The sequence below is a fragment of the Thermobia domestica genome, chromosome 11, assembly GCF_964235325.1.
Source record: "Thermobia domestica chromosome 11, izTheDome1.hap1.1, whole genome shotgun sequence".
Lineage (NCBI taxonomy): Eukaryota > Metazoa > Arthropoda > Insecta > Zygentoma > Lepismatidae > Thermobia > Thermobia domestica.
The window spans coordinates 59,221,921-59,366,099 of NC_137464.1; the positions used below are offsets into that span (position 1 = coordinate 59,221,921).

At 35.3% G+C, this 144,179-nt stretch overlaps 3 protein-coding genes across 3 annotated transcripts; all 3 read left to right on the forward strand.

The window, feature by feature from the left end:
- Nucleotides 1–5,021: 5,021 nt before the first annotated feature.
- LOC145665141 (uncharacterized) lies at nucleotides 5,022–46,488 on the forward strand. The gene is made up of 4 exons (XM_081732421.1): nucleotides 5,022–5,112; nucleotides 12,898–13,005; nucleotides 34,594–34,790; nucleotides 46,382–46,488. Exons 1-4 carry the CDS (start codon nucleotides 5,022–5,024, stop codon nucleotides 46,466–46,468), a joined length of 483 nt encoding a protein of 160 aa, XP_081588547.1. The 3' UTR covers nucleotides 46,469–46,488.
- A 2,010-nt stretch (nucleotides 46,489–48,498) lies between these two features.
- Nucleotides 48,499–101,658, forward strand: LOC145665142 (ecdysteroid-regulated 16 kDa protein-like). The gene is made up of 3 exons (XM_081732422.1): nucleotides 48,499–48,589; nucleotides 95,230–95,337; nucleotides 101,429–101,658. Exons 1-3 carry the CDS (start codon nucleotides 48,499–48,501, stop codon nucleotides 101,656–101,658), a joined length of 429 nt encoding a protein of 142 aa, XP_081588548.1.
- Nucleotides 101,659–120,117: 18,459 nt separating this feature from the next.
- Nucleotides 120,118–127,610, forward strand: LOC145665143 (NPC intracellular cholesterol transporter 2-like). The gene is made up of 4 exons (XM_081732423.1): nucleotides 120,118–120,202; nucleotides 122,442–122,549; nucleotides 123,394–123,590; nucleotides 127,524–127,610. Exons 1-4 carry the CDS (start codon nucleotides 120,118–120,120, stop codon nucleotides 127,608–127,610), a joined length of 477 nt encoding a protein of 158 aa, XP_081588549.1.
- The last annotated feature ends 16,569 nt before the right edge of the window (nucleotides 127,611–144,179 follow it).

A 144,179-nucleotide genomic window follows, 5' to 3' on the forward strand; every position in this document is an offset into this window, starting at 1 on the left:
TACCTGGTGTCAATCCCACCTCACAGCAGCCGCGAGGTTAATTCATTGTCATATATATATATATATATATATATATATATATATATATATATATATATATATATATATATATATATATATATATATATATATATATATATAACTATTAAAGCCGTAAGTTGTAGAAACATGTCCTAATGGACTTCTATTTAATTCAGGGTGAGCTATTACGCAATTTCAAATTGCAAAATTGTTTGGCATCGCCAGCAGTACCTGTGGATCAGGGGAAAAAGTAATCAGTACTCCCCCAATATGTGGAATTTTATCTTTAGAATCAAGAGTCTTAAATTTAAGAGACAAATGTCAAAATGTAAAAAAAATGGTAAATTTAGGGACAAGATGGTAAATTTGGAGAGATATGGTTAAATTTATGGGGAAAGAACAGTATGCTTGAGTTATGAGTCTAATCCCTCCATAGAATTGGGAATGGCACTCCTGAGTCCCTAGCAAATATATTTCTCGTTCTCTCTTACCGGTTGGCTCTTTGGAGAGCCAATATTCGCGCAAGACATGAGAGATCTACTTGATATATATATATATATATATATATATATATATATATATATATATATATATATATATATATATATATATATATATATATATATTTTAGATTTCATGAGAGGAACAGAAGCGAATATTATGCTAATCAACAACAGGAAAACATTTCTTATTCCCGCTTACCGTTTTGCCACTAGTACTGCTGTCATACCAGAAGTCATTTCGACCACTGTAGTTCTATAGATCATGTAGAACCACAGCCTTATAATCTAAAGAAAGATCAGATATAAATATAATAAGAAAACGAGGAAACCAGGTGAAGTAGGAGACCAAATGTTGATAGTATAGGTGGAGTCATAGAGCCACGAATAGTATACCTGCAAAACAAGATCGACTTCGCTATCGATGCCCTTCTGGCCTGGTACCATTGTCTTCTATCAACGTCACGTAACCTGACAGCTCCTTCCCCTTAAACTGAGAAGCTGGGAAGCGAACAGTGACGTCGATTCAATTCGAAGTGACTGTTGTTCTCATCTAGTATACGAAGGAGATTCAGAAAGTAATGCCTATAATGTGATAAATTTATTTGTGTTTGACAGATAGCACCGATACATGTATCAGTGGAAAGCTTGCAATGTCAGCTACAAAAAGTGGCATCATTTTTTAACGCAGTCCCCATTATGGGCAATACACTTGCGCCAATATACGCGAAGCAAGGTTTTTCATGCCTTCGGCGAAGAATTGTGGTAGCTGCTGGGGGGAAGAATCAAAATTTGCAAGGCACAAGATCCGGGCTATAGGTAGGATGAGGCAGAATGTCAACAATATTTTGCCAGCAGATGGGACAACTTTGAATTTATTTTGGCGGAGAAGAGGACATGTGGCGGTACTCCATAGACTGATGCTTCGTTTCCGGGTCGTAATTGTGTATAAACGACTCGTCTCCGGCGATAAATGTTCCTGGGAGCACAACTTTCCACAGTCAGAAATTCAATGACAACCCGCTCTTTCAACCGGACGTCACCATCAGGTGGCATATATTGCTCCATTACTCTGGAGAAAAGATAGGAAGATAAGACAAGTGACATACTATAGCTTAAACATCAGTGCATTAATGGTAAACAGTTCAAAATAGAGATGCAAAAAAGCCGGCTTTTTTGAATCGATGTTTTTTTTTACATAAAAAGGCGGCTTTTTTTGGGAAAAAAACGAGAATTTTGGAAATTTTGGCTTTTTTCATTTTCATGATTTTTCTATCTAAATAGCTTTCTTATAGTATATTCTATAGTTAGATAAGAATTCCATGACCTAAATGAAATATTTCGCTCTGAAATTCACCATCAAGATGGATGGAGCACATGTTTTACGAATTAAAGCCAACATGAAGAATGTAGCATTTGAGGCCAATTTTAGAGGCTATTTAACTTTATTTTAACTTTTGAGTTATCGAAATCTTTTTTCTTCTCTAGATCATTTCAGTTTGTCATCTCTGTTTCATTTATAAGAGCTTTTAGTACTCTACCTTCTAGCGCAAAAGTTAAACTTGCCCGTTTTTCTATTTATCCGTCAAAGCGTACGTTTTTCAATATATCCGTCAAACCGTACTTCCACATTTCTGTTATACTGTAGCTGTGAAGTGATTTAGCAATAATTTTCCGGACACAACCTTGAATACCAATTTATACAAATAATCAGTAGCGGATTTAGAAAAGTACTTTAGGAGGGGTTTTTCTGATTGTTTCGTTTCCTAAAAAGTCCTAATTTTATTTGGGAGGTGCTTGAAGTTTATGAGTTCAGGCATAACTAATATTTCGTTTCGTTTATATGTTTAGCAATAATCTTCCGGATACAACCTTAAAAATCACTTTATACTGAGAATCAGTAGCGGATTTAGAAAAGTTCTTTAGGAGGGGTTTTTCTTATTGTTTCGTTTCCTAAAAAGTCCTAATTTTATTTGGGAGGTGCTTGAAGTTTATGAGTACAAGCATAACTAATATTTCGTTTTGTTTATACATTTAGCAATAATCTTCCGGATACAACCTTAAAAATCACTTTATACTGAGAATCAGTGGCGGATTTACAAAAGTATTTTGGGAAGATTTTTTTCTTACTAATGTTTAGTTTTTCTAAACATTCGTAATTTTTATTTGACGGGAGCTTAAAGTTTATGAGTAAAGGCATAACTAATAGATATTTCGTTTGTTGCAGACATTCCGTAAATTTAGGGAACTGGCTTCAGTCCGAAAGACCGCCCCCCTAACCTTCGCAAAACCGTCACTGCTGGTAATTAGTAATAATAACGATTTAAAAACAATAAGAAATGAAGTCGGCCAACTCACAGTACACGCACTATTTCTACATTCACAGATGGAATGAAGAAAAGCTTTGTCAGAATGGTTGAATCCCGGACTTCTCGATAGAAGCGCAAAAGCTAATCACTCAGTCATGTTTGTTGTGCAGTTGTAATTAGCTTAACTTAAATATATTCCGTAGTCTTTTATTTGGGGGGTGGGTGGGTGGAGTTCCGTAATGATATGTTGAATCCCTCTTGTTAAAAATTCAGAAAACTTGAGGATTGGGTAAACCGTGATGGTGGTTATATAACACTTAACTGTAGAATTTCAAGAATATACAGAACCAAAAGCTCTAGATGTGCAGCCTTCAAGTGTATCATATAAATCTAAGTATTTCTCTTATGTTTTATTTTAATTTTATTTTGTTTTAAAAAGAGGGTATGGAATATTTTGAAGTAAAAGTACTACATACTATTCTGCTAGTTATTTGTATATTTTTTTTAAAAGAAGTGTTTACTTTTAGGGTTGGCTGGTTTACACCAACTTTTTTTAATAACTAGTTTAAACCAAAAAAAAAAAAATAAATAAATAAATAAATAAAAAGAATGAAAAATGCGAATAGTGTGAACTTCAAAGTGACGTTTCCAGATATCAAACCACCTGCAATAGTTTTATTTCCATTTCACCTTTTAATCAAAGTGTCCCATGTTCAATTCTCGGTCGAACCACAACCCTTCTTTCATGCGTAAACCAAGTAGTTCGGATGTCACTTTAAGCGAAAGTCTTCTTCTTGATAACCTCGGTATTACGTAAGGATGTTAAGCCTAAACATACGAAACGAAACCAAATTGTATATTTCTGCATGCCTAAATGCCCGTTGTTTTATATAGAAGCCAAGATTGCTTAAATATATTGATAGAAATTGGCAAAATTTATCGATTGCCTACATAGCTTCCAACATTAGCTTGGATTGGACTTTCAATGATATCTACATCCTAAATTTGTAATTTAATATTTCAGTTTTAGCGTACTGATTATGATACGCTGACCTTTAAATTTTACATGCAAAGCAATAACAGGATTTTTCCGTTATTGTCTTACATTTCAAGTAATGACGGGATTTTCCCGATGGCTAGGGCGGGAGATACTCAATTTAAATTTACTGAACGGACTTCTTTAAGCTTATGGGAGTTCTTCCGGCATAACCCCGCTGTTGCATAATAACACCAAGGTGAAACAAACTTATTTCTGTGAATATGTAATATAAATACATAAGGCAAAAAATCTAAATCCAAAAAGCCTGGTTTAAAGCAAAAAAGCCTGGTTTAAACATCCCCCTAAAAACGGGTTTTTGACATTTTCAAAAACAACCATGGTTCTTGCCAACTCTGCTTACTTTTGTATATAGGAGGTTAAAAAGTTCTTATTATATACATTGGTTAATCCTGTGGAATTCATAATGTAAATATGTTGAAGAAAAAATTTTGAAATATCTTTTCGAAATTCATAGTTTATTTTCGAGGTTATATATTATTATCAGCATCAACCATTAATTAAATGACTTTTTGTGTTATAGAGAAGCGAAACAAAGTCTGCTTTATCAATTTAAAGCAGAATTTTGAAAAAAGCCCAAAATTTCCCAAGCAAAAACGCGAAGCAGGAAAAACCTTTTTTTTTTTAAAAAAAAAGAACGGTTTTTTTCCGAGCCCTTGCATCTCTAGTTCAAAATGTTTGCAGCACTATATCACCCTTATATTTTTATCTTTATTTTTTTATAACACTGAAATTCTTTTGGAGAGGAGAGTATTATTAGATATAATTGTTAGAAGTGCTAAAGAAGAGAGATTGTTATGAAGTTCACACGTCAGGTTGGCTGTGACGAAAGAAGTGTGCATTTTTTTTCAATTTTTTACTTATGTCAAAGAATAAAACACAAAATTACTGTAGCCTTGATTTTTTTCACCAGTATTATTTTTCAAGAACTGTACACGTGGACGTTACACTTGCTTGACTTATAAAACTATATGAATATCTTACCATATAAATATCCCTCTTATGCAATCACCCTCTTATGCAATTAGACAAGAACATGTAGCCTGTAACGTGTTGTCTATAACACATGTCGGAACTTCAGTTGTTCCTTGTATTTTGCTCCAGAACAAGGATTACTGAGAAAATCAGGAAGCAATGAATGCGTATTTATCAGTTACCATGTTCCTTTTGATTACGTCTACGCTTGTCTCGTGTGGTGAGATGCCAATACAGAAGTGCAGGAACGGTACGTACGTAAATTACACGATTAGTATCTATGGTTGTTAATGGGAGTAGTCAATGGGCTCGAACAGGGGTAAAAGTGAGGGCGAACGAGGGAAGAAGTCATCTTCTTACGTCCAAATGTCGTCTCTCCACTTCCTAAAAAAAATACACGGGACAAAGATACACTGAGAAAAAAATTGTAGGTGGCGTACTTAAGAAGATAGATTACATGCGTAATTCCTGTAGTTTTTGGACTTAACGTACAGCAGACGTATAACTGAAAACGTATGTTTTATAATACTTTCTGTATAAATGTTCCATCTATACGTACTTTCTGTATGAAACAATGTAGGCTGTCAGGATCTCACATATAAATGGATGTATATAACATATAGCTGACGAAGATAACATAAGTATATGCATATGATATACGGAAAACTGTTAGATGTCAGACATCCTGCAACGGCATGATGTAACATCTAAGGGCAGTGCCTATGTAGCATACGGATAACATATGCTCCGTATTGATTTCTATAGTAAGCAAGAGGATACCGTATATTTGTACAATATACCGCTGTCCGGAGAAAGGATTTTTCTCTGTATAGGCACGGGAAACAGCGTGACGTTATGCATCGCCCTACCTTTTCAGATCTTCTCTTACCTCCGGGCTCGAAATGAATAGATTTCAATAATAAATTATGATACCTTTGCAGGTGGTGTCTGCTGGGAATTTTTTGGATACAAGCATAATGTCCATTTTATTATTAATTATTACAAGTGAAATTGCGCAAATATATATATAGGAATTAACATCAGCATACAACTTCCGGGAGAAGTGCGAACTACCCATTTCTACATTATAATACCTTAAAACAACAGGTCCTACTACTGTTACACGTAGTGTTGTAAAAAAACGGTTTTTTTTCTGTGAAGTTTTTTTTCAATAAAAAACATCGTTCTTTTTCATGTTTTTTTCAAATGTCTGTTTTTTTTCTGGTAACTATTATTTATTGATTTATGTTGAAGATTATTGAAATAATCAATAGAACTTGAGTCGAAGCCCTCGTAACTTACAAATCGTTTGTTTCTTTGTACCTATACGAGCAAAATCGTGTGATTATTCCTTTCGGACCCAGGTCAGTTTTGGCGTTTTCCTACATTTTCAATTAGTGACTTACTACTCAAGAACCATTTACCCGATTGAAATGGTTAAAACCTTGTTTTCTAGAAAAGGAATGTGGCTATTTTTTAGTGTAAGTTACATTGCACTGTTGCCAGCGGGTGGGAAATAACTGAGGGAAATGTAGAGGTGAAAATTTACAAAAATTTCCCTAACCGAATCTCAAGATTTTTTTGTATCTAGCACCACTGTTGCCATATTGGTCCAAGTCACCTAAAAAAGTTCTTTGGTGTGTTGACAAGGTTCAGTGAAAACCTGAAATCGCTGGCTTCCATTCAAAGAGAGAAAGAGAAAATTCTCTGTTTCTATACACATGAAATTTTGACACTTTTTACGCCTCAGAAGCAAAAATCAACAGATATGCCGGGGCTACAGCTTCTCTAATTATCCTATTGAAACTTTTTATGGTGCGTTCGTTAGGCTAAATAGAAGGCTTTCAGGTAGTGGTACATTTGTTCCAACGTAGCGAGCTAGAGGGAAATAATAGAGGAGAAAAGAGAAATTTGCCAAATTTTTCACCTAAAATCGGGAATTAATTGTTTTGGCTGGAAACACTGGCATCAAACAGACGTAAACTATCTGAAAGTAAACCTTGGTAACCCAAGAGTATATCCTACAGCTATCATGGCGATATCTAACAAAGTAAGCATGAAATTAAAAAAAAAACTCATTCTACCTCAGAAATTCACAATGTTCCTACCATTTACAGAACATGGTTTATTATAAGCATCAACTCTACTTCCCTTAATTATTCTACCTAAACTCTTTATGGTGCGCTGTGTATGACAAGAACGAGGCTTTCAGTCAGTGGTAAGTTTGTTCGAATGTAGCCATTAAGAGCGAAATAATAGAGACAAAAAGGGATTTTTTTTCCAAAATTTCCCCCTAAAATCGGAAATTAAAATTTTCTGTAGTTGGCAACAGTGCTAGCAGACACACACGAACTATCTTAAAATAAGCTTTGGTATCCCTCTAATATATCCTACAAGTATTGTGACGATAAAGTAAGCAGGTCATTAAAAATATTTCATTCTACCTAAAAAAAAATCACAGTTATCTTTCCACTTAGAGAACAAAGTCTACTGTAAACCTCAACTGTACTTCCCCTAACTATTCTATTGAAACTTTCTATAGTGCGTTGTGAAGAGCAAAGACAAGACTTTCAGATACTGGCACGTTTGTTCCGATGTAGCCAACAAGGGGGAAATAATAGACGAAACACGTAATTTTCCCCTAAAATCTGGAATTAAAATTTTCTGCAGCTGGCAACACTGCTACCAGACAGACGAAAACTATCTTAAACACTGGTGCATTACTAATATATCCTACAAGTATCATGGCGATATTTAAGGAACAAAGCTTTTAATTACCAAAAATATATTTCGATAAACAGAAAAGTAGTGGAAAATCAAGAGTTAGAACCTAAATCCGAATTTTTCGTGCGCCCCCTAAATACCCCACTGTAACGATATGTACCTGTGTCTGTTCAGTAAGAATAAATGTTCGACTGGCGTAAGTTGACTTGCACTCGGACGTATAGGTACGGATTTATAACAAAAATTTCAATTTTTTTGCCCAAATTTAAGAAAATTTTAATTTGCATAGTTGGCAACACTGCGCGCAGGCCAGTTCAATTGCTGTCAACAATTAGGTATCTATCCGACGGATCTACCTGACAAGTCTTAAGGTCTCTCTGCAAAGAATAAAGCTACAGATAAGAAGTAATAAAGAAAATTGGAAATTCGAAAACTCTCGAATTTTTAACTGGGGTGAAATTTGAGAAGGAAATTCGACACACAGAAGAAAAAGAAACTAATATGATAAACTATAGTCCAACCATATTTGGCAAAAAAAAATCCTGATATTTTAATTAGTGTCCATACAGGAGCGGATTAAAAAAGTGACACACCCGTATGTGGCACTTTGGCCACCTGGGTCCGAAAGAGTTATTGTAGATTTTTTTAAGATATTACAGATGTATTGTAGATATTACATTTTTTTGACTAGTAACTCCTGTTTTTGTAGTAGTTATAGTCTGGACTAATAATAATATCGTTGTTGTAAACGATCATTTTATAAGGAAAATTTTCTCTCCTTTTACATCTTAGTTCCAATACTGTTGCTGAGAAATGCAGGGTGTTTCAAAATGAATATCGGGACTTTAAGTCTTCGTAGCACTTATTACATTTTATGTGCAATTATAAACAATACATCAAGTAAAAGAACACTTCAAACAGTTTTTGCTACAAGTGTTCGATATGAGCTTCATTCGTTACACGACACACATCGAGTCGATAGGTGAGAAAGGCCCATAAACTTTCCTCCATATGGCACGAAATATTCAGTTCACACAGACGGTTGCACTGTAACTACAGACTCAGTCTTTGCAAAATTAAAACACAAAAAGGTTTCTGGTCTCTAGTCTCCATCTTTACTACTTGCTCTTTCTAACAACAGACAGAGAAAACAATGCATGTGCGTGTGTGCGTACAAAACTGTTTGAGTTGCTCTTTCATTTGATATAATATTTATAATTGTAAGTTAATTGTAATAGATACTACAAAGTTTCAAAACCCTAATATTCATTTTGGAACACCCTGCATCACTTCAAATTATGTCATCCTATATTCATGTCTTGTATGTACACTCATGTCCAAAATGATTGTCGCATGTGTATAAATATGTTGTAGGAATATAATTTGATAACGAATCCGCCTGGTATTTCTTATAATGTTAGTATGTGTATAATCGGCAAAGACATGTATGTGGCAAATTTCATGTCAAAAGAGCAGTAAATAAGAACAATAAAACGAAAGTAAAACTTTCTTGTCCATTTAGCAACATTTTGTTTTACTCTTTCCCATTTTCGTATTTATAATTCTTTTCCTTTGAAATTTACCACAAATATACATTTTTCGATTATACACATAGCATGAGTATTAAAAGTACCCTGCAAAATCATTATCAAATTATATTCTTACAAGAAGAATAACTATAAATATGCGACAGTCATTTTGAACATGAGTGTACATATCATCAGGGTCGGTCCTAGGCAATTTGTCGCCCGTGCAATGATGTAATTTGCCGCCTCCCTCTTTCTCCAGAAAGAACAAAACTTAAAAGTCATGATTTTAGGGATGCAACTCCAGCATGAACAACAAAGGGGAGGAAAACTACACTCGCACTCAGAAAGGCTTAAATACTTACTACAATCTCGTTGTGTCTGTTTTTTTCTTTAAATAATAATCTATTATGTTAATGAAAGGTAAAGCAAACACACTTTGAAAGGAAAGATGGTAATCCTTCTTATAGAATTCAATATCGAGTTTCAATCTTAACATATCAGTTTGCAATTCAAGTACAACTAGCTCTTTTATCTTTATTTCTTGATTTTTCATCTACATCTGTTATTTTTTAAAAGTTGTTTCTACCTTCAATGACGATCTTATTTGCGACAAAGACAAGAGAAGCTTTCATATCAGAACTCTGATAACTAACCAAAGGGGACAGGCGTTCGAGAATTGAGTTCTTATATTTGGCAACAATCAAGCAATTTGTTCTGTGTTTATTTCACCATTTGCTTTAGCACTGTCCATTTGACTTAAACTTATGCGACCTAAACATAATTTATGAATGTAGTATTCAAATAGAAGGTCAGCTTAGTAAATTTAACTACCATGATCATGAAGTCTGTTTCCAACAAGAAATATTTAATTTAAATAAAATACTTATGACAGATCTTGCAGCCCCGTGCAAATGCACGTGTTGCACATATGGTAGAGCCGGCAATGCATACTATATATCTAGTCGACAAATTATTTATATATAATATTTAGAAAAATATTAGTAGGCAAATTAGTATTAGTTTTTACCTTCAGACAAGTTAATTTGCATTTTATACTGTTCGTGATATTATTTTTGTACTTATTAAAGGCCTACTTTCACGAAAAAAAAACATTTATACTTTTATTTCTTGGTTGATATTGGTGAAACACTAAAGAAACCCGGATTATTAGTAGGTACGCTACTCATATAAATTGTAAACTATTTGTACCGCAGGGGTGCCCACAAGGGGGGACTATGACGCAAAGTGCGTCATTGAAATATTTGGGGGGTAGAAATCTGTATAAATATGTTTGAGGGGGTGTAAAAATTAATCGAAAAGAACATTTTTTCATGGAAGAACACCTACGGATAGACAATTGGGTGGGGTGCGTCATGGACATAAGGGGAGGGTGGGCCCCACTGTGTACCGTATCAGTATCTAGTGTTTAATTTATGTTGCATTTTATGGTAATTACACCTACATAATAATACTTCAGACGTAAATGACGTAAGATACATTACAAATGACTATTTGAAAAAAAAACGAAATTTAGAAAAAAACGAGAGGCAATGTTTTTTTCTAAAAAAAACGAATATTTCTGAAAAAATACGAACGGTTTTTTTTCTATTTACAACACTAGTTACACGTATTCCTACTGTATCCAAGATGCACAGCCAAGAGCGAATTCTGGAAAGGCATTTTCAGGCGTAAAGTGAAGAGCCAATTTGAAAAAAAAAAAAAAGCTACATATTTTAATGGAAAAAATCTATGAGGTTAACCAGATAATATAGCAAAAATAAAAGACCAGAAATGATCCATTTTCACTATACATGTTTTCGTAAATGTCAGAGTTCATGCATTGTGAAATAAAATAAGTGAAATAAAAACTCACTTTTGTGGAAAGTAGATAAAGTAGTTCTTATATATTTTTTCTTCAGTTTTGTATTTGTAGCAGGAATAAATGACAGCTATGAAAAATCAGTTGACTAATTACCACAATCTCATCTTTATGAAAAACAGCAATACAATATTCATAGTGCCAAGCCCTCGGTACGTTTTAACATGTTAGTTCATTTCAGTCAGGTATTTATACCCAGTGAAGATTTGATTTCCTCTGGGAGAGGACTTTCAATACGTGTGGGTTGAAAGTAGCACTGCCAAAATATGCAAAGCTACGTAAACAGGACAGAAGTTATGACTGGGAGAGTTTTTTTCTTCAGACCACTCTCTGAAACCATTGCTGTGTATACCCCGTCTCGAGTTACCTGCTTAATCCAACATTACACATATTTCGTTCAGAGGCTAATTTTATGACAAAGCCTAACAGAGACAAACGTTACTAAATCTATTTATTCCAAAATTCTTCCTAAATACCTTAATAACAGCAACTTTGTTCTACTCTTGAACAGTTAGTAGATGTTACTTAGCATATATGGCTCCAAAACTATAAGATCTGCTGGTAGTGATACGTGTCTGTACACGTATCTAACTCAACGAAAGATGCATACGGCCTGTGTTTGTTTGAAACCAGACCTAACTCGAATAAACACATCAATTAACTGCTGGTAATTAATCAGAGAGTCTATTTACAAAATGTACAAACACGACTGTCCACTTTGTCCCTAGGAAATCTACAATACAGAACTAACATATGTTCTTTTAGCAATAATAATAACACGGGAATAAATATTAAAGTTTCACTACTTTATTGTTTTGTTACTGTTTTCTTTAGATCATAGGAAGCGCCGTATTTATTCGAACATAAACATTCCTTTATTGGACAATCGTACGATTTCAGCCAGACTTATCCATCTGGATCAAGCTTGGCATGGTTGTACACCCCTGGACATTTTAATTATAGAAGGTGATAAAATATTAGACTCCGAACGATACATCATTTTATAACATTTTAGCTTCATTTTGACGGACATATATAATTGAAGCGCTTTAAGGATAAAGGTGGTATGTAACAAATTGAATATGATGGGAAAATTGACTTTCACAACTTTGTCCGTTAAGAGTCTTCATCCCGGCGAAATTAAAATACCGCTAATTTTACAGTAATTATGTGATATCTTCAATCGAAATGTGAAACGAGAGCACCCTAGACAATATTATTTTACATGAGAAACCGTTATCACGACTCACTTATCTGCTTTCGATTTCGAGCCATTTTGAAAATCGGCATTCATTTTCGCGTTTCTAAACAGCTGAAAACGGAAAGCCACTAGGTACTTGTGATAACGGTACCTCACGCAAAATAATATTGTCTAGGGCGCTCTTGTTCCATATTTCAATTATCTTCTATCTATTTGAAAATATCACATAATTACTGTAAAATTAGCGGTATTTTAATTTCGCCGGGATGAAGACTCTTAACATACCACCTGCATTGTTTCTAAATATCTGCACTAGGACGAGGACTCACCAAATAATGTGTTAGGTAGCATGAGTACCATACAACACGTGCATGAACAGCCAGAATGCAATATTTCGAAAAATATAACGTAACACCTTTATCCTTTAAGCGCTTCAATTATTTTCTGTAGTCTGCGGGGCCAGTTTTAGAATACCCCGAATGATAGAGTTGCATGATCAAGTTGGGGATCACAGTTTTCTATCTTACGTTAAAGGACGTTTACTACATATGAAGCAAACAAGTGATAGAAAATGTTCTAATTTAACATTGTAAATTCTATTTTAAAGTTTCCGGTTTTATAAAAGGGGAAGATTAAGTTTGAGAAATAAACATTTCTTCCTTTATTCTAGTTACTGTACAATATTAACGTTTTCTTTTGCAGAGAGAATGATAGGAGAAATTGTAAAACTTGTAATTGAGAACTGTACAAAATATCCCTGTAGGCTGAGAAAGAACAAAGTTGCACGTGCAACAATAACGTTTAAACCATGTAAGTAAAAGGATTTTTTTTTTTAAAAAAATTAATCACAATATTCAATTTACAAGTGTAATTATGTTATTTTCTATGTGAATATTTTATATGGCATAAGTACATCTATTAACTTTTATTATTAAATTAGTTATCCAATTTTTGTACGTCGCCACTAAGCTTATTTTTTTATTAAAAAAATATTATATTCTTGCTTCCCAATATTACATTAAATGTAGTTACTGCTATTCATAAGGTTTAACGATTAATATCAGAGTGATTTCCTGTATTATCTATCATAAGTACAGTTATTGGATATAAAACGAAATATGAAACTTTGGTATAATGTTCCATTATCATATTATGCAAGCTAAGGGAAGTGTATAAATAACTGTTATTAGTACAGGACAAAGCTAATTAATTCATTCATTTACTGATTTCAGTTTCATACCCGCCATCAGCACCAAGATTGTATGAGGCGGAGACTAACGCTTAAAGTTTAGTCCAAATAACCAACTGGTTTGCTATCAAAGGCAAAAATTCACATTTGGAATCAAACACGGTGCGACACGCACACAAAGCATATCCGCCAGCGGTTTGGACATGAAATTAGGTATTAATTAGTTATTTCACAATGAGACATACGACGCTATCATAACACGCAAAAAAACAACAAGCATCGGTCTGTGTTACCTCACCATACTTTGAAGATGACATTGGTTTCATTAGTGCTCTTGTTTAATATTTGCACTCCATTCCAAAGTAGCGACAAACAGAACAAATCACCTTTCCTCTAAGACTCAACAAAAAAACAGAATATGAGACACGTATGTATGATGTTTGAAATACTTCCTAAAACAACATTAGAGCAAAGTGTTGTTCTAAATTATATAAAAACTCCCTCGAAAGAAAACCCTTCTTCCTCTTTATGTTATTAGCCAAGTTAGAAACAAAGGGTTTCCAGCTCTTCAGTGGTAGTGAACCGAAAATTGACACACAACGAAAATGAAAAGTTTTTTTTTTTTTTTTTTTTTAAAGGCATTAGTATTATGTTCCTGTTCACATTTGTAATTTAAAATAACCAACTTATAATCACTACAAGTGCTTATGACTTTTTTTTGATATTGTGAAATAATTAGATTTGTTCGGTCTTATTTTACAAATACTATTAATGAATTAATCATTTTCAATTCAGTGTAAACAGTAAGTTGAAAGCAAAAACAATATTCTTCATACATCAAATAAAATTTAAATAATTAAAACAGAAATTGTTTGGTATGGCCATGAAGTAAAGTTTATTTTGCCCTAAATTTGACATGGAAATTTCACCATTCATCAAAGCACGAAAAGCCGGAAAGGAGGTTTATATCTTTGTAACACGGATTACATTAGTTCATTCAAACATGCAAATAATCAACATTTTTATACAGATCCAGCGACGCAAATACGCTAGTTGTCGATCGGGGCAAGAACTCGCCTTAGCACCCCCCCAACCAACAAAATCAAAACGCTGCCCCAAATATTTGCCCAATTTTACTCCCTTCCAAGCCCCGTTTTCCCGCTTAGTGGCGTCACTGCATAGATCAAGATACAAGTATTCATCTATGTTTTTTTGCTGCATTATGTTTGAATGATAAATGTGCGACACTACATTCAAACTTGTATTCATAAATATGGAATTACAAAAGGGGATTCATTACAGGCAAATTGAACCCTATCCTAAGGTGTACCTAACATAAGTCTAAGCAGACAGCAAGTTCGTCAGTCGATAGCGTAATCGATAATCGGGCTGTGCAATATTTTCATATATCGATCGATATTTTCAAGTATCATTTTTTGGATATTTTATAATATTTCAATACGTTTCGATATTTCAATATCTATCGGTGTTCCCAATGTTTAATATACATCGATATATCGATATCTTTTCAAAATTTTGATGATCGATATATCGATCATGTTTCGATATTTTCGATATCCAAATCTGGATATCATAGTCCTAATCAATATTGCGTTGGCAATCAACCACTAAATGAGAATCATAAAATACTCCAGGTTTGTCCTTGAAATTATTGTGTTTCCAATTCAAAATATAGAAAGCGAAAATATAAGATTATATTTTTAATAAAATCAGTAAGTATGATGAACATTTAGAAATAGCATGTACGTCACTCTTAGGAAATGAAAATGAAATCTTTGAGTTTTACGTCCCACGGTTATGCCGGCTAGACTAAAGGAGACGGTGATGATGAGAAATGAATGAAAATGGTGGAATGAAAGAAGTGAGTGGAAGCGGGAGAATCCCGAGAATACCCACGCACACGAAGTTTCTCCACCACAAAGTCCACTTGGCGCAAGCCGTAATCGAAGAAGGGACCCCAAGCGTCAGAGCTGAACTCTCTACCACTGAGCCACCACGGCCCCTTACGTCACTCTCAGGACCATGTGTGTCACCAACAAGTCAAACCAAATCATACTGGTGTGCAAAACTTGAGCACGAAATAGATACAGTAACATAAAATATTGCGTGGTCGTTGGAAGTGAGTGAAATCCCGGCAGTAATTTGTCAGACGACTTCCACATGTGCACAGGAAGTAAGACCTCGACGTGACGTCAGCGTGATCGTAGTGCCAAATTGGTTTGCTCCACAACAAGAAACAGTTGAACGAAAGGAACGTGATAACGTGTATCAGTCATAGAGCTTATAACGTGTTACTCACGACATGACCCGGAGACAACTCTTGGATAACTTCACACCCAGAAGAATTATTGGAAAACTGGAAGAAAGATGAAGTGTGACGAGTGCCGCTAAGGAGTTTAGTATTGCCTGCAGCATTGTTTCACGTTCATGGGAAGCATTTTGAGATATAGGCAACGTTATGGAGAAAAATGTGATGGTCAAATTTGGCTCAAATACAGCAGCGAACAACCGCTACTTTGTGCAAAAAGCAAGAAGTATCAGACATAAAACAGCGGGCGTAATTGCAAACACATTAAACAGGACTGCAAGTATTCCAATCTCACGTTCCACAATGAAACGTTGGTTCTTCTGCACGATGTCCATTACATTGTATTTCCTTGACATAGGTCAATTAGCAGTGTTTAACAAGAATATAAGGGCTGATGCGACAAGAAGTGGGTTTTGTTCTCTTCTCCGATGACAGTAGATTCAGTCCAAGTACGGATTCATAACGTACACTTATTTGGAGAGAGATGGGAACATGCAAGGATCCCAGGAACATTGCGAAGCATGATCGTTTTGGCGGTCCAGTTGTTCTTGTGTGAGAGAAATAATGTCCAGAGACTTCCATATTTATGAACTAGGTACACTCATCGGCCAATATTATTGTGACACTGTATACCTTTCCAACGTACGTCTTTTCGTAGGTGCAGTCTGATCTCATTTCAACTTTGTGGATTATAATGAGCGACCACATGGAACAGCGCAGGTGACGGAGCTCGTGAAAAGAGAGTATTTTCGGTGAATGGAGTGTCTTTTCCGTTTTCCCGACTTGAATCCCATCAAGTAGCACATGTGGGATGCTATGGGGAGACATTTATTGCACCAAGTCCCAATGTATCCAGAAGTTTTCAACACTACAGGTGGAAAAATAGAAGGGGAGTGCGGTAGCTCAATAGTAGAGTGTTTACCTTCGGTACTTGGGATCCCTGGTTCGATCCCAACTCGTGCCATGTGGACTTTGTGGTGGACAAACACAGTGCTCCTGGGTTTTCTCGGGGTTCTCCCGTTTCCTCCCACTTTCTTCAATCCACCATTTCATTTATCTCTTACCATCAGCGTCTCCTTTAGCCTAACCGTGGGACGTAAAACTTAAAGATTTCATTTCATTTCATGGAAAAATAGAACTCCATACCACAACCACTCATTATTAACTTTGTGAGTAGCATGGAAGCTAGATCCAGAGAATGAAACCCCATGCATGCACACAGTAGCGGATCCAGCGGGGGCGATCGGGGCAATCGCCCCCCAGAAGAGGAAACTTTCTTATTTTATATATAAATAAAAACACATCTCAGAGTTTGGAGCGAGATCTCAAAAGTAGCTCTAAGTAGCAGTATTACAACCAACCGCCTCCCCCCCCCCCCAGAAGTCCGTCCTGGATCCGCCCCTTCATGCACACAGCCTTCTAACTACCTTTCCACTCCTTCTGTAATATCAGAGAGCTATCATGAGTTTTAGTGTCTTCAGTGTAACGTATTGTTTCTGTACAAAAGTGCCGTTCTTGTTCTTCTAACCACATATTAATTAATGCTTGTTTCCTGTAACATTATCCTAATTCTAACTATATATAAAACTACATGAGCTGACATAAATTATTGAGCACTTCCAGTGGGGCTACAATGATTAAATTTGGCATAATTGTAGCTTTCCGGAACTAACCGACAGGAAAATTGCCAAAAGTGAATATTTTTAATTTTTAGGGTGTCTAAAGAGGGGATGAAGAATTTCCCCTTGTTATTTAAATGCTCCTTTTTTTTTTTTTTTTTGACATAATCTCATGTTTTAGGTACTTAGAATTGGAATAAAAACTTGAAATTCGGTATGCTTGTACGTTTTTGTTAGCACTACCTAAGTCACTATCAGTAAAAATAAAAATTACCAACTATAGAGTGGTTTTATAGGGAACTGAAAAATCTTTCCCATTTTATTTATATATTCTATGGGGACACCTTTTACACCTCCAAATTATTGAGCGTTCTGTAGGGCTACAATGATTAAATTTGACATGATAGTAGCTTTTCGGAACAAACCCACAGGAAAATTGCCAATAGTGAATATTTTTAATGTTTAGGTGTGTCTAAAGAGGAGATGAAGAATTTCCCCATGTTATTTAAAAGGGCTGTTTTTTGGACCTATAATCTCATGTTTTAGGTACTTACATTTGGAATAAAAAACTTGAAATTCGGTATGCTTGCAATTCTCGTTAGCCTTATCTAAGCGAATCTTCAGAAATAAATGTTTCCAATCGTAGAGTGGTTTTATGGGGAACTGAATAATCTTTCCCATGTTATTTATATGGTAGGTCTTCTACACCCCAAAATGTTTAGTTACTTCCGGCAGGATTAGAATGATGAAATATGGCATGATTATAGCCTTCTAGGATTAACCGACAGGAAAATTGCCAAAAGTGAATATTTTTAATTTTTTAGGGGTCTAAGGAGCAATGAAGAAATTCCCATGCTATTTAAATCGCCGTTTCCTTTTGATACATAATCTTATATTTTAGATAGTTGAAATAGGAAAAGAAACGATAGAATCGTGGGTTGAAGAGGTGCGAGGCCGTAGGCCGAGCAAAGACAGTGTGTGAAGGCGAAGCCTCCGGATAGACAAATTTAGGATATATGAAGAGCATGTTCACTAAATTCATTGTTGATGCAAAGGCCGATAGATAAGAAATGCGAGGCCGTAGGTCGAACAAACTTGGGGCTCCGTGGGTAGAGCCCACAGCTAGCCAAATGCTAGTTATCTATATATGATTAAAGTTTTACAGAGAGTGACACGGAATGCAAAATATACTTTCGTCCTCAAGTTTTGCAAAGCAGTGTACAAAAGACACTGTTTTCCTTTTCCCCGTAATTCAATTATTTCAAATTGTTTATAACGAATACGACAGGAACACAAACACAGAAACTCTGAGAAAAGTTTAAAAAGAAAAAGTATTCTACTTGAGTGGAACTCGAACTAACGACTAAAAGCGTATCCTGGTCAGCAGTCAAACGTCGTAGACAACTCGACTGATGTCCCTGACCTGCAACAGCATCAAATATGTCGAGTAAAAACCCCTTGTTACAGCATGAAGTGTATTTTTTATTGTTTCAGGTTTAAACCTAATTCACCCTGATGTAGCTCGCGCCGTGTGGACTTTGTGGTAGACAAACACCATGCTCGTGGGTTTTCTCGGGATTCTCCCGTTTCCTCCCACTTTTTTCATTCCACCATTTCATTCATTTCTCATCATCACCGTCTCCCTTAGCCTAATCGACATAATCGTGGGACGTAAAACTAATGATTTCATTTCATTTCATTTTTTCAGCCTGATGTAATCTAGTGTAATCTTTTATGTTCCTTTACTTTGACGAATTATACTTATCACTGATACTTGTAATTTTGCTTATTCAGTAATCAATATTATATAACTTATCAAGATTATAAGATCCTTTATAGAAATTCATTGGTCATACTCAGTAGAAACATAGATAGGATTCACTTCATAGACGTTCTGATTCGACTCACAACGCAAAGATCTAGTCTGTCAAAATGTTTCACTCTTAAGAAGAGGTTCGCAACTTAACTTTCGAGTGGCCTGAGGAGTGTGAAGAGCAAACAAGGGAGTTGCAAACTACAGATAGAAAGAAGCTACATTTTTAACAACAAATACTACGAGTGTTGTCACAAAGACTTTAAATATACATTTGTGTTTATTTTTATTATTATTATTATTATTATTATTATTATTATTATTATTATTATTATTATTAAAACATTTGAGATTTCGATGTTGCATCCCAATTTGCAGAAGGGATCAGACGAAAGAGCGCCAAGGAGAAAGCGTGAATTGAGTTGATTTTGAGTTTAACGTCCCTTTCAACAACGAGGCTATATGAGATTGGACCTATTGATTAACGTGGAATCCGAACCATATGAGCTCCCCGCCAGGAATCGAACCCGGATCTCCAAAGAAACGTACGCTAACCGCTTAGCCACGAAGGATCTTCAGAGGAAGCGTGAAGTATGCAGTGTTTAGAAAGAAGGAGGCAGGTAAACAAAGTTGAGAACCACTGCTCTAAAGGTAGCAAGGAGCTTGTTTTTCTCTGGAAAGCAAAATCATAGGTTCGGCAACTGTTTTTCAGATTGGTAGGGATCTGGGGTGTGACAAAAAGAAGTTAAGAAAAGTATTCAATGATATGCAGGTGATAAATTTTTCACGCCTCGACCACGAAGTGGGAGGCTGAACTGGCAATTACCGATCAAGATCTAGCACTAATTGAAGTAAGGAATAGACGTTCATGACATACGTCTTGCACTTTGAGAAAGTCATACAATGTGGTTGTTCACATGGAACAATAAGAAAACGATTATTTGTTCAAGACCCACTACTAAAACTTTCTTCATTGAAAGTCATAAGGTCAGGTAAAAGAAATGGACACAGAAGAACATAAACCACCTCAATCATATTAAGAGGCCTCATCCCGTCGAAATTAAAATACCGCTAATTTTACAGTAATTATGTGATATCTTCAAATAGATAAAAGATAATCAAAATGTGGAACAAGAGCGCCCTAGACAATATTATTTTGCGTGAGGTACCGTTATCACAAGTCACCTTAGTGGCTTTCCGTTTTCAGCCGTTTAGAAACGCGAAAATAAAACGTCCGAGAAGTTGCCCCCCCTCCCCCATTGAAGCACTAATGATCTCTTCTAGTGAAATCGTTAGTGCTTCGTTAGTGCTTCTTAGAAAACCAACTCCCAACATTACTGCTTCAGTAGTTTGGACGCTAGAAGCAAAAAAACTTTGGGGGGGGCAACTTCACGTTAGCCCCCCCAGAAAGCACTAACGATTAAACCTAGTGCAATCGTTAGTGCATCGTTAGTGCTTCCAGAAAACACGAATAGTTTCGTTAGTGCTTCACAATTAGTATGGCTATATCCAGTTATATGTCACGAAATTCCCATAAGGAATACATGGGGAATTTTTAATTGGCTCAAATTCCCAACAAATTCAAAAGCGCTAATGACCTCTTCTAGTGCAATCGTTAGTGCTTCGTTAGTGCTTCTTAGAACACAAACCCCAACATTAGTGCTTCAATAGTTTGGACGCTAGAAGCAAAAAACTTCGGGGGGGCAACTTCACGTTAGCCCCCCAGAAAGCACTAACGATTAAACCTAGTGCAATCTTAGTGGATCGTTAGTGCTTCCAGAAAACACTAATGTTTTCGTTAGTGCTTCACTATTAATTTGGCTTTGGCGAATTACATGTCACGAAACGCCCGTAAGGAATACATGCGGAATTTTTCATTGGGACAAATTCTCGCCAAATTCTAAAACGCTAATGATATCTTTTAGTGCAATCGTTAGTGCTTTGTTAGTGCTTCTTAGAACACCATGTCGAAACATTAGTGCTGCAATAGTTTGGACGCTAGAAGGAAAAAACTTTTGGGGTGCAACTTCACGTTAGCCCCCCAGGAAACACTAACGATTAAACCTGGTGCAATTGTTAGTGCATCGTTAGTGCTTCCAGAAAACACTAATGGTTTTGTTTTGCTTTACTATTAGTGTAGATGTGCCCACTTATATGCCACAAAGATGTCCAAACTCACGAGGTCGGCGCTCACGAGTTCGAAACTTACGCTCACTCGACCTCAACCTCACGAAGTGAGCGTGAGATAAGGCTGGTGATGTGAGCGTGAGGTTGAGTGAGCTCTAGGTTTGACTGGTGACGTGAGCGTGAGGTCAGACTGGTGATGTGAACGTGAGGTCAGACTGATGATGTGAGCGTGAGGTCGAAATGAGTTTGTGAGTTCAGGACGAAATTAATTTTTTGAGTGTGAGCTTGAGTGAGGTTCGGTCAAAGTGGTCACCTCTGGTTACGAAACTCCCATAAACACATGGGGAATATTTCACTGGGACTAACTCCCGACAAACTCAAAAGAGCTAATGATATCTTTAATACAATCTTTAGTGCTTCGTTAGTGCTTCCTTGAGCAGTGACTCTTAACACTAGTGCTGCAATAGTTTGGTCACTAAAAGCAAAAAAAATTCAAGGACAAACGTGAAGTTAGCCCCCCAGGAAGCACTAACAATCAAACCTAGTGCAATTGATAGTACATTGTTGGTGGTACTAGAAAACACTAATAGTTTCGTTAGTGCTTCATTATTAGTGACGAAACTCACGTAAGAAAAACATTGGGAATTTTTCGTTGAGTTAAACTTCCGCTAAATTCAAAAGCACTAATGATCTCTTCCAGTGCAATCGTTAATACTTCTTAGAGCACCAAATCCGAACATTAATGCTTCATTTGTTTGGATGCTAGGAGTAAAAAAAAAAAAAAAAAAAAGGGCTAACTTCACGTTTGTCCTTGAAATTTTTTTGCTTTTAGTGACCAAACTATTGCAGCACTAGTGTTAAGAGTCACTGCTCAAGGAAGCACTAACGAAGCACTAAAGATTGTATTAAAGATATCATTAGCTCTTTTGAGTTTGTCGGGAGTTAGTCCCAGTGAAATATTCCCCATGTGTTTATGGGAGTTTCGTAACCAGAGGTGACCACTTTGACCGAACCTCACTCAAGCTCACGCTCAAAAAATTAATTTCGTCCTGAACTCACAAACTCATTTCGACCTCACGCTCACATCACCAGCCTGACCTCACGCTCAAATAACCAGCCTGATCTCACGCTCACTCAACCTCACGTTCGCATCATCAGTCTGACCTCACGCTCACATCACCAGCCTTATCTCACGCTCACTTCGTGAGGTTAAGGTCGAGTGAGCGTAAGTTTCGAACTCGTGAGCGCCGACCTCGTGAGTTTGGACATCTTTGTGACATATAAGTGGGCACATCTACACTAATAGTAAAGCAAAACAAAACCATTAGCGTTTTCTGGAAGCACTAACGATGCACTAACGACTGCACCAGGTTTAATCGTTAGTACTTTCTGAGGAGGAACTAAAGTGAAGTTGCCCCCTAAAGTTTTTTGCTTCTAGCGTCCAAACTATTGAAGCACTAATATTGGGAGTTGGTGTTCTAAGAAGCACTAACGATTGCACTAGAAGATATCATTAGCGCATTTGAATTTGGTGGGAATTTGACCCAATAAAAAATTCCCAATGTTTATCTTACGTGACTTTCGTCACACACAATTTGCCATATCTACACTAATAATGAAGCACTAACGAAACTATTCGTGTTTTCTGGAAGCACTAACGATTGCACTAGGTTTAATCGTTAGTGCTTTCTGGGGGGGGGCTAACGTGAAGTTGGCCCCACCCCAATTTTTTTTGCTTTTAGCGTCCAAACTATTGAAGCACTAATGTTGGGGTTTGTGTTCTAAGAAGCACTAACGAAGCAGTAACGATTGCACTAGAAGAGATCATTAGCGCTTTTGAATTTGTTGGGAATTTGAGCCAATTAAAAATTCCCCATGTATTCCTTATGGGAATTTCGTGACATATAACTGGACATAGCCACACTAATTGTGAAGCACTAACGAAACTATTCGTGTTTTCTGGAAGCACAAATGATGCACTAACGATTGCACTAGGTTTAATCGTTAGTGCTTTCTGGGGGGGGGGGCTAACGTGAAGTTGCCCCCCCCTTAAAGTTTTTTGCTTCTAGCGTCCAAACTATTGAAGCAGTAATGTTGGGAGTTGGTTTTCTAAGAAGCACTAACGAAGCACTAACGAATGCACTAGAAGAGATCATTAGTGCTTCAATGGGGGGGGGGGGCAACTTCTCGGACGTGAAAATAAATGCCTATTATAAAAATCGCTAAGTCGAAAGCAGATAAGAAAGTCGCGATAACGATATCTCATGTAAAATGATATTGTCTAAGGCGCTCTTGTTCCACATTTCGATTATATTTTATCTATTTGAAGATACTGTATCACATAATTACTGTAAAATTAGCGGTATTTTAATTTCGCCGGGATGAGGCCTCTTAAGACATATAAAGGGTCCTACTAGCATTTAAGGAATACCACGAAATAAGAGAATGTCCCCCTTTTTGTTTCTTCCTTTCTCTTCCCTTATTTTCCTTCTCTTTTTCCGGAGTGCTGACTGCCCCCACATAAATTCCAGGGGTGCTCGAGAACCGGAGCATCCCCGGAGTCAGTGTCTCTGAATAGTGTAATTTATTTGTCTTTGAAAACTTATTCATTTATTTTCTTATGTCACTCCCAATATTATTTTAATTCCAGTTCGTTAATATTTATGTTTGGCATGTCATATAAAGGTATTTCTCTCTTTTCTAGTTTCGAGCATTATCACAATTTGAATGAATAAAGAACACATTGTCTATTGTTACTTCTTCAACTGAAGTTCAAAGTCGAGAAAATATGGCATAATTGCATGCAATGCTGACAATACACATTAAGTTAAGTTATAACATAATATTCATTTAGTTTTACTTCAAAATAGTTTCCAAATGCCTTATTCATTGTCATCAGTGGCGTACACAGAATTTCATCAGGCAGTTCAAGCTTCGAACTTAAAATCATTGTATGATTTTGTACTTATATCTTATTATCGTAAATGTGTATTTTTTTTTTCATAATACTTAGTTGAAGGAGGTTAAAACCTGGATATCCGTACTTGCTCACAGCATTGATTGTTATAATGAGTTTACGTATTTATGTTCTACTTGCAAACAAGTTCTATTAGTGTCTAAGAAGTGAACAATGAGAAATGAGTTTGTAAACATAACCAGGGTATCTTCCATTTTTTTCTTCCAATTAGTAACGTTAAAATTTGAGATGGTTGTAATTGGACACTACTTCTGTCTAAAGCAGTAGTTCTCAACCTAATTTCTATGAAGACCCCTATTTTATCACATTCTCTTCCCAGCGAGACTCTTATAATTTCTGGTTTGTAATAAGTTTGTGTGGGAATTTTAATATACCTATTGTGAAGATCTCACGATATCCATCTATTTCTATAATAGTAGAATTTATTTCTTGTATATAGCGGATACAGTAACTTCCCTAAAAGCGAATGGATTAAAAACAAATTCGATCAGTCATATTACAAATATCGAATCAGATCCGTAATACTGTTTCAAAATGAAGGCCGTTTGAAAATTTTAAAACTTCATAACTCCCCTAATTTTGTTTCAAACGATAAAAAATAAAGTGATTTCTGATTTTGGTTTTAAAAATTTGGATAGTTGTTTAAAAAGTATTGAGTATTTTGATTTTCGAGAGACCACCACTTTGAATTACATCATATTGTTGTGAATTTGGTACATTGTTGTGTATGTGTTCAGTATCACAAAAAAAAACCGTTAAAAGGAACTTGTTTACATTTAAAATTTAAAAAAACAAATAAAATCCCACACCAAAAATCTACTTTCATTGTGACCAGCTTGAAGGAAAAAAGACTATTTGCTCACACACATACATACGTGTACAATTCTACGAAGAGCAAGAAAGAATCCTAAAGAAATGCAATCTCTTTTATTGCCGCCAGAATAATTTGTCCATTATTCATTTATCAACAAACGCAGCACAGGTATCTCATTACCTTTCAATTTTAATTGTATTTCAATATGTAGGTTTTGTTGCATTTGTATTTTTCTAGTATTTCAATATGCGGTTCTCATTAGTTTCATATCGTCCCTCTTTCATTTAAATTGACTTTTTAAACAACTCTGCACCTGTTGAAAATGTTTAGTAGACCTGTTTTTTGTTGTTCTTAACAGTATGTATAAAAATAAAAATATGCCTATCAGAACAGAATTCAATATAACATTTATAAATATTTTTCAATATTAGATTCTAATTATATTTGTCTCTTTCGCTTATCTTCGCGACCCTCATGAAACCCTCTCGCGATCCCTGGTCTATAGGACGTGCCTTGCACAAAAGTGGCATGTAACAGTTGTTTAATTTCTCAGCGCCGACACCAAATCCATAGCCGCCAAGAAATTAAATGTCGGCTGAAAGCATTGAATTTGAGTTATTGTTCGGTCCAAACTCTTTTGTCCACGTAAATTATGTAGAAAAATGTTAAGCATAAAACATATATAAAATGATAACTGATAACTATACGTGTTGTGTTGCATGATTGCGAATCATGGCTGCATGATTTGAAGAAGAACACCAGCTGTAAGTATTTGAAAAGAAAATCCTGACGCGAATATTTGGACCCAAGAGGATGGGAATAGGGAAATGTCATAACGAGAAACTTCATAGTTCATACCGTTTATCTAACATTGTTAGGATAATTAAGACTAATTTCTTGTTGCATCTCAGATCCTGAGCTATCTGAGAAACAGTCCCATTGGTACTGGATCTGTGATTTCATCTCAAAGAGTAGCGAGCAGTTCTCCGCTACCATTAGAGCAGTGGTTCTGAACCTTGTGTATATCTGGCGCCCCGTTTTGTAATCCACTCATAATTCAAGATTCCTCCTTGTTGCTCGTTCGTCTGATCTCTTCTGCAGTATCAGTTGCAGCACTCAAGTGTCAAACATATAATAAAACTAATACTACTAATAATAATTTAGGATTTAGGACTTAGACTTGTGGGCTTTCAGCATCTAAGGCCATTTAGCCCATCACGTTTGAGGGATGACGTTCCTCGGCGAGCATATAGTCCGGGCAAAGGAAAGGATGAAAGGATGGGGGAAGGAAGGAAGCGGCCTGGGACCTATAAGTTAGGTACCACCCTGGCAATTACCTGGTGTGAATGAGGAAAACCCAGGAAAAGCTCATTCAGGGCTGAAAAAGCGTGTTACACTTTTTTCGATCGAGGCACCCCACCGGGAATCGAACCCGGGACTACTACTAATAATAATCTCACTAATGTATATTTATTTGTAATGCATATTATAAAGTGTATATACATAATGTACAATAATCTGTAATAAGGTACAATAATTATAATTATATCAATATTTACCTATTTCCAGCAAAACTTCTGTATACCATTGTAGTGCAGTATTATTTTTACCAAGTTTGTTTTTAATGAAACCACAGCTTCTACCCAACAATTATTTTGTGTTTCTAAGACAATTAATTTAACGTATTTGATTTGACGTCTTTATTACAACATTCGCAAATATTTGTTATTATGAATGTAGTTTATCTTTATCTGTAGTTTGTATCCTCGCTCTTCATACGATTCAGGACACTCGCAACTCAAGTTGTAATCCACTGATTAAGATGCGGCTAGTGATGGGCAGTGGGAATATTCCCGGTGGGAAGGAATTTAAAAATGGGAATATTCCCGGTTTTTTTTTCCTGGCCTATAAATTCCCGGGAAGGAATTTATTTCCATTTCTTTACTTTATCTTCCAAATTATAAGAACCATATGACTAATTACTTCAATTTAATATATATTATGATTTACTTCTAGGTTTTAAAGAATTTGGAGGTTAAAAAATTTAAAATTATCTGACGGTACTTTATACAACTAATAATATGATTTTTTAAGTTCCATTTCCATTTGCACTAAAACGTAAGGTAATTGTTTAGTGTTGGGGGGCCAAAACTAGCAAAAAGTAGGATGATTTACGGAAGAAATGAATTGATAGTGATGTTCAAGTAGTCAAGAAAGTATCGAACACATTTTTTTTAGGGCACTAGGGGATTTGTACAAACCGTAAAGGTAAGTCGAAGTGATTTATGTGAGAAAAGAAAGTGAATTGTTTGTAACGAAGATAGAAAACAACGTGCCATGCGGGGCCCTAACCCGCCTTCATTCGCCAACGCTCATTCTGCAATGCTGTTTGAATTTAATGTTAATAACGTAATTTAACGTATGAAACCATAAAACAACCGCATCGGAATATCGTAAAAAAAGTAGGTGCAAAAGCTAGCCCCCAATGCTAAAGAATAATTAGCCCCCAAGCTAGCCCCCAAGAAATTAGCAAAGTTCTAATTTACAAATGATGAAAAGGAACCATTTTTTAAAGTAATTTAGAATTATGTAGAAATAGAGATGAAGTGCTCTTAATAAACCCTGAACTACCATTAGTAATAAACGTCGGTCTGTCTCCTCTCTCTGACTCGAATTTCTGAAGAGGTACTTGGACTTCTTTAACATGTGAATTAACGTATGGAATTTCGAGAAATAGGGAGGATGAAAGGTCGTGTATGGCAATGTTACGTGCTAAAATATAAAGATAAGTAAGTATCTTGCAAATTTTGTGAACATAAATATGTATGCGCAAATGTTGATAAATTGGTGAGACATGTATCTTCTAGCATTTACCCAATCTGATTGGTTTATAACATTTATAAATTTAATGTGTTTATAATATCAGTAATAGAGTCAAGTTAAGCAAATCCATTTACATATGAATTTAAACTGTTACTATATAATTTACTATATAATTTTTCACACATATTTAATTGATAGAACATATTGTAAATAAATATACATTAACGCGTACTCTCTAAATATAATAAAGGTTAATAAAGTAACATAGTACCGTTCAGAATATACATTTTAAAGAATCCTCTGGGGATAACAGTAATACTATGCTGTGATATAAAATTAATTCAACTTTGAAATCATAATATAGCAATAGAATGCAATTTTCTTTCTGATTGTACATAAATTCCCGGATAAATTCCCATTTTGGGAATCTTCCCGGGAATATTCCCAGGGAATATTCCCGAAAAATATCTTCCCGGGAATTTACCCATCACTAGATGCGGCATTTTGACACACTCCACTGTTGGTAGTTCGTGACACAAGTCGTGAGGACTGAGGCATTTGGTTGCTGATCAGGATACGCTAATAGACATCTAGTAGTTGTTTTGAGTACTGCATACTAAAAGACGATAGTTTTTTTTTAAAAGAAAAAGTTTTTCTCGGAGTTTTTGTGTTCGTGTTCCTGTCGAATTCGATCAACTAGATTTTGAAATAGAGATGAATCAAGGGAAAAAGAAGACAAAGTCCCGTTTATTCGAATTTCTGAAATTATAAAAAAAAACACAATAGGATTTAAAATTTTGTCAAACTATGAAGAAGTCCCAGTTGAATCGATGCAGTATTTATTTACATGGGCGAAATTATCATTTATTTGCGAATTGGCACTCGTCTCATATCCAATGCCCATTTAGTTTAAGAAATTAATTTTATGCAGCACTGAATAGTAACAATATTACGAAATACTATTAAAAATGTTGCTTACTTATATTTAATATCACTACTTTTTTACGATGTACTGTGTCACATCTGTAACTATATTAGATTCATCGATCGACTAACTAAACAGGGTTTAACGTCCTTTCTAACATCAGGTTTATATAAAAGGGTATTTATTTTGAAGTCCAATGTGAGACAATACTCGAGTTTTAATATGAAGTAGCACCTCACAGGAAATAAATCATGCATGGTAACAATTAAAATATTATATTTTTACTATTAATATTATATTATATTTTAAAACTTACTGAATGATTTTATGTTTCGGATCAGAGGATACTGAATTAAATATATTTCATATTTTATACCTTAAGCTATGGCATTTCACATTAGCAATTCATTTAATACTCTTCCCTAATAGAGTATGGAAGGAAAGGAGTCGCGAAAATGATATTCCGAGAAATGTTTCCAGTTCCCGGTTTACGCTCACACAAACCGCATCACTATTTATTTTGCTATCTGAAATCTCCTTTAATCGCTTCCCGGTGTACATTTTTGCAGAAAAACGTCCGAAAAAGGTCATGTATTTTTTATTTCATATTTTAAATCTATCATAAATGGAACCTCTCATGGTCTATGTTAATTGTCATTAGGGAACTAAATTTCGAAAGTTATAGTCAATCAAAAAACTCCTTCTGGATTAGCCCGAGTTATTTCGGGCACAGTTCAAAATACAAGAAATGTAAAAAATAGAATGAATCTGCGCTCTAAAAAAAATATGGTCTATTTAGAAACATCTTTTACTACTAACAAAACAGAAGCAAAGCAAAAGTTCCGTGCAATAATAATATGGAGCTATTTAAAAAAAAAAAAAAGTAACGGCATTCCTTCTGGATTATCCCGAATTATTTCGGGCACTGAAAAATAAAAGAAATGCTATAAGATTGAAATAAAAATATATGCTGAAAATATGATATATTTCGTCATATACTTTTCCATATGTCATAATATAATGGCTATATTGTCATAATATAGGTGCTATTTTAATTTAACCCTTAGTTGGTAACATCCAAAAAATAAGCTATAACAGTAACATCCGCCTGAGAGACGGACACGCACAATTGAGACGCTTGAAGCCAAAGTGGTGTAAGTAAGTTTTCAATAAGGTTTAGTTACACCCAGAGAATTGATTCTACGTAACAAATTTAATAAACTGGATAAGAAGCACGTCGTTGTCCACTTGTAAATGTACCCATGAGTTCAATGCAACATGCTTCGCCGTTGAGAATTAATTTCTAAATATATACCTTGTAGAGTTTTATCAACACGTATATGCACCCCAATAGAATATGCCGTTTGGCAATTAGAAGTGAACTTATTGAAAACATTGGCCACTGCTGCTGGAGGATTCTTTCCATTCCTTCGTTCACGAATAGATGAATCATTAAACCAAAACTTCACACCTTTCTGAGACATGGTTGCATGAAAAGCATGAAGTCCAGTGCAGTCAGTTGATAAAGGTGACACCAAGCTCTCACGTCCCGACTTGAAAATGGATCACAAAGTCATCAAACCAATAAGCCCTTCAATTTTAGTCTTATCAGTATTCTTATAACTTGAGAAGGAGTTATGTAACTTTCTTGTCAACACTTCCATTGTACACTAATGCAGTTCACAGTTTCATTCAAAGTGTCATCAGTAAGGAATAAATGTCAGATGTCCTCTGGATTTGGAAAATTCTGTAACTAATTCGCGGTTCCTACCCATGATGACAATTTATTTTTTATCACGTTTTACTTAGATGTTTTAGTACCCAAATTTTTCTTCTTGCAACTCTATCTGATTGAACTATTTTTTGCAATAAACACAATCAGTTTCTGTTGTACTTTCGTATTATTCTGATCACTTTTCTGATCATTGCTGTATCCCTTATCAGATATGTTATTGGCATCATTAAAATCTATTTCTGGATTGCTTTTATGAACTTTTGGATAAATGATCTTGTTCAGGAACATACGAGTCATCGGATCCGTAATCATAATCAGTTTCCGATCTATAGCCATTTCTAACTGTTCTATAGCCATTTGTAGTATAGCCTTACTTCTTTGTGGTGTGCTTTGCTATTTGACATCTTAAAATATTCAGATTTTCGAAACGAAAAAAACAACCAAATATTAATAGTTATCAGTATAAAGTAATATCCGCCCCTTAGACGGATAAAATATATTTCCTTTACAGTAATATCCGCTTGCGAGACGGGGTGGAATAACTTTATACACTTCGATGTTTGCAACAATGAGCTAGACACGCAACCACCTGCGGAAAACTGCACAGTCAACCCACAACTGAAGCATTGGTGAAGTATCAGATCATACCTCCAATATTAGTACCAAGTCTGAAGAAAAAAGTATCGTACATCCTCCTGGGAGACGGATATTACCGACTAAGGGTTAATAGAAGCAAATTCAATGTAAAAGTTAGTAATAATACGAATGCAAATAAAGAAGTAAAGATAATTTATAAATTACTCTGTAACCTGACCAGAGAACTGTTAACAATACCTCAAGTTGACTTTCATTGTGCCAGTCCCTCTGCATTTCGTAATTAGTGCGATTTATAAATTACATTTACATTTTGATACAAATTGGAACTGTTAAAATAAAATAAAAAAATCTCTAACGAATTCACTGTTACTACTACTACTGGTATCTACACCAACAACACTGAAAATTTCTTCTTCGTCTCTGCTTATTGTTTGCAAAATGCACTCAACAATGCAGTTGTAAACACAATGCTTCTTCAAAAGGAAATAAAAGAAACTAACGAACAGCTCCCTCGCAGCGCTAATACTGGAAAAACACGGGACTATTATGGGAGTAATATACTGACCCCCTCCCCCGGTATTAAATCAACAAACCATAACAAAATACCGTTGAATCGTTTGTAAATATTTGCTCCGTGCACTTTTCTTTTTCACCGCAGTATTTCGGGTTAATCCAGAGAAGAACGCGAAAAAATATAATGACCGTAATAACTCGGGTTAATCCAGTTTTGCATATTATCTCCAAACGTAAATACTCGGGTTAATCCGAGAAGCAGTTAAACATTTGTATAAAGAGCTTCTAACTAGCTTTTGTGTACAGTTAGGCAAAATTGAGTTGATGGTAAATAATTGGAAGTTAAAAGCTCGTGCGATATAAACGTATTTTTCGCACAAGTTACAATTGATTTTAGTAGCTTACGTAAAACAGTCTAAATCCGTGAAATAATTGGGGTTGGAATGATCGTCGTTTTCATAGTTAGAAGACTGGATATACAAACAGGTTTAATACTAAATATGGTATGCCGAAAGCATTCTTTAAATGGGGCAAAGTGATCTTATTGTTTGAGGTACTACAGTCACTTGATCTCAATCTTTAAACTGAAATAGCAGAAATCTACCTTCTTCGCAAATGGTAGTTTATTGGAAGTATTTCTTTACCTTTCCACCCTTAGGATACGCATTTTCAGTAAAAGTGGAATAACAAAAATAAACAGTGTAATTCTTTTTCCTCACCACCACCACTTCTCAATCCTTCTGACGCACACTTAAACGGTATCTCGAGTGCTACTATTCAACTCAACGACTCTTAAAACTATAGATTTGAGACTAATATCATTCGTTTTCGGTTACTTTTATCTTGCCCCTTTCTCACTTCCGTTTCTTAACATTACGTTGATCAGGGATGAATTTCGACTTAAACAGCATCGAGAATTGAACTATTCGTCTCAGTGACTCCTAAAACAATGAATTGGATACTAATATAGGTCGTTTTCGATTCTTTATACCCCAGAGTTCCAGTTACCTCTCACCCCCGTGTCGAAAAGTGTCAATGTAATATCCTAAGATCAATGGGAGGATAAGGTTGATAATTATATCAAGTATAATTTTAATAAGTATATTATTATATCAAGGATAATTATATCAAGTATTGCATGCATGCACACACGCAAACTCACATTCACTTTTAGTCTATATACACTATCTAATCAAAAGTATCCGGACACCTGGCTGAAAATGACTTACAAATTCGTGGCGCCCTCCATCGGTACTGCTGGAATTCAATATGGTGTTGGCCCAGCCTTAGCCTTTATGACAACTTCCACTCTCGCAGGCATACTTTCAACCAGGTGCTGGAAGGTTTCTTGGGGAATGGCAGCCCATTCTTCACGGAGTTCTGAACTGAGTAGAGGTATCGATGTAGGTCGGTGAGGCCTGGCACGATGTCGGCGTTCCAAAACACCCAAAGGTGTTCTATAGGATTCAACTCAGGACTCTGTGCAGGTCAGTCCATTACAGGTATGTTCTGGTCGTGTAACCACTCCACCACAGGCCATGCAGTATAAACAGGTGCTCGATCGTGTTGAAAGATGCAATCGCCATTCCCCGAATTGCTCTTCAACAGTGGGAAGCAAGAAGGTGCTTAAAACATCTGTAAGAGTGCCACGCAATACAACAAGGGGTGCAAGCCCCCTCCAAAAAAAACACGACCACACCAGAACACCACCACCTCCGAATTTTACTGTTGGCACTACACACGCTGACAGATGACGTTCACCGGACATTCGCCATACCCACGCCCTACATTCGGATCGCCACATTATGTACCGTGATTCGTCACTCCGTACAACGTTTTTACACTGTTCAAATCGTCCAATGTTTACGCTCCTTACACAAGCGAGGCGTCGTTTGGCACTTACCAGCATGATGTGTCGCTTATGAGCAGCCGCTCGACCACGAAATCCAAGTTTTCTCACCTCACGCCAAACTGTCATAGTATTTGAAGTGGATCCTGTACTTGGAGTGCAGTTTGGAATTCCTGTGTGATGGGTTGGATAGATGTCTGCTATCACACTTTACGACCCTCTTCAACTCTCGGCAGTCTCTGTCAGTCAACAGACGAGGTCGGCCTGTACGCTTTTGTGCTGTACGTGTCCCTTCACGTATCCACTTCACTATCACATCAGACACAGTGGACCTAGGGATGTTTAGGAGTATGGAAATCTCACGCACAGACTTCTGACACAAGTGATACCCAATCACCTGACCACGTTCGAAGTTCGTGGGTTCCGCGGATCGCCCTATTCTGCTTTCTCACGATGTCTAATGACTACTCAGGTCGCTGATAATGAGTACCTAGCAGTAGGTGGCAGCACAATGTACCTAATATGAAAAACGTATGTTTTGGGGGGTGTCCGGATACTTTTGATCACATAGTGCATATATAGTTTTTAAAACCTGAGGTTTAAAGTTCCTTTAGCTGTATCAGCTAGAGGAGTGGATTATCACTGTAACAGATAATGTAGATTATCACACTTTAAAAGGAGTTGGTTGAGAACTGTTTCAGCAAGCATATTGTATATGGTGGCAAATAAAGGAGCACGTATTGCATTAAGAGTCACGTGCTTTTTATTTTCCTATCAGACTTCTAAAGCTAGTTTAGATTTGTTTTAAAGTACCCCTCAGCTCAATTTGCTTGATTCAAGTGATTAGACAATAATATTTTGAGAACCCATGCGAATCATAAATATAACTGTGAACAAATATATATCTCCTTTTGTTCTCACTTTATGGTGCAGACAGTAAGTAAAGCTGTTTCCAAATATGGTATTCTGTTTCTTATGTTTGTTAACATTGTGTGTTTAATGAAAGTACACGGCTAATTATAAGTTTATCAAATGCATACTTGATTTCAATAATCACTTTCTTTATGTATAAATATACTTATTTACAGGGAAAGAAGTTGATTCCTTACAAATTCACGCTTACGCTTACATACTAAGAGTACCTTTTCCATATCCAGGGATCCACAGAACGGAAGCTGGGAACGGTGTATTTACTTCAGATGGGGAATTAGCTGTATTCCCTTTAAAGAAAGACGAAGAATACGTGTATAAGGCAAATTTTACAGTAGAAAGATACTACCCACAGGTTTGTATTTCTTCTATAATACAGGCTACAATCTGTTAATAGATGCGGTAACTAAATATGCTTGTATGTTCTGTTTATCTTGCAGAGTTTGATTTCGTATTTTAATTTCGAGGTTACATGAAACATGAGCCTTCAATTTACAGTACTATTAGATTCTAACTACATGAACCCTAACTAGAGATCACATTTAGAGTTTTATTCCAGTAAAAGAGCGCCCATCAGGGGGCAAGGGGGCGCTCGCCCCCTAAGAGGAAATTATACTTGGGAATATCTAAAACCCAATAGGATTTTTACATTAGTTACAGCAAAATTTGAAACTATATTTGAAATGTCGCTTATAGTTGCCGCCCCCTTTGGAAACCACAACATTGTCGCCCTTGTTCCAGTATACGGAGAAATTTCGATAATTCAAACTTGAATAATTCGAAATATTGGATAATTTAAACAAAAATGCATTCCCGTTGAAAACAGTATTGAAAACGGTGGTAATAATCGTGAAAATCAAACATTTGAACCTTTTGTTTGGCTAATTTGAAGTAATTACTTTTTTGTGGGAGAGGGGCAGATTGAAAACAGAAGAATGAAGATTCAGCTTTCATTTTATTGTCTAGTGGCAGCTATAGTGATGAGTGACACAAGAACACTATCGGTGCGATGTTGATGAAGAAGATGTACACTACATAACCGATGCAGCAAAGAAACACTAAACATATCCGAAGTCTCCGAAATAATAGAAAATTTAGGAAGATTTGCTTAAGGTCAACTAAATGTTATTAATGACTTATCAAGCAACAAGTAAAATTGAAAATTTTGTTGACCATATAAAAGCAATCAAATCAAAACAAAATTAGATTACAAGTTCCTTTGCTCGATTTTGTATTACTTCATTTTACAGACGTGTTCAAATTATTAGACTCACCCTCGAAAAATGCGAAATTAATGTTGCAGTCCTAATTTCGGAGTTCTAGAACATGTAATTTAATGGTTTAAACCACCAATATAGGATCCTTCATTTGTTTACGGTACACTTGAAGTGGTGATATCACCGTTGAACAGCAGATGGCATTAGTAGAGGGGAGGGAGTTCTGAAAGTGGTATTTCAGTTGTGGATAGCTATTGTGGTTTCTAATAACAAGTTACAGTCTGAAGTATTGTGGTTGCAGCCGTAAGCAGTTACGACATTCAAAGCGTTCAACAGTTCGAATCGGCTAGTTTAAAGTGATCTTGACGTGTTTTGTGCACTAATCTTTTATTCTATGAAGTCCTGTAATCGCGGCATAATTTGAAAAGCCAGAGACCTTTCTTCGTGTAAAGTGGAAGTTATCAAAACACTTTTGGCGGAAGGAAGATATAACACAACGACAAATTGCTATTAGAGTTGGGGCAGGGCAAAACTCTGTGAGTAAAATCTCCGTTATGATGAGCAAGGACCAAATGTATTAGCAAAGACTTGGGAAGTGTGGGCGATTTCCAAAGCTATCGCTAAGAGGTATCAAAAAACTAAAAGATTGGCCCTGGGAACAGAAACGTAACTTCTAGAGACTTAAGCATAAAAATAGCTCAGTATGGTGTAGACATTTCGCCTGAAAATGTTCGAAGGATTCTTTGTGCTGGGGGATTTTAAAGCATTCAGGCCAGCAAAGAAAGCAAAAAGTACTCGAATCTTGACAAAGGAGAGCCTCTAATGGGCACGAGGCCTAGAACATTGGACAGCTGCTGATTGGAGAATAGGTGTTTCAGTGATGAATCATGTTCCCTCGTGTCTGATGAATGTTCACAATCTGTGCGACGTCGACCAGAGGAGGAATTTGAGTTGGAATGCCTCTAACAAACAGTGAAGCATCCTAACTTTACTTCAGTCATGGTCTGGGGTGTGATGTTTGCCTTCGGGCCTGGGAAACTGCCTATAAAAGAGGGAACAATAAAGCACGACCAATACCTACAAGTTCTTCAAGAAGAACTGCTTCCCCAGACTGTAATCTGGTTTGATGACGCACACTTCATCTTTATGCATGATGGAGCCGAATGCCACCGGAGCAAAACTGTGACAACATTTTTGAGAACAATGAAATTAGTGTTCTTCCGTAGCCGGGCAATAGTCCTGATATGAACCCGATCAAAAACCCCTGGAGCATCATGAGGGAAAAGCTAAAGAAGAAGCATATTACAACCAAATATCAATTGATCGAGATCAACAGTTTGTAGTATCATGATGATGAATTGAAGTCAAAATGTGCTAAGCTCGTATGCATGCCACAAAGAATAAAAGACTTAATGAAGGATAATGGATTTCATACGAAATAGTAATCTTTGTGAGAGAGAGAATTTTTTTGTAAGTATTCCATTTCATTTTTTGTTTCTAAGTTAGATACACACACTGTATAATATTTATATTTAAATTTCAGGTACGCATTTGTTTAATTCATATTGAAAATCATGTGCCGTGACCACAAGAAATTAGAACAGAATTACGGAACAGTAATTTGGACCAAGTTCAAATGCGTTTTCTGACGTAATATTGTAAGAACAGTAAAATATTCAGAAACTGAATGTTGAGTCTAATAATTTGAACACGTCTGTATATGATATTGTATTTAAGTAGGTTTTCTATGATACCTTTGACATAAATTATGTACAAATAAATATCCTTTCTTTCTTTGCCTCATGTAATTATGCAAAACTGTTGTTACTTTAGAAACATTTTTCACCTGCACATTAATGATTTGATTCTATAAGAATGATTTCTCGAATTTTCCCCGCTTAAAAGTCAATATGAATCTTAGGTAAAAATATAGACAGTGTCGTTTTGCGTACAACATTATGGATTTTCTAAACAACTGAAATTATTATGAAAAACACTTTTTTGATTGCCAATGTATGTTTTTCAATAGATGAGCAAACGAGATTTACGTGCAAGAGGGACACACGCCAAATTAAGGGGATTTTGTATCTGTTACCAACGGTTTCTCAATCGTTGTAAGATGGAAATTTTACATCTAATTATATAAGTAATTAAGTAAAATTTACGTAAATATTTAACGGAAAGATTTAAATTTAACGTCCAATTTTTTCACTACAAACTAGCATGGCCGGAGATCAAACCAGGGTTTCTTTGGTTAGAAGTATGCGAAAACAGAGGGAAAGAAAACTTTTTTTTTCTACTTATCTGACATTAGTGAAACTTTTTGTTTGTGTCAAGGTGTTGCATGAAGGTTCTGTATGTGATAAATAAACTTTCGAACACCTTTACTACTTTTCATATATTGTACAATAATATTATTAACTAGCATCAATTACCCGCTTCGCTGGATTAAATATTAAAAAAAAGTAATATGTTTCGTTAGTCAGTCACTTTTTACTATTACTGAAGCGCTGTCTGATACAATAACTAGCATCAATTACCCGCTTCGCTGGATTAAATATTAAAAAAATAGTAATATGTTTTGTTAGTCAGCCACTTTTTACTATTACTGAAGCGCTGTCTGATACAATAACTAGCATCAATTACCCGCTTCGCTGGATTAAATATTAAAAAAATAGTAATATGTTTCGTTAGTCAGTCACTTTTTACTATTACTGAAGCGCTGTCTGATACAATAACTAGCATCAATTACCCGCTTCGCTGGATTAAATATTAAAAAAATAGTAATATGTTTCGTTAGTCAGTCACTTTTTACTATTACTGAAGCGCTGTCTGATACAATAACTAGTATCAATTACCCGCTTCGCTGGATTAAATATTAAAAAAATAGTAATATGTTTCGTTAGTCAGTCACTTTTTACTATTACTGAAGCGCTGTCTGATACAATAACTAGCATCAATTACCCGCTTCGCTGGATTAAATATTAAAAAAATAGTAATATGTTTCGTTAGTCAGTCACTTTTTACTATTACTGAAGCGCTGTCTGATACAATAACTAGCATCAATTACCCGCTTCGCTGGATTAAATATTAAAAAAATAGTAATATGTTTCGTTAGTCAGTCACTTTTTACTATTACTGAAGCGCTGTCTGATACAATAACTAGCATCAATTACCCGCTTCGCTGGATTAAATATTAAAAAAATAGTAATATGTTTCGTTAGTCAGTCACTTTTTACTATTACTGAAGCGCTGTCTGATACAATAACTAGCATCAATTACCCGCTTCGCTGGATTAAATATTAAAAAAATAGTAATATGTTTCGTTAGTCAGTCACTTTTTACTATTACTGAAGCGCTGTCTGATACAATAACTAGCATCAATTACCCGCTTCGCTGGATTAAATATTAAAAAAATAGTAATATGTTTCGTTAGTCAGTCACTTTTTACTATTACTGAAGCGCTGTCTGATACAATAACTAGCATCAATTACCCGCTTCGCTGGATTAAATATTAAAAAAATAGTAATATGTTTCGTTAGTCAGTCACTTTTTACTATTACTGAAGCGCTGTCTGATACAATAACTAGCATCAATTACCCGCTTCGCTGGATTAAATATTAAAAAAATAGTAATATGTTTCGTTAGTCAGTCACTTTTTACTATTACTGAAGCGCTGTCTGATACAATAACTAGCATCAATTACCCGCTTCGCTGGATTAAATATTAAAAAAATAGTAATATGTTTCGTTAGTCAGTCACTTTTTACTATTACTGAAGCGCTGTCTGATACAATAACTAGCATCAATTACCCGCTTCGCTGGATTAAATATTAAAAAAATAGTAATATGTTTCGTTAGTCAGTCACTTTTTACTATTACTGAAGCGCTGTCTGATACAATAACTAGCATCAATTACCCGCTTCGCTGGATTAAATATTAAAAAAATAGTAATATGTTTCGTTAGTCAGTCACTTTTTACTATTACTGAAGCGCTGTCTGATACAATAACTAGCATCAATTACCCGCTTCGCTGGATTAAATATTAAAAAAATAGTAATATGTTTCGTTAGTCAGTCACTTTTTACTATTACTGAAGCGCTGTCTGATACAATAACTAGCATCAATTACCCGCTTCGCTGGATTAAATATTAAAAAAATAGTAATATGTTTCGTTAGTCAGTCACTTTTTACTATTACTGAAGCGCTGTCTGATACAATAACTAGCATCAATTACCCGCTTCGCTGGATTAAATATTAAAAAAATAGTAATATGTTTCGTTAGTCAGTCACTTTTTACTATTACTGAAGCGCTGTCTGATACAATAACTAGCATCAATTACCCGCTTCGCTGGATTAAATATTAAAAAAATAGTAATATGTTTCGTTAGTCAGTCACTTTTTACTATTACTGAAGCGCTGTCTGATACAATAACTAGCATCAATTACCCGCTTCGCTGGATTAAATATTAAAAAAATAGTAATATGTTTCGTTAGTCAGTCACTTTTTACTATTACTAAAGCGCTTCTTGATATTGGTCATTTTCGACGACTCCTCCCTATGTTACAGGCCACGGAATCGAAAGTGTCATTGTTCATCTCAGCTACCCCGAAAAGTATGAAGTCGACACTGATATTGGTCATTTTGATTATATATATGCGACCCCTCCCACAATTTTTGCGGGGATGAATTTGGATTTAAGTCGGATCAGAAGGGTCACTGTTTATCCCAGCGACCTCAAAACTATAGATTGGACACTAATAACGGTCATTTTCGATCATTTGTAAATGTCTTTCCCCTCCTTTAAGTTACATTGTCAAAGTGATATGACAAAAATCATCTAATGTTCGAACTTCATCTACCTTGAAAATTTGATCGATATCAGTCCGGTGGCTCAAGAGCTATTAAGTTTTATTTATTTTTATATTTCTACCCCTCCTACCTCCTTCCCTAAGTTATATCATCAAAGAGAATAGATAAATATCATCATAGGTCCGAACCTCATAATATGTTGAAAATTTGATCGACATCGGTCAGGTGGTTCAAGAGTAAAGTCACATAGACAGCAACTTTCATTTTTATTTTTTTTACATATATCTCCGCCTCCTCCTATCCTACGTTCAATCGTCAAAGTTAAATGATAAAAATTATCCCAAGTCCGAACGTCATCTATGTTGAAAATTTGATCGAGATCGGTTGGGTGGTTCAAGAGTTATTAAGTTTTATTTATTTTTATATATCTGTTCCCTCCACCACCACCCCTAAGTTCTACCGTCAAAGTGATCCAGGTCCGAACTTCATCCATATTGAAAATTCGATCAAGATCGGTCTTATGGTTAAAGCGTGATGAAGTCACAAAGACAGTCACTTTTATTTTCATTCTTTTTATATCTTCCTTTCCTCCCCTAGGTTGCACCGTAAAAATGAAATAACGAAAACATCCCAGGCCAGAACCTTATATATGTTGAAAGTTTCATCATGATCGGTCTGGTGGCTCAAGAGTTATTAAGTTTAATTTATTTTTATAGATTTCTAACTTCCCTTCCCCTCTTCTAAGTTATACTGTTAAAGTAATAAAAAAACCTCAGGTTTGAACCTCATGCATGTTGAATTTTTTTAAGATCGGTCGGGTGGTTAAAGCGTGATGAAGTCACAAAGGCAGTCACTTTTATTTTTATTCTTTTTATATCTCCCCCTTTCCTCCCCTAGGTTGCATCGTAAAAATGAAATAACAAAAACATCCCAGGCCAGAACATTATATATGTTGAAAGTTTCATCATGATCGGTCCGGTGGCTCAAGAGTTATTAAGTTTAATTTATTTTTATAGATTTCTAACTTCCCTTCCCCTCTTCTAAGTTATACCGTTAAAGTAATAAAAAAAACATCTCAGGTTTGAACCTCATGCATGTTGAAATCTTTTAAAGATCGGTCGGGTGGTTAAAGCGTGATGAAGTCACAAAGACAGTCACTTTTATTTTTATTCTTTTTATATCTCCCTTTTTCCTCCCGTAGGTTGCATCGTAAAAATGAAATAACAAAAACATCCCAGGCCAGAACCTTATATATGTTGAAAGTTTCATCATGATCGGTCTGGTGGCTCAAGAGTTATTAAGTTTAATTTATTTTTATAGATTTCTAACTTCCCTTCCCCTCTTCTAAGTTATACCGTTAAAGTAATAAATAAACACCTCCGGTTTGAACCTCATGCATGTTGAAATTTTTTAAAGATCGGTCGGGTGGTTAAAGCGTGATGAAGTCACAAAGACAGTCACTTTTATTTTTATTATTTTTATATCCCCCTTTCCTCCCCTAGGTTGCACCGTAAAAATGAAATAACGAAAACATCCCAGGCCAGAACCTTATATATGTTGAAAGTTTCATCATGATCGGTCCGGTGGCTCAAGAGTTATTAAGTTTAATTTATTTTTATAGATTTCTAACTTCCCTTCCCCTTTTCTAAGTTATACCGTTAAAGTAATAAAAAAACACCTCAGGTTTGAACCTCATGCATGTTGAAATTTTTTTAAAGATCGGTCGGGTGGTTAAAGCGTGATGAAGTCACAAAGACAGTCACTTTTATTTTTATTCTTTTTATATCTCCCCCTTTTCTCCCCTAGGTTGCACCGTAAAAATGAAATAACGAAAACATCCCAGGCCAGAACCTTATATATGTTGAAAGTTTGATCGAGATCAGTTGGGTGGTTCAAGAGTTGTTAAGTTTTATTTATGTTCATGTATTTCCCTTTCTCCCCTCCCTCTCCCCTAAGATCTACTATCAAAATGAAATGATAAAAACCTTCCCAGGTTTGAACTTCATATATGTTGAAAATTTGATTGTGATCGATCTGGTGAATCAAAAGTATTTAATTCACGAACATAGTCACTTTTATTTTTATATTTATTTATTTATTTTTTCTATGTCCCCCTACCCCTCCCCTAAGTAGTACCGTCAAAGTAAATAACTAAAAACACTCCCAGGCTAGAATTACATCTACGTTAAAAATTTGATCGACATCGGTCGGGCGGTCCAAAAGATTAAGAGTCACAAACATAGTCACTTTCAAATTTAAAATATAGATTATGTGAATTAGTATATAACGTATTACATTTTGTATTCTTTGTGACCATTTTTCTTCCTGTTAGTCGCCATTTCTGAGATATTTGTGTAAGAAATCTTAACCGTTTCACTGCGATAAATTCTTCGTTTAATAAATTTTGGAGTAATTTACTTTTGTGTTTTTAATACAAGAGGGTCATACAAAATTGACGTTTTGCGGACTGAGATGGCGACGAATTACTGATAATATTTAGTTTTACGGAGTAATGGGTGAGCTATACACAACTCATTATATTTTACTGCTTAGCACAATACAGAAGCTAGAAAAGTAGAACATGCGCTAAAATAATTGTGAAATGATGCATAAAATAATAGGGTAAAGGCACCGAATATGGAATACTTTTTGTTTCTTCTTTATTTCTCAGAAATGCATATACCAGAATAAAAATATTATACATCATAATACTTGCGGTACCTTTGCAAAACAAAATTCAAGTATGAAAGTGTGTTCCACATTATTGATTTTTTACAATATTACAAAATTGAAAGAAACTCAATTTCCCATATTAGGCACACCCCGCTCCTAATATGGAACACTACCTGTTCTTAAAGTGGAATACTAGAACAAGTGTGTGCGTCTGCCTACAATACGATATTTGGACAAGTCGAGCACGGGCGATGCATTCGAGCAATTTATTTGTTTATTTAAGGAATAAATTTACTTATTAGTTCAAGGAAAGAATCATATGAAGTGTTCAAGCCTCGAACTCCGAAATCACATAGGCCCTTAATATAAGACTACGAATTGAAAAGGACTCAGTCCTGGGCTCCAGAAAAGTACCATCCCTTCATACGCCTGATGGGACTGAGGCAAACAAGGGAAAAACTCACTGAGAATGGGTGGTCTGAGCAGTGATCGTGCCCATGCTCGAATTATTCAAACGTCGCGTTGTAGGCATTGCGGCCTATAGGTCTATAAGACAAGTAAACAAAAAATTACATAACATTCTTAAGATAATTAAAACATAAAACAGCAGAAATACTAGAATTCTACGTAGTACAAAGATAATTATCGAACTTGACTGGACTTATTCATTACTAGGCATATGTTTGTAAAATGCTTGTAAAACGAAACATTCGGGGAAGCAAAAATGACCTATATAAAGAAAAAGTTCGAACATACTAGATTAGTGTGTTTTAAGGCGTCCAAATTTTTAATTCCAGTTTTGCTTTGCAAAACACTGGCCACAAACATATTTTTCTCCATCTTTCATGGGACACGTTTCGTAGGACCATCTTTTACAAAGTGGCCACTTTAACCAATCTCCTTCCCTTCCACTAAGCGACCACAATTTACCATAATGTCCACATTCTTCATCATCGTCATTATCAGTAGGATCACTTAAACTGTCACGATCTTCGTTCAAATCACTCACTGACTCTTTTCTAACTTGTAGCCACTTGATGTTCTTGGCTGTTTCGATTGGATTTTTTTGGGGGGGAGGGGCGTGGAAAGTTAAATTTTTTTTAACTACTTGCAGTGACGAGGTAAAGGCCCGTTGTGATGAGGTAGAGGCAGCTTCGAAATCGTTTTTGTTTAGAGTTCTCGTAACTACTTTAGCTTCATCTGGCTTTCGACCACCTGTGTTGCAATGCTGTGGTTGCGGACTCACTACTTCAATCGGTACTGTCGTGCTGTTCTCTTCACTTTGCACTGTAGACGGCACGGCATTTGGGACATTTGAACCAATAAATAATCTGTGAAAATTTCATTCAAATCGGTTCACGCGTTTAGGAGTTATCGCGAGACACACAGACAGACAACACAAATGCCAAACGTGTCGACTAGGAGACGTTCGCTGACGCTCAGTCTAAAATAATATGTCAGGCATGTCAGTCCGCGTCACTCGAATTGGAGTATGGATTCAACCAATAAGCCCGTAGTGCGCTGATTCCAAACTTCAGTAAGAAATTTAATCTTTCGTATTTGATTTTTTTCACATTTATGGTCATTTACGGATGATTAGAAACCTCACTGAAGGTTTGCCAACAGCGCACTGCAAATTTATTGGTTGACGCCCTACGCCAATTCGAGTGACGCAGATTATAATATAACTTACAATTCAGTTATTCTTCTTCACTTCTAGTTCACATACGTATGAACCTATTTAGGAATATTCCATATTAGGATCCTGCTAATATTCCATATTAGGAAAATCGCTATTTTGGATAGTTCTCTTCCTACACGCGCTTACGTGATTCTCAGTGTACTGAATCTTTATGCCCTAATGGTACACTATATATGTAATCTAAACATCATAAACTCAAAGATAATACATGTCTTTTTGCGTACATTCAGCAGCTTGGAAGGTACGTCCAAAAAACTCAAGTTCTTCAGAAAAATATTCTGCAACAAAAGAAAATGTTTTGTTATCGTTCGGCAGCAAACCACTCATGCGCAGACTGAGGGTGTCATTGTGTACAAGTTTACATAAAGTCTTCTCGGCGGCAGCACATAGTAGACGAAATAGTCTGGTATTTCAAATTAGGAACGTATTCCATATATAGCGCACCCACCCTACTTACACACAATGCTAAAGAAATAACTAGTCCATAAAAAAAATTCTCGTGAGTCTCTCAGAATCATTTCATTTTGATTTGAATCGTATTAGCACATTGGGAAAACTGTCTAGGATTTAAGGAGAATTCTTAGATAATTTTGTCGATAGTAATTTTAAGGTTTGTATCCCTCCAATTACATAGTAATATTTCTATATGAAAAAAAAACAACAAAGTTAGCAAAGCCCTCCCCGAAACAAAATCGTAAATACGCCACTGCTCTTGATCCTAATTCCTCGATTTGTTTTTCTTTTGTTGCAAATAGATCTTGGCCCCTCCATTAGAAGTTTGCACCAAAGAGGAAGAACTAGGAGTCATCCGGATTTGTGTCTGTGTGTGTGTGTGTGTGTGGTCAGGAACCACGACTAATTTCCAGAAGATGAGCCACTTCATCAGTAGCCATTCGTCTGTCTAACAGAAACATGCCACGTGTACGCTTAATGTTGTCATCATTTGTGGCAGTAGATGGTAGTCCGATTCCTTCGTCGTGCGTAACACTTTTGCGAAAATTTTGGATTTTTTTTTTCAATTCATTCGTACACATTCTGTTGCTGCAAGGCACTGTTTCCGTATTGTTCCAAAAGTCTTTGATAGATTGTGACCCCTGATACACCTTCCAACCTCAAAAGCTGAATCAGTGCTTGTTGTTCATCTTTGGTGCAAACTTCTAATGGAGCGGCTATGCTCTATCTGCAACCAAAGGAAGACAAATGGAGGAATTAGGATAAAACTTTCATAGCGTGACTATAACAGCATAACAATAAAATAAGTGAGGATAGAGCTCAATATGAACAAAGCAAGAAAAGATATAGCCACATTGCGGATAATTTTCGACTTACCCTCGTATAAAATCGTCATATTAAATGATGGTACCTTCCAATTTCTCAAAAATGTGGATGAGTCTTTAATTTACTCGTATAATATAATCTTAAACTATTAATTTGTTTTTCACATTTAGCAAACTTCACAGTCCCTAATAACTAATTAACTAATAATGTGTATCTAGTTACATAAGCTATGTATAACGGTTTTTTTGCTCTCTTTAATTTTAGTTTCGATTCGACGCCTATTGGGCACTCAAGACACCGTCAGGAGAGACTCCATTGTGTTTAATCCTTCCTCTGAGAATTATATCTTAAATATTTTTTTTAAGTTCACAGTCATTTAAGCATTATTCAGATTACTATTTGTTACATCATTCCGATACAATTATAAGCAGAAGTGTTTCGGAAATAATACAGGATAATTCGTAAGTAACTTCTAAAAAATGTATAGATTCTATAAAAAAATACATACTGTACAAAGAAACAGTTGTGCGTTTTCTTTTATTTTACATTTAATCTTGTTTAAAAATGATGTCTTTCCAATTTTTTTTAAATAGTTTGTAGTTATAAAGTTACATTGTACTGTACGTTTAGCAGCCACAAAACAATTACCATTTTGCACAGGGCAATTCAAAGTGATGGGTCGAATTTTATGTCAATATTTCCTTTATTATGTACTATATGTGTATCATCGCCATAACATTTCAAAGTGAAGGTTCCAAACTTTAAATACTACCGCTAGAGCGCTCGCCTAATATACAACCATGCATCAGTTGCGATTTTTTTGTTTAACATCCAACGATTTTTCAAGGCTAAGGAAGACAGTGATGATGATCATAATAATTGTAATGTTCAAATGTAGAAAATGTGAGAAAATTGAAGAACACAGGAAAGCAAACACGCACACAGTGTTTTGTCCACCACAACGCCTTTCTGGCGCCAATTGTGATTGACCCGGGATTCAGGTACACCAGAGGTTAGTATTTTACCACTGAGCCACATCAACTTTCTAGGTAAAGTTTGCTTTGTTACAAACACATTTTATTAATTGCTTTTTTTCGTTAAAATATGGTAAGTCAGATAACACTGTTCACATTTTTACCTTTTATTACTTTTTTTTTTACAGAAACAAAAGTAGCAGTGCTTTATTGATTTTTGGACAAAATCACACTTCAAATTTATCTCCTGCCTCCGGTTTCTAAGTAATTTACCGTTTTATATTTTGCATATAACGCTATGGGCCATTATAAGTACATGATTTGAAATTATTATTTTACACTGTACAAAATGTCGTTCTTGACAAGTATTTGGTGCGTATTCGACTTGGCAACGTTGTACGTTATCAACAGCTAGTGCGAGTATCTCATGAGTCACGTGAAACAATGGTTGCAACTAGCTCCAGTTAACGTCTCTAATCGTATTTGTGGCATGCTTCAAGCAATAGTTTGGCAGACTGTTTGTGTTATTGGTGAACCAGTAGTTTGAAAGTAGGAGTGACGACATTATTGATGTTGTACATATTGTTTCCATTCCGAAGTGTCAGTGATTCAAGGAAAGTGCAGCAATCCCCCGCGTTTGTAAACATTCGGTGGACAGTGTGTGCTACATATGTGAATGGACACGATTTGTGGTTCCAGGAAGCGGTCATTGACTGCTGCAGTGCTAACAGCATATATACTATAATATGGGTGTCGTTTTGGAGACCAGGATAAATCATGGGCTCCCCACGTTTGTTGTACGAGTTGTTCATCTACTCTCAATGCCTGGATGCATGGGAATAACATTTCCATGCGCTTTGCTGTGCCCGCCATTTGGCGTGAACCAACAAACCATAGTACAGACTGCTAATTTCGCATGCTACCCTGCTCTAAGAAAGGTATAAATACGAAGAAGAAGATTAAGATCGAATATCCAGTGATACCATCTGTAATTTGTCCAGTGGCCCATGGAAAATCGTTGCCTGTTCTCGATCCCCCGGCTACCATTCCGACAGAAAGTGATACAGAGAATGGAAGTGAAGTTGAACCTGCTCCATATACCAGTTACACTGATCCTTCATTTGAGCCGAAAATCAACTATCCTAAACCACACAGACTCACACAAGCGGAGCTTCATGACCTGATTAGAGATTTGGAACTGCTAAAGGATAAAGCTGCGTTCTTAGCATCTAGATACAGCAGTGGAACCTTCTGGAGAATACAGTCAGGGTATCAACTTTACGCGATCTTCAAAACGATCTTGCAAAATATTTCTGCTGCACCTATTAGTTAGTATTTTGCAATGATGTTCCAGGTTTGATCCAGACACTGAAGATTCCGTACAAAGTAGAAGATTGGAGACTGTTTATGGAAGCCTCCAAAGCAAGCCTTAAGGCTGTGCTCCTGTACAACAGTACGGAAATATCAGTATCAATCCCTGTTGATTATGCACCCCTAGGTAAAGAAAGTTATCCCATGTTGGAACGCGGTTTGCATCTTATAAAATATCGTGAGCACAAGTAGTTAGTTTGTTGTGATTTTAAGGTGATCGCAATTTTGCTTGGTCTACAGGGTGGCTATACAAAGTACAGTTGTTACATATGTGAGTGGGATAGTCGTGCAAAGAATGTACATTACACTCAAAAGGAATGGCCACGACGAACAGCTTTGTTGCCAGGGTAAAAAGAAAAAAAATTCAAATGTACCTCTTGTGAACCATACAAAGCATTGTGCTATCACCATTGCACATCAAGCTTGGACTCATGAAGGCATTTGTGAAGGCCATGAACAAAAATGAACGTTCATTGGCATACTTATGCCAAAGGCTTTTGCGTCTAAGTACAGAAAAGATTAAGCAGAACGTCTTTATTGGTCCGCAAATACGCAAGCTAATGCAAGATAAGGTGTTTGAATCTATTATCAGTGCTGACGAGCTCCATGGGTGACATTGTTTCCGCAATGTTTGTAACAGATCCTTGGGCAACAACCGAGCGGAAAATTATAAAGAATTAGTAGAAGAATTGCTATCTGCCTACGAGCACTTCCTCCATTCCCACCTTGATGTCTTCCCAGTGAATTGTGGATCTTTCAGTGACGAGCAAGGAGAGCGATTTCACCAGGACATTTCTGTCATGAAACAACATTACAAAGGAAAGTGGTCAGTTTCAATGTTAGCGGATTTCTACTGGATGGTTCCTAGAGATGCTCCAAATGTTCCTCAGAAGAAACAAGCAAAGAGACGGCATGTTTAAAACAGATACTTTAGGTAACTTTTACTAATACAGTTTTTGTACTGTAGCGCTATATGCAAAATGTTAAAAGTGCTATTACACTGATAGTGTTCCAGCAGGACGTTATATTTTTGATATTCATATTCAGTGGCCAAACATTTATAAGATACAGCTATTTTTATTCCGTAATTATGTTAATGTTTGTTACTTTTACCTGTACAGTTTCATTATCATAGCGTTATATGCAAAATGTAAATTGTGTAATTAGTACTAAATCTGAATTCGGAACACGATGTATTGTGTTTTTCGTGTTCAGAGCCCAAAAAATTATAAGGGACGGATATTTCTATTTACGTAATCATTTCAAAGTTTGGTGACTTTTACAATTTCATTATAATAGCATTATATGCAAAAGGTAAATTATGCAATTACCACTAAATCTGTGTTAGGAACATATTATCATTGTCATTTTATTGTTCAGCATCCAAGACATTAAAATAATAGCTATTTTTATTTCCGTAATCATTTCATTGTTTTGTGATTTTTACATTTACAATTTCATTATTATAGGGTTATATGTAACATGTAAATTGTGTAATTACAAGTAAATCTTAGCCGGAAGCATATTTTTATTGTCAGTTTCGTGTTCAGCCCATAAAAAGCAATAAAGGATGACCATTTACATTTCTGTCAAAAATTCTCTGTTGCACAGTATAATGCATCTTGCGATGCTGAAACATTGCGCCCAAACGCAACAAGGAAGAACAGTTCATAAGTGTTTCTTTGCGAAAGCACATAATAGTCATATTGCTCTGATCTGATGTGATACACAGTTTAAACTAAATGAATGCTCTAGGGATGGTATTCGAAACTTTAGGACTTGCCCCTTTATACTCGTAGGTTATGCAGGAATCTTCTCACTACACCTCATTCTCATTTCGACTAACACTTTATTAGCTGTCATTCAAAGACAAAAATCACATCTAACATTTTAGAGGAAATTCCAATTCGCATTTGCTCTGATTTCCATTTCGTCCAAGAGGTGATCACGGAAACAAAAGGAAAACTTCTTTATAGATTATAATATTAATAGTGACTATAGTTTGTAATAAGAAATCTGACGCGCATACCCAACATGGTTGACTCGTCTGCTCCCTACGAAGTATAGCTCGAAACCTTCTAGGCCAGTGTCATTTGGTAAAATTAAATCATAAACTTTCCAATGTTTGGCCATGGAACTCATAAAGTTAATCTACATCTTAATTTACACCTTAATAACATTAACTTCTGAGTCCCCTGCAAGTATCTATATGTTTATACTGCTAGGCTAATTGATACTATAAAACCAACTATTCACAAGTAGATTTTACTCATATATATATATATATATATATATATATATATATATATATATATATATATATATATATATATATATACTATTAACTCTATTTCACTAGTTCTGTATATTATAATATTTAATCAAATTATACTTGCATTTTCCAATGTCGTAGAATTTCCAAAAACTAGATATTCATTGCTGTACATTAAATAGATAGCTATTGTATAATATATAACTCAAATCTATCACAAATTACAATGAAAAATTTCACCTTAGAGTAACCTTACCTACCTAGATATGTGCCCTAATTCCATAATTATTTTCACCTACCTTACAGTATGGTTTTAGGTTCATTGAGAGAGATGCTATTCAACTATTACAATGTGATATTTCTCATAGTGTCCGTAGCAATTTCTCTACTTAATCTGATTGAAATGACATCCGTTGATAGCGTTTTCAGTTCTCAATGGAAATCTAATGATCTTTCATTGTAGAAACAAACTCACTGAAGAGTATAAAGTTGGATTGCTCTGGATTTTTCCTTTACGAGAAAAATGAGAAAGTGTTGGAAGTATCATGTCAATTTTCCTTTATAATAAGATTTTTAAAAAATCATATTGTTGATGAGACTCTTATCAAACCTTGCATATTTAAGAGTCTTCATTCCGCCGAAATTAAAATACCGCTAATTTTACAGTAATTATGTGATATATTCAAATAGATAAAAGATAATTGAAATATGGAACAAGAGCGCCCTAGACAATATTATTTTGCGTGAGGTACCGTTATCACAAGTCACCTAGTGGCTTTCCGTTTTCAGCTGTTTAGAAACGCGAAAATAAATGCCGATTTTCAAAATGGCTCGAAATCGAAAACAGATAAGTGAGTCGTGATAACGGTTTCTCATGTAAAATAATATTGTCTAGGGCGCTCTTCTTCCACATTTCAATTATCTTTTATCTATTTGAAGATATCACATAATTACTGTAAAATTATCGGTATTTTAATTTCGCCGGAATGGCAACAAAATTGAACTTGAAGAAGAAAACCTGAAAAAATAAAATACAGCTTTCATACAATACTGGGAAATGTAGATCTAATGAAATGACCTTGGATTCAAAAATCGAATACTTAAACAGGTCAGAAAATCCCCACCTTTTGCTCTTGAGTGTTATGAGTCCAAGGTTGGTTCTCATTGTTGTTATTTAATACTGACTGTCGATTTGTAGATGGAAAAAGGTTAACGGAAGAAATATTGTTTTCAAAACGTTTGGAGACATCAGCCAAAGGTTCTGACGTTTTTTTTCTATTATCAGTAATTTCCTTATTGAAAATTATTTGCCCGAGTTGTAGGAATATTAACTGATTGAGCTCCAGTAATGTTAGGACATTGGTTGGGATTTATAAAGCTTTCAAAGGACAGGTAAATTGAATAATTCATTAACCTAGATAGTTGGAATTTCATTGTTCTTATAAATCTGAAATTAGTTTCACAAGTTTTTAGGTGCCTGTATTATTAAATCTGAAAGTTAGTTTATTACATATCTCCATCAATGCCAATATATATAGTAACCAAGAGAAAAGAAAAAAATATTGTCGTTTCTATGTAAACTCGAGTATTTATATAACTTTCTACATGGAATATTGTTTATCCCAGTGACAGAATTGTGAGAACATGAACCCTGTGTTTGATAATTGCATAGCACTTGTTACGTTCGCTTATTGCACACTATACATGTTTTCTTCTTGCCATTGTTTGTAGATAATTTTAACGACACTATAGATGCTGACCTTCATCTAACCAATTATAGCCCGGAGAATTTCAACTTCACAAGTTTTCGGGAGATTTCAGTTGTATCTTTAGCTACTCACAATGAAAATCTCAATTCTCTCTTGTCTTTTAATAGTGTGTTTGGCGTTTGTTTACTGTGGAGAAGTGCAAGTGAGAGAATGTAAAAATGGTAAGTTTTTAATAAATTAACATTATAATATGTTCTTGTTTATATTTATGTTAAAGCTTTAACCAAATACAGAAATACTAACAAATTGGAAGATGAATTAACACTTTCATTTTAAAGCTGCTCTCACAAGTGATATCAAACATATACCGATACTCATCGATTTAATGGAAAAAGAATAAAAAAAAAATATAACTTCCTAGATTAATATGCAGTTGGTCCACGTTTCGCCCTCACAACAACACTGATGCGATGTAAAACATAGTCACAGAGATCACGAATGATAGCAAGTGAAATATTACATGAGGATGGAGGCGGAAACTTGCGTTGGATTCATGTCTCCAAAACGGACCACAGATGTTCAATACATTCAGGCACGGGAATTGAACGTATGAACAGGGGATGCTCAACTTCATCCTGATATTCCTCAAACCACACCTCTACAGCTGTGCCCGCTGTGTGAATGGCCGCGTTATCAGCCTGGAATATGGCGTCATTGGACATATTTGAATCATAAAATGCATATACGTTCTGTTTCAAAACAACACTAACAACGTTTGGGAGGTGATTCCTGACATCAAGATAAGACAAAAGTTATAGACCAACCTGGGTGCACAAACGCTTACTTTCGGAGTTATAGGCTACCGAAAACATGAAAAAATTAATTTTAAAGGTCCATAGCTCCAAAACTGTAGAACCTACCATAGTCGGATCAACACTTCACCTAGGAACTATATGTGCGCTATCCAAAAATACATATTTCAGAATCCTAAGGTACTCACGAAGCAATTTTTATAGAAAGAGTTTGGCTACGAGCATATAATTTGAAGTACTCTCTAACTACCTCTAAAAATTGTCGTGGAAGTACTCAAGGGTTTAGAAATTTGGATATTTGGATAGGGCACATACTAGTTCCTAAATAAAATCTTGACCCAACTACGGTAGGTCTCATACTATTGGATTTTTGGACCATTAAGGTTCACTTTTTTCACGTTTTCGGCAGCCTATAACTCCGAAACGAAGCATTTGTGCACCCAACTTGGTCTATATTTTTCGTCTTTTCTTGATGTCAGGAATCACCTCCCAAATGTTGTCGGTGCTGTTATGAAACACCCTGTAGAGTTCTAGAACTAATGGTAGAATCCAAACGAGAGAAGATGAGACTGTGTAGTATCGGTCTTATATCAATCACAAAACAGCGGTCTCAGTTTCATCTCGAGTCAAAAATCGTATTTTTAGTCCCGGTTTCGTATCTATTAACAGATACTTATCTCAATCTCAGCCTCAGTCTTGTGGGGCACGGCTCAATCTCGTCTCAATGTGAATTATATGAAATTAAATTGTACTAGTAATGGTATATATTGTTGAAGCAAGCTGTCCTCTTTCTCACTAATATCAGCTTTAAACTATAGGAGTAAGTTTCTAATTTTCTACAAAATACAAACAAGATTATATATATGTAAAATGACTGTGTTAAGTAAAGCAAAATACGTTATAGCTAGGAATAAAATTAGAGAGAACACTCTTCCTAATTATTCGCTAATTTTGATTGCAAGATCGAGACGATTGGAAATTCTAAACAAAATTAGACCATACTCCACAAATTGTTTTTTTTTTTTTTTTTTTTTACAAAGGTTATCACAGAGTTTATAATTAAATTTCTCGCAGGAAGGGGGAGGTTAAGTAAACCCGGATATTTGATTCACTTCAACTGCAAGAGTATGGATTATGTGATAACCTAGCCTAAATGGTAGAGCGTTGGCTTCGCATTCGGGAGATCACGTGTTCGATTCCCCCTGCCGACCATCCTGATTGGAGTTTTCCAGGGTTTTCTTCAATCCTACCAGGCAAATTCCGGGATGGTATCTACTAAACAGGTCCTGGCCGAAACCTTCCCAAACCTTTTCATTGTTCTTGTTGTTGCTGTTGTTAGATATACAGTATAAAATGGCCTCTCAGATGTATCTGGTGATAGAACCAGAGAACATTTTTAAAGCGGAAAGGGAGTTTAATCTTTTGTTCTAAATTCATTTGAAATCCAAGTTGTGAGAGTGACTGCGAAGCCTCAAAAAGTATACAACATATTCCATGAAAATCTAATATTTTTACAAAAGACACCTTGGATCATATCTTTTAATCTGAAGAAGGGAGTAATCGATACTACATTTGGGGAGAGGGGCTAAATCCACCGCTCCTTCTTGATTCATTTTAATCCCAAACATAGGGGATTACGAAAGATAGTCAAAGAAAATATACGTAATATTGTACAAAACCGAACTAGTTTTATGTAAGTTATCATGGAACTAAAAAAAAAAAAAAAAAGAAAATTGAGGGGAAGCAATACCACTACTTTCATCTTTATTGATTTCAGCTCCATGCAGAATGAATGTTTATGAAGATGTAGAGAAAATGTACAATAATACATTAAAATCAAACAGTTGAGACGGAAGTTACTGCGGATTTTATTTTTCAAATTGGAAAGGAGTAACCCATTTCATATGTTATGGGGCTGAATTCACCTCTGATTGTTCACTGATTTTAATTCCAAGCACGGAGTATCACGGAAAAGAGTCGATGAAAATGTATATTATGTTGTATCAAAACAGAATTTATTTTATTTTTTTTATTTAATTCCCTATAGAGGGGATTACTGGAAAGCTTTAGAGAAAATGTGATACATTACTCCAGAATTGAACTTCTTAACGCAACAGTTGTTTTCGAGAAAATAGCTCTGAAGAAATATGGGCTACCTATAAACTATCCTTTGTATATTTTTTCTCACAAAGAAATGTGTTTGTATTATATTAAGACAGTGATTCCCAATTTATGCGTCCCGCAGTCCCGTAGAGTCGAATGTTGGAATTTAAAAATGATTTATGCCCGTTTGGCCTTTTCCCATTTCGCTTTATGCCCTCAAAACATCTTTTGACAGATAACCGATAAGGATGTTATCTTAAGGCGGAAGGGAATTCCCGTTTGGCTTTCTCCCATTTCGCCCTATAACATTACAAGGGAATTTTCACTCCGTATCTGGAACAAAGAGGATTTGTCTTATTCTAAACTGCAACTTCTCTTCTATTTCAGACAAATTAAACTCAAATATCTGAAAAGCACATAAGTCTTTTTATGACACCCAAAATAGCATATCAAGTTTCTGTGTGGATATAATATGAAACAACATTAATATATGAAATTACATAATTTTACTGTTCTTAAGTCTGTGACATCCAAAACAGCATATCAAGTTTCTATGTGAATATAATGTGAACAGCATCAATATATGAAAGAATATAGGCCTATGTCTAAGTTGTCCCTTGATGCCTTTCTTCGTAATTTGGCGTGCCACTCTTTCACAGTGTTAGTCATTCGTTCTTGATAGTTTTCTAAGTGATTGCACACGTCATTACAAATGGGTAAAAATACATCATTAGCACATTAAAGATTCAAAGAATTGCAGAATCTACTCTGGAAAGTCAATAACAAAATTTTGGGCGAAACTAATTTATTTCTTTTGTAAATCAAAATAATTTATTTTGTTGATAATTTACAAATGAGTGAATAGAATCTTCAGCACATGCACGTTGCAAGAAAATGTATATTACACCCTTCCTCCACACAAACTAAGAAAAGTTGAAGAAACACCCTTTGATTTTAACATCAGGAAATACTTGATTTACAGTATTGATTGCTGCTTTCTCAAAATCAATAGAAACTTACTTCAATTTGAAACGCAGTCCAAATTTCTCAGCTTCTTCCCTGATTACCTTCAGTAATCTTACTTATGTGTCATGCTTTCTGTTGGGAAGTAAACAGAAGAGAAGAATACCTGGCCCAAATGTTTCCCGTGCAGAGTATATAATTGGGAGAAAGGGAGAAATACTGTCTTAAATGTCCCATCCGTCACAATCCTGTCCCACTGACACAGAATCTCTAAAGTTTTAACTGTGTCGAGAACCTGTTGAAGATAGAAAGACTAGAATACATAACACAGACAATCTAACGAAAATGCTTTAATATTAATATTGTTACTTTTATTATTATTGTCATATCAGACTTCACGATTTCAACAACAATAACAAAAACAAAACAAACAAAAAAAAACAGCAAAACAACACAAGAAGAAGAATGTAGGAAATGATAGACTATTTCCATGCCTACTAAAATATAACTTACAAGTATTCTACTAGCATCAACGCCTTCGTCCGCCAACAAAATGTTTTTGCCGTCTTGCCATTTTTGCTTTTCACTCCACGATTCTTCCACCTTCAATTCACTCAATTCCACCTTCAATTGCGGTAATGGTGATTGGCTTGATACTCGTACGTTATATAGAGAGTGTTTGACGGCACCGAAGGTAGGGACAATAGATGCAGTTTCACTACAATAATTTCCCTTAGCAATTTCCTTCTTGGAAAGAAGAAAATAAATTAGTTTTAAACCTCAACAAGAAGAAAAATGTCATACTTCTCCTCGAGAAAGTAAAGACAAAGAGAATATTGCTTAACTATGACTGGTTAATTGTGTATTTACACTGTAAATAAAAAGTGGGTTATGTATTTCTGTACTAGCTAGAATGCTATTTTAAAACAAGTTCCACATCTAAAATAACTTCTCGAGAAGTTGCAAGAATAAATATTAGAAGCATGCAGAAAAGCTTCAGTGTCAAAATTACTTATACTTTATTACAACTATTACTATATACTTACCTATATATCTTACTAGGGATGATTCCATATCGGGACCAAGTACCTGGATAAAACCTATATATTGTCTGAAAGCTCTTGCCATGAGAAGTAGGAAACCGTTCAAATCACTGACAAACCCACAACCTGACCCTATAAGGGGCCAGTTTGTTGGTGTTTCCGACCCTATGTATCGCATATTTTAGAGAAGTAAAAATGAATGTTACGATGCATCACGCGTAAGTGCCTGAGTCCATCATGTTTCTTTTTAACTCATTACTAGAATATGACTCTGACAAGAGTTTGGTAATATCGCTTTGCACCCAGACGTAACCATTTGGTCAGTGTTGCCAACGAATTGAAAATATAATGTGGCAAATGGTTTCTCTACCACTGGACATATATACTTGTAACGTGTCATAAACATCATTCGTCACTAGAGAAAATATACTGTGGATGTATTCCTCTCTCAGGGGCCCAAGTTTGTCAGTGTTGCCAACCAACTGTAAAAATGAGAAGGTGTAAAACAGGTTCCGTTTATACACCAATCTTGGCAGAAATATCACACGATACTATAGCAGAAAGACGTTGAGTGTGATCATCCCTAAACCATTCTAGATTATCAGTGTTGCCAACCAAGTGTAAACATCACAATGTTGCAAATGGTATGCGTGCTATGGAACGAATATAAAACAAATGTGACATAAGCAGCATTGGACAATGGAAAACATTGTGTGAGTGTCCCAGTCTCCCAAGCACCCCAGTTAGCAGTGCCAACTAATGCGAACATTCAAGATTATTGCATGAGGTCTATAGCATTGGCGGACATAATTAGACTGTGACCCATGCTAGGTTTTCCATTGTCCAGTGTTGCTTATGTCACATTTGTTATACATTAGTTCAATTGCAAGCACGTCACTTGCCACATCGTGATATTCATATTTGGTTGGCGGTTGGAAATGGTTGGGAAATGGTCATACTCAACGTCTTTTTGCTATAGTATCGTGTGATGTTTCTGCCAAGATTGGTGTATAGATTTCTCATCGTAAGAACTTGTTTTACACCTTCTCATTCTTACAATTGGTTGGCAACACTGACAAATTTGGGCCCTTGAGAGAGGAATACGTCCACAGTATATTTTCTCTAGTGACGAATGATGTTTATGGCACGTTACAAGGATATATGTCCAGTGGTAGAGAAACCATTTGCCACATTATATTTTCAAATCGTTGGCAACACTGACCAAATGGGTACGTCTGGGTACAAAGCGATATTACCAAACTCTTGTCAGAGTCATATTCTAGTAAAGAGTTAAAAAGAAACATGATGGATTCAGGCACTTACGCGTGATGTGTCGTAACATTCATTTTTACTTCTGTATGTCATACATAGGGTCACAAACACTAACAAACTGGCCCCTTATAGGGTCAGGTTGTGGGTTTGCCCGTGATTTGAAAACGGTTTCGTACTTCTTAAGGCAAGAGCTTTCAGACGATATATAGGTTTTATCCAGGTACTTGGTCCCGATATAGAATCAGCCCTAGTTATTAATTGTTGATGTTGGTTCTTCCTCTGCTCTCTTCTTCATATTATCAACAGTTGTTTTTGATTCAATTGATGCACACAGAGGTTCATGATTATGTGTAAAAAAAAAAAGCAGATTCGACTATCGTTTCATCACTGACAATTCTTGCTCTGCATCCGTCCTTGCACTTCCAATAACTCTTTCTACCACGTTTATAATTTATTGTATATAAATTATCATTAAAACAAAACTTTTCACCTCGCTTACTGATCACAAATGTTACAGACATCTTCAAATCTATACAACCCTCAACAACAGAAATTTACATTAAATAATGATTGAGAGTATTTATACTTTACTAATGAAATATAAGTTGTTTGGGAAAAACTTTGAGGATCTTCGTCTTCTACAAACTTATATTATACACTGAAGCAATTACTCACACAGCCTGATTGGGTTCATCTGACACAATTTAAAATGCTTTCCTACTTGATCAAGGTACATTTCTTTTCTCATTATAATTTATTGTTTCTTATTTGAGGTGCAAATACAAGGCTGCATGAGCAATTGCTTCAGTGTGTAATATACCGTATGTTTGTAGAAGACGCAGGTAGTCCGTCGAAACAATAATGGAAGTATTGTATATTTATTCTTATATATATATATTTGTGTATTTGCTCAGCTAACATTTTATCCAAAGTTTCTACAACATTGGACTATTGACCAACATTGTCATAACATAGCCATACCTCCCATTCGCTTTGAATTAATAATTTATTAAACTATTTTTTAGAACAATTATCCAAATAATACATTACTCTGAATATTTACTTTGGTTATACGATGTTCTATTCGTTCAAACGTAAATACTACTAGTCTTACAAATGTTTTGCAAAATAACACTAAATTTCCCTATCATAATTTAAAAATTCCCTTCTTTTGTTTAAGGGCAAAAGGGCAAATGGAAATTCCCATTTCGCCTTAGAATCAAATTAACATACACTATCTTAGCATCATAGCCTGAAGTAATGAAATCAGGCATAAGACGAAACGGAAAAAGGCCAAACGGGAAGACACCGTAAAAATCATGAATCATTTAATAGTTAGTTCAAATCAATTTTGAGACAGAGTTCACCAGTCATCATCGATAAATAGTCACTACTTTATAAAAACTTATAGTCTTACACTTTGTAACTTATATTATTTTTAATAGAAAAAAACAAATGTGTCATGACTTCATGGTGGTTCATTAAAGTGTGCTGTCTGCCCCAAAACCTTGGGAATTATTATGTTTGAGGATATTTAATGAAATGTTAGTTGAAATGCACATTGTTCCCAGTGAAAGAAGATGTTTATGAAACGTACTTGAAAAATATATTGGAATCCTCTTACATCTCCGATTTGAATAAAACTAAGGTAAGAGAGACTCAGGTTGGCTCAAGTTGCATCTTCGATAATTCATTTCAAAGGGTGTGAAACCATTATTCTTTCAGAAAAAATTAAATTAGTTTCTGCCCTTAACCAGCACACATATATAAATCAAATTATAATGTTAAAATCTTAGGTCGAACCTAGTGCAAACTATTTCTAAAAAGACTATTAGAAACATCTCTTTTTCTTCGCCATTTCAAGAATACAAAATGTGTTAATAAAATATTACAAAAATTGTCCCCTAATTCCATAAGAAGCAGAATTTCCGAAAGTCCTGTGTGTCATGCGTTAGCTAATATTTTAGTAAGTAGTTTATAAAACATCAAACTATAACTGCCAATCTTGAAAGTCTCCTGAAATATTATATTTTGAGTGTAAATTTTACATCTCTCTCGATCTAACAATATACATTTAATGAAAGTAACTTTTAAAGAATGGCTCAAGAGAACTCCTGAAATTCATTTCAAACCGTTCAACATTTTCCCATCGTGATATAACAGCGTTGAACATATTGTAAAATATATACATTTAACCCTCTAGAAGCGTTATTTTCCAAAACTTTTTGACACGTTACAACTAATTCTTAATAAGGAGTTTATATGGTAGATTAATTTCTGTAGCATGAAAGGCTCGTAATATATTTTATCTCTGGAATAAGTTTAATCCCTCCTCTTGTGCCCTTAGAATACGCATTTTAATGAAAGTAAGATTTATGAAACCTGGCCCAAATAAGTATTAAGTTCAAAAATTAATTTCAAAGTGTCCAACCATTTTCCCGTTATGATGAGACAGAAAATGCAGAATTTGAACTTGAAGAAAAAAATATATAAATCATCCCCATTCTAAAGAAGAGTAATTATCGAAAACGTTTGAGCACATGTCCGATTGTTTTAAATGAGAAGTTTAAATACTGAGTTTTACATTCGAACCTGATGAGCTCCTGCGATATTTCACATTTGGCATCAATTTTGAACCTGTCTCTCCTTCCTTAGAATACGTTTGTTATGTTAAGAAATGAAATATTGAAAACTCAACTTGTGGTATGTGCTAACTACGAGTACGTTGAAAGCTTAATTTCAATCAGTTCAGCCGTTTTCCGTTATGATAGAGTGGAAGAAAATCGCTGCGGCTGGAATAATCATTTCTAGCTTAATTATGTCGTTTTGTTCATAAAGCAATTTCGGAAGGTTCACAACATAACCTTCAGCTAATCAGTAAATGAAGTGACTTACATCAAAATGTTAAATTATTAAGGAAACTAATTTTTTAAACACAATCATTTCAAGCAATTTTCAATCGTCGCATTTCAGTAAACCATTCTCATTCCCGGAGTAGAACGAATATAAGAGAAAACCCTCGAGATACTCTTAAGAACTAAGTTAAAAATTTTAGTATCTTTTCCTGGAAAGATGTGGCCTCTAGCCCTGCATACATAGGATGGACCGACATCCTAAAATTACTTTCTCGTTATGTATACTAGCAGGATCCATTAAATATGTAAATTTATTTGATATTGCTTTCAAAATCAGAAGATTCTCTTCACTTCTATAGTAGCTTAAAGGTAAATAAATTTATAAGATATGAAACTGGTATAAGTAATGCAACCTTACAGTATCAGTTTGAAGAATCAAACCTGTAAGTAAGAGTTGATAACCTGGAATTCTCAAAGTGATTTAAATGTATGGTATAGAAGAATAGTTAATTCGTATTGTAAATCTATAGCGAAAAATAATCAAATTTACTTCAAAATGAGACTAAATATATTATGTAGTCTATATTATTGCAATCCAATTCAAACTTGTAGTGCGAGCTCCGTGGAACTTCATAGTTGGCTTAATCCTCCATAGTGTAATAGCCAAAGAGCCACCCGCTTGCTAAGTAGCTACTTCGAACGTCTTTAGTGCGTATTTTCGCTTCTAGGTAAAGACTCGTATTGATTTATTCATTTACCTTTCAGAAACGGTTTTGGTGTCATTTTGTAGCAAAATATATCAAGTTTTCACTCACGTAACACACTAGTTCAGAAACAAGCCACCACAAAGGCTAGCAGCAGTTGCAGCAAAAATGGCTGCCTTTGTTGGTCCCGAGCGAGCTAGCTGTGTGTTCTGGTTTGAAGAATCCAATGAACACTGTCGTTACTCAAAATATATTTTAAATTGATATCAATTTTTATTGTGTAATAATTTCAATTTGTATGTATTTAAGAAAAATTTCCTCTTCAATAATTCATACTATACATATTGAAATAAAATTACAATTCTCAAAAGTAGAGAAGATAATCAAGCTTCTTTACATACAACGATTTTGTTTGGGTTACTTGTAAAATCGGCATTTCAGAGTTACGACAATTTTATTCTGAGTATGATATATATATATACATATATTTGGAAAGTGCTAACAGAGATTAGTAACAATACCAAATTTGAGCAATAGACTTCATTGGGTATAGGATTTCAAAGGGTGTAAATTGAACATCGTAATCTAAGAACAACCTTATTTGCGCCAAGTATGGAACATATGTTATATAAAACTTCTATATGCAGCTTGACAAAGGTACAGAAGACAGGAACTGCACAGTTAGAGTGCGGTTATGATGCGAAATTGTTATATGAAACAGTTCAGATGAGAATCAATGAAAAGTACTGTCTATTAGCAGTCAATAAGAATACTAGACAAGAAAGCATGAGTTATACAAATTTTGCTCGCTGTGAGCACACTTTACAAATCTAATTGAGTTACATTCATTCCACTTATAGTTCACTATATTTATTTATTTATTTATTTATTTATATAGAGTTAAAACAGAAGTAATCCGGTGATATCCAAGTTCTAAGCGCCTCATTAAAATATCCAGCCTTGTAAAAAACAAAGCAAAAGGAAAATTCGAAACGGCGTAGGAGTAGTATTCTAGGATTCAAACGAGAGTAGGAGAGAGACGAGGACAAACGTTCATACTTCTTGAAACATATATAAGTGAAGGGAAGTAAGGAGAGAGAAGAAAAGGGGAGTAAGGAGAGAGAAGCAAAGTGACGTTGTGAAGAGTATGAGACAGACCAGCAAAGAGATGATCAGAGAACGAGAGGAGCCTTATATGCAGATATAAATATGCACTAACATACATATGTGCATTGCGCATATCCTCTCCTTCCCTGCCTGACCCCATGGGATCTGTCTCCTTTTCTTTTCTGGCTCTCTGATCTGTTTTTCGGTCACAGATTTCGAGGCCTTCTGATCATCATCACTTTGCTGTCTGTCCCCCATACTCTGTCTTATTCAATTCTACCCCTTCAATTTTGCTTGAATAAATGTGGAGTTTTCGGATCCCTTATTGCTGGGAAAGAATAAGTTTACCTGTCAGTATACCAAATGAAAACAACGCTTGGTCGTTTGGATATTTCAATTCACGATGTTTAAGTCATCATCAGAAAGAGAGGTTGGGGAATAAAATTCTAAATCACATTAGAACTCAGTGGGAGTATTGCTCAGTATTAAATCTTTTGGGTCAAGGTTCTGAAAGATGGTAGTTGAACATGCCTCTAAACCAGTCAATTGCAGTGGAATTCTCTGGAACATCACAGTTTGGTTCTCGCTTTCTCAGTGAGAAGGGCAGGAGATGGCCGATAACTTGACGTAGATAACAGGCAAACAATAACACCTATAGCGTTGTCGGTGGTCTTGGTGGTCATGCTTCGATACATTTCCAATTGTGATTTTTGTATTAATTTGAGGACACTAAAAACAATAACACACTCAGAAAGACTATGATAAAAATATAGAAGAAAACACCAACATGTAATAGTTTCAACACAGTAATTGTGTCTTCATCAGGCTTCCGCTTTCAACTATCCAGCTGTATACTTGCCCAATTAAAAATATACCTGTTTACTGAATACATTCTTGCCCTTTAGTTATCCTTATTTATGTTTCCTTATTCATTTATCATATTTCTTTCTTCTTCCTTTTTCTTTCTTCTTCTTTAAGTAAAATCCTCTTCCGTTCTTCATTAAACGCATTCCAGTTCATCACCTTGTCTCCTGCCTTCTTTCTATTTGCTCATCAAAGTCTTGTTCTCTGCTCCTATGACATCTGCTCCTTCCTATCCTATCCTGTGGTTTGTCTCGTTCTAATGTTTATATATTGTGTTGCTATCACTTTCCAATCTTACGTCATCCTAAAGTGTGATGCTTTATACTTTTTTCCATCAGCTTTTTGTGCTTCTCGTATGTATTCGCGAATCCCACTTGATATATTATATTGCTTTGATCTCTATTCACTATTGCTTTTCTCTTGTTTTTTTCTAGCTACTTCAATTATTTTGCTTCCTCCTTTAAGTATGTCCTATTAGCTATTTTCCGAAGTATTCTCTGTATCTTCTATGTGTGTTTCCGTGCACTCTCTATACCAAACCATTATTTGAAAATGGATCTCCCAAAGGTATATAAGAGGCGACCAACTCCCAAAAGGCCACAAGGACTGGAAGTCTGATGAAGACACAGTCAGTACGTTGAAACTGTAATATGTTTGTGATTTTCACATAGCCTTCCTTAGTGTGTTGTTGTGTTTAATTTGACAATGGCAACAAGGCCTGATAGAATAATTTGTTTAAGGAAACTGATTCAATGAAACTATTGTTAAACTTATCCGTCCAAGGAATCACGAACATTAAAAATTTATTCAAGTGTGGTCAGCTTCCACTACTGACATAATCGTTAGTTCTCTTGCTGATTAAAAGAGCCAATCCAGAACATCCAGAGGTAAGTGAACGCCTTTCTGCTTACGCCATTGCGGCTCTTCACAATGCTACATAGAAAGCTAAAATTTAAACGCTCATTAACGCAACTGCTACTTCAGGTCTTTAAACCTCAGTCCCTAACTAGGTAGAAAAATGATTTTGGTACCAAGTCATTCCTGAAGGATGCAGCTTCCCGTCAGTATGCACTTTATGTAAGTGGGGGGGGGTACCACGGCCAAGGGAGGAGAGTAAAGTTCGTGTTTTTTTTTATTTTTTTCATTAGGTTTTGGGAGTCATTCCTCCCCCCTTGTGGTACATACATAAAAGTTGGTATGTGAAGCAATGAAGTAGTTCCCTGCGTGATAATAACCTAAATGTGTACTTGTTGCTTATAGGAGAAGAGGGGAGAAAAATTTGTCTAATTTGAATAATTTGGCTAATTTACATTTATTTTCAGGACGGTTCAATTTTGTTAAAATCCCTGGTGGGCGTCTAAAGATTAAAAAATCTCAGTTGACCGAAAATGGTTAACATTATCATTAATGATTTATGTTTAGGAATAAGTGTACAGGGTATTTCAGAGAAAGTAGTTACAAAAGCTTGTACTTGTTAGTTGTTTAATGATACTCTTTATTAACAACATCAAAGAAGCTTTAAAAATGTAGTGGGTAAATGTTGTTATTTCGTGATTCTTTCAATATCTAAACAAGCTGTAAACAAAGTAACGTAGCAAAAACAGCATAAAAGACTGTAATTATTACGCAAGAAGAGCCTTGGCATTATGTAGGACTCTATCGAGATAGAGTACAATACAGTACAATAGAATGAACTAAAAACATGTTGCTATATAAAAAAAATAAGAGGTGGAGCGAAAGTAAGTGAAGTTTGTTATATTTGTTACGAAATCTCTTAAACGAATAATAACAATCTTTATGTTTTTTCGTTCTTTCATTTCTATAATATACATATATAACTTTCGTTACAGGAATATACAGAACAGAAAATGTAAAATTAAAGTGAAATGGGAAAACTTTATGGGCTAATTTTAATTGCAAACATACAATGGAATGATATGCATGAAAGTATAAATGTGTTTGATGTTGATGTCATTAAATGCTTTCTAATTCGGGTATTGTTCACCTTTTATTGTAGAACACGATCATATTATAGTCAACAAAATGGCGTACATGTCTATTTTATTCTTATTTCTATTAGACTTCTGGAGCTGACCCGAGAACACTGTTTGGGACATCTAAATCCATAGGGTTTCTAAAATGGTCATTTTGCTTGAGAAACGTAAATATTTCAGTAATGGAATAACGGAATACTGGAGTTGAGTTCATGTGTTTCCGTAACAAACCCTTATGTGGAGCCTGTGTTAATGAACTGTAGAAAGGTGGAAACTTTAAAAGCAGTGCTCGTAACGAAAACACATTGTCATTACTCTTGCCCAGAATTTTATGATTCAAGGGAAAAAGATCTTCCAGAAAACTCATTTTTCTTATATACAATATATTGTGTATATATATATTGTATATACAGGGTGTTAATGAACTAAACCGACAAACTGTAACAGGTGATTCCTTACATCAAAATCAGTCAAAAGATTCCTATGGACCTATGGGGAAAATGCATAGTTTCAGAGCTAGGGCTGTCCCAAATCGCGAAAATGCCAAATTTCAAGAGGCCCTATTTTGAATTCGAGAAATAATGGAGTGGTGGTTCTTATCAGCGTAAAGGAAGTCACGCGTATACAATCCAAAAATTCATATTACATTAATTTCCAATGGGTGTGCAGGGTATTCCGTACAAGGTATAATTCTCAAATATGCTCTTAATAGAGTTTTCAGATATATCCTGAATTCAAGGAGAGTCCAAAGTAGGCAGGAGATAAGCCTTGACAACAGCCGTCATCCAGTGCTTCGAAGGGATGTCGGAAGTGTTACGAATCGGCAGCTCCATGTTTCTTTGTGTTCGGAATAACGTGTAATGCGATGTATTTCGTCACGTTATATTTCACGTTTTCCATCACTTATAACCGTGAAAAAAAAAAATCACAGCATGCTTTTATCCAAGTACAAGAGACTGTGCTGTTGACGATCCTTAATACTTCCGACGTCGCGCCAAAGGATTCAGTGTTCACAACTGTCAAAGCTTATCTTCTGTTTGCTTTGAACCCTCCTTGAAATCACGATATATCTGAAATCTCTATTTAGAACATATTTGAGAATTATACCCTGTTCAGAATACGCTGCAGACCCATTGAAAATTGATGTAATATGCATTTTTGGATTGTATATGCGTGATAAGGACTACCACTCCATTATTTCTCGAATTTGAAATAGGGCCTCTTAAAATTAGGCTTTTTCGCGATTTTGGACAGCCCTAGCTCTGAAACTATGCACTTTCCCCCACGTGTGCAGAGTAACGTTTTGACTTATTTTGATGTGAGGAACCACCTGTTGCAATTTGTCGGTATAGTTCATTAACACCCTGTATATATATTGTACCTATAAAATGTAAGGTAAATTAAATCCCCTCCATTTTTTCTTTATATTTGCATTAAATTCTCAAGAGAAATAGTATTAAACGCTGTACTTTAACTCATTTGCATGTCACCTCACTAATTAATTTCCTATATTCCTATATGTTATTTTTAAATAGCTTATTTCCGGAACATAAAGTAATTATTTTAAGCAACTATAAGGAGACATAAAAATTAACACACTAAAACTGAAATCTAATCAAATTATGTAAGATATCTCGGTTTTTACTTTAGAACGGCGAAAGGAAAGAAAACCGTGAAAAAAAGCCCAAGGGGAGATTTCATCTGATTTACACATTTTAGGACATCTGTTCATCTATTCATCCATTCGTCTTTTCGTCCTGATATACAGTCGTTTACAAACCATACCATTCAACATACCTCAACCAAATTTTAAATTTTAGGATTTTATAGTTTTTCTTTAGAAGAGTTTTTGGAGATTTTTCCTACTAAAATAAGAGTAGTTTACTGAAGGGAGAAGATAAAAGATTGTGATTTTTTTTTTAAAAAAAAGGCTCTAACGATTTTGTTTATATTTCAAAAATTAATCCTTCAATAATTATCCGATACTGTGGTATAATTCATTTCTCTGGACAAAATCGAGAAGGGATAGTTTACTCTTAGGAGTGAGCTTTTCTTCGGACGATTTTCTTAAAAGCGACTCGGGCAGTTTTCTTCATATTTCATTAACAACCTGACAATATGACCCAACTAATTGACCTAAAATCAACCACGAGAAGTATATGTAGATTATTTTCGGCACAACTGCTACTTTTGGCGCGAAGCTAGTCAGTGAGTCGGAACATGGGAGGGGAATGAAGTGTTGCACACAGTGAAAACGCTGTGGTCAGTATGTTTAAGCTGTTAGCCAATTGTTTTCGAGCTGCTGTAGAAAAGTCATGCTGCGCGACTGGATTCAGAGCTGCATATACGAAATCTCAGAGATGTTCCGAAAGTAATCTACCCATGGTTTATTACTGGAGTTAGTTTTCCTAGGACATTTTTTTAAAGGAACGACTCAGGCGATTTTATTCATATTCCGTAAGTAAATATCTCATTAATAACCTGACAATATGGCATAACTTGTTTGTCCTGAAAAAGCTACGAGGGAGAGTTTATTCTTTGGACCAAGTTTCTTTCGGATGATTTTCTCAAAAACAACTCAAACAATTTTATTTGTATTTCTTACAGAAATGTTTCATTAACGAATCTACAACATAATATTTTTTTAAATATATAATTTACAAGGGCTAGTTTGCGCTTGGGATGAGTTTTGCGCGGATGAATTTCTCAAGAACGATTCAGCTAATTTTGTTCATATTTCACAAAGAAAAGTTTCATTTACAATTCTATACAATGGTATAACTTATTTTTCAATTAAAGGTTATTTTGTAGTCACATTGATTATAAATATCGTTCGTTATATCCCCAGTATTCGTCACTAAATAAATCTCTTCCGGTCGGGTCACTAACGGATACCCAATGATAAATTTAAAATATTCAAGTCCTTAGGATTCGGATTTATGCTCAACACATTATGTGTGCACTAATTACATCCTAAATGCTAAAGGAATCAAGTCCTGTGCTTTCTAGTGGGTTATAGAACTTATTTATTCGTGCAATTTATCTAGTAAAGACGTTAAGGGAATAAGACTTCTTAAGAGATTACAATACAAATTTTGCCAATAAATAATAAATAAATGTATGAATAAGTAAAAATTAAATCAAATGAAATTAAGGTAGGCATGTAGCTGTACACTGGAAATTTTATATCTAGATCAATTTCATATCGATGGACATACATCAGATATTTCCTTATGTTTCCTATATGCGTTTTGTGCAAGACATTTTCTTTAGAGACAGACAGAGAAGCGAGCTACGAATTTAGCAGAGAGAAATACGTTTGTATTATATTTTTGCATCATTGCGGAAGGTAATTAGATTGAAGCATGTAAGAGTTGTAAGTATTGATCTTCAGAGAACAATATCCTGATTAGCAGGTTCTGTTGAAGTTTGTGTGTGTGTGCGTGTGCCTTAAGTCTCACGATTATGCACTGTATGCTAAATCAGAACGATGAATAATAAAAATAAATAAATATGATAGAACTGGAGGAATGAGAACGTGGGAGAAACGGGAGAATTCCGTGTAAATCTATGGAGACGATGTTGTTCTCCATAAACTCACATGACCTAGGATCGAAGTAGAAATCCCTCACCCCAAATGTGAGCGTTTTACTACTGTGCAACTGTCTCTCCTTCCCCTGTTTAGCCAGTGCCTAAGATTGATTCATTAAGTCCTGTTTACGCCATTTGTTAATAGTAATGTTTTATAGGACAAAACCTACAGTTTGAAAAGTTGGATCAAACTCACTGTAATCTAACCCGGAATCTAACCCGAAACCTCGTGTACAAAGATGAGCACACTGAGAATATCACCACGGATAAGGACTTGTTTTCAAAGATTGTTTTCAAGTATATACTGAAACAAGTATATTATCTGGAAGAAGTTTTACTTGATAAATTGAAACAATATTTTATTTAGTTTTATATTTTCACCGAAGTCATCACCCTAAAATAAGTTTTCCAAAGTCGGGAGTATTTTGTTAGATTACTCTCTCGCAGCCAAAAACGATAATTTCGGTCAATTTGATAAAAAAAATGTTAGACTCTTCTAATCGAATTTTAACATCTGATGCTTATCAGAATCTTTGTTGTACCTACAAGAGCAGACATATTTTATCACATGAAAATTACAAGGTTTGTTTACAATGTAAAGTTTGTTATAATAAAATATAGAATTGCTAACTCTAGAATACTGGCTAAATCAAAAATTTTTGTTGTTACAATCAATTGCATCTAGCAAACCAACAAAATGGAACATCAACGTTCCTTGCTGAATGTAGATACAAGGGGTTGCCAAGTACTTTTTTTCAACTTCACTGAATAAAGGAAAATGTCAATACCACATGACAAAATCTAACGCATGTTATGATATGCGGAGACTAGGACATCATTTCATAACGGCTTGCGTGAAAGCAACCCAAATTTCGTTTTTAGTTTGCAATAGTCGCATAGCAGTTATACAGTAATTTCTTACTGCATATTTTGTGTTACGTTCGGTTTCTTAAAGTCGGCAAAGGGTTGTACCGAAGCCCGAAGTTGTCTATTATCAAGCAAAAGAACTTTCTATCGTCAATTTGGACATGATTTTTACCACATGCTAAGCATTCTAAAGATGATAAGAGATCGTTCGGAGTAGTCTACGGTGAAATGGAAAACCGAGAGACAATTTGCAAGTTGAATTTCAACGTAGGTCTCAATAATTCATTTGAAGACTGGAGTAAATCTCAAGTCTCGAAAGCAATTCTTTGTGTCCTACATTTTCAGATACATTTTCATACTTATGGAGTGCAAAGTATTCGACCCAAACCACTTCCATTGACATTTGGAATTAGCTCTTTCACCGTTGGTTACAGTCACTAAAGATACATAGTAAAAGTTTGTGTCCTGATTTCATTTCCTGCGTGTCAGGACATGTTACCACCTCAACTTGCTGAATTAGAGTTCTTGAAATTATTACGCCACGCTTGAACAGTTGCTGTATCCTTAAGATCTATAAGTTTAGTGTAGACTACTAAATATAAACGTGTTTCCCTGTGGTGAGAACGTCTTTATGAGGATTATTTACTGTAACTTGTAAGAATGGTGACTGGTATCATAGTAGGATTTGCAGCTCTGTTAATCAATTTCGAACACTTCACTCTCGCATTGTATTCATTATGTTTGGAATACTCTATATAGATATTTCCCTGAAAGAAGAGATATAATAGAGAGAACCAATCTACCGGTATTCTCGACTACCTGATATCAAAAGTTGGATGCTCCCCTTGGGGCTACATAAAAAATAATACCTATTAGATGCTTGTTGAGGATGATACTACATCTTGCAGGTAAATAACTGATGTTGTACACGCTGTTGGTGTTGAGGTTGACACGCTGTAGCGTTTATGTCTAACAATAGAATATCTACAATCGTGCAGCAACTAAAGGGTTAACGTTGACAGTCACTTACAACCAACGAAAACTTTGTAAGGCATGGCTACTAGTGTTTCTTCCAGACACTTTTTATAGGTCACTGCCCCCCGGAGCTCTGAGAATGCCCTCCCTATATATACAGAGTGAACCTAAAAGATGTGCTCACACTCTGGGAGGTGATTCATGACATCAAAAGAAGCCAAAAAATCCTCTTGCATGTTGTCAAATTCCGCGTCGTGTACGAGTAACAACAGGGGTGACAAGTTGGAATTGAAAATCGAATCGTGACTATTGGAACGGAATAGAAAGACGTGCACAGTAAACACGACTCGGAATTCGACAACATGCAAAAGACTTTTTGTCTTCTTTTGTTGTCACGAATCACCTCCTACAGTGTGTGCACACCTTTGAGGTTCACTCTGTATATATATATATATATATATATATATATATATATATATATATATATATATATATATACTGCTAAATAGAGAACTTTTAATTAAACAATCATGAACATTTTAAATCATAGAGATCTCAGTGAGATCAATTACAGGTGTGAGAAATCTGAAAATGACCCAAACAGGGCAAAACGTGATATGTTTATCCATCTTTGAATACATTTAATTATAAATCGGAAACTAGAACAAAATTGATATGATCATATTTTGCCATCCTCGAATAGATTTAATGAAATTGTTTCCAACTGAAACTTAACATTAAGTTTTAGGTTTGACTTAAGATCGTATACGGGTCCGAAGTCTTTGTCTTCTAATATCTATTAAGTACAGTTGCTCCGCGTGAACCTAAATTTAAAATAAATAAATAAGATAAAGTTGCTAAAATCCTATAGTTTGACGCGAAACTCACAAGAGTATTTTATTTTCTTGCTGGCTCCCTAATTAACGTTCTTGTCTTGACTTCCATGGACCTCAACTTGTTGTCTAGTGAAAGTGTGTTTTATTGAAATATCACATATAAATATTTATAGAATATAAACCTATTTCTTGTACAGATTTGAAGGTGAAAGGCAGCGTGATTAAAGCAAAGATGGTTGGTTAATTCGTTGTTAGAGTTTAGAGTTAGTTTTCAGCACTAGGCTATATGGTACCAAGACTTAAAGTTTAAGATGAAACCCGAACCATAGTAATGAGATCAAATTTCGAAAATCTCCCACAAATAATCAAACCCGGGTTCCCAAATTGAAATACGGAACCGTAGTATATAAGTTAGTGTTATGGCTAAAACTTTAATATTGAAATATGACAGGGAAGGCCAAGTATGTTAAACTATGAAAAATCTAAACTTATTAGTGCTTGTAATATATTCAGATTTTATATTTACATAAGGTTTCTTAGCCATTGGTTCACACGAACCTTTATCACAAACATACAATGTTTTATGGTGTACGTAATTTGCTTTCTTTTACTACTTCAGTCCTTGAAAGACTGACATTGAATCTTATCTAAAAAAAAGACATGAGCTCTGATGTTACACACACACCTTTCCATGTATTTACAATGCAATTCCTATTACATAATAGAATAAGCGCACATTTGGGATTTAACGTTGAAGCATCTCTCTGATATAAGAAGACAAGTTGTCAATCAACAATGATCTCAAATTCCTAACAATCGCATAGCCTCTTGATACGAAAGATGTGAGGATATTTCTGCAGTGTTCATACAGCAAAACATGATGGTATTCGAACCATTCGATTATAACAACCCAGTAATCTCAGCATGTCTAATACTTTAGCCTGTTATTTCAACACCAAAGGGTCCGGTTACCGATTAGATAAGGAGACGGTGTTGAACGGTATGGAAATAACATGCAACGGTTTACAAACCTAGGGTAATGAACAGAGAAACGTGAAAATAGTAATAGTGGCATGATGATCTATCTACTGGTCTATGTAACATATGTTGTTACTTATAGTAATAGCACAACTAGCATCATGAATACAAGCCCATGAGACACTAATATTAAGAACTATTACTCAGCAGTTTTCCGACAAACCTTTCATTTGCTAAACAGAATGACTTCCCAAATTTATCACAGCTGCCCCAAATTTGAAAACAATATTTTAAGTAGTAATATTAGTCGAATAGAGAGTCATTTAGTTTTATTTTATCGTCGTATATCACACACAAAGATTAGTAGTTTGTATCTTACTAATTCATTAATCGTTACAGCACTGCGGGCAGTCTATCAAGCAAGGATGATATCTATAATTACTTCCATAGGAATATATGGAAAATCGAATTTTGATAGTCCATAACTTGGGATCAACTCGATAGATCACATCTATCAACAAACTTCATTTCTAACTTTTGACATTCTGAAGTCTACATCCAGGCTAAAATTGATTATGATCCATTGGTAGTTATTGAAAAGTTGTCTTTGGCACGGACACACAAACAGACACTGTAAAGATATAAAGGAGATTAATTATAAATAAAAATTATAATGAATAAATAATTTATGTAAAAACATAATATTTTAACCAACATTACGTTCAGGTAGATATTAAAGATCAGAAATATTAGATAAAATTAAAAGTATTATTCCTTTTTGCAGAATATATCCTAAATAATAAAAAGCACATATCTCAGTCTGTTAGTCACCGTAATTCTTTATCGTAAACAGTGACGCCAATAAACATGATAATCCTACCTGCCTGATGCTAATGGTAGTCGTTACCTGTACTATTGCTTGTTACTCAACGATTATCCATCTGTTACTCAAAATCAGGTATCTCCAACTTTTCAGCCTATGGGCCATACTAACTTCTCCACTAAGTCCCAAAGACCAAGACCTACCTAACTCATAATACCAACATACTGTAGTGCCAACGTCATTTTGTGGATAGGGCGCAATTACGCAAAACATCAATTTTGCTTGGTTAGTTGAAGCATACAGCGACATCTTGTAGCGAATAGGAGAACCAGAGCGTGTGCTGGAAAAGGTTTACTGCGACATCGCTTGTCTTGAAGATTCGAATACTTTCGAACGTTTTCTAATATGTTCTACGCTCCGAGGACGCATGAAATAAATACAGAAGACAACTGAGCGCTAGACAATTCCAAATCTTGGTTCGGAGCTACAAGTGATATCTGTAGTGCAACTAGTGATTTTTTTTTTTTTTTTTGGTAACTATAGTTTCTTAGTGAAAGTACAGTGCGTTTAATTGTGAGTAAAAACATAGTTATTATTTATTCAGAATCGCGGCTTGTAATGGTATTAATTAGCATTATTTTGATTTGAATTACGTGCTTTTTGTGTGAATTTCTATAAATATGAAAAGGAAATGAAAAACAGAGAGTGAGTGCAGAACATTTAAAGAACAATTGCGATATCATTATATCGGGTTTAGTCAAATAGTAAGATTGATGCAATGTATGTAATGTATAACGAAACAATATCAGTCATCAAAAAATATAATATGGAACATCATTACGAGACTAAACAATCTCGGAATTACTCCATACTTAAGGGAAGCCTGGTTAGAAAAATATGAATCTTTGAAAAGTGGATTGAAATTTGAGCAATTGTAGTTTAAGAAAGTAAATACTGAACAAGAAGCAATAACTCGTGCTAGATTCTGCGTGCTAGATTGTAGCATATAAGGAATCATGTCTCTAGGAAAAGTAATTTATTTAGAAATATTAGTTTGTCTGCAAACACTGTGGCTTGAGGAATAAATGGTATTGCAGAATATATATTATAGGGATGGCCAGACGGATCCGGATCTCGGATATCCGGATATCTCGGATATCCGGTTCCTGGATCCGGATCCGAAATTTCGGATCTCGGATCCGGATCCGAAATTTCGGATCTTGGATCCGGATCCGGAATTTCGGATCTTGGATCCGGATCCGGATATTCGGTTCCTGGATCCACACCCGAAATTTCGAAGTTCAGATTCGGACTCCTGTTTTGAATATTTTAGGCCTTAAATTGAGACCCAGAACTAAAATATCCATATGTATAAAATTTACTAGGTGAATTTTATCTAACTCAGTGGGAAGACAATTCAATTTAAATGACAAAAGATTACATGAAAATCTCATTTTCACATTTTTCGGGGTTAGACCTCTGTTGCGCACACCCCATCATTTAGTCTTTAGTATATCTTTAAACGTACTACAAGTATGCCACTTTCATCTCAAGTCAGTAGTTGTATAGATCTGCCTTTTGTTATATATTAATCGAGTTAGAATTAAAATTCGATTGTTTGTGAGACCTATGATAATATTTTCAGAATGAGTTATAACGTTGAAAAACTGCATATTTTCTTTGTGCCACATTGGAATTTAATGTAGTCTATCTAATACAGTCGGCTCTTATGATTAATTCAATGATCTGAACTCCTGCAGCATTACGCTAAAATCATGGATGTCTTTGAATTTTCATCATCATTTCTATTTTTTTTTTTTTATTACGAGCAAAATGAATATCATAAGCGGCATTTTACATAATACATATAGACGCAGATCAGTCAGTTGGTTGCTTAAAGTTTATAGCACAGCTATTACATTTCGAAGACCCTGGCGGCCTTAGGACAAAATCCATGGCTTTCCCATAAAATCTTAAATCTCTATATAAAAAGGGCAAAATCCTGAGTGACTGAATGAGTGAGTGACAGATCACCGTACAGGCCAAATCGCTTAAGCTACTAACTTGAAATTTGGACAGTTTATAGGCTTTGCGACGTAGGATACCACTAAGGAAGGACTTTGGGAAATTCGACGAGAAAGGGTGGAAATGGGGTGGAAAATATTGATGATTCTTGACGTTAGATACTTCAAATTTGGTATTTGGGTTTCTCATTGAAAATAATTTGATACTTGTTTAAGTGCTTTTTGATATTTAAATTAGAAGGGGCAGGGAAAATGTAGAAAGTAAAAGAACGGGTAGTAATTGCAATTATTGCAATTAGTATAATAATATGCCTATATCTCGGAAACTTAAAGGGTTAGAAACATGGAATTTGGTATTTGGACTTCTCACTTAAAATAATTAGATACGTATTTCAACGTTTTTTTTTATGTGGCCCAGAAGGGAAGAAAAAGGGCGAGAAGAAAATTAAGTGGGGATTACAATTATTGTATTAATATGTTCAATCCTTTAAGGTTAGAGACTTGAAATTTCGTATTTGCATTTCTCATTGAAAATAATTTGACGTGTGTTTCAGTATTTTTTGACGTTTTAGTAAAAAGGAAAAGAAAAGAGATGGAAAGGAAAGAGGGTGGGGACTGTAATTATTATAATAACATGTCGATATCTGGGAGCCTCTGAAGGTTAGGAGCATAGAATTTGGTATTTGGACTTTACATTTGAAATAATTAGGTATGTACTTAAGCGTTTTTTGATGTATGTCTTAAGGGGAAGAAAAGGGGCGGGGAGAAAAGACTTTCATATCTCGGAATCCTGGAATGTTAGAGAAATGAAACTTGTTATTTGAACAAAAATTCGTTATGAAATCCTTCAGTTTTACGTCCCACGCTTATGCCGGTTAGGCTAAAGGAGACAGTGATTATGAGAATTAAATGAAATGAAGAAAGTGGGAGGAAACGGGAAAACCCCGAGAAAACCCACGAGCACGGTGTTTGTCCACCACCAAGTCCATACGGCGCGAGCTGGGATCGAACCAGGGACCCCAAGCTACGGAGGTGAACGCTCTACCATTGAGCCACCGCGCCCCCTTAAAAATTGTTTGCAGGTGTATGATGTGCGAGGCCGTAGACCGAGCAAATGTGTGGGCTGGGGGAAAGCCCCCATGTACTCGCACTGAAATTCGGTATGTCTCGGGATACCGGAATGTTATTACATACAATTTGATATTTGAACTGAGATTCGGTATGGTTGTAGGTTTACGAAGTACGAGGTCATAGGCCGATCAAATGAGATATCAGAGGGTCTAAGGGCAAATTCCCAAACATTTCTTTTTAAATTGATTATGATTAGAGGCTTTTGTGGTGCGAGGCCCTAGTAACGGGGGTCTAGTGACGAAGCCCCCAACTAGCCGAGGTCTATTAAGTACATAAATGTATTTGCGTAATGACTGGAAATTGCATGTATGCCTGTGGACAAAATTGCATAAGTAGCCACGAGAAATGACAATCCTTTAAGATAAAAATTTTAAAAAACTACCAAAATGTACTCTTGAATGAGTTGTATATTATGTTTGCGCAGGGGCGAATCCAGAACGGACTCCTGGAGGGGCGGTTGGGGATGCTAGCAGTGAAAAATTACTTAGATGATCTGAAATTGTCACCAATTACTACTAAAGTACACTGTTAATATTGGCGCTGGGTAGGGGCGAACGACTTTTCGCCCTCCCCCTGCATCCGCGTATGTGTTTACATGAATGATATAGCTCCTTATACAACCTATGCAGAGTTAATAGTAGTGGATTACTAATTACAAAGATACGTGTTACTGCTCGAGGCTCCATATGGTATTTTGTATACACATACAGTACATTAATACATTGATTTTGATACATTAATTGCCATTTAGAACTTCATCTCTACTACAATTCTTAATTCTAACTGGAGTGATACGGTCACAGAGAAACGTATTTTTAAAGAAAGAAAAAAAGCTCATCAAGAGCATGAAAAGGAAGTTCATTTGATTTTATCTATATTTTATGGGCTGTTCTATTAGCAATGGCCTAGCCCATCACGACTAGGAAATGGCCTCATTCAGTGACCACAATAACTCAGAAAGAATTAGAAAAGTAAGCAGCCTGAGTCTAATGAGGAAGCTTGGGCTTGAGACTAAGGTTTCATCCCAGCATTTGACTAGTGTTACAGAAAACAAAGGACAAATCTCCATCAGGACGCTTTAAAAAAGATTTACTACCTTTTCGGTCAAGTATTTCCACTAGAATCGAATCTGACAATGAGATTGCTCTCACCTAAGTCGACAGTTTTACTCAATCAAATTTGGAGTAATTGTGACATATTAAGGCACGAAAACCCAGAATGAAGAGAACGCAAGGCTGTCACACGATCAGATACCAAAAGTGTCTTAAAATCTTATTTTAAGCATAGGAATGAAAATCACTTTGTCAATAATTTCGAAAATTTTGCTGATTCGGAACACCCGAATTTTCTGACACGGACTTTCGGATCCGGATCCAAGATCCGCTTTTTCGGATCCGGATCCAAGATCCGAAATTTCGGATCCGGATTTTCGGATCCGGACCCAAGATCCGAAATCTCGGATCCGGATCCAGTGTCCGGATATCCGGATCCAAAAATATCCGGATCTGGCCATCCCTAATATATTATCCCAATTGTCTGACAACAATTGATACTTACAGCGGTTCTCTTTGGCTCTGGATGAGTCAACAGATGTTTCAGATATTGATGAGGTGTTACTTTTCGTTCGAGTAATAGACAAACACTATGAAGTGTATGAAGAACTTCTTGACATTCATAACATTCATGTCATGACCACCGGAGAAGATATTTTTATAAGAGTTGATGATGCTGTTCAGAAAAACAATTTTCAATGAAAAAGAATACAGCGTATCATTTCTGATTATGCAAAGACGTAGGTCGAAACATTGTTGCTACTGGTCTACTACTGCCACGCTTAGTTGCATGCATGGAGAGCATGCTCGCGACCGTTCGGTCTCTTTAATGGACGGGTTCCGCCGAACAAAGCACCGAACCCGTAGTTCCTCGATACCGGATTAGTATCCACGTGCATTAAGTACACGATCAGAATTTGTCCCCTAATTCTGATTCGCCTAAGCGATGTAATTTCCATTCTCTGAGGGAGTGGGATACGCCCACTGCGCGCCAAGACCGAAGTCCTGAGTGCCTACCAGTTAACCTACTGGTGGAGGCAGACTGCTAGCGAGCCAGTTCTACCATGCTCTGCAGGCATGGCGCCCGAGCGTTATAAGGCAAGCTCACCTCCCGCCATGTTCGCCGTTACCCAGGTTCCTGGGATTGGCTCCCATAAGCTATCGAATCCCATGGTATGACCACAGCCCAGCAAAGTTCAACCCAAATCCGGGGTCCCGGGCAATGCCCGACGGGACCGGAATCCCGGCCCTGCCTACCTCTAACTGGCAACCGCCTTGTCGTGTAGAGGTACCACGTACACGTCGAGATACTCCCGTATCTCATCCCTGATCCAATGGTACGTGTTAAGTCACCATTTGAATTTGGTGCCGGCCCATATCCTACAGAGCTTCCTCCCTTCCGCGGGTTCAGAACTGCTACTCAAATTCCTGGGACTGGCCCCTCACCCACCTCCGTTCAGTCCCCCAGCAGGCAGGAATCCGACACCTGCCCCCGGTAGGGTAGTCCAAGCAATACGGGACTTCCTCTAATTATGGTAGGGTACACCGTACATTACCAGAGCCAAAGACTGATGTAGACCGTCTGCTCCAGACAGACATTGTCATTTGGGAGCCGTATCTCACCAAGCCCCTAGGGAGCCGTGCAGTTGCCCGCCCAAATAATACGAGGCTACCTATCTTTAACGTGTTTAGGCATCAGGTACACGTTGTAGCTATGCTACTTGTCCGAAACCCAATGGTACGTGTAAACCACCATAAGAAGGGGCACCCACACCCTTCCTCGATAGGGGCGTTCAAGCAATACGGAACTACCTCTTCTTACGGGAGAGGTTAACCGTACATTACCAGCCCCAATGGCTGATGTAAACTGTCTACCTTTAAAGACAATGGCCATTTAGGAGCGGCGGATCCCCTGGTATGATCGTGAATACTGCACCCAACCTGTGACGACCAAAATGCAGCAACACTACCTCAGCGCTCCTGAGGTACGAGTGTGAGTTAGAATACTAGGTATCACATCCCGGACCCAAGAGCACGAACTACACGCTCTTTGAGGGCAGTACCTACATCATCCTCCCGGTAGGGCGCTGGATCCGCCCACACTTTGGACACACCAGCTACCTGCTCATTCGTACGTGTTAAGGTGCCACATGGCCTTCCCTCCCGGACCCAAGGGCACTGCTTAGTTACCAATTTCGGAGAATACCCGAGGGCTCACCTCCGCCGGAAGGGGCGGCTGTCAAAAGTACCTACCTCACTGAGAACGTGATGAGGTCACACGTACTCTCCCAGATCCAATGGCACGAGTTAGTCGCCTACTTCGGAGGATGGCAAGCCTCACCTAAGCCGGTAGGTTTTTATTCTGATTTGCACTGACAACTAGAAAACATTGTCAGCTCTTAGCACAGGATAGACAGAGTGAATGGTGTTTCCACGCTGCTCTCGAAACCCTATCTCCCCCTGAGGGTTACCTGGCCACCATAAAGCATGTAACCAGGCCATACACAGGGGGTCCTCTCCCTTTCTCAGCACGGGCTTGGGACCGGTCATGGCGGGGTTTACGTATGTCGAAACAATAAAGATGCCGTTGCTCTAGTATTAAAGGTCGTCCAAAATGATGGTGTTTCAAAATTATTAATTGTACATTGCACAATTTATTAGTCATCTTTGCCGAAAATGTTGGATATATCAGAACTTTTAAAGACAGTCCTATCAGTTGTTAATTATATCAGATCACATGAGCTCAATCATCGTTACTTCCATGAGCTTATTGAAGATATTGGAGAAAATAACTTACCATATTATACTAAAATATTCTGGCGTAGCTACATAAAAGTTCAAACGCGATTTTTTCAACTCCAAACTACGTATAATCGAAATTTTCTTAAATAGAAATAATCGTCCTCCGGCTGAGTTACACAACCATGACTGGTTATGAAAATTAGCGTTTTATACAGATTTAACCGAACATATAAATGACTTCAATATCAAATTACAAGGAGCAAACTAGCTTATGCCTGCTTTATACACGTATATTAAGTTCTTTCGACCAAAAAAATTGTTTTGTTTCAATGCTAATTGAAACAAAAATTTCTCACATTTTAATACATACCAAACAATCAGTCAGCAAACTGAAACCCCATTTTCGGTAGATTTTGCAATTGAAGCTTTGGGTGCTTTAAAAGTAAATTTTGAGACTCGTTTATCGTTAGATTTTGGTGCAATTGCAAACATCAAGATCTTTCAATCTCATTTTAACGCTAGCGTGAAAGCCTTTGTCTCAGGACTTTAAATGGAAATGTTCGATTTACACTCTATCGCTATGTTTAAAGAAAAGTGTTTATATTCATCATTAGTGGAGATGTATAAGCGTCTTCAACTCAAACATTTGATCAGTTGCATAAATTTGCTTGTGGAACTCTTTCCATTTTCTGAATTACTCATTAGTGTAAAAAAAATGTCAAAAATGAAATATTCAAAAGTACTTAGATACCAAAATTAATTTATAAGCGTTTGAAATAACTACTGATTTCACTTCTCCAATAGTAAACTTGATCCATGACTTCAAACAATTGTCAGTTGAAAGTTGCAGTTACATAAATCTCATTAGTCATATTGTGTAATTATATTAATTTCATTTCTAAAATACCTATGCATGGACCCTATTACATATTGTAAATTTCTAAGGATAAACATCATATCTTTAATTACAGTAAAAGTATTCAATTTCTATATGTATATCAGTAATTGTCTTTCTTAACTGGTCGTGTAAAAGCATCAGGTTATGATTTTGTTTGATTTATTTAGTAAATTTTACAATTTAATCAAAATAACCTTGGGAGGCGTGGGTTGGAGATTAGGGTGAGATTAGGGTGCCACACTTCAGCCAAAAATCTCATTTCAAAGTGAATCCTCATTGCTAAAACAACTGAAAAAATCCACAAAAATCAAGGATTAACAAAAAAATATGTAAAACACACCTGCATTCGATGGTTGGTTGGGAAGGATGCTTGTGGAACTCGAACTACAGCCACCTCTTCGTGGTGAGTTCTGGGTCATTCCTGGTTACGAATGGGCGAAGAGCTGCAGATGAAATTATTTAAATTTTAAGTACAATTTTAAAAAATTTAAAAAAATGCATGAACGGTTTTACAATGGTCATTTGCTTTTTAAACCAGTCATTTAACTGAAATAATCCAAACTATGTTAGTATACAAATGAAAAATGTTATTTTTTGGAAAATAATTTTCAGTTATGTTTTGAATTTAAAAAATACAATAACTATTTTTACAGTTTAATACAATTTATATTAATGAAAATAAATCATGGAATCGATTAACTATTATTTATTTATAAAACAAAAGAAATTAAAAATCACAAGATTTTCGTCATTTTTGGTAAACTTTAACTGCGATGCCCGAACGGAAAGTGTTAACCGATTTCAATTTTTTTTCTTTATTTTTCTAGTCAGTACCAAAGGCAACTTTTCCGCGCTATAGCGACTTAAAAATATATTTTTTTCGGCCCACCCTATTGGAGATCCTTGATTTAAATGAACTTAATATTGTGTATAAAATAATTCTTGAATAATTGTCTATGTATGAAATAGAGTTTGTGTTGATTGGTGAGCAAGCTAAAAAATAAACAACTAAAACAATTACGAGAATCTCGTATTAAATAAAAACAATGAGGGTTTTTTTATTAACCACTAGCAGCGTTCACCCTGCTTCGCTGGGGTCATCCCGGAACGCAATAAACTTTGTTACTTAGATAATTTTTACTTTTTCGCTTTCAAGTGATATGATAAAAACCATAGAAGATTGCAGTAAATGTTAACATTATATCGCCTGTCATTTATGTTAACCCGCCGAGTGACACGGTCATGTGGGTTGCATATAAATACGGTTAGATTTAGCTATGATGAGCTAACAAAGGATTTGTACGTTATGGACACTTGAATGGTCAATTATCTCAAGACACTGGTAATTGAAAATTAAAGTGATATGATAAAAACCATCTAGGGTCCAAATCTTAATAACCCCCCAAAAATGAAAGAAATTGGTTCAGCCGTATTAGCGTGATGAGCTAACAAAGGATTTGTACGTTCTCTTTTATATATATAGATAGATAATTTCAGCCTGCAGTGTAGCAACAACTAAAACGGATGATAGAAATACATAGTCAGTATAATTTTCGGAAGACGCTTAACGGACGATGTTTCTGCATGAGGTATAATCAGATTCCGTGTTGGAAGCCATGTTCAAATTCCTTCCTTTCTCTTTAATAATCAAATTGGATTAATAGTCCTTTTTGGATCGAAAGATCCAATATATTTCAGGCACAAATTTTCTTCTAGGCCTTATATCTGGAGAACTACATATAGTGTAGCCAAACCAAACTATCAGTTAGCTCAGTATGATGTGCTTATTCCGTAAAACACGAAAACTCGATTTAGGGGCCGTTCAAAAATTTTGTAACCCGTGATCCAAAAAATCCAATATATTTCATTCAATCAAAAATTTCCTTGTACGCCTTATATCTGGAGAACTACATCTAGTGTAGACAAACCCAAACCACTAGTTAACTCAGTATGATGTGCTTATTCCGTTAAATACGAAAACTTAATTTAGGGGCCATTCAAAAATTTTCTAGCCCCGGATCCAAAAAATTCTTTATATTTCATTCCATCAAAAATTTCCTTGTACGCCTTATATCTGGAGAACTACATCTAGTGTAGACAAACCCAAACCACTAGTTAACTCAGTATGATGTGCTTATTCCGTTAAATACGAAAACTTAATTTAGGGGCCATTCAAAAATTTTCTAGCCCCGGATCCAAAAAATCCTATATATTTCATTCCATCAAAAAATTTCTTGTACGCCTTTATTTGGTGAACTACATATGGTGTAGCCAAACTCAAACTATCACTTAACTCAGTATGATGTATTTATTGCGCAAAAAATATATAGAGAGAAACTGGATTTAGGGGCCATTCAAAAATGTTGTGGCCCCTGATCCAAACAATCCAATATATATTTCATTTAATCAAAACTTTTCTTGTACACCTTATATCTCGAGAACTACATATAGTGAAGCCAAAACCTAACTATCACTTAACTCACAAGAAAACGTTACGTTTGGGTGAATCGAGTTGCTGCACGAGACATATATGAAGAATAGTGTTAAGTGTGCTCAATATGTCAAGGAAGTTTTGGGTGCAAAGCTCAAAGGCTTTAGGAGATACAGTCACTAGAAAGTCGCATTGAGGTACATGTTATAGTTTATTTCAGTACATTTTCTTACGATCACAGATGACATTCCAGCTGATAATGTCTTCAATGTGGATTAAAGTTACTTATAGAATGAATTGCATTCGTACCGGAAGTTGAGAACGAAAGGATCAGTGAAGATAAGAACAACAGTGAAATATGTGAGTGCAAAATCTCACTGCTACATGATAATACCGTTTGTGTCCATGGAAGGAGAATTCTACCCATGTATGTTCCATGTATGTTCTGGTGATTGAACCAAACTTTAAGTTCCCTGCCGTAAAGTCAACCGATCCGGCTAATACAATCTTAATCTCATTTGCTGGTAAAATAGCGGATATGAACAAGCAGGATCTTAAGGTTAGTCTAAAGGGATGAAATAGTCTCGTCAGAAAGAAGTACAATTTTACGTTCGCAGGGGGCATAGCTTTCAGTTTTTACGAAATTTACAAAAATAGATGGCAGTGTTGTCGAACCCAATTTGGAAGGTTGAGTTAGAAGTTTACCTCCCCTTCTTTATTTTTTTTCCTCGCGAAGGATGGGGCAGAGGGTGTGGGATGTCGTTTGTCTGCGACCTTCGTAGGATTTTTCTTTTTCGATACTTCCATCCCTCTAAGTAACCTGACACCACTGACCACTGTCTACTAATCTGCAGCTTGTACGGAAGAGGAGTTTGAAGCTAATCATTCCATTTCTGGTAAAGAACGCTGAATAGCGAAAATGCCGATTGCTGAGAACACTTATTTTTTTCGTTATTTGCAGTATATTGCTTGTCTTTTTTCACGTGATACTGGACTTGCAATGAAATACATTTGCTCAGCACAGATTTAATCCAAGATTTCACAAATGACAACTCAAATTGAACACAAGAACCCCCAGTGGCGTATACACAACGTTATAAAGAGGAGTTCAGGCACACAAGTTCATATCGTATACCATTGATCTGTACAATGTATTAACGGGTAAAGTACAAAAATTTGAATTCTTTATCCAGCATAGGAGTTTTGAAATGCGTTACTCCTTTAAACCTTCATGTACTATCGATGTGGAGTCATAACGCTATTTAGCGATGAAGACAATATAAATTTTCCGGAAAATTTTCATCACTGATTCCACATTTCAATTCAATTATGGAAAAAACACAAAGAATTTCATTTCTCACATTAGTGATCCCACAGATTTGAGAACGTTGTTTATCAAGTGAATTCCCTTTTTTAAAAAAAAATGATTTTTAGTCTTGAAACTTACTGTATTTTCAATTGAAATTTCCTTCACTAGGAAACAATCATGTATCTTTAGAATAAATTACTTATTGCATTATTTTTCTGAATCTTTTTCTTGTCAGTAATAATTCTAATTAGTATATTTTTAATAGCATGTGAAATTTCAAATTAGCATTACAAGGGGGTCCGCAGATCACTTCCCGAATGAACAGGGGGTCCGCGTTATCGGAAAGTTTGAGATTCTGGGCTAGTGCATAGATCAACATGAAAGATCGATCCTCACAGTGTATTCCATTACCCAACATAATCTCACGTCCAGGAAATATAAGGGAAACGAGACCCGTACTTTTTATTTTTTTTCGGATGAAGAAAACAAGTATAGTGAGATTTCTTGCTAAGTTTATTGTTATATATAAAAACTTTACTCTTACATGTTAGAGAGTATATTTTTATATATGAACTCCCTTCCTATGCATTATGAGATGCAGAAAAAGATGAAAGGTGTAAATTCCATTTTTTTGTTTGTTTATTAAAAAAGCATGTAACGTAAATACATGCAATGAAGCAATAGCGGTGGGCATCAGTGTTGTTTTTATGGAGAAAAGAGCTGTTACAGTGTATCCATTTTTTTTTCAAAGTAGTAATTTTGATACTATATGTCTAAGCTATGTAAACACAAAATAGTCTATAAGCTATTGCTTATATGCTTAGCATAAGCGTCTTCAGCGCAAGAGACTCGAATTTGATTCCCGGTGGGAGCTCATATGGTTTGGATTTCACTTAAGCCGTAGATTAACGCCCCCTTAAAAAAAACTATGAGAAACCTCTTCCAAAATATGTACCTACATCCACCACTGTGAGTAACTTTTGACTCAAGCATTGGTATACATCATACGATTCACCTAGTTGCGTCAAATGGAGTAATTTTTCATTTTACTCGCAATTTTGAATATATGTATGCACAGAATGATAATGCTGTTGCACGACTGTGTAAAAATAAATGCATCAAAAACAATCTATCGGTATTTTAATATGTGTATGGAGCCTCTCCCTTTTTAAATTTCGATTCAAAACCAAAATCAATCCTTTGTTATTGACAGCTTTGAAAAACATAGTTCGCTTCGAAACAATTCAATATATATTTACAAAATTAATTTGGCCAACTTCACACTGATCCCTCTTTTAGACTTTTAAACTATGCTGTGCATAAAGGGCGCTGTCGGTCTCTTGACAAGTATCAGAGCAAAAACAGCAAGAGATATCGTGATGCGAATTTTTGCAATCGATTCAGAATACTAAGGATAGTTGCCATCTCCTCCGTTAACTCTCTATTCAAACCGGAAGTGGTTAAAATTAGACACTTCCCGTTTCAACGTTTATCGCCATAGAACAAAAACGGTAACATACCAGTATATAGAAAAGCGGTATTTTGAAAACTATTTATCGTTGTAAGAGTAAGTTCCACTTCCTTCGTTAACTCTCTTTTAGTACTGGGAGTGATTCAAATTAGCTATTTCCGGTTTAGGTTTCAACTTTTTCACCATAGAACGAAAATGGTAACAGATAGCAAGAAACAGTTTTTACAAACAATTCAGCGTCTCAAGACAACATAATACGACTATCCACAACACTACCAAAACAAGAAGTGGTTCAAATTTACTATTATTTCCGGTTTCATTGTTTATGACCATTAACTTATGTCGGTAATAGATAGCCAAAAGGGTTTTTTTTTTTTTTTTTTTTGCAAACGATTGAGCGTCTCAAGACGACATGTTATGACTATCCACAAACTCTACCGAAGTCGAAATTGACTAAAATATACTATTACTTCCGGTTTCAGTACTGATTTCCGTAAAGCGAAAACTGTAAATGCTATCAAGATGTGGTTTTTAGCAATTGATTCAGTGTGCCAAAAATAGGTTTGATTTTTTTCCTTAGGCTTCTATTCAATCCGAAAGTGGTTGAAACAAACTATTTTTAGTTTCAACCTTTATCGACATAGAATAAAAACGATAAGTGACAGCGACTAATGACTTTTTGATATGAATTCAGCGTCCGAGTAACAGGTTTTATCTTTGATCTTATTACTCTATTGCAACAAGTACTTACAGATGCACTACTTCATGTTTGAGTATTCAATTCACATAGTTTGGAAGTCTTAGTTCCACACTGTGAAACGATATTCACTTGTTTTCAAAATTTCGATTCAAGGCCCAAGCATATCTTTATATATATATATATAATGTGTGTGTGTCTGTATAAAGTATCTATATACATATGTATTATGTAAAAATTTATTTTTATATTTTTCAAACAAACGATGGCTTTAGATTTTAAATTCGCCGAGTCGAAACGGCATTTTCTTCATAGGAGTACAGACAGCCTTAAATTTCGACTTGTCTTGTGCGCGTTCCTAGTTTTGAATCAAATTTTGAAAATTGAGGATATGGTGAAGTATGAGCTTTATTTTTTAAATATTTTGTTTTTGTTGGTGAAATAAATTATTTCTTCAAAAGAATCAATCACAAATAGAATACAAATGATTGATTTTGGCTTTGAATCGAAATTTATTAGGGGACAATTTCACACATGTGCATCTGACGTATTTCTAATTGTTTTGAGTGCTTTAACATATTTTAATGTGTTATAAAATTTGCTAGGGATGCGCACGAGACAAGATTTCTGGCTTTTTCGTCTCGAAAATGTGCTGTAAAAGTGATGTCTCGACTTGAAAAATGTATATTTGTCTATTGGAAGAGCCGTGTCTCGACTCGAATTTTGTCAGGAAAATCCTGTCTCGACTCGTCTCGTGCGCATCCCTAAAATTTGCACTGCCTATAGATTTTTGCCAGTCATCAACCGTTGCCAAACTACTTCTGTTAACTACCGAAAGTTAGTTTCGACAATGCTGTATAACAGCGTTTTCCAACCTTTTTCAACTTGCGGCACACTACGGGTCTAACTTGAATTCTCACGGCACACTCATAGGTATATTATTATTATTATTATTATTATTATTATTATTATTATTATTATTATTATTATTATTATTATTATTATTATTATTATTATTATTTGTAAATAGAAAATACCGTCGTATTTGTTTTCTTTGATTACTGACCTCCTTCTCACAAAGAATAAAGCTCAATCACTGGTTTTCCTCCATCGTAAATCATTATACTTACTTTTCATTCAAATTAAAAATAGAAAACAATTCCAATGAAATATAGAACTCAGTCTTTTAAAAAATACACTTTCTTTTTCGAAGAATGTATCCAACCTGTCACAAGGAAGATCACTAAATTACGAACGAACAAACAAATCTCTTGTACTTTTAAAACAGAATTGCGGTAATTTGTATGAGTGTTTGCTTTGTCGAAAGGATATATAGAGATTTTAAAATTTCAAGTTACGAAATAATCTGTAACAATAAAGAAACAATAATGGTCATAACAGTGATAATTAACACTTTTTTCAACATTAAAAATGAACAGAGTGTGAAACTTATAATTTATTAACATGGTTAATATACGTCACAATTTTAAATATTAATAAAATTCTGTTTTCGAAATACAATCTATGTAGTAATAATGTATGTAAAATAATATATTACAATTACAGTATTTTTTCATTGTAGAGGTTCATAGTAATGTGAAATTTCAATACACATATTTCCTGTCTTGCAATTAGGTTTCTATATAATTAACTAGCAGCGTTCACCCCGCTTCGCTGCGGTCACCCCGGAACGCAATAAACTTTGTTACTTAGATAATTTTTACTTTTTCGATTTCAAGTGATATGATAAAAACCATAGTAGATTGCAGTAAATGTTAACATTATATCGCCTCTCATTTATGTTAACCCGCCCCGCTTCGCTGCGGTCACCCCGGAACGCAATAAACTTTGTTACTTAGATAAAAAAAACCATAGTAGATTGCATTAATGTTAACATTATATCGCCTGTCATTTATGTTAACCCGCCGAGTGACACGGTCATGCGGGTTGCATATAAATACGTTTATTTTTACCTATGATGAACTAACAAAGGATTTGTACTTTATGGACACTTGAATGGTCAATTATCTCAAGACACTGGTAATTAAAAATTAAAGTGATATGATAAAAACCATCTAGGGTCCAAATCCTAATAACCCCCCAAAAATGAAAGAAATTGGTTCAGCCGTATTAGCGTGATGAGGGAACAAAGGATTTGTACGTTCTCTTTTATATATATAGATAATTTTGTTTTCATTTCCTCGCGGCACACCAGCAGCCCATTCGCGGTGTGCCGCGGCACACCGTTTGGGAAAACGCTGCTGTATAATATGGCTAGTTTCTACAATGCTGTTGTATAATCGTTATTCCAAAATGATGAATCAACTTACTTGAAGCAGCATATGATATGAAGAAGTGTCATAATTTTAGTAAGGTCGGGAACATATAACGCACTCTAATTTTTCAGAATTGAAATGGTAACAAAATGTTCGGCTTATATTACGGCCAATACGAGCCGTAATATGATAATGCGAGCTTGAGTTGTATATGATGAAAAAGCAAAGATCAGGTAGAGAACGTCACTTGTTTTCTATATTTAATAACAAAGGTAATTATTGACAGCACACAAATTTGATTATCGCGGGTTCAGAAACCTCAATAATTCTGTGGTAGAAATTCTACTTTGAAGACCAAGCCAAATAACGAGTTTGATACTAGACAGTGTATTTAAACATCGTTTGTTTGGAGAATGCGAGAACGAGTCTATATGAGACGTGTGGCTACATGCTTATCTGCATCCTAGCTAGTGCTGTGCGATATTTCGATATATTGATCCATCCATAAGATATTTTCGAATATCTAAACATCAATACCGAAATATTTACGAATCGATGTTTTCGGTATTTGATATTTTCAATATTCAATGTTTTTTTTTTTTTTTTTTTTGGTATTTCAATATCTTTCCATATTTCTGTTTTTCGTTTTTCTTATAACATGTTTGATGTTGCCATATAGATAGTCTACCACTGATGGAATAGGTCACGCATTTCGTGTAACATGACTCGGAAGATATACTGCAATCAGACCCAGAAAGATCCATGACTGAGAAACCATGACCAATCATCCGGAGTGACCCGAGGCTACTAATGCAGTTCTAACAAACCTGATTCTCTCCTCTCTCATCGCCTTTTCACTAAATATAATTTTATTTTTCGCTTGCTTGCTTCCTTGTGTCAAGTGTTACACTGAAAGATAACTACAACGCTTATAAGGGTACCAACATTCAAAATCGCAAAGAAAATATAAGTCACATGTTTGTCTTATGAGAGATCGTTAATGTTTAATCGACCTGTAAAACTTCTTGTTTAGAACATAAAAAATACCGCTGAGGTTAATCAGTTTTTGTTAATTCTTTTTTGTTATAGGCTATAATCAAAAACCACATGCTTGAAGACGAATAAACATGAAATTATATTTGAAATATTCAAAACATGGTATCTTGATTAAGAAATGTCACATCAAGAATCGGGCAAATTAATGTTCTAGCTCAAGCAGTGAACATCATTAATGAAGTATAAATAAAATTTTTGCAGTAATTCTGCAGAGCTATTTCGGTTGCTTCTCAGTCACCAGGTGTATCTGAGTTTCCGGATATGATTTGGTGTCCGGGTTCGTTCAGTCACCGAATCAGACCGAGTCTGAGAAGCGAACCCAGACCCGGATGACTCAGACAAAAGTCGAGACCCAAGTGGCCCATGTCCCATTCCATCACTGTTATATGCATAATCGAATAGTCCGATTTCTCAGTAATGCTTTAATTCAACAACACTTTTGGTTGCTTTCTGGATAATTTTTACTTTCCAGGTGACTGTAATGGAAGTGAATGATCATGATAGAATTGGCGGAATGAGAATGTTTTTGGAAATGGAACAGCCCGAGAAAACTGCGGCTACAATGTTTTTCACCACAAATTTGCGTTGGCGTGATCAAACCAGGGATGCCTGACACTAGAGGTGAGCGCTCTACCAGTGACCCATCGTATCGTCCTCCAAGCGACAAAGATTGATTGAAATTGGAAGTGATTACTTATCTTATTAAAATCTTAAGATCTCAGTCTCTAAGCGTCTATATAGTTGGGAAAATGAACAGATTCTTATACGAACAATACTCGAACAAAGAAAGGGTTTGGAAATTCAAAAGTGGAGAAGAGTAAAACATTTATTTTAGTTTGTCTTTTGATAGTAAATGCACAAATTTGACATGTGTCCTCAAAGGAGCACATACAGCGCACAAAGGGACTACGATAAAAAGAGACTATTAAAAAAAAGTTGATGAGGCTAAGTACACTTCGAGAAATAAATGCATTTCATTCATTGTCAATTGCGAGTAATCTTGGGAAGATTAATAAATTAACTGATGATGCTTTTGAATACAAATAATCGTGTTTGAGGAAATTTCAGAAATATAATTAATAACTTTTTTTAATTAAAGATAACAAGCAAGTGTAAACAATCCTTGGTTTAATTTTATTTATTTATTTAGTTAAATATTTTTACATAATTTCATAAGATCAGTATAGCGGTGTAAAGACAAAATAACCCGAAGGTTTTTTGCTATCAGAGGTGAGCGGTTTATCCAATCTAATCCAGTCCATTTACATGAGTTTTATGGATGCAGTAATAAGACATTGAAACAATATTGTTTCCCCTCAACAACACGCGGTGAGTTGTCATAGCATGTAGCTGCATTTGCTCGCTTGAAAACCGTATTGATTGTATTTATCAAATTTGAAACCAAAATTTTCTAATCGCAGTTTCAGTTACATAATTATTCTAAATTGTTCATAAATGTTCTTGAGAAACCTTTGAGTGATTGGTATTTGTTTCCACATATAATGTGTAACAGAAAGGTGCGTTTGAATGTATAGTTATATTGTGTGTGTGTTTGTGTGTGTTTGGTGTTTAGAGAAAAACTCACAAGACGGTCGTGTCCAGTGTCTTCAGAAGGATGTTGTCCCTCCCCTCAAGGACACGAATTGGAGGGAGAAACGAAATTGGACACTTGGAAAGAAAACAGATGTGAAAGAACGCGGGGGAAAACTGTGGGTTCGGTTAAACTGAACATGTCCATTATTATGAATACCCAGAATAACCAAAACATTTTGCATAAATTAAGTTGGTTCACAACAATGGTTGGTTTACAAACTTACAACAATGGAAAGAATAAATTGTAGTAAAATTTTTCATATAAAAATTCATAGATCACTTGGTCCTGTACTAAATGACAGAATTTCAGAGACCTAGAACAAGCGATGACGCGAGAGGTATCTAATTCCTCTACAACAATTAAAAGCTTACAACAATGGAAAGAACAAAATATCGAAAAATGATTACGTTATGAATCATACACTACATTATGGTATACCAAATGCCGAAATTTCAGAATCTTAGAATAAATGATAACGGGAAAAGCATTGGATTCCTTCAACAATCAAAAGCTTACAACAATGGAAAGAACAAAATGCTGTAAACTTTTCGCCTTGAGTTTCATATATTACTTCATTTTGTACTCAGTGACAGAATTTCATCGTCCTTGTGCAAACGATAACGGGAAAGGGATCAGATTTCTCCACAACAATTAAAAGATTACAACAATGGGAACGAAAATAAATAATAAAATTTTCGCCTTCATATTCATACATTACTACATTCTTTGCTAAATGCTAGAATTTCAAAGTCTTAGAACAAGCAGTAACGAGAGAAGCATTGGATTACTCTCCAACAATTAAAAGCTTACAACAATGGAAAGAACAAAATTACGAAAAAATTTCAACTTGTGATTCATACATTAGATCACGCTATACTAAATACCAGAATTTCAGTGCCCTAGAACAAATGATAACGGGAGAAGTATAGGATTTCTCTGCAACAATTACAAGCTTGCAACAATGGAAAGAACAAAATTTCGAAAAATTGTCACCTTGGAACCTATAGACTACATCATGCTGTACTAAATACCAAAATTCCAGAGTCCTAGAACAAATGGTAAGGGGAGAGGCATTGAATTCCTCTGCAACAATTAGTTGAACTCAACAATGAACGAGTCAACAATTCGAAAATCTGCACGGAACAATTGCTGCGTATAGTCATTATCTTCAAACAGACTGACAGTGAAGAACATAGTTCAGTATTTGTAAAAGTTATTAGTCATTTTTGTGAATATTAATTAACATTGAAAAGATAGGGTGATAGCAACGCCATCTCTTATCACAGAAACAAACTTTTTGTGTCTTTAGACCATCCTTAAGACTGTTCGAACGTCATATGGAAAAGCATTCCAAGTGATAGAAAGAAAGTCCTCCTGTTCCTTGATTGACGATCTGCAAACAAAGATCTGAAGGCTTTGCATTGATCAAACGGCTGATGCCTGGTGGATGTAGTGCTATGATTCAGGCAATATAATTCAATATATTTATATTATTATATGTATTGAGTATATTTATATATTCAATATATTTCAAAATTCCAATATATTTTATTCAATAAAAAAAATTGTATGTCTTATATCTGGTGAACTACATATATGTAGTGAACTCCATACTATCACTAAACAGAGTTTGCTTATTCCTTAAAAAATTCGGAAACTTGATTTAGAGGCCGATCAAATCATTTGTGGCTCCTGATTATAGGCCAAAATCGCAATCTTTTGATGCATTTTTGGATCATTCCTAATACTCTTGGCCAAACTCGCACTCTTTAGACAAATTTTTAGGATCATTCCTAAAATTCTTTTTATATATATTTCTTCAGCGAGACTCTCACTGCAATTATAAATTATTCGTTTTGTATTAGCTCGTATAGGTAAAAAGAAACTTCTATTTTATTTAACACTTTAACAGAAATATGGGTCTCTGAAACCCAGTGGTAAATTTTAAAACGCAGTGGTGACAACCCTGGTTGCTCGTGAAAGTTTAAATTTATTTGGCCCTTTTTATTATAAAAGACTTTAAATACATTTGAAAGTAAATATAATATAAAATTGACTAATGGGTCTCTGAGACCTTGTGTTTCTCATTACCTTTCTAAAACTCATGTTTCGGTTAACATAATTTTACTTTCTTCGTTTTTAGAGGAGCCTTAAAGTGCATCTACACTGCTATCATGATTATAAAATAAAAAAGAGTACATTATTAGCTATTTTCCAGATTTATTATTAAATTATGTATAGTGTATTTTGTTAAACAATAAACTGTTTACATGTTAAACAACTATTGTAAATTACCAGTCGTCTTTTGCTTATTTCAGAGAAGCTGATCGGAGAACGAGAAACTGTAGAAATCTCAGGTTGTACTAAGCATCCCTGCAGATTAAAGAAGAACACTAACGTTACCGGAAAATTCACTTTCAAGCCAAGTAAGTTTATTTCTTGTTCAAATTAATCTTATTTTATTAATCTTTATGGTACCAAAACGTTTCCAACAATGTACTATAGTATGGAAGCAAAGTGTCCATAAAAGAAAATATCATATTTAAGTTGGAATTTTAAGTGGTTTTATTGGTTATATGAAATAAATAATATTTAAGTTGCTAGAATATTGATTCGGGAAGCTTTAAAGAAAATGAGCTAAAACAAATATTCCAGTACTGATAAAACAACAGAATTACACCCCTTCCACTACGATTTATTTTCTGAATTTCCTGCCCCTATCTAACATTTATTTTTCTTTGCATTTTTTTTTCAATGGAAATTATATATATATATATATATATATATATATATATATATATATATATATATATATAGCTTTCAAAACATTAATATAGTAACCCTACGTGATGCTACAATAGTTTAAATTTTAAAACGAGTGTAGCTCGTCATTGTGCGATTTGGCACCGGGAGACCATGACGAGCTAGACTAGTCATTTCACTCCAAGGGATGAGTTTACAGAATTTACACGCATCACAAACCAAGTGAATTAAGTCCAGTTTTGACGTGTTACTTTTTAAATACTCTGTATACTGTACACATGTTTGTTGCAATCACAACATTCCGTTTTCATTTATTCAATTCTTATACTTTTTCTTTTTGCTTATGCATTGTTTGCAGCTTATTTAATTACTAATGTCCGGATTTGTATGTAATTACATATTTTTTCCTTCATATGTATGTTCGTCAAATCCTTAAATGTTTGTGATTCACACCTGTATGGTGCTTCAACTCAAGTTTAATATTCCATATTTTTACATATTTTGACCAATATTACATATTTCTATAGTTTCTACATATGTTTTACATAAAACTGTCTTAAAATTTTGCGTTTACTGAAATTTTAATTCAAAATTTAAAAAAATAAACTCTCCAACTGTGCAAGGCTTGCATCTAGATTCAGTTTTGTCATGACTATCTTCGTTTATTTACCGAAAGAGAAATATAGATATCTCTCTTTTTTTATTTGTCAAGCCATGTTTCGCAGAATTCTCGCCGATAACAAAAGAAATATAAGAAGAAACAAGTAAAAATCCTCCCTCCGGGGTACATTCCCAGCGCCCTTTATTCTCAACTCTGGAGGAAGACAGATCACGTGCGTGAAAGGTGACTGGCCAGGAAATTCCTAAAATGAAGCCTATTTGATTGTTGTCGGAGGTCGGACGGGGAAAAAGATGAAAGCAAATCCTGCAATTGAAGTTAAAAACTGTACGCTAGTGTGCCTCCAGGAATTTACTGCAAGAGTTCGTTCCAAGAAGCTGGCGACAAAAGCAATATCATAGCAGGTAACCTAAGTTTCCAAAGAACTTCGCTTGTTCAACTGAATGACAGGAGGACAGTAATCTAGTATTGCAGTTGCAAAACGCACGTGTTCTGTATTGACCGTCGAAGTTATAAATGGCTCCGGTTACCTCAACTTTATCTGCGAAATTGCGGTCGTGGGTAACTATCGATGACGCCTTTACTACGGGCGGTAAAGTGGTGTTGTGCCAAGTGTGTGATACAAAAATTGGATGTTCAATGAAAAATGAAATGAAATCTTTGAGTTTTACGTCCCACGGTTATGCCGGTTAGGCTAAAGGAGACGGTGATGATGAGTAATGAATGAAATGGTGGAATGAAGAAAGTGGGAGGAAACGGGAGAACCCCGAGAAAACCCACGCACACGGTGTTTGTCCACCACAAAGTTCACTTGGCGGGGGCTGGGATCGAACCCGGGACCCCTAGCACCAGAGGTGAACGCTCTACCACTGAGCCACCGCGGCCCCAGGATGTTCAATGAAATCTCAGTTAGAACAACATATACGAAGTGCACCTCGTGCAAGAAATAAAAATTTGCGAACTGCAAAAAGATCAAGATACTTCAGTGAGTGAGTGTTCTAAAGACTTGTGCCACGCAATGATAGCAGCAAACAATCCTTGGAACAAACTTCAAGTACCAAAATACCATGCTTTTCTGGAGAAGTACTGCGGGCGTCAAATTTCTGACGAATCCACTTTATCTCGAAGTTTGTTATAGGGAAGCTATAAATACCATTAGGGCAGAAATAGGTAGTTCATATATTTGGATTTCTGTGGACGAAACAACAGACGTTTTGGGACGTTAGGTGGCAAATTTAGTGATTGGAAAGTTAAGTGAAGATGCTCCATCTAAATCCTATCTTATTGCGAGTAAATTGCTGAAACGCAAGAATCATTCCACGATTGCTCGCTTTGTAAACGATGGTCTTAAAGTGTTGTGGCCGGGAGGAGTTCAGGAAGAAAAAGTCCTTAATCTCTATAAACAGTGCAGCGTACATGTTAAAAGTGGCTAGAGCACTTACAGTTTTTTACCCTCACTTAATTCATTTCACCTGTATGGCCCATGCTCTTCAGTGTGTTGCTGAAGAGGTGAGAGACAACTTTTGCGAAGTAAATCAACTAGTTTCTTTCACGAAAAAAATGTTTATTAAGGCGCCACAACGTGTTCAAGTTTACAGAGATCAACTGCCAGACGTGCCACTTCCTCCGGAGTCTGTGCTAACGCGATGGGGCACTTGGATACAGGCAGTACATTTCTACAATAAACATTTTCAAAAAATTAAGCCTGTTATTCATTCATTTCCATCGGAGTCTGCTGTGTCAGTTGGCATTGCTCAGAAACTGTTTAGTGACTCAAAAGTAGCGTGTGATATCGCATACATAGACAGCAACTTTGGTTGGCTACCTACAAGCATTAAAAAGCTAGAGACTGTTGGGCGGTCTCTTCTGGAATCCATGGAAATCATAGAGGATGCAAAGAGACTGCTGCAAGGTGTGTGTGGAGATGTAGGAGAAAAAGTTCGAAAGAAACTAAATGCAGTGCTGGAAAGAAACCCGGGTTACGACAGCCTATTGGCAGTGTGTGAGATTCTTAGTGGTGAAACAAGAACCCCCCTGAAGATATTTTCCCCAACTACATCCCTCTGTTGAAATACGCTCCTGTTAGCTCATGTGATGTGGAGAGATCATTCTCTGCATACAAGAATATTTTATCCGATCGTCCACAAAATTTTACTTCTGATCATTTGGAAATGTACCTTGTAACACATTGTGCAACAACACACAGTTGAACTGCTGGCACATCTTTTGTAAGTACTTTATTTCAAATTAAAAATGTTTATTAGTGGAAATGTTCTTCAATCTTAGTTCAGCTGGTATTGTCTAAAAGATATAGGACTGCTTTTCCCTGCATGAAATAAATATCTATAAAACAATACATTTCGTCTGAAGTTGCTTTCAGTATTTAAATTTGTATATTGCGTATAATTCATTTCAAGATTGGGCCATGCTGACTGATGCGCATTTAGTGTAAAAGGTTCTAGATTTGAAACAGGACCACACCACACCACATGAGATTTCTGACGTACAAATGCCGTATGCATTGCTTTTCTCGGAGCACTCCTGTTTCTCTCTTACTTATTCACATTTTTCTTCATTCGCGTCTGATTTGTATTATTCTGCAATCAGTCACGTCAGTGACGTATGGCCGTCTCAGCTGTTTAAGCATTTCACTTCATTGTGAGACTTGTATTAAGCAGGATAAAGGTTAGTAGATTTTTACTTTTTATTTTCATAATTCGTTTAAATATTGCATACTCATACGCGTGTTAATATTACGTTTTCATAAATATGTAACATATGTAATATTACATATTCTTATATAATATTACATATTTCTTACATTTTTAAGCAATTTTTGTTACATATTTATGTACATATTTAGAGGGTTGATATTACATAAAAATCCGGACTCTAGTAATTACTCAGATAAAAAAAATACATGACATCCAGGAGTAAGCTTCGTAGATACTCTGCAACTTGCAGGCTTCAATAAAGTACACCAAAAACAGTTTAGAAATAAACACACTAGAATGGAGTTCTTGTCATTATGTCCGACGACAATGTAACTTTTTTTAATTACATGCCAGGAAAGCACTGTTTGCAATAAAATTGGCTGTGAGTTCAAGGAACCCACCATCTTTGGAACAGTTGAGGTTAATAATTACTACTTCACGTCCATAGTAAGCATATAACAAATCATAATATATAATCTAATAGATCTATAATTATCACACTTACATATTCTTTTAAACATTGTATCAAAGAATGCTTTTATATTTATTTAAATCATTTTTCAACCTGCCGTAAAATATTTAAGAACTAAACTAAGTTTCTATATCAGCATACACAACTTAAACCAAAGTTCTTTAATATTTGAGGTTTAAGCGTGTCTTGTATAACTTACACTATTTTTATTAGGATCACACTAATGGGCTTTATAAGATTGTAATATTATTAGGATCATGCCAATGAGCCTTATAAGATTGAATCACCCTAGTGGCCTATATAAGATTATAATGTAAATAAGTACATACGTATATCGTTATTCCACACTACAACTCCAACCAATGTGAAAGTTTGCTGCAATAGACAACTAAAGCCGAGATAGCCGTGATTATCTAGGCCGGGTTTGTTAATGAGGCCAATCCCTTAAAATCTTGAGGGAGGATAACAGTGACTTTAATTATGGTTACTCATATCCTACATTCCATAGATAGAAATACATATTACTGAGACTATAGTTTTTTTTTAAGTTTTTTTTTAGGTTAAACTTTAAATTTAACAAATATAGCTAGCTTAAAAACTTACATACTTTGGGTATGAGAAGGAACGGTATATAAAACCTAGAATATTGTTGTTGTTTAAAGGGATGCAAGACTTTTTGGTTACACCTTAGAAAAGACTGGTAAGGTTAAAACCTCACATATTTTGGGTATGAGAAGCAATATGGTTTACGTACTTGGGGTATAAGAGTGTGAAAAATGCCTAATTTATTGCTCTTGTTTGGTATCTGTTTGCCTTCAAGCTTCAAAGCTTTAGATAAAGCCTCAAAAATAATGGTGATGTTAAAATGTAACATACTTGGTGTATGAGATGATTGTATACCTGGTAGCATTGACAGCTTAAACTCCCAGTATTAGTTGTTCATTCATAAATATAAGTTTGGCTCTTTTCTGGTTACTGATAATAACATAATTCATTCGTTATTTTTTACTATTGATCTAGGTTGGAATAATTGGAACTTAACGTTTCTTTTAAGTACCGACGTTACAAGAGACGGTGTCTATTGTTTAGATTTGTTAGGATTGTCCACGAGACGAGCTGAGATAGGTTTTTTTTTTTCAATGAGAACAGAGGCTTATCCACTTTTCAAGACGAGACATCACTTTTGCGACACCCTTTACGAGAGGACACAGCCTCAAGTCTCGTCTCGTAAGAAAACTAAGAATGGTATTCGAATCATTTCTTGGATCATACTCGAGGTAAATGCATCCACCAGGTATCGAAAATAGGATCACATTCACGGAAAGTACATCGATACCACTTAGCCTCAAAATGGTAATACCTCAAGTCCTTCGATAAGTGATTTACACCTGGGATGGTTTTATATGCTATCAATTTTCTTATATTTCAATATTTTCAAAAATACTAATAATAGTATCCACATCTTTAATGTAAATTCTTGCAGAAGAGCCTAACAGAACTGCCGAACCGGACATTAAACGATATTCTAAACTGTACATTATCTTTACAGATATACCATCCTTTGATCGAATAATGCAACATTTTAGCAGGAGTAGAGTTCTCTAATTTTATTTTTCTAAAAGAGTTTTCTTTAAATTTATTAAACTTCTTATTTTCATCACAAAATTGTATTTTTTTCACGTCTTGTCTGTTGAAATCAGTAAAAGTTTGAGCAGAATAGATATTTCAAGTTGTGCCTGTTTTCATCTAATTTACCTTAGATTACTATACATAGTAAGCACAAACTTATGATTATGTTTGCAATTTTGCAAGCAACTTAGGAAAATGTGTGTTAAATAGATAAAGCAATATGATATAATAGTAAAATTTTATAATAGTTTTGAAATTTTTCAACTTCCATCCATAAAATAGTTAAATTCATTCATTTATTCTTATTATTATTATTCCAGCTGAAGATATAAATGATTTGATTGCTCATGTGTATGGATATATCCTTCGTGTACCATTCCCCTTTCCTGGATTTCATAAAACAAATGCCAAAAGTGATGTATATACAAAAGATGGAAAGAATGTAACATTTCCTTTGAAGAAAGGGGAAGAATATGTATATGAGAGATCTTTTCCTGTTCTCAGGTTTTATCCTCAGGTAAGTACGACCATAACGTACCCCAGTAAATGACTATTGATCATTTTATCGTATTTGTTCTACAGGTAAGGGTACGTTTTTATTTATTAGTTTTCTCAGCACCTTGTGGTTCAGTATGTGATTATCACGGTTGTAACTTAACAATTAAACAGGTTTCTAACTATTAGGGTACTGCGAACAGTAGAATTCATTTTGCAATCAAAGTTACAAAAGATGATAAAGTTTTCATTTCTGGAATGGTAATTTATTTCTGAAGCAAAATGTGGCACGAGTTGAATTTATTTTACAAAAGGCAATCATACACATAGAATACATCCTAATAAGACTTCAACATTTTATATACATTTTGTGTGAAGGAAAATTTACTCACACATTATTACAAGTGGAAATAACACAGTACTGTACATATTTCTATCTTATACAAATACCTCTACATACATGGAGATCATACTCTATTCAATTTCATCTCGTATATTCTAAAGCATATCCAATCAAACAGATTGTATGGCATCTTTTAAGTGTTGCCTCAAGCTCTATATTGTGGCAATTTTGTATAGAACACTGAGGTATATCTATATCCTCATAATAAAAAGTCTGACTGACTCTGGTGACAACATTTGTAAAGAATGCTGAGGTCTTTCACATATCCTCACAATAAAAAGTTTGACACTGGTGGCAACATTTATAGAAAATACTGAAGTCTTTCACATATGCCCAAGATAAAAAGTCTGGCTGACACTGGTAGCAACATTTGTAGAGAATACTAAGATCTTTCACATATCCGCAGAATAAAAAGTTTGACATACAGCTAATGCACCGCTTGAGGAATATGTTGTTCAAGAGTATCTGGACTTCAAGATTAGTGTAAACACAATCGTGTTGGAAAAAATTATGTTCGGCTGAGTGCCTAATATCTGAGGCATGAAAACATGGAGAATTAGGTGCTCCACACAGATGATGGTTTCGTCCACGATGAAGACCGGTTCAACAATCCTGTTGTTCAGTATACCACACCATGCAATTCATTTGTGACATATCATGCACGTATTTCACAATTGCATTCCTATTTTCACCCAAAACTAAACATTACACCAATATGTAGAAGATACACTTATTGGTGGATATTGTTCATGATCAAAGCTTTCGTAGTCAACTATGCAGTCTAGCAAAGTGACTATTTTCTTTACATCGATCCTTTGATTTGATTTGATATAAAATCTGTCTTTTTTAAGCAATGAGGCATAGTTATCCTGAAAGTTTTGTTAAACCACACACTCTTTCAAACCAACCTCTCATGCTGCTTGGCTTACTGATTTCCAGGGACTTCTTTCAAATTCTATGATCAGGGATATCACCAGAGACTGCTGATAGAAAACTTTATACTTTTAAACTGTAAGATATTCAAGTTTTACACAAACGAGGCTTTATTGAAGCAATACTTAGTACAACTTCATAAGTGATTGTGTTAAATTATGACGATAGAGATTAAGAAGAAGAAGAAGGAAGACTGTGTATAATATATTTCTATTTTTCACCAGAAAAGAAAGAAAGAGTAAAGCAGTCATGAAACAAACGCTAATTGTAAATTCGGCTCTTCAGCATGAAGAAATGGCAGAAATCATGTAATACAAATGCATAAAAGGTATCAGAAGAAGCATCTCCAGATCTCAATACAAACAATTTCACCTACTGGGTCTACTACTACTCCTGGTGATATGATTGGACAAAAAAATATTGCATACGGTTGGAAGTTTGCTAACTTATTAAGTTAGTCTCTCGAAAGAATGGAATAGATGTTGCCACGTGTTCGAATTCTGGTATGAGAGCAAGCATTTGGGCTCCTACCCTATACATCTACCCAAACATATATTCTGCAAAAATAAAAAAAATATCAGGTGTTCTAAAACTCGAGTCAGTGCTTAGCGGGGCGTTACTGTTTCAGGTAAAAATAAGAGAAAACCATGGCATTGTAAGAATATGACGATATAGTAACACTGCTCGACATATGGAATGATAAGTGAAAAATAAATGAAATCCTTCAGTTTAACGTACCACGGTTATGCTCTGTAAGCTAAGGAGACAGAAGAATAAGAGGGATGAATGATAATGGAAAAATCGGTAGAATGAGAATGTGAGAAGAAACGTGAGTACCTGACAAAACTCGCGGACACGATGTTGTCCACCACAAACTTACTTGGCCTGGTATCGAACCAGGGACCCCATACACTAGAGGTAAGCGTTCTGACACTGAGCTATTTGGAATATGAGAAGACTACATGCTCTTTTTAAATACGTGTACAAATCAATTCAAAGGTATATTTAATAACTGTCATTTTGGAATTCTTATGTATTCCGCTTAAGGGTTTAATGCATACTTTATTGATTAATAGATTGATTTACTGAATTAATTTTAATATAATTTAAATTCATATAGGCTATAAGATTCGTTTATTGATAAATGTGTTAATATCTAAATTTTACTTTTTTTTAAAAAAAAAGTGTATAAATATCTAATAATCAATGGCGTGTTTAGAGGAGCTATCAGGCTCAAGCCCCTCTCCTCCCGAAGTAAATTTCTTAGTTTTGGCACTCCAGGTACAACAATAATCCTTCTTACCATTTCTAAGAATTTCATTGATTTTCCGTTTTCTTACGCACTTTGTTCAGAAATAATGCTGTATTTATCAAATTTCATTCCACGTAGGAATTGCTTCTTCTTTTCCTTTTTATTGTCCATTCTATTCTTCTCTTTTTCTCTTAGTTGTTACTTTCTTTCTTTTCTCCTATCATACTTTTCATTGTTGTTAGTTGTGATTCAAGTTGGCCGCAGTCAGTAACACCAAACCTAAGAGGGGCTGATAAGCGAAACTGGTACTTCACATCAGTGTGTACAAATATCAATATAACGACACCTTAGTTCTTATAGCAAAGGAATATTTCCATAGTTTATTTATAAAGAAAGGCAAATGTTTGAATTAAAGAAAGTCAAGAGGGAGAGTAAGTAGGCCGGGAAATTAGGTAGACCAAGAGGCATGGGCGCCGACTACGTGGGCGCTCCGGGGCTCCAGCACCCACAAGATTTTTAGTTTAATAGGAAAAATATAAAATAAATATTTCTCACTTTGCTATTATCAAAAAATAATAAGTAATTAAAACATTGGGATGGAAGTTAAAATTTCTAACCTCTCAAACAAATGTTTTTGTTTCAAATATGTCTATGAGAAGGCAACCTAACAACATCTTGCCCTCTTCTTTGCCTGTCTCTGACCTAATCAAAGGAAGCCCCACAATAATAATAATAATAATAATAAATGAAACTATATTTTTGAATATAATCGAACACAGCCCTTTATGACAGTGTTCATAAAAGATTTTAACTAAAACGAAATCAATTTTAAAATATCAACACTCTCCTGAAAACATATAACACGTTCCACCATTGATATGCACCTACATAAATTCTGGAAAGTCGGCGCCGTTGCCAAGAGGATGCTTCCTTTCTCTTCTATGAATCGAATAAAAGGTTAGATTCACTGCTAAATTTTTGTGTGTATCATATCACATAAGATTCACCAGTCTGCAATTCTTGCCATTAAAACTGCAATCAGTTTATTTTAGTTTCAACTTGCCTCAATATTTTCGTTCAGGTAAAAATGTACGGAGATAAAACTGAATATTTCCATTATTTTTTTTTAATGAAATCAGTCAAGTTGAAATGAGATTACAAATATTCAACGTGTATTTGCAGAAGCGTCATTTCAGATTTTCCTGGGGGTGGGGGTAAGATCCTCTACTGATATACAAGTTCCATGTGTTTTTCCTAGTATATTAGTAGACAATCGATTAAAATATACATTTAATTCTCAAAATCAGGTGGGCAATTGTCTCCTGTTACCCCGTGTTGTGCAAAGGCACCCCGAAACAAAATCCTAAATACGCCACTGCTAATAATATACTAATCTTAACTATGAGTATCTTCACTTTAATTTTAATAAACATTCTAGTAGTATCGAATATTAGTTGAAATTCAAGTGTGTAAACGACGCATACGTTCATATATTACCTTCAACCTATGTAGCAAATACTCGTATATTAGAATGTCTAAAAAAGAGAATGTAAAGTTTTGAACTCGTTCGAGTCAATTGTCCACGTCTTCTAATCTCACTAATCTTACTAATATTCATTAATTCTTCTCTTATCTTGATTAAAAAAAAATCTTTAGTTTATACTTGATAACACAGAAATTGATACAATAATTTGTTTCTTTTTTTCAGTTACGTTTTGATGTGTATTGGGCTTTGAAAACTCCAGAGGGAAAAGCGGCATTTTGCTTCATGCTTCCTGTGAGAATTGTTTCCTGAAATTTGTGGATGGACTCCATTACTTATTCATTTTCATTTTCTACTTTTTTTAAAAAGTAACATTGTTGCTCAAATATTTTATATACTATGTACATACAAAATATTTTACAATATATTAAAATTTTGAATCAATGAAGTTTTTAAAGAGTTTTATTAAGTGAGCGAGACAAATTATCATAGTTTTTTTACATTTCATTCAGATCTTATGACTTCAGAACGTAAAAATAGTGAAAATCGATTCAAATTGTCAAAATGGCTTAGACTTCTAAACTACGTATAATATTGGGATATTAATGATAGGTTTGCTACTACTTTCCGTTGCAATAAAGTGAGCCTATTTTGTAAATTTTGAATCCATATATTAAAAAAAAAAAAAAGAGAGAACAAAACTAGCTATGTCATATCCTTTCTGCCCCATGGGAAACCATTGATAAGGAAAGTGGAAGACTTCCAAAATTTTGGGTTTCAGTATGGGAGTAAGGGCAGAAATGGATACAACTTTTGAGGTACTAAATCCATATAAGAAGACACATCTCGCTGTCTCTTACAGTTTTTTTTTCTATGATACCTGTCAACAGATAGGCAGACGTTTTACAAGAAGTGAAATGAAATTTTTTAATTTAACGTCCAATGATTATGCCCTTCAAACTAAGGGAGACGGATTATAAAGATAAGTGAATGATAATGGAGGGATTGGTGAAATGAGCATGTGGAAGGAAACAAGAAAACCCCCACACACGATGTTATTAATACAAACTTATTTGGCCAGGGATCGAACCAAAGACCCCCATGCACCCCAGGCAAAAGCTCTACTACTGAATCACTATCTCTTATTACAAGAATTTTCAAACTTATTCAAAGCATAATTTGGAAGCCATAAGCCGAATAATTTTCAAATTTTGTAGAGAAGTGATTATGAATGCATCTCTGATAAATAATAATTGTCCAAAAATTTTGTCCATTTTATTAACAATATTTCGATTGCATATACAAAAACTACAAAACAGTTGAATACGTACTTTTGGGTTGCATAACAAAGTGCAGAAAATTAATAAGTTACTATGTTTCTTGTGAATTTACTTTGTGATTTGGCTTAGACACGTAACTTTCATTCATGAAGATCGTACTCAGGATCAATTAGTTGTGCAACCATGCAAGCTATCATAAAACTAGCCTTATGCTCATCTCCATGTTGTTTACAAAAATTTGTTATCTAATACGAGTATTTCTCACGCAATTTCCACGAATAAAAGAATGGATGACATTTAGGTGCACTGATTAAATGTATTGTACAAACCATTACGAATGAGGGTGATGAGGTAGAGGTTAGAAAGAGAGAAATTTGTGTTTGCAACTACAAGATGCCGTTAGACCCCGGCTTTGCCTTCAATTCAATCGGCAACCTTATAGTTCAATCTACAATCATAAAAATGAATGTAACAATGTTTGACCACTATCTCCTCCTACACCGGTGGACGAATTTTGATTATTTTACAGTTGCACTAAAAGGAAACAAAAATTAAAACATATCTTTGACATTGATCTAATAAAGAAAATTCAGTGTTGATCATGTCAAATATCGTTTTCGCAAAATTTCAGTCCGAAATGTAATAAATATAGCATTTGTTATTACTGATATTTCAAGGCGTATGCGGAACGTAACTTTTCAACAAGTCTAACAGCTAGGAAACCGTATGCTGCGCAGAGCAACTGCGTCCGCGTGAGAGAACACGGTCCTAATATGGCGCATGCTCCAGTGGAACTTCCCTAGTCCTCTCAGTAGAGCCTTTGGTAGTAGTTGAAGATGGACGTTCCTATTCCAACTCCTGCCGCGTATGAAGTGCAAGCAGTGATGAAGTTTTTGAATGCACACGGCATAAAAAGTAACTTGGGAAAGTCATTTACTGGATGCACCTCGTATAACACATCGCGTAAGACACGATACCTTCACAGTAGAAATAATAAAGGAAATAGACTTTACTCATTAAATTTGTCTTTTGATCATTTTCTAATTTAAAAGATTTCAAGTATAAGGGAATAATAGGCCCTCTTATCTTTCACATAAGTCAAGGCCATAACATTATAACATTATTCCCTCTCCAACCAGGTCAGTCAATGTCAAAATTAACGAACTTTAAGTTTTCCCATTAGTAACCTAGAAATAAGCAAATTGTGGGAGAAAAATAGACAGGATAATATGGGCTTTAAAATATATATTCCTTCTCACTAATTAATACAACTGATTGCTACAGAAACTGGTTTGTTTTTTGTTTGCATAGCAACAGAAACGAACAAAACATAACGTAGTGATGCAACTGCATTTTAGTATTATTATTATTATTATATAATATGCACTTGTAAACACAAAACAACAGAAAAGCTTTGTTATTACATACATAAATTTAACTCGTTTCCTGTTTGTTATCAAAATAAACATAATCACAGAGAGAAAGGTTTCTAGTTAATGTTTATTATGAGAATTTAAAACAAAACGCGGTAAGTGTCTATTTTAAAACGTAAACATAATGCTACTATAGCTATGATCAATGTTGGAAATCAGAGGTTTGCCGGAGATGGTTGCTAAAATTTCTCATGCTCCTGGAACCGATTTGTTAAGATTATATTGGCTAGTTTGAAGTTTAGCGCCACTTTCAGTAGCAAGGCTATTTAAGACGAGACAACTCGAGATATTTTACCTGTGGGAGATGTCCACTACAAATTGTTATGGTCTGGGATTGAACTAAGGATCCTCGTGCTAGAGTGGTGCGCTCTACCGTGAACCGCCGTATTTCTCGTTCTAACAAAATATGTATGATTATAAGTATAAATAAGAAGTATTCCGTACAATGATAAGTACGAAATGTAAGTACTTCTTGTAGGTTTTGTGCTCATATTGCTAGATAAAATATTTTTCTACTTCTCTGTTTTTGTGGGTTGAGTGCAGAGCGAAAACACTTATTTCAGCATGAGTCGTATATACTCATCTACTATAGTTTTGAAATTAATTGTACATGTGATATTTAGTGATATTCAAACTGTGTTACACGGACTACAAGTAGTTCTTAAAGTCTATCCTTCAGGACTTCTCACTTCAGGAAACCGATTCAAGTGTGACACTAAATTGTGGACGAGTTTATACGCAAACGAAGTGTTTTTGTATACAATTAAACCCATTAGATTGGAAAACCCTTGATAACCGTTCCGGAGATATAGAGGAATAAGGGGAAGGCTGGTGCTCCGATATTTTGCTAAGTTTTTGAATATGTTACAATAGTACAAGTAATATAGACTTTTAATAAATTAATAATTCCTTCTTCTAAGAAACTTTAGTAATACGTTGCATTAGACATGAGGGTTGCAAAACCGAAGAGTCTATAAAAATTCTTGGGGAAGAATGTTTTGAAGGGGAAGGCGAAAATAGCGGGGTTCAATTGTTGCCTGAAATAGGCGTGTAAGGTGTCTATGTATAGGTTTCTTGGTACGCTGAATCTAATAAAAGCATCATCAGGACAAATAGGATGAAAATATCAAAGATGATGGACGTTTGCAAAATATGCGTTTATGTTTCATATTATTTGATTTCTTCTTCTATAGTGCTTTTGCACAGAATATGATATTGTATTTTTGTTCACATAATAATGTAATAAATACATTTCCATATAACGTTTTCTTATTTTCTACATACTAAAGACATGATATATATTAGCAAGTAATATCATACAATTATGGTATTCGTGTCAATGGCGTTATTCCTAATAGGCTCTTCTTTTACCGGCCCCGGGTAAACGCTACGCCACTCACCTCAACATTCAACACAATTTTCATTCACTCTGGTGCATTTTTTTTTTAACGTTTCAATGCAATTTTCAAACACATTCGCAATATGGCCGAAAACCCAGAAAATATCACAACACCAGCTTTCCCTTTACCCCTCTATATCCCCGAAACGGTTGAGATCGAGGATTTTTTTCCTCTAATGTAGTTCATTGCTCACAAAAACACTTCGATTCCACATAAACTGGTCCATAATTTCGTGTCCCACTTGAATCGGTTTCCTCATCAGATTAAACATTAATCCGAAAAATCATGTGAACTGTTTATCACACACTATATTGAAAATCTCAAACAGATATTCATACTAATATTATAATACCAATATTATATCATAATATACATTATAATATATAATATATTGTAGTATTATAAAATATTCTTCATTGTCTTCAAATTGTTCAACTCTGGCGCATGGAGGGTGCATTATTCAATCCGAGCTCAGCAATTGGATAATTATGTTGACAAAGACAATGTGTGGGAGTTTTCTCAGGACTCCCTCATTTCCTTTTACTTTTATCAGTCCAGGTGAAGTAAGATTTTTTATTGTTATCAAAAAATCGTGAAACTAGAGCTAAACCTTCAATTTGTATTATGTAATGATTAATATGAAGGGTAAGGGGCGGAAAAAGAAGGAATGTCACAAAAATGCATTTTCGAGTAAACGGCGTTTTGATATTGAAAACCGCGTACAAATGAATAGGGTTAGTCAAATCTTTTGCACCTTTTACATGGACATTTCTACATCTACGCATGCATGGCACATACAATGAAATAGTACTAAGAGTCCCCAACAAATAGGGCAAATCACCCGATAAAGCACACACATGGACATTCCTTGTTTTTTACCCTTTCTCGTAGTCTGAAAAGAAATCAATATACGAGATGTGACTAGAAAAACCGGACTGATGTTACAAAACATTTTATTGGACATTTTGCACAATGGGAACTCTATCACCTTCAAAATACTCCCCTCCACGATCCTTACATCGTTCCATACGATTCTTCCATTATTGGAAGCAGTATTGCCAGTTATTTTTTTAAAATCATGTTCACCACATCGTTGCTTATATAACACATATATATAACACTAGAATGCCATGTTTAGCCAGAAATTTCTTAACTGATAGAGCCGGATGGACAGGAGAACTGCGCATAATGCGCAAATAAGTGTGTGCATGCGCATATCTGGAAAACGTGAAAACTGCGATATATTTTTCTCTTACTTAATTTGAACTACATGACAAGTAATAACATAATGCAACAAAAAAAACTAGACTCAAAGGTGAGCGTTTTCAGGCAAATAAGGTGAAAAGATGTTGGGGTGGTCTGTCCCCGGACACCCGCCTCTAGTTACCCACTCTTTCTGGCTTCTCAGTCATTACCATTACACCTGTGTAGAAGTCATATAGTTAACGTTAATAGTCGCCATATTCAGGGCGTAGTGATATCAAGTACTGTAAGTCATCAACGTTACACAACAGTGACACAGTATGAAGAGAGCGTAAGGATACACTATCAGGCCTATGGTCGCGGTCTATTGGAACACATCAGTGTGATGCAGGCATCTATGTATCAAAGAAACATGCCAAAACCATAGCCCATAGGGTTAGAAAGATAGGGTTACTCATTCCTACCAGGCAAATGCCGGGGTGGTACCTAACTTATAGGTCATAGGCCGCTTCCGGCCTTCCCTTTCCCCAGATAGTGTGCTCACGGAGAATCGTCATAACTCATACGTGACGGGCTAAATGGCTATAGATGCCGAAAGCCCAGAAATCTAAAATCCTTTAAAAAAAAAATCGAAAATGAAATGAGAATGGTGAAGTTAAAATGTAAAAATATTCTTCTTGTCTAGAATACAGTTGCAGCTAAAACCACACAAGCAAATTCTTGTCATGTGCGTTACACACTAATGTAAAGTATGGAAATTTTCGTTCTCGCAGTATGCGAGTTACAATATTTAAATTTAAGTTATAACATTTTAATAACCAATGAGCACGAATCATCATATACGTTTTGTATTCAGTCTATATTGGTAGATACTAGAAGTTATACTAACCTTTCCTCATATTAACTTTTTAATTGGATGGCATAATTCAGCATTAAACATAGTCACGAGAAAGCTAGAATGAAACAAAAGTAATACATTCTGTATACTTTCCTTGACTACTAAGGGTTAATCTTCGTACCTAATGCTGCTTTCTTGCAAGAAAAGAACGTTTATTATTATTATTATTATTATTATTATTATTATTATTATTATTATTATTATTATTATTATTATTATTATTATTATTATTCAATTGACAGTAAATAATCCGATTAACGTGAACATATTTGGCATTACTTGATGACGTAATGCGTGAGGACATTACATTCCTTTTTCATTCTTGATATGATCCGTACAAGATACTGTATTCTTTGTTCAAAGAAATAAATTTAAAAAATCACTCACTATTTTTTAAATAATTATTAACACTATCCATCATATACTTTATTGGTTGCTTGATCGGCTGGATTAACATTCTGCATCCCTTTCAGTAGCAAAGCAATATGAAATGTACACTACAGCTTAACGTGGGAATCGAATCTCATGATCTTTCATCAAAACTCGAACCCAGATTCTCCGCACGGAAGGCGTATATGCTATTCATATTCATATTCATGTTTAACTCTGGAAAGAAAGAACAACATCTGTCGTAACGTATTCCATATAATTGCAGTTCTTGCTGCAAAAGAAAATTAAATGGAAGATAGTACCTTTCAATTGTAAAATCGTATGTGCACCCTGTTGCATATTGTCGTGTCAGTGGCGGCTAATGTTAGTGTTGCAGCGTTGCGCAACGATCAAAGTATTTCAAGAAAAAATATTATTATCAATAGTAGTAAAGAACAGAAAAAATACTTTCTAATACTCCCATATATACTTTAAATAACATTTTTTTACTTCTGTAACTGTCCGTTTCGTTAATCCGTTTTAAAAAGTGAAAAATAATCCGTCACAGAATCTCTAATTTATATTGTGTTGCAGCGAGCATGCAACGACCAGATTCCTTCAGCGCGGGAATTAGAGCGAATGTTAAGTCTCCTTTCCCCTATCTCAGAAGTTAAGGGGACTGGTCGTTGCAGTGCTTGTGCAACACAGCAAGGTTTCCAGTGAACGAGAAGGTTTTTCATGCTAAATAAAATTTCTGAATTTTTTTTCACTAGCAATTAACAAATGGAATTTGTTTTTATGCATTCATATTTTTAAATTACGGGATCATACTAAAGCAAATCAATATAATGACAATTAAAAAAGTGACTGCAAAATTACAAAATAAGAAAGAAAATATCTAGTAGAGGAGAAAACAAATGAAAGTAGACCCGCATTTACAAGTTAATTCTTAGCTTATATTGATAATGAAGGCTTCTTCTACAGTAATTTGTGAATCAAACATTAATAAGTCTGTATGTAGAATCGCTCCCCTCCCCCCTCTGTGGATAGTATTTTAGTATAAACATATTTCTTTTACAAAATAAGTATATTTTATTCTCTCTTGATAATTTCCACATAAAACTGGGGAACGCTACATTGATTTTGGGACTAGTTAGCAATGCTCAGGGGCATAGCTACGAGGGGGTCTACCGGGTCCGGACCTCCCAAAAATTTCGAAACTTGACTAATATTTGAGGACTTTCTTAATAAACACTTTTTTAACACAGAAACGACTGATGTATGCTAAATATTTTATTTTACGCCTCATCATGTACTCTTCTTTTCTTATAAAAATAATCGTTTCATCATTTTTTTCTAAAAAATATAAGTGACAGTAAGTAAGAATTACTTATCGTCTTTTCGGGTGCAGTATAAGACATGTTCCATATTATGTAGACGTATTGGACCTCCCTCAAATACTTTGGACCCCTCCCAGTTAACATTTCTGGGTGTAGAACTGGCAGTGCTGTTTGTTTTGATGTTCTTTGATTTTTTTAGCTTCTGTTACATGCTGATCCTTCATCTGGCGGGTTTCGAGGTTTCCTTTCAAGAACATATCACTTTGGTAAGCATTGTTTCGCCTCATGTGGAAGTATATTGTGTTCATCGTGCATTGCGCAACAAGCAAGACGAATGATTTGGAATGTAGTTTTTTTTTTCTTTTACGCACATGTGTGTGTGTTGATGTATGAATATGTGATATTCGGAATTCATATACCAGTACCTATTTTGTATGGGCTGGTTTGGTTTTTAATTATTAGGTTTAATTTTATTGTGTGTGCTCTAATTCTGTAAATAACCTACAAATTCTGAATGAATTGTATACCATGACTTCTGTAAATTACTTACAAAAAACATTGACCAGCTTTCAACTGAGGAAAAATTTGCAATTAAGGCTTAGACAAAACAAGCAAAGGGCAATTCAGGAGAATGTTCGAAAAAAAATCCAGTTTAAATTTACAGGATATCTTATGCAGTAGTGTTGTTTGCACCGATACATTTCCTCAATTTATTTTAAATTTTCCTGGATAAACTGTGAATAAAGTGTGTTCAATGTACATTTTTATAACGCTAATCTCTGCTACGAATTCTCTTCAGTCAACGCTGAAGAGGAATTCAGATCACTGTCAAGGACTGAGTTTGCTAGAATGAATCGTTCGCAATAATCTCGAAAAAAGTATTTAGTAAATCTACAAAGCTTTGAAATTAATATTAACAGTATCTATGGCGTCAACAAAAGACGAAAAGTTTTTTCCACATGAGAAAGAATTGACACTTTCAAGGAATTGAATGTCCCAAGAAAGGTTATCACCATTGGTTATGCTTTCCATCAAAGAAGACCTGACAATAAGAATACCAGAGTTCAACCAGCATGTATTAGACAGATTTGCTCCAATCAAAGAGAGGAGAATGAACTTACTAATTAATTAAGGTGATTAATCGGATATCATGTTCTGCATTTTTTATTTTTTAAAAACAGAATTTTATTTAATTTAACATGTCACATAGCATTTGCATCTAAAGTTATGTTGATTAGTCAATGAGTCAACTTTATATCTTCTGTCTCTTATCGTTCGTACTGCAACACCCGAAACCACAATCCACCGGCCGCCACTGCGTGTAAGGATACCAAGAGAAACCTACATTGCAAGTGACATTGAATTCACGTAAAATTTTATAATTCTTCATGAAACTAACCAATTGAAAATTTTCGAATAACCACTCAGCACAAAACTTTTATCCTGGTTACCTGTGAGGACTATTGCTCGAATTTTTGTTACATTTCTAGAGATTTTTCGTATAGCATATATTCGTTATTGTTGCTATTTCAGGTGCTTACTCAATGTACCTTACCAGTAGTGATCCTCAGACTTTACTGGAGTACATACAGTCTTATTTAAAAAATCTTTGCCAGCCACCTTGCTTTAGAAGGTGATATTCTACTAAAGTAGAAAATTGTAACACTTTGGCTTTAAATTGACAAAAAAAAATCCATACAGGACTTTTCAAAGAGAGCTTGGTGGCAAGTATTTTTTTAAAACAAGATCTAAGTAGGTATGCAATCCATGTAACCCTTGCAAAGGTATCCGGCTAATCATTATACGTCTGACATGCTACGTCGCGGGGCAATTCTTGCTAATAATGTACTACTGGTTCGAAAAATTCACAGTGCGTTTACTACCATTACTCAAAGTAGACATTCCACCATGTCTGGATTTGTAGTTAACATCTTTCCGAAGAAGGACAATGGAATATGCTCATTTAATGAAAGACGAAACACACTATGTCACAGTTATACCTACTGGCGGAGGTAACTCCCGGGTAAGTAGGGGTATACAACATATCCATTTAAAGCAAGGTCATTTTTGTTGAGAAAAATGTTTGGTCCTAACTGGCTGGATGAAACAGCTATATACAGATAGCGTAGGATTTCAGCTTACACCATAATGATTCATTCGTTGTCCGTATTCAACACCATTATAGATCTCATACCATGCAGCCGTATTATGTGCGAGCTGCTGCTGAAGATGGTGGATATATGAAAAGGACGTTTGTACGAAGTATGCATATATATTACTATAGCGTACAAAAATATAAATATCCAGACAGGTTAACAGGAGCACGAAAGTGTGATTGGACACTTAAAACGTAGAAAATACCCGAAATTCAAGTCATTCTTAACTTACCTCTTATGGCCGGAGAATTGTCTATGATACCAGTACCTAAAGACAGTTGCCTCTGCACTCCTTCCCATTGTTACCAGCACGAAACACACTCCTCTCCTAGCTGTGATTTAGAGATTGCTCTTGACACATGTTGCTATGTGGTGTTTGTCTGTTGTTGTGTTTCTATTTGAGGTGCAGAGTTCTGTTACAAATGCTATAAACATGGAGCAGGCGGCTGTTTGGGACAGTTCTGTGATAAATGCTATAAATATGGATTATACTCTGTAGGGGCAAGCGGCTGTTTGGGACCCAGCAGCTATAATAAGGTGGGTTGTAGAAATTAAAAATAAAAGCGTAGCAATTTCATAAGCTAAACTGTGTTCTCCAACAAGACAACATCTGTAATGCTTTACTCCAGTCTTCTACATAAATAAGGAGATTAGCGTCTTCCTCGGGTGGTGAGTGATATCTCTGGAAGCAGATATAGTACACAGCTCCACTAGTTTCCTAATGGAGAGTGGAGAAGAGATTTAAGGTCATTCGGAAACTATACGGGCTCTCTTCTGACAGACCGTAATGTACCCTTGAGATATCTACTAAGGGAAGCATTCCGGAAGTATAATGGTGAAGCGAAACTTGTATTTTTGTATTAATAACACGTAATCAGATGGTGAAAGCAACCATAATTTTTATACACGCTGTGCTTTAATCCTGCAGCATATCTCGATTTAGAAATTACAACTCAAAATTACTTTTATTAATATTCTGGGATCAATCAAACGTTTTGACTCAATCTTCAATAGCAATTTATTAATTATTTGAAGTAAAAGAAGCATACATTGGGTACTACAGAGTCTAGTCGTATATAGCGAGCAACATTTTCGGAATTTTGACTAATATCACACAAGGCATGGCTCACATTATCATTTGATACTCATCGATATTACTTATCACTCAATAAAACCCAAAGCCTAAAACGCAAAGTCCCGAAGTGATCCAGTTTAGTATAAGCATGTAGTAGAATATAAGAATCATCCATCTAAAATGCATAGTAAATTGTCAAAATTCACGTGGAGAGAAATAGAGGGAAACAAAAGTGGAAAATAATGAAAAATAATAATGACAATAAATATTGAACAATATTTATCTTTATTATCCAGTGAGGTTAACAATATCTATGTGTTATGTCAAATTGTAATCATTTGTGTTCATCAAAACTAACAAAAATTGGTAAATGTAAAGTCGTTATGACGAAAATTGTATCATTTCTCAAAAGATCATTATATGATTGTCATTCCTTGAAGGACACGTCGAAATTTTCTAAGTGTCATTCTGTGTAAAAAAAAATCTGACAAAGTCCGATTAATTTCATGAAAACTGGAAAAAGATCATAAATGGTATGCAAAATTAAGTATGAGAAAGTGACCTAATTATTGAATAAACCAAAATTCAACTGCAAAAAACTATATTCAACTCATTGAGTCAACTGATCTAAATCTGGAAGAGAAATGTCTCTGACCGAGAAGTCTATTTGAGAGACCCTAATGAAGTTACGTGAAAAAATAAAAGAATTGAATTAATTCCCTTGAAAATGGCTAGCAACATTTACAAGTTAAAATCCACTATCTGATCCAAAAACTAGTTCAACCTTCAAGCCGACGACATGGAAGCTGAAAATTTCTATCTCCAAAAACAGAATGCACAACTATATGGCGTCAACTTTCGATAAGTTTTACATATTGCTGTCCGTATCCAACTCAGGGAGGGAGAAATGGAAAGCATCTAAATCCTTCTGGCACGTTTCATCGCGGAGGCAGAAGCACCTGGCGAATGTCGAATTCCTGATCCATTTCTAGATTTTAACCATAAAGGGGGAAGTCCCCTGGTTGGAATGCTAACGCATCTCCACGAAGCTATCGTTAAAGTTGGGTGGAGATGGGAGAAATTTCATAACAGATCTTGTCTCGTGAAAAGACCTTGATACAACTTTATGCAACAGACAGAAGCATCACAAGATTAAAAACAGAGCGATGCTTATGGCTCCGACTGGTCAAACCATTAATCCGGTATGCCTGAAAGGACCTCGCACAATGCTTATGGAAATTGAATTTCCGGTGAATTGCTTGAAACCGTGATATGTTGTAGATATTGTGATCCTGGGAAAAAGTCTCAATAGCCACAAGCACCAATCACTGACCGTTTGTCCACTACGAGGCCACTTTCTTGAAATCAACAGAAGGTAGCGATATTCTGAATTTGTACTGGCCCTGTAGTAGCAAAACAGTCAGTGATTGGTGGTTATGACCATTAAGACTTTTTCTCAGGTTCACAATGTCTACATCATATCACGATTTTAATCATTTTCACCGAAATTCAGAATACGGTTACTTGTACTGATTTCAAGAAAGTAGACCTGTAGTTGCCAAACAGTCAGTGATTGGTGGTTTTACCTATTGAGACTTTTTCTCAGGATCACAATATCTGCAACATCAAGGTTTCAAGCAATTACACAGAAACCCAGTTTCCAGAAGGATTGTGCAGGCTCTTTTGGTCAAAGTGTAATTTAGACACCATGGATTCAAATTGATCTAGTCCATCCGGTCCATGTCCATCGTAATTAATTAATTACGAGATTCTTTCTAGATTTTGTTGTAAGGTTCTCATTGATGCCAGCACTATAATCTACTTGATTAATTTCATTATCTCAAATTTGGACTCAATATACTGGTTTATGTTTTACAAGTATTTATTTTTGACCAGGAAAATGGGAAGAGACTTTGTGAGTTTTATACTCAAGCTGGAGGTCTCTTACGGATTTTACACACATTCTTTTCCCATTAGGCTTGGCACAGAATTATTTGAAACCTATAGACGTAATTAAGACACGAGCATTCAAGTGAGCTAAACTCAAATGACAGAGGCTCGAACTTTCATGCATTCTATACTGATCAATCATTCAAGAGACGAATTTGTTTGGAGAAATATTTCCTTTCTTTACCTATGCTATTTATCTCCTCATGACACGAATCCAGAAAAACAGTAATCTATGTGGCTGTGAATAGAGTTTCGATTTCTATCAGATGCTTTAGGTCGTCTGTGAGTAGTTCCTGACGACTTCTTAAAGAGGCTAAATTCCTATTTCTTTTTGTATCAGCGGCCTTGGGTTCGGAGACATAACACCGACAGGCAAAACTGGCATGTAACAACTCCTTCTAGCACCAAGATTCCTTAGACAGTATTTTTTAGTCTATCGACGTACAAAAGTATAATCTATAATTACTTGTTTCTTAATTTCTATTATTGTTATCCATAGTGGCTCCGTGATAGAGAGTGAACCTCCAGAGCTTAGAATCCCTCTTCAGAAGGTCGTCTATTCTCTACAGTCCTGGGTAAGTACCTTTCCTACAAATAACTATCTACGTTCATTGTATAGTGAATTCTATGGCCTCCTGCTTTGTCTTGGAATGACTAAATTAACGTGGGGCACTACCATTTTAAATTATACTTTTTTCTCTCCATACTTCCCCAAAAGATCAAGAGACGTCCCAGCACCACCAGATATGACCACAATTCAGCGGAATCTAACTCATGATTAGGGAACCGTTTAGACGAGGAACAGGCTGAAATTCTACTCTAATTACGTCTGAGATAACCCTTGAACTGCTGGAACAAATGAATTGTGCAAACCATCCAATCGGGAGAGGAACGAATCTTGCCTTTCCGACAGGATGTGTCTTAGCGAGAAAAATTCTAACGCTAAAGGAGAGAGAAACTGCATACGACGAATTACACCGTACCTTCTAACGAGGAAAGCTTCAACTATTAGATCGGGAACCAGTAGGATATCCATGACACAGCTCTTTCATTACATTTATATTGCGAAAAGAAAAAAGGTCAATCGAAAAATCAACAATAAAATTCTTTGATACTTTCCAAAGACCTTCATGATACATGTAATTCTTGCAAAATCTTCTAAAATGAGTTGTAGTTAAGTGAGGATTCTCTTGTTCACACACTCGAAATGGACAAGCATCATTGTAAACCTTAATTATGCAAGTAATACACTGAAAATGAAAGTCATACTCAATTATTTCTGATGAAATTCATTGAAAAATCATTGTATAGAGACAACTCTGATGTAAAACTTCTGAACATGAGAGTTCTATACATATTTGGACTGTGTTTCTACGCTGCTTTCGTAAAAGCTGCTGTGCTTCAACCAAGAAGCTGCAAAAATGGTAAGTGTACTTTAATTTCAATATTGGAAATTATTTATTGTATTCAGCATGATTTTATGGAAATAATGAATAGAAGTGTTGATTTATCAGAAATAAGAAAATATTTGTTCTATTTGTTCTATCTGTTTTCATTGATTCTAAAGAAATAGGATAGCTGATGTTTTTATCCTATTGTAAATCAAAGTTACAGAAGAATCAAAATTAAAACTAAGTGTGATCAACATATCGGAAAAAACTCTTCAACTCAGGTTTTGGATATATAATCATCTTTATTCAAATAAATTTGAAGTTGTTTGATCAAGTTGGTAAGTATATAAGTTTTTAAAGAAAATAGTTGTGAGTGAAGTACAATGTAAAATACTTTTCACCCCAAGGATTAATTTACTTCATAGAAGTCATGATATTCCTTCAGTTCAGTAGTCAATAGATTGAATTACAATTGGATGAGTTTGGATAAGACCTGACTCAGGGACATCATCATGTAATTAGTTTATAATTCGTTTATCTTGGAAACAAGATACAATTTGGCTAGACTTTAATGTTGCTTAACTTTAGCGTCTTTTAGATGACTACAGGGAAACAAATGGTAAACTTCTACACAGAAAAGACTCCTTCAAAATATACATCTTGAATCAATTTTCCTTACAAGTGAGTTTATTTCAATTGGCTCTAAATATAGCGGTTATTGTTGTTGAGTCAATGTTTGTGGGATTTATTTCCTTATTTCGAATATTTATGTCATATTAGCTTCATATCCGTTGCCATGGAAGGTCTGATTTCCGAAATTTGTTGGAATAAAACGCTATTGTCAGGAGCGTTCTAATATCATACATTCTTTTGCATTTGTCATCGGTTTCAAATGACAGTTCCAGTTGTTAGATGTTGGTTTCACTTTTCAGGAATTCTTGAATTGCTTCATTCAGCATGAATTGTCTTGTACATGCAGAGGAATTTAAGTTCAAGGATGTCAGACAGTCCTTTTCAACACATACTTTTGTACTATTGCAAACACCTTTTATTCATTGACGCTACCACCTCTTAAAGCTTGTCTTATTAAAATCCTACAGAATATCACAAGTTGTGGTTCTTTGATATCAATGAGTTCATTAAATACAGTACACCGTCGACTCCTCCCTTACGACTAGTTGCAAAATTAGTTTATTATTATAAACAATCGACCTCTTCTGGTACGCCTACTATGTAATGAGACAAAGGAAAAGTTAAAATACTTTTTGACTAATAGGCAAAAACCTATCAATTGATCAGATCAATGAAAGATTATAAATAAAGAGAGGTCATCATGCCTAACCTCTCTTTCAGCATGGGGGTTAATTCAGAAAGTCTCATTCCGACAGGATAATTCTGCAGATATTAGTAATTAAATAGTTAAAGTTGATTATTCCGAGATAATCTTAGCAAAGTATTTGAAAACCAGATTAAGAACACTTCAATTGGAGTGTCGTGCTGTGTTTAAAGCTTAATATTAGAAGTTTCTCTATTCAGAGACCGAAAGCATCAAAAGTACTGTTTTAAGGCGTCCCTTTCAGCATACGTTAGATTTATATATCGTACGAGGCTATATGAGGCATCGACTAATGGGATTCTAATCACACCAGATCCCACCCGGAATTGAACCCGAGTCTCCTACACCATCTATAAAATTGAAAGCGGGTACCAGTTTACCTGTAAATGGAGGAAGTTTGATGCTGCTAGCAAAATATGAAAATACTATTGAAGTAGGACAGGGTGATTAAAATATGTAAGAGTAAAATTAAATTACAATCCCCTCTTAGGCATGCCTTCGTAAGTTCTTGATGTAATGAGGTCAATAAATTTTAAAAAAATACGGGTTTCCTTTTTAATGTATTGGGAAGTATCTATGATATATAAGCGTTTAATAAGAGACGACTTCCAGGTGATCGTCAGTTTAGCAACAAAGCCAGTGCAACAAAAGGTAATAAGGAATATCATTAAGTAATAAGTTTATCTGGACATCTCCCTTACATATCAATAATCCAAGAGGTCATCTGAAACAATAGAGATATAAGGAAAACAGTGACAGATATGGTTTATTTATTAATATGTTTATTGCATATTTATACTTCTACGGAGTTTACAAACATCATATAGTTGTTAATGAAGTGTTGAGGTAAAAAATGAAGCATAATGATAAGTTTTATATTTTTGAATATTTCTAAATTTATCTGACAAACATTCATCACTTATTCTCTTTTCACAGAGAGATTGGTTGGAGATCTTTTGAAGTTAGACGTTCCACAGTGTAAAGGTGTACCTTGTAGAGTAAAGAAAGGTCATCTATTTGATGGATTGTTCACTTTTCAACCAGGTAAGAAGAAATTATAAAATCGATTCAGAATAAAGAAAAAGTAACATATAGCCAAAAATCCAATTACAACCTCACAAGGGTTACTCGTGGCAAAGCCGCTTGCGTACACACATTTGGCGTAGATCTGAACTAGATTCTCGGTGGACCATTATATGGTTCGGATCCCACGTTAATCTGTAGGTTCACGTATCATATAGCCTCGCTGCTGAATGTGACGCTAAACTAAAATCAAATTAAAATCAAACAAGTATACAAATGTCATTGACTTCCGCAACAAACATCTATAAACTTTCTTTCAGGTCATCCATCGGTTACCTTTATGTTAATGACGATATTGAATTATGAACTCTTTTTTTTTTTCAGGAATGTCCAGACAGATTTGGACCAAAATTAGTATAAATGCTACTACTTAGATAATCTGCTAAATTTGGTTGAAATCAGTTGAAGGCCAAACCTGAAATTGAAAAATATCTCTCAGGGAACCTACATGTAAGTTAGAAACGATAACATACCTGGCAATAAAGGACGACTGAGTTGTCAATGAGCTTTCTAAGCCTAGCTCTAAACTAAATACTGGAAATTTTAAAGGTAATTTAAGTTAATCGTAAGCTTGGTGAAGATAAAGTGGGAGTTATTGGATGTAGTGGATTACATTACCCCAGAATATAGTGGGTGTAATGTAATCAAATGCCATTTACAGATAGGCTTGGGTAAATAAACTTTAACTGTCAAGGAAATACTCTAACATATAAACTTAGTAAAGACTAATAGTTGTAACATTTGTTATTTAAAAATATATACATATCCAATGTTGTTGAGATTTTCATGACATTTTTCTCGACAGCTCAAGATATAGATGACGTAATAGTCCATTTGTATGGTTACGTTTTGGGTGTACCATTTCCATTTATCGGAATCAACAAGACGAATGCCAAACGTGATGTCTACACATTAGATGGAGAGAAGGCGATGTTTCCTCTAAAGAAAGGAGCAACATACATATACAAAAGATCTATTAATATTATCAGGGCTTATCCAGAGGTTAGTGTAAATGATAATGATGATAAATGTAATAGACAGTGTTCTATATTAAATTAGTGAGAATATACTCGTAATATCCGCAGAAGGTGCGCCATTTCCAATAGAAAAGAAGTTAGAACTAAAATTGGTTAAGCAAAATAGTCACCACCTGCAAATTCACAATTTTGCCGTCGATCAGAAAATGATTGTATATTGTGACAAAGGATATATGTAATCTGCGATACGATTAAGTCCTCAACTTAACGTTGCACCACTCGATCATCATGAATAGTCTTCCCTCCGAAGAAGTGATCGGCATGCCAAGTCAATGGAAGAGATATCGTGAGAATATAGATGGTGAGGAAATTTGATACTTCTACTCATGAAGATGCTACAGCACTGTCCTTTGAGCGACATGTGGGCAAGCAGTGTCATGCAACGTGAATACACTGCGTCTGTTGACCATTGCTGGAAGCTAGAGAAAGGGATGATTGATTACCATAGACCACTATAAAAGTAACAGTTCTTTCTGCAGTTTTAGAAATTGTCCTAAAATTTGATCTCATTGTTCTGATCATTTATAACAATCCAGTGGTTCAAGTATCTTTCCAAGATCTTACACCCAGAGAACTGCACACCTCCAGACGACGATTCTTGTCCGGTCTCAACTTATGTGGTGCTCATGTGTTTCACTTTTTCAATTGCACAGATCTACCAAATGATAGGGGTACGTTGTATGCCAAACTCGTCTTTGCTTCTTTGATTAACGCTTTTCTGAGAATCTGCTTTTACGGTGTCCCTAACAAGCCATTCTAAACAGGATGTTGGTAGGTGACCACAGAGCTAATTTTGTATTGCTGTCACTGGAAGAGATCTGACAAATCATCGGCAAATGGTGTGTTCATTCTACATTCCTGGCTCGAACGTACTGTTAATGTTTTTGTGGCTTGCTGTGCAAATTATTCTAGTTTTAATTCTTTCAAAACACTTTGCACTTTCTTGTGTATTCTTGATAATGCACTTTTGTACGATGGTGTCCAACAACACACTATCTCCTGGCTATCTGGGTATCCCAGTTTATTATTTTTTTGAACCTTTATCAAGTTTGTAAGCTAGACATGTGATCTTATTTCATCCTTGTGTTGTGTTGCTGAGATGAGTTTCCCACAGACGTGAAATTAAACATTTTATTCTCACCAACCTAGTAGTAAAACTTATAAAACTGAATAGGTTCTGAGTTCCATTTAATAAATCCAGTATTAAATGTTTGTGTAATGAGAAGACGGAATGAAAGGATGGAATTCTGAATTACGAAAGATAATTTGTGTTTCTGTAATGTAAGGTTGTTATATCCGATTATTAGTAAGCTTTATAATAATTATTTGTCTTTTTCGGATTTTAAACATCTTTACACGACAACAATATATCCCATTTGCAATCATGGAGTATAAAAGACGAATTTGAAGTAACATAGTATTTTCATGTTTATGTTTCTAGTACTTGTGTCATATTTTAGGCTTTTAAAAGGTATTGCTAAGAAAGGTAGTATTCATATTCTCTTTCCGTTATCTATTTCTCAAACTCTTAGGGATTATTGATTTTTTCTTTAATTTGGATAATCTGGTCCTTCTAATTCTAAATCCGCAGGAAGTCGTAATTACAACACGAGCTACTGACAAACTGCTCTGTGCTCTCACAGGCGTGTCTTAATGACTTTGAACTCATGGCGAACAAGCACTTGGTATGGTATTTAAAGCCAAACCGTTCTTGAGCAATTGCAGTGTGCTTTTTACTCATTCTTTTCACCTATCACCTTGCCATCAGATCCAAGAGACCACCTTGCCACCAGTTTCTTCCATCGTCTACATCTTGTTGCTATATTTCTTAATTTGCAAAGACTTACGACACAATTCTGTGATATGAAATTTTAAAACAATATTTTGTGACTGAAAGTTCGTTGTTTCATGACAAAATTCATAAACAACTTCCTGGATAAATGTTATTTTAAGAAGAGTGTAAATTCTAGTCTCTCAGAGCGATACCTACAGGAAAACGGTAAGCAATAAGGCAGTGTTCTCAGTGTTACATTGTTTGCAGTTTCCATCAACAGCGTTCTGTTACAAATCCAGGCTCTTGTCTGTGCTCTACTGCACGTTGATGAATAGTTATTTCTTGCCATTTCAAATACTTTCATTGGACCAATTCAACTTACATTAAATCGTCTTGTTGGCCGGTATTTCGGTTTTGAGATCAAAAATTCAGTATAGATACTTCTTTTGCCAACTAACTGTCTTGCTGATTCAGACTTGTATCTTGGTGGCACTCATCTCTCATTCGTTAACATCAAAATCTACTGTGTTAAAAAGTAGATACCTCTTTATGGAAGCTGGGTTTGCAAGAACCAGTCAATATTTGAACCATACGCTTCTTCCTCTCTTGGGGTGATGTAGAGTCTACGTCTACATGGATTGAAGTTTTATTTTTCAGAAGCTTCCGATTCCTGTTCCAACCTTACTACTTAGACACTTCAATGATTTGATAAAACCATCAGTAATCTAGTTTGCAACTTTGCTTTTCGCATAGTAATATTAAGTTTATTGCAAAATTATTTGTTATAAATTCACAATATTAAACGAATGAAAAACTTATGATAAAATGATATTAAGTTTACTTATTTTCTTTCAATGCATTAATTGCCTGATCAAAATGTTGGGATTTCCACAGTTTTCTGTAAATAACACTCAATGGTAAAACTAAATGTCTATGTTCTAATTGTAAGAACACGAAAGTGAAACTGTATAATAAGAAATACCTAAAATAACGGATTTCGGGTGTAGTGATAAAAGATGCCTGTATCTTAGTATTTGATTGTGGAGAGAAAAAACAGTAAATAGATGTCATGTAAAATTGCGCCTATTAATAGGAAGTCGCTATAAGAAAAAGATTGGAAAACACTGAACAAAACCAAGCGTTGTATAATTCATAACTTGTAACCATTTCATTTTTTCAAGTAACTTACCTCTGATAGAAACTACATTCTTAATATTGCAAGTTTTACAAATTTCGCTGTGAAATGCTTATATACACTTTATTTCAATCCTAAAACATGTTATACACATTATTTAAACTCAGGCTTTCTAATAACTTTTTCCGGAAGTTTGAAATTTAGTTTTGCAGTAATAGAAGTTTAGTTTTGCAGTTTTAGTTTTAATTCATAACTCTCTGTCCTCTGAATGACTGGTTAAAATATAGTTTTATAAAACAGAATAAAGATTCCTTGAACTTTGTGATTACATAATTCATGATATTGCAAGTGTTTCTTAATGGGAATTTTTTCCATATTTTTCTCTACAACAAAATAAGTTTCATCTGGAAAAATACAATATCTTCGCCTCTGAAAATGGATTATTAACCACAATTACTGAAACAAAAATACGAATACTGAAATACGAAATACAGAATTGATCCAACCACTATTTGTACTAAATATATTCAGGTTCCTGGCTCTTTTTTATATTGTTCATTCTTAAGTAAGCTTTAATTCTATAAATTTGGAACCAAATAAAGTTAATTTTATATTCCGTGTTGAAACTTGTTAGGACCAGACTTTTAGATTCATTTCTGCTTGGCGTTTCTTAATATCTTCCATTGAACGTGTCCTTCAAAAAACGTTTAGATTTTGAAGTCACTTATCACCATCAAGTTTGTACATTGTGTATACTCTTTATATGCTCTAAACCACTATTTGAGGGCTTCCAGATAGAGAATGCATACTAAGTGACAGAAAGATTATGTTAAATAGATCCTTTGCCTCTGAAAAACAAACTCACTCTTTTCTCTCTCTAAAAATTCATTTATACGTTCTTGAATTTTAGTTTTAAGATCTTCAATTTGAATATTGTTTTAAACATATTATTATCTTATTCCTAATTTTAGTTTTTATTCTCATTTTAGGTGCGTGCAGATGTGTACTGGGCTCTTAAAACAGCAGAGGGAAGTTCAGTGTTTTGTTTTATAGTTCCAGTAAGAATAGTTCACTGAGACTTCAACTCTTTGTAAATATGTAAATAAAAACTCCTGTTAAAATGTTTCCAATCACTACATTTATTACAGATAACTTACTGTTTACTTTATTACAGATTTTTTTTATCGATCTTATATATTTTTTTTTCTTGATATTACCGTTTTATTATAATACGTAATAAAAAGGTACACCTTTTAAATAACATACATGTTGACGGATCCTTTCTCTCGTTGTTGTGACTAACAATAACACATATCATCAGATTGCTACATTAACAGAACATCAATGTAAAATTTATTCAATTCCATGTGAATATGGCCTAACATGCATTAAACAAAACAGGACGTACAATAAAAACAGATGTAATGAGCACACAAGATGTAAACGATTAAATCAACCAGAAAAGTCAGCATTAGTTCAACATGCACTGGAAGAACAGCATAAAATTATGTTTGAAAATGCATCGGTTATATGCAGGTCTACTCATGGATATAAAACGTAATTAAGAGAAGAAATGGAAATAAAATTACGTGGTAGCACATTAAACAAAGAGGTATTATTACAGATATATACAACTGCTTTTCATGTATGTAGGAAGTTCCATAACGTCACCGCCAATGATTCTCTTTTGCTGGTCCTCTATTTTGGCTATCGCACTGTACCTAATTTTCCATCAAAGGAAGAGCCGTATGTAGCGCAGACATGTCCAGTCACAACCACTCCTCTTTCAACAGGGCACCAATGGTGCAAAGTCTCAGCTTTAGCAAAATCCATTTGAGGAAAAAGAAGACACAATAGCATGTCAGTGAAACATTCGAAAATTAAGTCAATAAGATCAGTATGTTACAGTCAATAAAATACATATTATCCCAGAGTTCCCTACGTTTTCAAGTTTCGTCTATTGCAAGGTAATCGGATACAAAATCATGAGAATGAATAAATAAAATTTCATCCACCAAAGCATGAATTATACAGATGGATCAAGGTAATGAAAATGCCTGAAGAAAATGCAACTTACGTGATTACTACGGAGTGTAATTATACTCGTACTTAGAGTGCAGAATATATCTAATTCGTCATGAAATGGGGGCATATATATATATATATACAATGAGTAACTTTCTGAGAAGTATTGTACCATTCTTCATGCAGTACGTCATCTAGCTCCGTCACCAAAGATGGAATAATATATCAAGCTTCAAAACTCTAGTTCCAGAAGTGACCACAAGCATTTGGTAATGTTGAGGTCTGCAAAATGAACATTCCAGGTGAGGTTTATCCTAATGCTAATGAAATCACGCCTCAACAGATCCAATAGTGTGAATTGCCTCCTTGTCATCTTGCAAAATCGCGTCATTGACAGATAACAACATATGTACACTGAAAATGATGACTGGGAATAATGCGTCCCCTCGGCGTAGTACGGCCCCGCGGAATACCTGGAAGAAGCTTAAAAGGAGATAAGATTTACCTTAAATTGATAATGTATGCATAAAAGTAAGTTCTTAAGATTATTAATGCCGTTACCATTCGATTGCCTTTTGATGTAGTAAATATTTACTTTAGATATTCTCAATCATGCTAATTGCTACCGGTTGAAATAAGTCAAAAATGAAGTGGGATAATCTCATCTCATCTTAATATGAGATTTTCCTTATACACACTATGTGATACAAAGCAATTTTCCTTAATAACTTTCAGAGCTAAAGTGAGTGCAGTGTATTACATTTTAGCATATCTTCAATAAGAGACCAACGATGTTCATTCAACCGAGAAATGTCGTTGAATGTAATCAGAATATACCTTTTGACTACAGTTTACAGAGTCGTAGATCCAACATCTGTCGTTATCTTTCGATCAACATTTTTCTTACGAGATCAGTCTAGCCTTCCTTCTTTACCACACTTTAAGGGGCATGGGTAAGAGTTCTTGTTCTCTTATTGGAGATTGAAAGATACATGATAAAATGAAGCTAACTTAATACACGTTAACACAATTTTCTAATATTATCCGATTTTGATTAAACATACAGTATACTTTCTTTATGGTTTTTGAATTAATATTAGTCAAGGCAGTAATTGTTATATTAAATCCCTCAATTTCACAGTATTTACTTATACAAAATATAATAACAAAACCATTTTCCACTGTAAATGTTTCTTTAAAATAGAGCGTTTTCTTTGAGTCTTAAGAAATAGTGCTATAGTTCTACCCTAGAGCTGAAATTAGAACCAAACAAGTGAATTCAACCATCTTTAACCCTTTAGAGGTGGAAAGTGGATACAATCACACGAACTCCTACGTGTTTCTAAAGGATTAATAAATATGTGTAATGATAATTTTCCTAAACGTATCCACATTTTCTTGAAACCATTGTGTTTTCTTTGAAATTTACCAAGGGGTCGCGGTGGCTCAGTGTAGAGCGTTCACCTCGGGGGCATGGGATCCTGGGTTCAAACCCTGCACAATCCAAGTGAAATTTGTGGGTGTGAACTTTGCGGACAAACACCGTGTGGGTGGGTTTCCTCGGGGTTCTCCCGTTTGTTCCCATTTTCTTCATTCCACCATTTTATTCATTTCTCATCATCACCGTCTCCTTTAGCCTAGCCGGCATAACCGTGGGACGTAAAACTCAAAGATGTCATTAAAAAATTTACCAAGGCGCTTTCGACTTGAACGCGGAAATTGGGAGTGAATAATCATTCTTAACGTTAGGAAACTACTCAGGGTATCAATTCGGTTTTCATAAAAATACATAGGACGTTTTCGTTTATTATTTTTAATTCGATGTCCCACGATTATGCAACGAGGTTTAAGGGATTCAGTACTTCAAACTGAATAAACACAAACTAAATTCGGATGAAGGAAGTCAGAACAGATGTAACGGTACCTGAAAATAGACCAGGCATTACTGTAATCAAGTAAATGGGCTAAGAACTAACTCTAAGAAATGTAGAAGTACAAGTTACGCACGACACACCTACAACATTTAACACAAAAATTTAGTAAGTAGCAGAACACGGCAAACGAAATTGAAATGTTGAAAATGTCGTAAAGTTACAGTAACATCAATCATTACCTCAATTAGTTACTACCAGAGATGGAGTGGGTCAGTGGGTCGGTGGGTCAGTGGGTGAAGTGGGTCAAGTTTTCTGAGTCGGTCAGTGGGTCGTGGGTCAACAGCATGTGACCCACTGTGACCCACCACCCACCGTAACCCACTGCGACCCACAACCCACCGTGACCCACTGCGACCCACCACCCACCATGACCCACTGTGACCCACCACCCACCGTGACCCACTGTGACCCACCACCCACCATGACCCACTGCGACCCACCGACTCAGTATGATCTACCGACCCTCTCTGCTCACTGCATTGTAGACAGTATCTTCTGAAGACTGGTAAATTTGTCTCCGTTTTACTTTCAAGACCTTCATTTCCCTTCCTTTTCCACTTGTTTCTGTCTACTTACCTGAAGTGAGTATATCTAACCAAGTGAAAAAAGAACTTCAGGCACTTTTGGATATTGATATTTTTAATTGTAATAATAGCAATAGGACTTATACTACAACTTGGCTTTCGAGACCTGTGAGTTTTTAGAGCTAACTACTGGAAAAAATACATTTTTGAATCACTGTAATATATAAAAAATTGAATTTAACTATGTGTGCCTGATCATCACAGTCAAATTGCAAAGTAAAATGAAATTACTTTCGCTATATAGTTCGGCCTTAATCCAAATTGGGATGTTATATTGCTTTTATTATAATGCATAATATCCTAATGAGGTAGTGAGGATGCAATTTTTTGTGAAAAAAACGAGTATGTAGCAAGCCGTTAAACTTACGGAGCTGAAATTCAGTGTATTAACTCTTTATTGAAAATAAACAGAATGTGTCCTAGCATTTTTTTAAAATTCTCCTTTATGTGGGAAGGGGGGGGGGGGCTTTCTACATATGGAAAATTGGTAGTGAGTTGGTTTGTAAAAATGAACGAAAACGATCGATGTTATTTAAGAAAAAAAAATCAAACAAAAAATACAGTGCTTGGCTTCATATATCCATTGCTTTCTACTATAATAATTGCTGAAGATTATGTTTATTATATGAAGCGTTTACACCACAGGGCAATCAACCGATAAAGTTGTGAGAAAAATAGTCATAAAATTTGTACCGTAAGCTTAATTATACGGAAATTTTAAGTTTGGATTGTACGCATAATCATATGAAAAGTTTTACACTTTTTTCTCCCTTTACGTCGGTCTACTAATCTTGATTTGGAACTTTCAAATTTCATCATTTTTTCCACTGAAAATATTGATAATTCAACATTATGATAATTTAATTGAAATTCATCGTAATTTGGCACATGGCAAACAGCAGTGTGGTAATTGAAGGGGAAGAAGGAGGGAAATTCCCATTCATCTCTGAACACTTTCCAAGAACCTCGTTCTCTTTCGCTTTCTAGACGGGAGAAGAAACTTGGTAATGGTATCAAACCTTCATGTGTAATTACAAAAATTAGATTTATAAACAAATAAGTAATCGTTTATCAGGCTTTAATTGATAATTTATTCAAAGATTCCCTATCAAAGGCGTGGTAGATGAAGTTTCTGTTCTACATGGGACGACATTGCCAACTGACATGGTCGATATGGAAAAGATGTATGGTGATGGAGAGATGATACTTCTTGCTGAGTATTTCAAACCTGACCAAGAAAAATTGTTATCAGACTTAAGTCTAACAAGTAGATTGTCGATGAGAAGTTGCAGAAATCGGGTAGAAGTATTATCAATTTCCACGACAGAGTGCGAACAGGGATTTCCCCTTATGAATTTACAGATGACTGATATTAGAAATAGACTAAGTGCTCAAACATTGTCTAACTTGTTGCTCATCAATGTTAATGTCCGACCGCTAGACAAGCTCGAAATAGACGAGCTAGTTATTTCTTGGCTGAAGGATGGACATCATTCCGCTGCGGACGATTTATCACGAAAAAGTTACCAACAGGAAATAAATCCGATTTCAGATTTGTTTTGTTTTAAGGTGGAAAATTACGAGTTACGGAAAATGTATACTTGTATTACTAATGGCTTATTTGTGTTATTCAACTTTGTACTTAATTTTTAGTAAGTCTCTTCTTTGCTTTAGGTAAACTACTTTGAATAAATATTCATAATAATTGCAATTATGTATATTTGTAACTTAAATTTAACGTGGTGTTTTAGTGATTACACAAATTAAAATTATGAGCATGCTTTATGGAAATGCTCTCACATAGGGTACCCGAGCACCTTTATACCCTATGAACAACTGATTTTCAAGTCTTTTGTGAGAAAAATACTGTGAACTAAGAAACCATAACCTTTTCCATATTGTACAGGGATATTTTCCTGCGAATAGAAGTTTCTTGTGGAATGCGTTCAGAAATTAACACCTGCAAGAATACTCTCTTAGTACAAGTATATTTTAGGCACACACTAATCCTCCCCACCTCGAACTGTTTCAACTTCCTCACTGACAAACACTTTACCATTTTATATCGTAAAGGTCAGATCCACCGTTATTGTAACAGAGTGGTGCTTGAGCGATTGACTAGAAATTCAAACTCCGATTAGTGACAATTTCACAGTCTTGTTTTATTATAAGTGTAAACTCTTTAGTCAGTTCAGAAGAGGCCGTGGATCGTGTTCAGAGTTGATGACGATGGATTTTGGTGAGTCTGAGTAGGTCAAAGTGGATGAGAGTGGTTCATGGTGGGTGGTGGGTCACGGTGGATGGTGGGTCAGAGTGGGTCATGGGTCAGAGTGGGTCACGGTGGGTGGTGGGTCAGTGGGTCTTGGGTCACGGTGGGTGGTGGGTCAGTGGGTCGTGGGTCAAGTTTTCATTCACCCACGCCAACTCTGGTTATTGCTATTGTTTCTAAAAGCACTGCGACAGAATTGGAACATATAAATCCATAATCTCATCTAATAATCCTATAAGATTTCAGTCTGGTCACTTCTTATATAGCCAGGAAGTTTTTTTTTTTTTTTTTAAGACTAACTCTTATATAGAGACGGCCATCAGATAATTGAGTAAAACCGGCTTAAACTGAGACAACAAATTTCTTACGATCTTGCATCGTTTGGCCTAATCCTCGTTTCGCCTAACCAATTATCTGAAATTTTTATGGCAGATAAGATTTGTGTCCGCCATTTTAGGCGAAATAAGTATCCTCGTTTGGCCTAAAATGGCGGACTATAAAAAATTCGCGGAAGTAAGACTCGAGGTAAATTTCGAAAGATTATTCCCTACTATATGGAGAACTGAGAAATATTTTATTTCCACAAAACTAATTTGTAATACGAGCATTTGCTTTAGGGGAAATGCATCGACATTTGTGTTATGGTTATTTTCCCTTTGCATCCTGAGAACATTAACATTCGATATACCTTTCATTTAAACTTAACGCCCTCATAGCATCTATAGTGGTTATATTTCAGATGAGAGAAAAACAAGTTACACATACTTTATTCCCTATTATTAATTTCGTTTAAAGGTGAGTGTTTTAGTTTGCAGTTTGTTTCCAAATATCTGATATTGTCAAATGGCACTGCTAATAGGCATCTTAAAGGAAATATAGTTTGCATAGTATGATGAAAATATGGATTTTGTATTTCTGTTTCGTACTAATGTGGATGCAAAAGTTATATTATTGTAAGTTTTGCTGGTTTTTCAGAGGATTTCATTCCAATTTCAATGCTTTTTTAAAACTGTTAATCCATTATAAGAGATCCTATTGTGATTCTATATTGTTTTAATTAATATGAAATTTGTAAACATTTCGAGCTAGATCTGACAAGAGGTATCTAAATTAACTCATAAAAATGGACAACTGTGATTGAAATGAGTGATTTGGACAAATCACTCTACTGGGAAGTTGATCTTTGCATAATTCCACAATCCAAAGATCTCAATGTGTTACTAACAAAGAAAAAATAAAATACATTTGAATTCTAATGAACCATTTGCAAAATGATATTGAAAATCTGTTAAGGAAATAAAATTGTATAAACAAAAAATATATACAAGTATTCCTAGACATTCCCTTCAAATATCGTGGATAGACATTCGCACAATCACAGATAAGGATTTGTTTACAATTTCCAGTTTTGACCAATCAGAAGCAAGTATTTGCTTACATCTTTCAGGCGTGTCTATCATGTATTCAAGTAACTATCCTTTTATTTTTCTATAAATAATAACTATATTTGCGTTTAAATCTTAATAACTGTTCTTAGGATCTATGAAAAAGATTTGTTATATATACAGTATTTATTATATAAATTATTTAATATAATATTAAGTTTTAAAAGCAATGTTATCAATTACTGATGATACTATTATTTATTTGCTTATTTGGATGCATGTTTAAATGAATCCCAAGGTGAGGTCCGGGTAGGAAAATTTTTGTCCACGAGCTTTCACGTCGAAAATGACCTGAAACCAGGAGATGCTTTTTCACCATTATCATTCAACTTCGTTCTGGAATACGCTATAGGGAAAATAAAAGATAGACAGGGACTAGAGTTGAACGGTATTCACCAGGTTATGGCATATGCTAAATATGTAAATTTAATAGGAGATGACAGGAGAACAATAGAAAGAAATGCAGAGATCTTATTAAAAGCTTGCAGGAACATGGGTTTAGAAGTAAATGCAGAGAAAACTAAATACATAGAAGTGAGTCGGGACCGTAATACAGCAAATTATGGATACGTTAAGATATTAAATAATACTTTTGATAAAGTGGATACTTTCAAATATCTAGGATCAGTATTAACAGACGAAAATCATATTCACGAAGAAATTAAATGTCTATTAAAAGTAAGGAATTCGTGTTATTATTCAGTTCAAAATCTTTTGTCGTCGCGAATTCTGTCAAGGAATTTAAAGCTTAAAATATATAAAACGACAATCATACCTGTTGTTCTCTGTGGTTGCAAAACATGGTCGCTTACTCTGATAGAAGAACGATAGACTGAAAGTATTTGAGAACAAGATCCCGAGACGAATATTTAGACAAAAAAGAAACGGAAATAGGGAATGGCGGAAACTTCATGACGAGGAACTACATAATTTATATGGTTTACAAAACATTGTTAGGGTCATGAAGTCTAGGAGGCTTAGGTAGGCAGGTCATGTAGCTAGGATGGAAGAAAAAAGAAACGCTTTCAAAGTCTTGACTGGAAGACCAATCAGAAAACGACCATTAGTAAGACCTAGGCACAGATGGGAGGACAATATTAAGATGGATCTCGCAGGGATAGGAATACAAAATAGAAATTGGATCCAGTTGGCTAAGGATAGAGGTCGGTGGAGAGCTTTTGTGAACGCGGTATTGAACTTCCGAGTTCCATAAGCCATAGAGTTAGTTTCTTATTTGGATGCTATGTCGTATTGCATTCATTTAGAATGTTAGATGACTGAAATGCTAAGTTGTGTTTTACTTGTTTACTTTTAATGCAAACTTTATTTTTTAGTTACTCATTTTACGTAAAATTTTGGGAAATAAAAGTAATGTTCATTCTGAAAAAATAATAGGTTTCTCATTTTCCTTTCAACATTTCTGAGAATTCACTAGTAGTAGGGACCGGCGTTTGCCCGAATGACTCATCCTCACTCTCTTTTATGACCGGGATTTTTGAAATTTATTCCCTTTTACGGCTAAGATGAGTGCTTTGGTACCTCGATTCTGATTGGCTGAGAGAGGTCACGTGACTTTAAGCCCCGCCCACGCGGGAAATTCAAATTTTCAGGTCACGTGGTATGACGTCATGAGTCACCCTGCGGGGAAATCCCTCACCATGGATTTTTGAAATTTGTTCCCTTTTACGGGTAAGATGAGTACTTTGATACTTGATTCTGATTGGTTGACAAATGTCACGTGATCTTAGACCCCGGGATATTTGAAATTCGTTCCCTTTTACGGGTAAGATGAGTACTTTGATACTTGATTCTGATTGGTTGACAAATGTCATGTGATATTTGAAATTCATTCCCTTTTACGTGTAAGATGAATGCTTTGGTACCACGATGTTGATTGGCTGACAGAGGTCACATGATCTTAAGCCCTGTGACTTTTGAAATTCGTTCCCTTTTTACGAGTAAGATGAGTGCTTTGGTACCTCGATTCTGATTGGCCGACAGAGGTCACATGATCTTAGACCCGCCACACGGTGAACAGATTACATGGTATAACGTGGGAAAACCCCTCACTCATTTGTTTTCATTTTACGGGTAAGATGATTGCTTTGGTACCACGATGTTGATTGGTTGATAGAAATCGCATAATCTTACACCCCCACCCCAATGCTAGACATTCAGAGTGCTATGACGACGATCCACCCTAGACCTGGATTTTAGAATTTTGTTCTCTTTTAATGGTTATCCTTAAAGTTCCCATGGAGGGTTCAACCCCATCCTTAAATAACCTTTTTGGTATCATGATATTGTACTGAAGTTTACATTAAATATTATCATTTTCTTTGACAGATAAGATGATTACCAGCTTTTTTACCTTGATGGAGATCCTGTCCTTGAATTAGTAGCCTATGTCTCTGGAAGTAACAATGGTGAAAGAGGGGTGTCGCTTGTAGATTTCTTATAACACATTGTTGTGAGTTTAAGCGATTTTTTAAACGCTCAGTAAGCGCTTCATTAATGGAAACAGTGTGGCCAGATTTTTTCTTACCTAAACTGCTCCGATTCTTTTCGAAACGGTTCCGCAGAGTGCAAGAAATTTTAAACTAAAATTTTTTCGAACTAAAAAAAAATTCAAAACTAAAAATTTTCGAACCAAAAAAAGTTTGTTACTAAATATTTCAAACCAAAGTTTCAAACAAAAAATTTTGAAACAAAAATTTCAAACAAAAATTTCGAAACAAAAATTACAAAAAAATTTCAAACTAAAAAAAATAAACAAAAATTTTTCGAACGAAAAAAAATTTAAACAAAAAATTTTCGAACCAATTTTTAAAAACAAGTTTCGAACTAAAGTTGTAAACCACATTTGAAAGTTTTCAAATCAATTTTTTGAACTAAATTAAAAACCAAATTTTGGACAGTAAAAATTCTTTAATTAATTTTTCAAACTAATCATTTAAACCAAATCTTGGATATATTTTCCACCTTAAATTTTCAAGATTACCATTTATTTGAAAACAAGTGTTCAGGGTTTCAAGAAATAATAAAACATATTTTTTTCCAACTTGTTGTATTTTAACGAAAGGTATGTGCTCTTCTCATACAAGTTTATTAACATAATAAATACAGGATCTAGTTTAATGAATATGTTGGACGTATCATCATCTTCGAATGTTGTAGACGTATCCTGTAAAGAAAAAGAAGAAACAACGGATTACTTTATGAATTTCTTTTTTTCTGAAACAATAAAAACGAGTCAATATTGATAAGAGAGAAATAAAACTTACTCGTAAATGATGGATCTGTTTAGGCTCATCTTCCTCCTCGGGGACTAGCATTTCTTCCACTGATGGTGGTTTACGAACTCTTTTGGGTACTGCGTTTTTCTTGGTGTTGCTCCTTTATGGTCAAGGTTCCCCCTTGGATACGAGATGACACCATTTCTTCCACTGATGGTGTTGGTAGTGATTTATGAACTCTTCTGGGTACTGTGTTTTTTTTTCTTCTTGGTGTTGCTGCTTTGTTCTTAAGGAGTGGAAAAAAGGAAAAGGAAAAAAGAAATGGCGGCCTCATTGGGTGTTTACAGTTTTTTCTTCATCTTCTTCTTTTTCCAGTTCCATCTTCTGTTTTTTAACATACCCGTACGGAACCGTATCATAAGAATTGAGTTCTTTAAATCGACGTTTTGTGTACTGGATGCTGTACATTTTTTCTTCTTTGCGTGTGACGATGGTATGGTCTTTGGTCCTGCATATCTTATGGGGGATAGTGATGGTGACTTGTCCACGGCATTGATTTGTTATCATTTCTTTTAGCTTGTTGAAATTTAATTGCTGTCCTGCATTGTAGTTTAATGTAAATCCTCTAATTTTACATATGTAGCTGGTGACGTTGGTATCTGGATTGTATATTTCTAAGCTGTAATTTTTTGGTCCTCCACTGACAAATGTCTTGATGTATGCTCGTTGGCCATAAGACTCCATCTCATCCGATAAGCATCCCAAGTACGTTGAAGGTTCAATGGTTGGCTCCCCAGGCTTTTCTGTAAATATCACAGAATCCGTGTCGAAATATAAAACACGTTCCTGCAACATTTCCAGGTACTTGTACAGTTCCAGACGTGCCTGACATGTTGTAAATGCACCTAACACGACATTGGTGTTTCGGTTTTGAACAGGCACATGTTCATTGTACTCCCAGAACGCATATAATATCGTATCATTGATGGGTACAATTTGATGGAGTTTAATGTCGGGGGAAGTGAGTTTTTCATAAAATTCTTCCGGCCGATCAATAATTGTGATCTGGCTAAAGTTTGAACGTTGCGAAAGTTTTCCCCATAATGCGTTCACACAAAGCTTAGATAAACTTCTTCGTGCAGGATTATTTTCAATTTTGGTCGGATCCAATGCAATACCTTCACGCTCCAGGACGGTTTGTATGAATTTTGTTTTGTCTTCTTCGGTGACACAGGAACTGGGCCAGCCAGACGCTTCCATTTTCGATTTTAAAAACGTATTGATATATTCCGTGAACAAGCCACCTGTTTTCGTGATGGGATCATATTGTTCAATGTCATAATCCCAAATTTCAAAAATTTCCACCGGTTGATATCCTAATTCTATTGCTTTCTGTATTTCATATGATACCCATGTTCCAGTGAGGCATCGCTCCTGATCGTTGTGCGTACACGTTGCTGTAGGGTCTGGGTTCATTTCTTCGGCACACGCAGCACACAGTGGAAAGAGTAGTTTCTTGTTACATCGGTAAGGCAGGAGACCATGATAAAGATGGCGACTTGGTAATATCGTCATTTTGATCAGACCATTGATTTTATTTATTGGTGGTATATTTTCATCACCCTGTAGATAAATTCTAGGATGGCCTACAGGGTATTTAGAACATTTATTTATGTAAGGATAAAGCGAGACAATATCGAAATATTTTATTACTTCTCCTGCTTTTTCGTCGACTTGGTGGTACAATTTCACGCAATTGGTCCTTCCTCCAAAAAAGCTATCTCTTGGATTTAATGGTCTGCGGTTCATGTACGAGTGATTTTTCAGATACGTCGCCATTGTTGGATTTTGTTTTAAGAACTGATTAAATTCGCACTCCCACATTTCATGTACAATATACCCCAATTCACGCAGTCTTGCATTTTTGCGTTGCGTTCGTTCATAACGGAATTCCATGGTGTCTTCTGGGCTGATTACGGCCAGTAGTAATACATACTTTACACCCGTGATAAAAACAGCCGGCATGCTCGTAGATGTGCTCCTCTAACGTCTCAGGATCTTGGTAGTAGCCATCAACATGGAATCCCGCAATAAACACTTCTTTTTGTCGGGCCGCATGTAAGATTTGTTTTCCTTCGCTTTTTTCAATGTAGGCCAGCCATTGCATTGCAGCGATCGATTGCGTACTTCTCCATCGATAGCCATGTGCCGGTAGAATTCCAATAGTGTTGGGTTTGAGGAAATTCCGGCGGAATACTAAATTGGAGGCACTTGCAATCGTGATCGTCTCCAAGAAGGGATTCACTTTGGTTTCTGCTTCAAATGACGTCATAAACGAAACACATGCTTGTCGCAGTACATTGACATCTTGAATACAATACTTGATAATTTCTTTCTGGAAATCAAACGTGTCATTACGATGATCGTTGTACCACTGCATGAACTTGTTCCTGCCTTCGACGGCCATTTCATCTGCACCATAATACTTCGTTTCTGGAAGTGGTCCAATATACGATTGATTCTCCTTGGTGTTGAAGAAATGCGGGAAGTAGCCTTTGGTTGCGGGTAAATTGAACGCTTTTGACAATTTACTTAATGCCATAGGCAAGAAGTTCAACGAGTCAATGAACGTCAGATTATTCAACGTTAAACTCAGTATCTTGGTCCCATTTAATATGACGTCAGGTCTCCATTGGCATTGTTCGACCATGGTCTTTAGGATAAAATGTCCATCGTAGCCTTTCGAGTTATGAGCGAGACAGAAAATCCTATTTATATTGGGACGACGTTCCCGCAAGTACTGGAGAAAATTATAAACTGGATCCTCTCCTTGGAAAATATGCTGGCGCTGACCACACGTACTGCAAGACTGCTGGATATTATCGTTTTCAACACATGCGTAACATACTTGTTGTGCAACCAATAAATTTGGAACGTGTACATACGTATTATCGCCAATATTCGTGTCCTGCATAGATTCTATATCATAGAAAATCAACAAGGCTTTCTTTGCGTGCATGAGTGAATGAACACCAGGTTTCAAGCATTGGCGATCAGGAAGCATAAAACATTGATGTGATCCTGGAACAATCTTCTTACAAACATTGCAAAAAATCTCATTACAATCATGAATGCGTTGTCCACTTCGTACAAAAGAATATACTCTGTAGCATTTAGTACATTGCTTCACCATTTTGCATACAGGTTCCCCTTGATGATATACAATATTACGATGATTATTAAAACATTCTTCGCCGTAAAATTGACGATTGCAGTCGTTGCACAGCACTAGCGTTTGATTATTGTCGCATAGAGGTCTCTGTAAACATTTGGAGCACGTAACAGGACAATTTTTCACATGTCTGTTACGTTTACTATACTTTTTATGGCACCCTTCACAGTAGAAATTGGTTGCAAAACAAGCAGTTAAAGATTGGATGATGTCAAAGTGGCCAGCCAAACAAATCAAATTTATGGGAGTGCGATTTTCATCGTTGGGCCCCTCGTACATGATATCATGGCCTGTGAAACTGGTATACACAGTAATTTTATATTCTTTGAGGTATGACTGGAATTGTCGTATTTCATTTACACTGGCACCATGATCCAAATTGACTCCTGCATTTGCACATAACGCATCGACTTCTTGGTCCACAACATATTTCGATTGGCGCTGATACTGCTTATAACGTTGCACATCTACATTCTTGTATGCCTTCAGGCCAATAGCAATAACAAGGGCATACGCCAGGCACCTTGAATCTTGATTTTTTACTCGTACAATCCCTTTTTTGCAACGTAACAATTCTTCATTTTGAAGTACTCCTTGCCGCAAACCGCCGCCGTAGCCACGTGGAATATCCACACGATGGAAATGAACGGTGAATGGTTCGTGCAGGAGAAATGCATTGTTACTTTGTAAAACTCTTTCGAACGAGGCCCACATCGTTTCCAGTGTCAAGTTTCGTGCTTGGCGAAAACTCACCCAAAATGGTTTATTCGTGTTGCGTGGCGATATTACTGATAAACCAACCATCGCCTCATCGTCGACATTGACTAATAAATGGTCCAGCATTGCTTGGAAACTATTATGCACATACTGTATGATATCGGTTCCTACGGGCGGTGCATTAAATTGAATTTCGAGCATTCTGCCCTCAATGTTAAATCGTCTATAATGACGAGTGATTTCATTGCGAACAGTAAAACCCGATTCGGCCATGGTTAGAAAAGGAGATAACAAACAAACAGGTACAATTGCGATAAATGTGTAAGGGAAAAAGGAATTGAGCAGCGTGAATTTACTACAAAAGAAAAGAAGAAAGAAAAATCTTAATCACCTGATAAACAGGAAATCATAACATTCATGATAAATAATTAACTAAGTAATTCATGTAAAGGTCCTGAGTTTGATTCCCTAGCGGTGACGTTCAGAATCGCATTATGAAAGCACGTGTACTAGAAATCAAAGTTTTTTTTAAATAATTATGTTACTGAAATGAGTGTTTTATTGTCGTCAAACTCGAGACCATTACATCAGCATGTAACTGACCTATCATTCTATAGTGATAAAAAGAATGCATGAAATGAATGAATGTTTCATCAGTACTGAGATGTGATAAAGCACGCGTAAGCATTTTTTCTACTCACAACGACCTTTAAATGATGCGTTTGCAAGTTGAAGAGACTCATCGAACATTAACGTTACGCATACGTAATTGTCGAAACAAAATCTGTATAGTGTATTTTTTTTTATTATTGTGACTAAGCGGTTAGCGTACATGGTTCGGACGTGGAAGTCCCTGGTTCATTCCTCGGTGGGTTTGCTTTCCACGTCGGATCGCTGTCAAACCTTTTTTGAAATTTAATATTCTCATGCGTTATCATACATTCTTTTCAAAACTAAGCTAAATTGTTGACGTACACACCTCTGGCCCTGGTTCAATCCCGGGCGGTTGCTCGAATATCACGTTAAACTGAAGGGACGTTAAACTAAAACAATGCTTTCAATGGGTATCGAACCATATTATTCTCAGGCATAGTTTTCGAAATTTTGTAATGCATTCTTTTCAAAACTAAGCACACACATCTTTGACCATGGTTCAATTCCCGACGGGCGCTCGCTGAAGGGACGCTAAACCATATCATTTATCGTGCTTACTTCTAATGTGTGGGGATTCTTGATTCCTCCATTGTAGGCATAACGAGGATTAGGCCAAACGAGGATCCTTTTTTCGCCTAACATGGCGGACTGAAATCTTACCATTTGTCATAAAAGTGTCAGATAATTGGTTAGGTGAAACGAGGATTAGGCAAAACGTGGCGACACGATTTCTTACCTACAGTATTAGTTTGGTTATCTTTCATGTTTGGTGGTCATGTGACTCACCTCAGCAACATAACACAGGGATGGACTAAGATCACACTTCTAACGTCACAAACTCTGTACACGTCCAGATCATGGAGAATACATTTTTTTACGAATTCAAATTAGGACAATATGCCCAACCAACCATATGAACTCCTCCGGAACATCATAAAACCAAACCACTGGAAAAGTGTTCGTGCTATTCTTCGATGATTTGTGCTAAACCTTAGATTATTGTGGTTCGATAACTCTAGACATTCAATAAGCTAAAAGTGTTGGACTCATGAAAATCACCGCCCAATAAGAATAAGCATCTACAGGTGTGGTATTTTCTGGGTGTAAGAAATAGCCGAAAAAAAGTTCCTGCGTGGAATTGTAACTATTGTTAAAACATGGTTCTGCTGTGACAATCATAAAAGGGAACGACAGTACTTTATCCTTGATAAAAGTTCAGAATGGTTTCCATAATCCCTAGAAGATGTTGGTATGAGGATTTATGGTGGGGTTGATTTATCATGCCTTTCTCTGTCAAGTCGAAACCGCTTATCGTTGCAGTGCTGAAAACCTTTAAATGTACCGCATCTTTGCAGACAAGTGTACAAAAATGTTTAAATGATATGGTGTCCTCACGTTGCACGACAATTCAAGCGCAAATCTAGTTCAAAGGACGTTCCAGATTCATCGTAAGTTGAAGTATAAAATCCTTCCTCATTCACCATATTTGCCTCGCATATCTCTCACTATCATCTCTTCCGAATACAACTTTATAGGAAACACCTTCCCT

What these genes read in the sequence shown, in the direction of transcription:
- LOC145665141 (XM_081732421.1), top strand. Translation starts at nt 5,022, where the DNA reads ATGAATGCGTATTTATCAGTTACCATGTTCCTTTTGATTACGTCTACG. An exon ending in AATACAGAAGTGCAGGAACG is followed by an intron (nt 5,113 to 12,897) that starts GTACGTACGTAA and finishes TTTCTTTTGCAG; the next exon opens with AGAGAATGATAGGAGAAATT. An exon ending in TAGAAAGATACTACCCACAG is followed by an intron (nt 34,791 to 46,381) that starts GTTTGTATTTCT and finishes CTTTAATTTTAG; the next exon opens with TTTCGATTCGACGCCTATTG.
- LOC145665143 (XM_081732423.1), top strand. Translation starts at nt 120,118, where the DNA reads ATGAGAGTTCTATACATATTTGGACTGTGTTTCTACGCTGCTTTCGTA. An exon ending in ATTGTTCACTTTTCAACCAG is followed by an intron (nt 122,550 to 123,393) that starts GTAAGAAGAAAT and finishes TTTTCTCGACAG; the next exon opens with CTCAAGATATAGATGACGTA. An exon ending in TTATCAGGGCTTATCCAGAG is followed by an intron (nt 123,591 to 127,523) that starts GTTAGTGTAAAT and finishes TTCTCATTTTAG; the next exon opens with GTGCGTGCAGATGTGTACTG.
- LOC145665142 (XM_081732422.1), top strand. Translation starts at nt 48,499, where the DNA reads ATGGAAGCCTCCAAAGCAAGCCTTAAGGCTGTGCTCCTGTACAACAGT. An exon ending in TGTTGATTATGCACCCCTAG is followed by an intron (nt 48,590 to 95,229) that starts GTAAAGAAAGTT and finishes TGCTTATTTCAG; the next exon opens with AGAAGCTGATCGGAGAACGA. An exon ending in AAAATTCACTTTCAAGCCAA is followed by an intron (nt 95,338 to 101,428) that starts GTAAGTTTATTT and finishes TTATTATTCCAG; the next exon opens with CTGAAGATATAAATGATTTG.